This window comes from Ranitomeya variabilis, chromosome 2, assembly GCF_051348905.1.
Source record: "Ranitomeya variabilis isolate aRanVar5 chromosome 2, aRanVar5.hap1, whole genome shotgun sequence".
Classification (NCBI taxonomy): domain Eukaryota; kingdom Metazoa; phylum Chordata; class Amphibia; order Anura; family Dendrobatidae; genus Ranitomeya; species Ranitomeya variabilis.
The window spans coordinates 80,703,431-80,847,609 of record NC_135233.1 but is presented as its reverse complement, the minus strand read 5'-3'; the positions used below and the strand labels follow the sequence as shown (position 1 = coordinate 80,847,609).

Genomic DNA, 144,179 nt, shown 5'->3' with positions numbered 1-144,179 from the left:
TGACCGCTGACAGAGGAAGAGGCTGCGGCACCGAACACAGGCAGGGGGAAGGAGCGGGACGCCGGGAGCAGGTAAGTATGACATATTCACCTGTCCTCGTTCCACACGCCGGGCGCTGTCTCCATCTTCCCGGCGTCTCTCTCTCCTCACTGACTGCAGGCAGAGGGCGCGATGACGCATATACTGTGCGCGCCGCCCTCTGCCTGATCAGTCAGTGCAGGGAGACGCCGGGAAGATGGCGCCGAGAAGCTGCAAGCAAGACAGGTGAGTATGTGTTTTATTATTTTTATTGCAGCAGCAGCAGCACAGCTATGGGGCAATAATGGACGGTGCAGAGCACTATATGGCAGAGCTATGGGGCAATGGTGCAGAGCACTGTATGGCACAGCTATGGGGCAGTAATGGTGCAGAGCACTAAATGGCACAGCTATGGGGCAGTAATGGTGCAGAGCACTATATGGCACAGCTATGGGGCAGTAATGGTGCAGAGCACTGTATGGCACAGCTATGGGGCAGTAATGGTGCAGAGCACTATATGGCACAGCTATGGGGCAGTAATGGTGCAGAGCACTGTATGGCACAGCTATGGGGCAATAATGGTGCAGAGCACTATATGGCACAGCTATGGGGCAATAATGGTGCAGAGCACTATATGGCACAGCTATGGGGCAGTAATGGTGCAGAGCACTGTATGGCACAGCTATGGGGCAATAATGGTGCAGAGCACTATATGGCACAGCTATGGGGCAGTAATGGTGCAGAGCACTGTATGGCACAGCTATGGGGCAATAATGGTGCAGAGCACTATATGGCACAGCTATGGGGCAGTAATGGTGCAGAGCACTATATGGCACAGCTATGGGGCAGTAATGGTGCAGAGCACTGTATGGCACAGCTATGGGGCAATAATGGTGCAGAGCACTATATGGCACAGCTATGGGGCAGTAATGGTGCAGAGCACTGTATGGCACAGCTATGGGGCAATAATGGTGCAGAGCACTATATGGCACAGCTATGGGGCAGTAATGGTGCAGAGCACTGTATGGCACAGCTATGGGGCAATAATGGTGCAGAGCACTATATGGCACAGCTATGGGGCAGTAATGGTGCAGAGCACTGTATGGCACAGCTATGGGGCAATAATGGTGCAGAGCACTATATGGCACAGCTATGGGGCAGTAATGGTGCAGAGCACTGTATGGCACAGCTATGGGGCAATAATGGTGCAGAGCACTATATGGCACAGCTATGGGGCAGTAATGGTGCAGAGCACTGTATGGCACAGCTATGGGGCAATAATGGTGCAGAGCACTATATGGCACAGCTATGGGGCAATAATGGTGCAGAGCACTGTATGGCACAGCTATGGGGCAATAATGGTGCAGAGCACTATATGGCACAGCTATGGGGCAATAATGGTGCAGAGCACTATATGGCACAGCTATGGGGCCATAATGAACAGTATGGAGCATCTATTTTTATTTTTGAAATTCACCGGTAGCTGTTGCATTTTCCACCCTAGGCTTATACTCGAGTCAATAAGTTTTCCCAGTTTTTTGTGGCAAAATTAGGGGGGTCGGCTTATACTCGGGTCGGCTTATACTCGAGTATATACGGTAATTTATTTTATCAGAAAAAAAGATTCACTTTTATAAAAACTGGAATACAAAAATTCATAGATGCATAGTTATATAGGTTGAAATAAGAAACAGGTCCATCAAGTTCAACCTTTTTCCACCAGCTCTATCCATCCATTCTCTATCACTAGATTATTTATAACCCACAATGCCATTTGTTGTAAGAAAAGCTCCTCACTATTTTTTAAACTGTTATTATTAAACTGCTATTCTTTTTACTGTTTTAGTATCTGCTGTTATTATTACACTTACCTCTTATGGTCAGGCATTCTACAGTCTGACTGCTCTAACTGTGTAGAACCCTTTCCTATTTAGATACCAGAGTCGCCTTTACTCCACCAGTAATGTATGATATTGAGCACTTTGTAAGGACTTTTCAAGGAATAAGGCATGTGCCAGTCCTTTGTATTGACCACACGTGTTTATTCATATGAATGAGATCCCGTCTGAGATGTCTTATATCTAAGCTAAACAAGCCAAACTTTTCCAACTTTTCCCCATAGTAGAGGCCTTCCATCTCATGCAATTATCTCTTTGCCATCTTTGAACTGACTCTAACTTTTGAATATCCTTTTAAAAATGAGTAACCCAAAACTGGATCCCATATTCTATAGGAGGTCTTACAAGTGATTTATAGAGAGGTAACAATACACTTTGGTAACAGCATGCACTATAAAAATGTGCTTGCTTTTGCAGCTGCTGCCTGACACTGAGTACTGCTGCTCAGCTTCTTGGTAACCAAAATAAACTTCAGAATTCAACTTACAATAATATCTTGATACCATAGACGTTATGTTATCCTATATTATAGTAACATCTGTCCATAAGATTGGTGTTACCTGGTTTTCTTTTTGTTATAGTTTTCTTTATTTGATTAATATGTGATTGTAATGTTCTGTTATAATATAATAATACACATTTTATGTAAAAAAATATAATAAATTAAATAATTAAAAAAAATTAACGCCTAGGACAGATATATTCTCTTTGAAGTGGATTATGTCTCTAGTGGTTGGTAAGAGGTCCACGACCTTTCATCTAGACAACTTAGTTCACTAATGCATGTTAGTGTTGTGATTTGTCCGTTTTTTAGCACAGAAATTGTTATAGCGCTACATTTTCTGGTTTCACAACTAAAAACTCAGCTTTATCAGATAAGCATCACCCATTTACCAAACTTAACCCTCAGTTGTTCAAGAGGATTGTGGCTCCTACTTTAAGCAGTTGATTTAAAGCACTGGAAAGATTTTTTTTCATTCTATCATTATCTTCATGAAATCATTCTAGAAATGTTCGTAACTGCTGATAACATTCTCCTTCTATTGTGTTACCGCACAATTCTATGAGGACTTTGCTGTTTAACTGAATCTCTTTTCATGTACGTATGTTTGACCTCATCTTCCCCTTGTTTATTCCTTTAGTAATTGCATTTCAAGAGCGCGCAATCCTTGCACAAGATGCAACTAAATCCTACTAATAGCACAGCAACATAAAATACATTTACCGATTAATGAGAGGTAACTGCAGGAAATGGAAGCCCAGGTAGTAAGAAGACAAAGATAATTTATAACATTTTCAACCAAAAAGAAGAAAAAAAATTAACAATAAATATTCCAGAGCATAAAATAATCATAACCTCAAGAAAATGGTATTTGTTCGAAAGATCATTTTTACTGTAAAGTGAGTAGAAACCTTTGTAAATTAAAAAAAATTTTTTTTTGCATTTTGAAATTGACAATTTTATCGAAACTGGAGCAATTTTTAGGCTAAGTGCACACTGAATCTGTGCCTATTGTCAGGTGTCAGGTGCATATGCTCAGGATGTATGTGCCCGATAGTGGCCACTGTCAGGATTCATGCCTTGGCATCCGAACACCATAGAGACTCATTGCAAAAGATATATTCCGCATCATGTACTTTTCTTTGCAATGTCCCTCTGTATAGGAAACCGCAAGCTGCTTTGCTTTCTATAAAATATGGGTAAATTAGAGAAGATAAACTGAGGCACTCACCCAAATAAAAATATTGATAGACTTTATTCAAAATTTTCAAGAGTACAACGTGGTAGCCAGTGGAATATTGCAAACTACGGAAAAACAGCCATTTTGCGTACTTCTTCTTGATCCTGGGTTCTAATAAGAAATTCATACCTGCACAAATTAAAGGGAATCTGTAATATGGAGTTAATCTGTAGGATAATAGCATTCTGAATCTGCCCAGTGTCAGCACTTAGACCCCCGCTGCCGGGAGGAAAGGAACTTTAGTGTTGGGGTTTCAGTCATGGGTTGGTGCTGGTGCAGATTCAGTCACCTCTGTATGTATAAAGAGCGGCGGCTGTAACCGCATCCCCGGTGCTGATAGTCAGGGGCAGAGAAGTGATTACAGCTGTCGCACTCTATGCACAGACCGGTGACTCAATCTGCGCTGGTGCCATCCCCGTGGTGAAGGCCAAACGCTAAGAGAAGGAATACAGTTCAGTGGGGGTCTAAGTGCGTGCGCCAGGCAGGTTCAGAATACTATTAGCCTGCAGAGTAGCCTTATATCTGCAGTATAATAGCTTTTTTAATGTGACAGGTTCCCTCTAATGCATCCTTACATGGCTTACATATGATCGGTTTATAAACTCACCTAGTCTTATTCTTACACTATGCGTAGTTAATTTTGGTTTCAGTGCCCGGTGTTATTATTTCTAATATAATTGGTTGTATCATTTTTACTATTTCTTGTATATATCTATTTCATGGTTTTTTTAATTAAGTTTTCTTGTATTAATGTTTTTTTGCGTATACGTGCTATTAGATTAATGGGATAGGCATAGTGCTAGGTAGTTCAATTTTACAGCTTAACGGTTGGTCACAGTATTAGACCTCAGTCACATGGGTAATGATGTCTGTGGGGACATTGTTGCATCCTGCCCTTTTTGTTAATAGTTACCATCGCAACATATAGCATTGTATTTACTGTACTTAGAATATTGGTGACATATTCAATACTTATTTCACCTGCTGTACATGTTCTGAAGCAACACTAACATTGTTCCTTATCTTAACTTCACATAAAGCTTTAATGCCAGTCATCTGGCTACATAAAAGAAGAAATCATATGGCAGTGAATCAGAGCTTTATATACCTTATCACATTATTTGAGACTAAATCAAAACTGCATAAAAAGAAATTGTTACACAGTTGGATTTTGCCAATGAGCGTTCTTTAAAAAAAGACATGGTACATTATGTTTCAACCATATAAAAAGAAATAAAGCTCTGTTTTCTTAGCAGAACTCTCCACATGCCTAAGCTGAGTCTATGAATACCTTTCATTTCATTCAAATTAAATATATAGCGGCTTCCCTCATTATACTTGTCTCTCAGTAGCATCCTCTCATGTTTTACGTCTTTTTTTGTTCTTGTTCCCTTCCCTTCCATTATTTCGGCTCTCCACCCACTTAGCTTAAGTACCCCCGGAGATTTTTATTCTTTTTTATCCTCTCGAGACCTGTCATTCTCAGATTATTGAACCTGCTCTTGCCTAGAACATAAATGTGATCCTTCATTTCCATTTCTAGAATTTCTCTGTGAACTTGCAATTCATTTTAAAGTATAAAGTCACCAAATGACACCCATGGCCAAACTGGTGAACTTATGCAGCAGAGCTATTTATGCAATACATCTTAAAAGAGAGTCTGTCATCTCTCCAGACTTCTCTATTTTAGCTTTCTTCATTAAATTATTCTGAAGCATGTGTTTTGTATTGTGCAATTTATCTGTTATTCCTCCTGGAAAATTATGAATAAGCTTACAATTAAGTGTTACCTTTGCCCTTGTCAAAGGAGCGTGACCATACAAAATCCCCGGGGTAATGTTTCTCCTTATCAAGACAATATCCCATTCTTTGCACTGAGTAGGGGCAACACTCGCTTTTATCCTAAGTCATGTTGTAGTGCTCGTTAAAGGGTCAATATTGACTGTTAGGATCGCTACTTTCAATAGGTGGTGCTAGCGTTCTTCCCCTTTGAAAAAATAATTTGCCTACAGAGTCTAACACTATCAGCACTAATTAGTGACTAGCAAAGTCAGAGTAAGTAAGACCAGATTTACATATGCGAGTAGTGTTGAGCGATACCGTCCGATACTTGAAAGTATCGGTATCGTAAAGTATCGGCCGATACCGGCAAAGTATCGGATCTAATCCGATACCGATACCCGATACCAATACAAGTCAATGGGACACCAAGTATCGGACGGTATCCTGTATGGTTCCCAGGGTCTGAAGGAGAGGAAACTCTCCTTCAGGCCCTGGGATCCATACCAATGTGTAAAAGAAAGAATTAAAATAAAAAATAGGGATATACTCACCTCTCCGGCGCAGCCTGGACTTTACCGCCGTAACCGGGAGCCGTTGTACCTAAGAATGCGCGCTTGAAGGGCCTTAGATGAGGTCACTGTGCTCTGATTGGTCCGTAGCGGTCGCGTGACCGCTACGCGACCAATCACAAAGCCGTGACGTCACCTAAGGTCTTTCAAGCGCTTGAAATACCTTAGAAGACGTCCGCAGCTTCTGATTGGTCGCGTAGCGGTCGCGTGACCGCTACGCGACCAATCACAAAGCCGTGACGTCACCTAAGGTATTTCAAGCGCTTGAAAGACCTTAGGTGATGTCACGGCTTTGTGATTGGTTGCGTAGCGGTCACGCGACCGCTACGGACCAATCAGAGTGCAGTGACCTCATCTAAGGCCCTTCAAGCGCGCATTCTTAGGTACAACGGCTCCCGGTTACGGCGGTAAAGTCCAGGCTGCACCGGAGAGGTGAGTATATCCCTATTTTTTATTTTAATTCTTTCTTTTACACATTGATATTAATCCCGATACCGATTCCCAATACAACAAAAGTATCAGATCTCGGTATCGGAATTCCGATTCCGGCAAGTATCGGCCGATACCCGATACTTGCGGTATCGGAATGCTCAACACTATATGCGAGTTTCACAGTCTGAGTATAGACCGTGATACCTGGACTGGCTGCAGGTCTCCTGATCTGAATTCAACAGCCTCATAGGCAAAAAGGAAAACTGTTGAATATCGGTCAGAAGTCAGGAGACCCACAGCTGGTCTGTGCATCACGATTTCTGCTTAGATGGAAGTGTGAATTTGGCCTAAGCATACACCAGTAACTAGTCACACTGTAAAAGGAAGGGGCTTCCTCCACAAAATACTAAACTTATGGTATCAAAAGAGGAAACTCTCCTTACACCTCTATTGAGGTCCGATATTAACTATTATCACCAAACTTGACTATTAATAATTAATATCCACTAAATATGCCTCAACGTTAGCTTTTCCTTATACTATATACTAACTGAGACAAAACAGTGTAACAATAAAGGATATTTATTACACACACACAAGTCTACAGTCTATAATATACATATATTTATACCCAAGCTGGTGACTATAAATATATATATATATGCAAATATATGGATATCACAACTCTGATACAGAAATATCACTACAGTATAAAGTGATGTCCCAACAGTATCACACAGTAATAACCCACAATGTCCAGTAATATCACAATATCACCACAATATAAAAACCCACAATTAACTGCCCGATTACCCAAATCACACATACACTATCAGCCCAATATATAGCTTGCTAACCCTAAGGCCTAAGAGGCTACAGGGCCTAGTAAGAAAAGGGGATACAGAATATTTATCCACCATGTGGGTCCATGATCTGCCCAGCAAGCCAGAGAGAAAAAGAGAGAGAGAGCACATGTGCTTGTGCCTTTTATGTCCAGCTAGAAGAGGTGTGTCCAGCCCCAGGTGTGTGGGGATGAGGTCACAAATCTATTGTCCACTGGCAAAAGTACATTCCCTTAGGGTACCGTCACACAGTGCCATTTTGATAGCTACGACGGTACGATTCGTGACGTTCTAGCGATATCGTTACGATATCGCAGTGTCTGACACGCAGCAGCGATCAGGGATCCTGCTGAGAATCGTACGTCGTAGCAGATCGTTTGGAACTTTCTTTCGTCGCTTGATCACCCGCTGACATCGCTGGATCGTTGTGTGTGACAGCGATCCAGCGATGCGTTCGCTGGTAACCAGGGTAAACATCGGGTAACTAAGCGCAGGGCCGCGCTTAGTAACCCGATGTTTACCGTGGTTACCAGCGTAAAAGTAAAAAAAAAAAAACCGTACATGCTCACCATCTGATGTCCGTCCGGTCCCTTGCCGTCCGCTTCCCGCTCTGACTGTCTGCCGGCCGGAAAGTGAGAGCAGATCACAGCGGTGACGTCGCCGCTGCACTCTGCTCTCACTGTACGGCCGGATCTGTCAGAGCAGGAAGCGGACGGCAAGGGACCGGACGGACATCAGATGGTGAGCATGTACGTTTTTTTTTTTTTTACTTTTACGCTGGTAACCACGGTAAACATCGGGTTACTAAGCGCGGCCCTGCGCTTAGTAACCCGATGTTTACCCTGGTTACCCGGGGACTTCGGCATCGCTCCAGCGCCGTGATTGCAACGTGTGACCGCAGTCTACGACGCTGGAGCGATAATCATACGATCGCTGCGACGTCACGGATCGTGCCGTCGTAGCGATCAAAATTGCACTGTGTGACGGTACCCTAAGTCCTAAATGAAACCTGATATACCAGCTTGAGGAGGGAGCTACTGAGCACATGTGGGGGAATTATATATCACTAAACACATCTCTTCGTAAAGATATATATTTTGGAGCACTTCCCTTCTACACACACCAAGTTTTACCTTAATTCAAAAATTTCGAGGAGGAATAAAAGGAAAAATTCAGTTATAAGAAAAGATGCTCCAGAAATCTTTTCTTTTGGGGAATGCAAGCATTTGCTAAAATAGACTCATCAGGAGACTTGACAAATCCTCTTTATCCCCAGGTTTATGCTTCCCAATCTGAGAATCATAATGAAGAAGAGGCAAAACCCTGACTCTGACACTGTGTTATTTACTGAGCTTCTTCCTGTAGTTTTGCTAAAACACTGTTTATCTTTTGCAGGTCTACTACTTCTCTCAATGATGAACTTATGTCTAATAACGCCCACATCACTGATTGACAGCTTTCTGCCTACACTCTGCATGGGGGAGAAACTACCATTCAATGGTGTTGGGACCTCATAAGCATTGTCACATCTCCACCAGAAATTGTTTGAACCCACATAAGCACTGGGATAGGCACAAAATGGCAATTGACCTCCTTCACTTCCCCGCTCTCCCTGCTTGTCTAAAGACTGTCCTGCCACATGGAATCAAGGACAATATTTTTTAAGCAATGGTGAGTGCTGTTTCTTCATAATCTTTTCTCCACCAGAAATTGCTCCGCAGATGGAAGAGATGTGCGAACCAGAGGCTCTGGATGGCAGGCTCTGTCCAGCCACTAAGGTTAGAGTGGCTGGGATCTGCAGTGTTGTGCAGTCTGACAGTGTGGGAGCATTTGCACTTAAGCTAAAGTTATTAGCTCCCTGCTCCCGCCAAATGGAGAGCACCACTCCCTGTTAAAGCTTCCAGCTTTTATGCTTTTTTGATCGAAAACAGCGTTTACTAAGAACCATATATTGTTTAAATGCACTTTTTGCTTTTTCACTTACCGTATTTAGGTACAGCAGGGTGTTGGATCATTTTGTTTCTTGTAGGTTTTGTCTGTTTAATGGCCAATGTGAGCATGTGTTTATCTGCTGCATGTATACCAACATAAACCCAAGCTCAATTTTTTGTGTTTTTTTTCTATGTATTTTTGCATTTTGTGCAAGCCAGGGCACGGCCTCCCTTCCTTGAGCTGGATAATACATTTAAATAGCTTCCTATGGCTGGTGTGCACAGTTTGGGACCTGTTCCTTTGTCTACCCTTATACACATTGAGGACAACTCTGACACATAGTAAGGTTTACAATATTAGACAGTGTAGAACCATCATGAACAGGGACACCTTGCCAATGGTGGGATGGCTTTTATGCTTTTTTGATCATAAACAGCATTTACTAAGAACCCTATGTTATGTAAATGCACTTTTGCTTTTTTACTTATTTAGTTACACCAGGATATAAGATCATTTTGTTTCATGTAGGTTTTACAAGCTGCAAAATTTAACTTAATGCTTTCCGGATTATGTGTTTGCCTTTTGCTCCTGATTGTTTTTTGTGTATTCCTGTTTTGACCCCAGCTTATGGATCCTGATTTTGTCTTTGACGTGATCTCTCGGCTTTGACCCTGCTTGGTGATTATTCCTGCCTCTGGATTGCAGCCCTTCTATGATAGCATTCCACTGGGTCCTGTTGTAAAACCAGAACCCTGTACAGGTTAAAGGGTATTGGGATTTCTCTGGAATCTACCAGACGGAGTGGCTTTTGCCAAGCCTGTGTGAAGTAGCCTTTGGAGCCCGTGGTCTCAGACAGATGTTACAAGTAGTGATGAGCGTGCATACTCATTACTCGAGATTTCCCGAGCATGTTCAGGTGGTCTCCGAGTATATCGGCGTACTCAGAGATTTGGTTTCTGTCTCCGTAGCAGCATGATTTGCAGCTGCTAGACAGCCTGAATACATGTGGGGATTCCCTAACAAACAGGCAATCCCCACCCCACATGTACTCAGGCTGTCTAACAGCCGCAAATCATGCAGCTACCGTGGCAGAAACTAAATCTCTGAGCACATCCAAATACTCGGAGACGACCCAAGCATGCTCGGGAAATCTCGAGTAACGAGTATACTCGCTCATCACTAGTTACAAGTAAAGAAAACTACGAAACAGGAGCTTATCATTGAGCGGGCTATCAGCTCTGCAGCAGATAAATAGTGTTTTATCAAAATTTTAGCAAGGAGCCAATGAGTCATGAAATCAGTATGCTCATCCAGTGAAAGTGTCAGCAAAGCGTTAATAGAAGGCTGGTGCTGGAGTGGAGGGAAGGCATAGGAACACAACAAATAACCAGTGGGGCACTGCAGCAGCAGGGTCATGTGAAGCGCTAGTTGAATATGATTTTTTATAGTGTTTTTAACTCCTTCCTGCTTATGAACCAGCAAAATGGTGGCCTTCTGGCCGCCATTTTGATGAATTTGTGCAAATCGAATTTCCCAAAAAATCTGATTAATTAGAATTTTAGCAACTTCTAAGCAAGTTTGAATAATTTAGAATTGTTTTTCTCAAACTTAACAACTTTATCCCATTTGTATACAGTATATCCTCAGGTCTGAACATTCTTTTGAAAGTATTAATTAAAGTCACCTTTGTCTTTCAAACCTTTGGTAAAAAATTAGTTATCAAAAAAAAGATCTCAGTAAATATTTTAATAAATGTTTTGGTGATTCCTGATTATTTTCAAATAAAAATGAGCAATTAAGCACTAATTACATAATTTAAAGCAGCAATGAATGTGAAAAACCAATTTGCATTTATTGATGCTTTCATACGCTAGAATGATTCCTACTTAAGCTTTTCCTTCTTTTTCAGAGTAATTTGCTTTCATTATACAGTAAATGTGAACCTGTGTACTGAGTCTGAAAAACTCATTATTATATTGCCTTTGTCCAATCAGCAAAGGTCTAGATAAGGTGAGCCTGAGCCTGTACAGTGTTTGCTAGATGAGCATGTCATTTGGTGGTATTCCTGTTTAATGGCTTGTGCACAATGAAAATTTTCATTACATTTTCCTCTACTTAACCTGACCTAGGTAAACACAAAAATTAACTGCTATGTGACCAAAAAATATTATTTACCCTTTGACTTCACTTACAAAAAAAACCTCAAACAAAGTTAATGGATATGTCAGATATAAAGAAGCACTCTTCCTACGCCCATCATCAAAATGTTTATTCTCTTAAATATATTGCAGTCATCATATTATACAGCACTGTGTACTTACAATTGCTCATTTTTCCCTTCTACCCAGCTAATTCTTCTCTTTTCCATTAGGTCTGTGACATCATTTGATTAAAAACTGACTAGCTGAATCCTTCTAAGCTCTATGTAGAAACAGGAGGTCAATTTTCCCTGTATGACTCCTGAGTCACTGCAAAAGTCAATGGCAGGGAGAAGAGGAAGCAGCTGGGTCTGGACTCAGGAGTTGAAGAGGAATGATGTCTGCAGGGACCAGACACTTCCTTGTTCTACAAAGAGCAGAGAAAAGAGAAATATTAGCTGGGTAGAAAGGCAAAATAAGCAATTGTAAGTGCACAATGCTATATAATATGATGACTGCAGTATATAAAGAGGTTATGAACTTTGATGGGAGGAGGAGTGCTTCTTTAATACAACCAGCATGGACAATACTGCCAGGACTACAGTGATGAGGATATAAAGGAAGCAGCATCACTCAGACCCAAACACTTGAATCCAAAAATCCTTCTTTGGCATAAAAACTTGTCATGTTACAAATCTGCCATTTGGTCTATTAGCTTCAATTTATGGCTTTGTTAAATTTGTGATTTCATCCATGCTGCAAAAAAATAGATATAATATTAATTTTTTACACAACAATTCTAAACTTCTGAGATACCATGTAGATGGAAAAGTTCACACTTCTAAAACCATACAATTTTGTCACAACGGGGGTATAATTGATTTCTATTTCCATCTATAAGAAATTATCAAATGATAAAACAGTGCATGATGCAAACTATATCATATTACAATCTCTTGTACCGCAAAGTCTAATAAAGGAATAACTGAATGCAGTTCTTATTGCAACCAGCTCTTCTGTCACCTGCTAACTATCTTTACTGCTATGTACACACCATTGCTTTATATTAAAGGAGTTATCTGGAAGTTTGCTGCTGCTCACAAAAAAACAGTTGTAACTTGGCAGGAAGAGTTAATTTTTCCCCAGAGCACTACCACAGGATAATTCACTATTATAAAAATCTGTAACCAAGTTTATGCTCCCCAGTCTGAGGCAAGAATAAGATAGGGGTAGACACACTGATTCCCGATATGTGTCACTTATTGAGCTCACTGCTGCAATTTTGTCAATATTACAGTTTTTTCAGCTAGTCTTCTCAGTGATGAGCTCAGCATAACCCCACCTGTTCCATTGATTCCCAGCTTTCCTCCTACAATGATATAAAGAAATTGGCCAATTAATGATGGGGAAAGGGATAGCCAGATCTCATGACTATGGAAGATTACATAGCAGAAATTCATCACTGAGAAGACTAGCATAGCTGCAGCAGATAAAACAGTGGTTTTGCAAAACTACAGAAAGAAACTGAGTAATTGCTATATTACTGTATTTGGGGTCTCGGCCCCTACTTTGTGCTTGTCTCAGATTGGGCAGCAAAAATCTGGTAATAGATTCTCTTTATATGGTGCCATCTGAAATCACTGAAAGAGATAGAGGCATTTTTTGTAGCCAATCTCATATCTGGCTTCAGTTCTGTTAACTGAATGCCCCTTTTAGAAATATATAATAATCTTTATTTTTACATAGCACTAAGATATTTCACAGTGCTTTACAATTTGCACACATTATCAACGCTGTCCCCATTAGGGCTCACAATGTAAATCCCCTATCAGTATGTCTTTGGAATGTGGGAGGAAACCGGAGAACCCGGAGGAAACCCACACAAACACAAGGAGAACATACAAACTCCTTGCAGATGTTGTCCAAGGTCGGATTTGAACCCAGGACTCCAGCGCTGTAAGACTGCAGTGCTAACCACTGAGCCTCCGTGCTGCCCTAGAAACAGTGCTTATTATAATAATGGAAACAGGGTATGCGGGAAGTAGACACAGCATAATCATGTCTTTAAATGTATACGTATGTTTTGGAGAATGTTACAGCTACTTTTCTAACTAGCTTCAAAACTTCTAGCTCAGAAAACCGCAGATGAGTAAAAGAATGCTAATGATTAATAACAAAGTGACCAGCTTCAATCAGGCTGGGAACCCTGGAGGTGACATTAACTTCTGTATTCCAGAGACAGCGCGTTCCAGCAGAAAATCACCTGCCAAGCACAGCTCAGAGGGGACGCCGGGTTCTGTCACAAAGCTGTGTCATCAATCACTTCTCATTCAATTATTTCCTATAGGAATAATAAGATGCTTGGATTGTAAATAGTCTGTACTTATGTCATTGGTTACCCTTAATTTGCTGTTGGGAAGTAAAGAAGAAAGGGAAAGTACACATGATTATTTCTTAATATTCATGTATTTTAAGACAATTTGTTTTCCATTTCCTGATATACATTATTATTATGATTCAATTTTATAAAGCAGAAATATTCTACACATCATTTTAAGACAAGGTGTTAAAATAGATTCAAGGTAACATCTGCTTGAAATTTGTATGTTCTTCTATTTTTAATATTGGTGTGAAATTTGTATTTTCTTCTTCAAAACCTCCAAAAGTGCGCTTCTAGATGAATATGAAAATGATGTTTTGTTAAATCCTAATTTACTTAAAACATAAAAGTTTCCACTTTACACTTAAAGCTCCAATAGACTCTCACTTCCTGTCCTGCACATTTGAGCCCTGGTCCTCTCCGGCAGTATATTACATAGGTAACAGATCCATCATGAAGATGAGGACAGACTTCCTGTTCTGCCCTTACCTACATTGAGGTAGCATGACCCCAGGTAACATTTTTAATACTAGAGACCGGATAAGATTGTCCCAACTGGTTACACCTTGTCACGGTGCGTGGCTTTTATGCTTTTTTGATCAAAATAGTGGTAACTAGGCACCCTATGTTATTTACGGGAACTTATTATTTAATTATATACGCACTACAAGGTATATGCTCATAATATTTTTTTCATGGCTTTATCTGTGAAATGGCCTCAGTGTGAACATGCTCTTACGCATTACCTGTATACCAACTTATGCTCTAGCTCATTTCTTTGGTTTTGCTGTAGTTTCTTGTACTTTGTACAAACAAGGGCTATTTGTGTGATAGCGTGCAAACCACAGCGCTGTGACCGGCAGTAAAGTCCGTAAGGTTACCGCCGATCAGTGTTTTCTGCACTGTCACACAGATGACAATGTGGAAACTGCCGATCGTTCGGGCCATCCATTCGATTGAATGGTTTTCGGGATCGAGCTTGGGTTCCATTCTGGTGCCCAAACCAAACTTTTTTTTATAAAGTTTGGCCAAACCCATCAGACATGAACATCCACAGGACAGTCCATCCCTAATTCTAATACTTTTACATTTTCTGGGAACTTATGAGCTCATTGGTTACTACTTATAACTACCCTTTCTGTTTGATTTTCTTAGCATTTGAACTGTGTACTTGTGCTTTGCATTTACATTTACTTAATGTTTTTACCTATTTATCCGTCATACACACATGTATACAGTCCCAACGCCATTTCATCCTATTACACCACTATTTTTTATTGTCTCCATATAATTCCTTATGTGATCAGTCCTACATTGGTAGTCTAAACCTCATTAAGGATATACCATATTTGGTTATTTTTGCACTTGACACTTTACACCCACTGAAGGGGTTTATTTTTTATTTGTGTGCATCTGAGCAATCTTTAATGTAATTTGTCTCATTGGCTATCATACCTATTTTTATACCTTGTTTACTCTCTGGAGTGGTGTGGCACTTTTTGTCACTTTTCCTTCATGATAAAAATTATTTTGGGGATTTAAAAAAATAAATAAGTTTTTTCCTAATAAAGATTTATTATATTTTAGTAAAGTTGCATCTGCTTTAATTTTTTTCTTTGGTCATTTTTAATAAACATGCACACCTGCACACTATAATAATCTGCAAGCGCAAATTTCTGTTAAGACCTAAAAGTGCTGAAAAAATACTCATCAACCATAAAGCTATCAAGTGTGTATACAGTGTCTCGACATCTCAAGACTAGTATGATTCATTCTTGAAAGATACACAACATTGGTTTAATCTAGGTCTAAAAAGACATTTGTTTTACAGATACCAGTGTACATTCTCTTTTAATTGTGTCCTTGTTGTCCGCCAACTCTTTCTCATAACTCTCTTCTGCACTGTCACCATCCGCGCTCCAGACAGTCCTGTGTGATTTCATTTGCTATTGTTTACAGCCTCTTTGACAGCTATTTCTTTCCTCATAAATATAAAGTGCGTCTGTGAATGGACAACAAAATAAGAAAAGTTTTTAGGTAGCTGTTTATTCAGTCCACTGCACAACAAAGCATCATCAATCAGCGTGACGCTATAGATAAAAGTAGAGCAAAAACACGGCTAAGAAAGTTATACCCCAAGGATGATCTAGTACAGGATATTTATTTCACATGCTCCGGTGCTCGGCTTTTTCTACCTGTCCCTACAGACCACAAAAAGTCCATGATACAGGGATTGTAAAACCCTGAAAGCAGAGAAGAAAATAATGGTCACAAAACCTAAAGACCTTAAATGGAGCAATGTTTTTTGCAGCAGTGGGGCACAATACTCAGAGAAGCACACCAATTTTGTAGTTCATTAAATTCATGTTCATTGAGGGATGAATGGTGTTTAGTTTGCACCATTATGTAGAAATAAACTGAATTGAGCTGCAGTTGACATGTTTAACCCGTTAGTGACAGAGCCAATTTGCAGATTAATGACCAGGCCAACTTTTACAATTCTGACCACGGTCACTTTATGAGGTTATAACTCTGGAACGCTTTAACGGATCCCGCTGATTCTGAGATTTTGTGTTTTTTCATGACATATTGTACTTTATGATAGCATTAAAATTTATTCAATATTACTTGCGTTTATTAAAAAAACGAAATAATGGCAAAAATTTTTAAAATTTTGCAATTTTCAAAATTTAATTTTTATGCCCTTAAATCACAGAGATATGTCACACAAAATAGTTAATAAATAACACATGTCTACTTTACATCCGCACAATTTTGGAAATAACATTTTTTTTTTTTGTTAGGAAGTTATAAGGGTTAAAAGTTGACCAGCGATTTCTCATTTTTGCAACAACATTTACAAAACCATTTTTTTAAGGACCATCTCACATTTTAAGTCACTTTGAGGTGTGTACATGACAGAAAATACACAAAATTTACAACATTCTAAAAACTGCACCCCTCAAGGTGCTCAAAGCCACATTCAAGAAGTGTATTAACCCTTTATGTGCTTCACAGGAACTGAATCAATGTGGAAGGAAAAAATTAATATCTAACTTTTTTTTACAAACATTTTACTTCAGAACTAATTTTTTTTATTTTCACAAGTGTAAAAAAAGAAAATGAACCACAAAATTTGTTGTACAATTTCTCCTGAATATGCCGATACCACACATGTGGGGGTAAATCACTGTTTGGGTGCACGACAGAGCTTGGAAGGGAAGGAGTGCAGTTTGACTTTTTCAATGCAGAATTGGCTGGAATTGAGATCAGATGCCATGTTGCGTTTGGAGAGCCCTTGATGTGCCTAAACAGTGGAAACCCCCCACAAGTGCCACCATTTTGGAAACTAGACCCCTTCATTAACTTATGTAGATGTGTGGTGAGCACTTTGAACCCCCAAGTACTTCACAGAAGTTTATAACGTAGAGCCATGAAAATAAAAAAATCATATTTTTTCCACAAAAATGATCTATTCGGCCCCCAATTTTTTTATTTTCCCAAAGGCAACAGGAAAAATTAGACCCCCAAAGTTGTTGTGCAATTAGTCCTGAGTACGCCGATACTCCATATGTGGGAGTAAACAACTGTTTAGGTGCATGGCAGAGCTTGGAAGGGAAGGAGTGCCGTTTGACTTTTTCAATGCAGAATTGGCTGGAATTTAGATCGGATGCCATGTTGTGTTTGGAGAGCCCCTGATGTACCTAAACAGTGGAAACCCCCCACAAGTGACACCATTTTGCAAACTAGCCCAGCAAGGAAATTATCTACATGTGTTGTGTGAACTTTGAACCCCCAAGTGTTTCACTAAAGTTTATAACGCAGAGCCGTGAAAATAAAAAATCATTTTTTTTCTCAAAAATGATTTTTCAGCCCGCAATTTTTTATTTTCACAAAGGGTAACAGGAGAAATTGGAACCCAAAAGTTGTTGTCCAATTTGTTCTGAGTCTGCTGGTACCCCATATGTGGGAGAAAACTACTGTTTGGGCACAGGTCGGGGCTTGGAAGGGAAGTAGTGATGTTTTGGAATGAAGACTTTGATGGAATGTTCTGCGTGAGTCATTTTGCATTTGCAGAACCCTTGATGTGCCTAAACAGTATAAACCCCCAACAAGTGACCCCATTTTGGAAACTAGAACCCCCCCAAGGAGCTTATCTAGATGTGTGGTGAGCATTTTGAATGCCCAAGTGTTTCACAGAAGTTTATAATGCAGAACGGTGAAAATAAAAAATCCTTTTTTTCCACAAAAATGATTTTTTTAGACCCAAATTTTTTATTTTCCCAAAGGTAACAGGAGAAATTGGACCCCAAAAGTTGTTGTACAATTTTTCCTGAGTACGCTGATGCACCTTATGTGGGAGTAAAATGCTGTTTGGGCGCATGGCAGAGCTCAGAAGGGAGGGAACACCATTTGACTTTTTGAGCGCAAAATTGGCTAGAATCAATGGTGGCGCTATGTTGCGTTTGGAGACCCCCTGATGTACCTAGACAGTGGAAACCCCCAATTATAACTCCAACCCTAACCCAACACACTCCTAACCCTAATCCCAACCTTAACCATAACCCTAACCAAAACTAACCCTAATCCCAACCCTAACCCTAATCTCAACCCTAACCCTAATCTCAACCCTAACCCTAATCCCAAACCTAATCCTAACCCTAATCCTAACCCTAACCCTAATCCCAACCCTCATCTCAACCCTAACCCTAACTATAGCCCCAACCCTAACCTTAACTTTAGCCCAACTCACTTTAGCCCAATTAACCCTAATGGGAAAATGGAAATAAATATATTTTCTTTACTTTATTATTTTCCCCTAACTAAAGGGGTGATAAGGGGGGGGGGGGTTATTTACTATTTTGTTATTTTGAACACTGTGATAGGGTCCCTATTGTTGCCGGGGCCAGCCAGCAGATCTCAGCGGAAAAAGAAGCCAGAGGCCCGGGGGACTTCAGGGGGCCATGCAGGGACAACGGAGGTACAGGGGAGATCTGGGACCCTTCTTCTCTCTCCTCAGATGTGAAATCACATCAGAGGAGAGAGAAATTAAATGGCAAATTGCACTTTTTTTCTTTTTTTTTGCGGTCGCCGTTATATGGTTAATAACAGCGATCACAACCCCGGGGCTGGTAAAAACTGACCTGAATCATGTGCTCTGGGATCTCGGCTACCCTTGGCAGCTGAGAACATGGAGAAGTTCTGACTCTGGTGGGCACTATAAACTTTTTCCACAGTATGTAAGTACCCTTAACTACCGATCCTTAAGGGGTTAAAAATAATGGTTCATGCCTCATGGCACAGCAGATGTTTGACAGTTCTGTAAAATATGGTGCATAATCATAAGCAAATGTTGATGTAATCAGCCATCATGTTCCTTTAACAGCTGTAGGTGGAGCGCTCCACCAGCGGCTGTTCACCTTTTAAATCCCACTGTCAATCTCCGAGAGTGGGATTTAAAATGAGCTGACAGGAGTGCAAAAATCTGCATTTGAGGAGAATACATTATTTTTGCTCTTGAATTCAGTTAAATGCAGACGAAATGCAGAACAGTAGAGAGTCAGCAAAAGGTTAAAACAAAAAACAACATATCTTACCTCTCACCACTCCCTCCTCATTGTCCTCAGTGCCTGCATCACATATCTAGCCTTTTGCTCACTCTAGGTTGAGGCTTCCAGACATAGCAGCCCCTGGAGTTGAATGTGCATGCTCCTAGCATTCTCATGGCCTAAATCCATGACCTAGAACACTGATATGGAGCCAAAGAGGACCAGTCAGAGGGAACGGATGAAAAGGTAAGAGGTGAGATGAGATTATTTTTCTTTTTAAGCTTCTGCCAGGCACTTACATCTCCGGATGCCACCCTGCTCCCTGCCCTTCTGTACGTGCCTCCCTGCCTCTGTTACACCGCATTACTCCTATTCACTTTAGGTTGGCATTTCTAGCTGCAAGCAGGCCCTGAGATTCACTGCATATGATCTGGGCCTTCTCACGGCCAGCTTTCCTGGCTTAAGGTACCATCACATTAAGCGATGCTGCAGCAATATAGACAACGATGCCGATCGCTGCAGCGTCGCTGTTTTGTCATTGTGTGGTCGCTGGACAGCTCTCCAGCGACCAACGATGCCGAAGTCCCCGGGTAACCAGGGTAAACATCGGGTTACTAAGCGCAGGGCCGCGCTTAGTAACCCGATATTTACCCTGGTTACCATTGTAAATGTAAAAAAAAACAAACACTACATACTTACATTCCAGTGTCTGTCGTGTCCCCCGGCGTTCTGCTTCCCCGCACTGTTTTTTTTACATTTACAATGGTAACCAGGGTAAATATCGGGTTACTAAGCGCGGCCCTGCGCTTAGTAACCCGATGTTTACCCTGGTTACCAGTGAAGACATCGCTGAATCAGCATCACACACGCCGACTCAGCGATGTCAGCGGGTAATCCAGCGACGAAATAAGGTGCTGGCCTTCTAGCTCCGACCAACGATGTCACAGCAGGATCCTGATCGCTGCTGCGTGTCAAACACAACGATATCGCTATCCAGGACGCTGCAACGTCACGGATCGCTGTCGGTATCATTGTTAAGTTGTTCAGTGTGAAGGTACCTTAAGGTGAAACAATGAATGGCAACATCAGACTGCAGGTCCCAGAGATCACTGCAGAAAGCCCTGACAAGACTGAACACCGGGAGATGCCCCGCTACGGAAGCACCAAGGACCTGACAGCAGCCAGGAAGCAGAAGCTGGAGAGGTGAGTGGGGAGGTAAGAATTTTGTTCCATCTTACATTAATTATCTTCCTGTGTCCGGAGAGACCAAAGAGCATAATAAGGGACATTAAATTAATTGAGAATAACTTCTCTATGAATTGAATTAGCCGGAAAAATGCACGCAAACAGGCTAATTTTAATTTTGACAGAACTGCTCATCTCTAGAGACAGTGTATATATAGACATTAGATTTCAGGCAAGATACTCAAACTGGTTTTAAAATGCATGATGACAAATTCTCCAGAGTTTCTTGATTGCACTTGTGACAGAAGTTATTATCTTCTCAAGTTTTGTTTTCTAACAAGCCATTCAAAAATATGCAAAAGTATGCAAAGCAGTCACACACAACTGAAAGCACTAGAAATTCTCAAGACATCTATAATTCTTCTGCTTACTTCATAATCCACTTTATCAGAAATGTATTTATTGTTCTTTCATAAGCAAACAATAAATCATTAAGTCACTCGAGGGATTAATTTATCATCAATTAATTAGAGACTCCAGGGCTTCAGAGTTGGATTGGGCTTGGAAAGATGAACATCAGTTATGGGTAAATTTAGAATAAATTAAAAACAATCAGTTTATTTTCTCTTTATGTAAGCTACAAAAACAGAATGCCAAGAATGCCACAGTATATACCCAGCAGACTAGATTTACAATAAGTTTTGTTGTGTAGAGCGTGTGTTGTCATATAGTTTTGTCCACTTTTGTATCAGGAGCATAGATTCGAAGCTTCCATTGGCAGTATTGTACTCTTGAAGTCAGCAATTGGACTATTTTTGCCATCAAAGTGTTGGATATTCTAAATCCTAATACATTCTGACACGCCAGACCTCAATAATATCTTCAGCTCCAATCTTAAAATAGCTGACTCCTACTTTGTACTGATTTGTAGGGCAAAGCAATGTGCAGCGCAAATCAAGTGGCACGCACCCATTCAAGTCTATGGGTGCATGGAAATCATTAGACTGCACTTGGATGACACCCCATATTCAGCCCCCTTCACAGTTCCTGATATTTCCAGTACTGGAAAAAAACAGTAACGGTGCTATCCGTGTCCATGTGTATGATCCGTGTGTCATCCATTTGCCATACGTGTGCTTTTCATTTGGAAAGGTATGGGTGCAAAAAGTTTCTTTTGGAAATTAAAGGGTTTGAGCTGTAATTAAAGTGTTCGATTTGGAAAGGGTGTGCTAATTTATTAATTACCTTATAAAATTATGGTAACCACAGTTATCTCTGGCATTTCTGCCTCGCCTGGTGTGTTATTGGACCTTTGGCTTCACAAATATGTCTCTTTCAAATGAGATGTTATTGTGGTTGGCCATGCTTGTGTCACGTCTAGAGATAAGCGATCACTAAAATCCTTGGATGCTCGGTACTTCAACTGAGCAATTCCTAATGCTCGGATGCTCATTTCAAGTAACAAGTATAATAATGGAAGTCAATGGGAAATCTGAGCATATTTCCGGCCGCCTCTACAAAGAGGTCTAGGGTGCAGTGAAAATATTGAAATTGAAGGAAAAAGTGATGACTGGAAGGAGAACAGCATGGAGAAGACCCCTAGAAATATCTCTGACTTTTCTGTATAATGATTGGTATATAAGGCAAAATTTTAAAAGGATTTAAAAAAAAATCATAATTTAAGTAAACCAAAGTTGAAATTTTTATTAAAAAATTTGAAATTTCAGTATAATTTATGAAGGAAACAAGAACTGCCAAAAATTTGATGGAAGAGGGTCTCAGATTATTATTATTATTATTAAACATAAAGGATGGCTTCATAGACATTTTGTTCAAATTGTCATATTGTGGTACTCCTAGACTCATTAAAGCTATACACTAAAGGTACCGTTACACTAAACGACTTACCAACGATCACGACCAGCGATACGACCTGGCCGTGATCGTTGGTAAGTTGTTGTGCGGTCGCTGGGGAGCTGTCACACAGACCGCTCTCTCCAGTGACCAACGATCAGGGTTACGACTTCGGCATCGTTGAAACTGTCTTCAACGAGGCCGAAGTCCCCCTGCAGCACCCGGGTAACCAGGGTAAACATCGGGTTACTAAGTGCAGGGCCGCGCTTAGTAACCTGATATTTACCCTGGTTACCATTGTAAAAGTTAAAAAAAAACACTACATACTCACATTCTGATGTCTGTCACGTCCCCCGGCGTCCACAGGGTTAAAACTGCTTTCGGCAAGAGCGCTGCTAATATGCACGCGCTGCTGCCGAGAGCTTCCCTGCACTGAATGTGTAAGCGCCGGCCGTAAAGCAGAGCACAGCGGTGATGTCACCGCTGTGGTCTGCTTTACAGCCGGCGCTGACACAGTCAACCCTGTGGACGCCGGGGGACGTGACAGACATCACAATGTGATTATGTACTGTTTTTTTTTTACAATGGTAACCAGGGTAAATATCGGGTTACTAAGTGCGGCCCTGCACTTAGTAACCCGATATTTACCCTGGTTACAAGTGAACACATCGCTGGATCGGCGTCACACACGCCGATCCAGCGATGACAGCGGGTGATCAGCAACCAAAAAAAGGTCCTGATCATTCCCATCGACCAATGATCTCCCAGCAGGGGCCTGATCGTTGGTCGCTGTCACACATAACGAGATCGTTAGCGGGATCGTTGCTTACGTCACCAAAAGCATGACGTTGCAACGATATCGTTAACGAAATCGTTATGTGTGACTCAGCCTAGAGCAAAGCATGCCAAAAATTACAAGCAAGGGGATTAAATGCTCGTCTGAACTGGTCCCTTGCTGAGTGCTATCACTATTTAACCAAATCAATTGTTGGAAAAATGTAAACAATTAATCATTGAAGCAAAAATAAATAAATGAACATATTGGTTGTCTAACATCAGAATATGCAAAGCTATATTATGTTTATCGACGTAATTGGTTTTGTTAAGAAACAATAATAAACTCAAGATATACAATATCTCTTTATTTTCATAGTATTAGGACTACGGTAATTACTGTGCGCCACTTACATCCATGGTGTCATCATGACATTTTTTATCTTGCCGACAACAACATTTGAACACAATTACTATATTTTTTAGCAGCAACATTGCCTTCATGAGTCAGGGTGTGCAGAGCATCTGACAAATACCCAACATTGACAATTACTGCCAGCCATGTGTCAGGCCTTGGCAGTAAGTAATTGGCAGGGGTCTTAATCAACAAGTTGAAAGATAGAAATCATCTGAGTAATTAAAGAAACAGAGGTGTATGCAACACAAATGTGAATATGAAACACTGCAATAGAGTAATATGTTTTATTATTTGGTGGATACATAACTAGCAATACCAGGCAGCACATGCTGACATAATGGTAGGTAAAGGTAAAGTATCCAAAGTTTGACATTTTTTATTTGACCAATTTAAATAACACTTGCACTAAAAATAAAAATTAACAATTCTTTAACACATAGAACATGCGTGAGCATGGTTATGCATAAGGCCAGAAATTCGGATGCAACACTACACAAATGGAACAATACTATCATAACTACAAAGTCTTAAAAATACTTTTCTAGGCCATAGAAGTGTAAGAAAAACAATAAGGCTCTTTATATTTGAATAATATTAAAAGAGCTGTGTGCGTATACACATATACACATACAGTATGTGCACATGGCATGCAAGTACTCCTTTAGACACTAATGTAAATGCACTCTTACTTTAAAATATGTCATGTATGAAGGCCATAAATTCCTCCAGTATCATAACATGACAACATCCCCTCAAAAAAATCGTGCCACAAACACACACTGCATGCATATTACATTTTACAGCAGGTTTGGTTAGTAGAAAGTTTACATATATCAGAAAAAATGTGTAAGGCCAGAGTCACACTAAACATATGAAAAATCGGTCTGAGTCTCCCTGCCGAGAGTCGCACAAGTGTAATCAAGTGTCATGCGAGTGCAATGCGAGTACAATTTGATTTTTCACACCTAGCATCCGATTTACACCTGAATGCAGTGCAATTGCTATCCAACTGCAATGCGATTTTAACATGAACTTTTACATAGAGCAATTCCCTATGTCATTTACACATCGTTTTCAAAGAAAATATTCATCAAAACACACACACAATATTTATATAGATCGATAGATAAATAACTAGATAGATACATACAGTTACGTCCATATATATTTGGACAGAGACAACATTTTTCTAATTTTGGTTATAGACATAACCACAATGAATTTTAAGCAAAACAATTCAGATGCAGTTGAAGTTCAGATTTTCAGCTTTCATTTGAGGGTATCCACATTAAAATTGGATGAAGGGTTTAGGAGTTTCAGCTCCTTAAAATGTGCCGCCCTGTTTTTAAAGGGACCAAAAGTAATTGGACAATTGACTCCAAGGCTATTTCATGGACAGATGTGGGCAATCCTGTCATGATTCCCAATGGCAGGGACATAGTCAAAATCAGGACTAGCTCTAGGAAGATGGAATCTAAGCTGACCGCGATGCTGAACCTAATGCACAACTAACAATAGCCGGGGAACATACCTGCGTTTTATCCCTAGATGTCTCGCACCAGCCGGAGATCTAGCTACCCCTAGTAGAGGAAAACACAGACCTGGCTTGCCTCCAGGGAAACCCCAAAAGGATGATAGTAGCCCCCAACATATAATGACGGTTAGTGGAGAGGAAAACACATACGTAGTATGAATACAGGTTCAGCAAAGAGAGGCCCACTAACTAAATAGCAGAAAATACAAAAGAGGACTTCGCGGTCAACTCAAAACCCTACAAAACACCATCCTGAAATGACTTTAAACTCCGATGTCAACTCATGACACTGGAGTGGTCATTTCAGTTCACTAGAGCTTCCAGCAACAAGATTCACATAAATGAACGCTGGACAAAAACATACAAAAATACAAATGATCCAACTTAGCTGAATCCGCAGACTTAGGAGCAGGTAGCAAGCAACAGAGGGACTCTGGTAACATTGATAACCGGCACTAGAATGACTGAGAAGCCAGACTATATAGGAAACTCCCATTTCCTGATGGGAACAGGTGCACTGGAAATACGAGACAGAAGTCAGCCCGTACCACCAGTAGCCACCAGAGGGAGCCCACAAACAGAATTCACAACACAATCCCTTCATTATGTCATTCTCAATTAAGCAGATAAAAGGCCTGGAGTTGATTTGAGGTGTGGTGCTTGCATTTGGAAGGTTTTGCTGTGAAGTAAACATGCGGTCAAAGGAGCTCTCCATGCAGGTGAAACAAGCCATCCTTAAGCTGCGAAAACAGAAAAACCCATCCGAGAAATTGCTACAATATTAGGAGTGGCAAAATCTACAGTTTGGTACATCCTGAGAAAGAAAGAAAGCACTGGTGAACTCATCAATGCAAAAAGACCTGGGCGCCCACGGAAGACAACAGTGGTGGATGATCGCAGAATAATCTCCATGGTGAAGAGAAACCCCTTCACAACAGCCAACCAGGTGAACAACACCCTCCAGGAGGTCGGCGTATTAATATCCAAATCTACCATAAAGAGAAGACTGCATGAAAGTAAATACAGAGGGTTCACTGCACGGTGCAAGCCACTCATAAGCATCAAGAAGAAAAAGTCTAGACTGGACTTTGCTAAAAAACATCTAAAAAAGCCAGCACAGTTCTGGAAGAACATTCTTTGGACAGATGAAACCAAGATCAACCTCTACCAGAATGATGGAAAGAGAAAAGTATGGCGAAGGCATGGTACAGCTCATGATCCAAAGCATACCACATCATCTGTAGAACACGGCGGAGGCAGTGTGATGGCTTGGGCATGCATGGCTGCCAGTGGCACTGGGTCACTAGTGTTTATTGATGATGTGACACAGGACAGAAGCAGCCGAATTAATTCTGAGGTATTCAAAGACATACTGTGTGCTCAGATCCAGCCAAATGCAGCAAAACTGATTGGTCGTCATTTCATACTACTAATGGACAATGACTCAAAACAAAAAGCTAAAGCAACCCAGGAGTTTATTAAAGCAAAGAAGTGGAATATTCTTGAATGGCCAAGTCAGTCACCTGATCTCAACCCAATTGAGCATGCATTTCACTTGTTAAAGACTAAACTTCAGACAGAAAGGCCCACAAACAAACAACAACTGAAAACCACCGCAGTGAAGGCCTGGCAGAGCATCAAAAAGGAGGAAACACAGCGTCTGGTGATGTCCATGAGTTCAAGATTTCAGGCAGTCATTGCCAACAAAGGGTTTTCAACCAAGTACTAAAAATTGACATTTTATTTAAAATTATTGAATCTGTCCAATTACTTTTGGTCCCTTTAAAAACAGGGTGGCACATGTTAAGGAGCTGAAACTCCTACACCCTTCATCCAATTTTAATGTGGATACCCTCAAATGAAAGCTGAAAGTCTGAACTTCAACTGCATCTGAATTGTTTTGTTTAAAATTCATTGTGGTAATGTCTATAACCAAAACTAGAAAAATGTTGTCTGTGTCTAAATATATATGGACGTAACTGTAGAAAGACAGATAGATAGATAGATAGATAGATAGATAGATAGATAGATAGAATAAAAGCCGTCAATTCATGTGCCACGTACAGTAAAATCACAGACTAACAGGTTGGAATAGAGTAGATAAAATAGCTATATATACATAGAATACATACATATATATATAGATGTCAATGACACACACATATATATTATATATATATATATATATATATATATACAGTGGGGCAAAAAAGTATTTAGTCAGTCAGCAATAGTGCAAGTTCCACCACTTAAAAAGATGAGAGGCGTCTGTAATTTACATCATAGGTAGACCTCAACTATGGGAGACAAACTGAGAAAAAAAAATCCAGAAAATCACATTGTCTGTTTTTTTTATCATTTTATTTGCATTTTATGGTGGAAAATAAGTATTTGGTCAGAAACAAACAATCAAGATTTCTGGCTCTCACAGACCTGTAACTTCTTCTTTAAGAGTCTCCTCTTTCCTCCACTCATTACCTGTAGTAATGGCACCTGTTTAAACTTGTTATCAGTATAAAAAGACACCTGTGCACACCCTCAAACAGTCTGACTCCAAACTCCACTATGGTGAAGACCAAAGAGCTGTCAAAGGACACCAGAAACAAAATTGTAGCCCTGCACCAGGCTGAGAAGACTGAATCTGCAATAGCCAACCAGTTTGGAGTGAAGAAATCAACAGTGGGAGCAATAATTAGAAAATGGAAGACATACAAGACCACTGATAATCTCCCTCGATCTGGGGCTCCACGCAAAATCCCACCCCGTGGGGTCAGAATGATCACAAGAACGGTGAGCAAAAATCCCAGAACCACGCGGGGGGACCTAGTGAATGAACTGCAGAGAGCTGGGACCAATGTAACAAGGCCTACCATAAGTAATACACTGCGCCACCATGGACTCAGATCCTGCAGTGCCAGACGTGTCCCACTGCTTAAGCCAGTACATGTCCGGGCCCGTCTGAAGTTTGCTAGAGAGCATTTGGATGATCCAGAGGAGTTTTGAGAGAATGTCCTATGGTCTGATGAAACCAAACTGGAACTGTTTGGTAGAAACACAACTTGTCGTGTTTGGAGGAAAAAGAATACTGAGTTGCATCCATCAAACACCATACCTACTGTAAAGCATGGTGGTGGAAACATCATGCTTTGGGGCTGTTTCTCTGCAAAGGGGCCAGGACGACTGATCCGGGTACATGAAAGAATGAATGGGGCCATGTATCGTGAGATTTTGAGTGCAAACCTCCTTCCATCAGCAAGGGCATTGAAGATGAAACGTGGCTGGGTCTTTCAACATGACAATGATCCAAAGCACACCGCCAGGGCAATGAAGTAGTGGCTTCGTAAGAAGCATTTCAAGGTCCTGGAGTGGCCTAGCCAGTCTCCAGATCTCAACCCTATAGAAAACCTTTGGAGGGAGTTGAAAGTCCGTGTTGCCAAGCGCAAAGCCAAAAACATCACTGCTCTAGAGGAGATCTGCATGGAGGAATGGGACAACATACCAACAACAGTGTGTGGCAACCTTGTAAAGACTTACAGAAAACATTTGACCTCTGTCATTGCCAACAAAGGATATATTACAAAGTATTGAGATGAAATTTTGTTTCTGACCAAATACTTATTTTCCACCATAAAATGCAAATAAAATGATAAAAAAACAGACAATGTGATTTTCTGGATTTTTTTTTCTCAGTTTGTCTCCCATAGTTGAGGTCTACCTATGATGTAAATTACAGACGCCTCTCATCTTTTTAAGTGGTGGAACTTGCACTATTGCTGACTGACTAAATACTTTTTTGCCCCACTGTATATATATATATATATATATATATATATATATATATATATATATATATATATATAATCGCCAGTTGGGACTTCTGGCCGCTCTCCCTGAATCCCATAAGGCACCATGCCCACAGAAATCAGTGCAGCCAGGAGCATGACCCCTCACTGTACAGATGAGGCTGCTGGTTGCTAGGAAACGGCGGAGGCCTCTGCCGCCTATAGTGAGAGCCGGGAGCGCTGACATTATGCTTCCTGTGGTGGAGCCCAGTAATAGGACGGAAGGTAAGAGCCGTGTGTGTCCTGTCCTCACTGATATCATACATACCGCACAGTACACAGCGCAGACCGCGGGCGGCATTAGCTACCACTACACTGATTCTCTGTCTATACAGCATAAAATGCTCTGCCTTATATATGAGACTTCCTCCCAATAACTCCCGTGCGCCCCCAGTGGACAGGTGTTGTATGGTTACAGGGGAGTAGAGTGGCAACTAAAAGCTGACCTTACTACACCCACAGAGGCTGTCCCAGCTTACACCCACAGAGGTTGTCCCCCCAGTTTACACCCACAGAGGCTGTCCCCCCAGCTTACACCCACAGAGGTTGCCTCTCCCAGCTTACACCTGCAGAGGCTGCCCCCCAGCTTACACCGGCAGAGGCTGCCTCTCCCAGCTTACACCCGCAGAGGTTGCCCCCCAGCTTACACCCGCAGAGGCTGCCCCCAGCTTATTCCCGAAAAGGCTGCCCCCAGCTTACATATGCAGAGGCTGTCCCCCTAGCTTATACCCACAGAGGCTGCCCCCCAGCCTACACCCGCAGAGGCTGCGCCCCAGCTTACACCCACAGGCTGCCTCTCCCAGCTTACACCCACAGAGGCTGCCACCCAGCTTACACCCGCAGAGGCTGCCCCATCTTAAACCTGCAGAGGCTGTCCCCCCAGCATAAACCCATGGAGGCTGACTCCCCGGCTTACACCCTCAGAGGCTGCCTCCCTCAGCTTACATCTATATATATGATCGCCAGTTGGGACTTCCAGCCGCTGTTCCCGAATCCCATAAAGCACCGCGGTAGTGTCACTTGCACCTGCGCAAGTGTCATGCATGTCCCTGCTATTCCCGTGCATGCCCAGTAACAGCCACAACTGCGCGCTCTACCCGTGCATGTGCGGTAACGACGCGGCTGCTTCTGCGCCTGGGTGGGAAATAGCGGAGATGTTAATTTCACCCCACTCCCAATGAATTAGCACCGGGCCTATTTCTAGTATATATATATATATATATATATATATATATATATATATATATATAGTATATATATATATATTGTAGGGATTTCACTCACTCAGGTGCGATGGCTGACACTCAGGAGGCACGTTCTTGGAAAAGTTCACAGGGTTTATTACCTCATAAACCACATGGCAAAATAACAGCAAACAAATAGCCTTTAGTTCAGGAAAAGAAAAACAAAGTGTCCAGTCATTCAGGCTCAGACCTTGTGCCTTAACACACTCTGGAGGTTAGCACCTCCACACATCTACTGTGTTAAGCATTTGCCTGTCTTATATAGAGCTAACCACACCCAGTAACCCATCACATGATTAGCCATGTGGTCTGACATCACCACAGGTCCTGGAACACACATATATACATGGTTATATACAACAAAGAAATACTCCGGACTACATTACAGCAACAAGGCACTTATATGGCACATACCTCCCATCGACTACACACCCTTTAGCCATGCTACATACCTCCCCCTCTGCCTAAAGCCGTGGGGCTTGGCACTTTTCCCCACTAAACAAGGGATTCTTGATAGGGCATCCGCATTACCGTGCAGCTTTCCGGCCCTATGTTCCACATGGAAACTGAAGTCCTGCAGGGCTAAGAACCAACGGATGACCCTATCATTTCTACCCTTTGTTTCCCTCATCCATCTTAGTGGGGCATGGTCAGATATCAGTCTGAATTTACGACCCAGCAGATAGTACCGTAACGTGTCCACCGCCCACTTTATGGCCAAACACTCTTTTTCCACGACTGAGTAGTTCTTCTCAGATGAGGACAGCTTTCTACTCAGATAGGGAACAGGATGCTCCTCCCCATGTAGCTCTTGGGAAAGGACTGCTCCTACCCCAACATCTGAGGCATCTGTCTGAAGAATAAATTCTTTATTAAAGTCTGGGGCCATCAGAACGGGCTGCTTACATAGAGCCCCTTTCAACTCTTGGAAGGCTGACTCTGTCTCTTCGGACCATTTAACCATCACCGATTTTGTCCCCTTTAGCAGATCAGTCAGAGGCGCAGCCACTGTGGCGAAGTTCGGGATGAACCTCCTGTAATGTCCCACGATTCCCAGAAAGGCTTTAGCTTGCTTTTTGGTGAGTGGTTTCGGCCATGTTTGGATTGCCTCCACTTTCCTGATTTGGGGCTTTATTTCTCCACGACCCACTATATAGCCTAGGTATTTAGCTTCTTCCTTACCCAAGGCACACTTCTTCGGGTTTATTGTAAACCCCGCCTCTCTTAGAGCATCAAACACCGCTTGGACTTTCTCCAGATGACTCTCCCAGTCCGGGCTAAAGATGATGATATCATCTAGGTACGCAGCAGCGTAGGCCTTATGGGGTGCAAGGACTCTATCCATAGCCCTCTGGAAGGTCGCCGGAGCTCCCTGTAGGCCAAACGGCATCCGGACATACTGGAAGCATCCATCAGGTGTCGAAAAGGCCGTCTTCTCCTTGGCTTCCTGTGCCATGGGGATCTGCCAATACCCCTTTGTCAAATCCAAGGTGGATATATATCTGGCGTGCCCAAGCCTTTCGATGAGCTCATCAACGCGGGGCATGGGATAAGCGTCAAACTTGGAGAACTGATTCAACTTCCGATAGTCATTGCAAAACCTCCACTCTCCATCAGGTTTTGGGACCAGGAGAATTGGGCTCGACCAACCGCTCTTGAATTCCTCAATGACTCCAAGCTTCAACATACGCTCCACTTCCTTGGAGATAACTTCTCGACGAGCCTCAGGAATACGATAGGGCTTCACGTTCACCCGCAAATGTGGCTCTGTTAGGACCTCGTGCTCTATGACCTTCGTGTGTCCTGGCAACTCTGAAAACAGGTCCCTGTTTTTCTGGAGTAACTCCCGGCACTGCTGTTTCTGGGTCTTCGATAGCGTCTCCGCTATAGTAACCGCTCCAACCTCACCTTCTGGGTTGCTTAACAACGATGGAGTCACTGTCGGCTCTCTATCTTGCCACGGCTTGATGAGGTTGACATGGTATACTTGGAATGGTTTCCGTCTTCCTGGTTGGTGAATTTTATAATTTACTTCACCAAGTTTCTCGACAACCTATTATGGCCCTTGCCATTTGGCCAAGAACTTGCTCTCCACCGTCGGAACTAACACAAGAACTCGGTTTCCCGGATTGAACTGCCTCACTCTTGCAGACCGGTTGTAGACTCTGGCCTGAGCTTGTGCCTGGAGGAGGTGTTCTTTCACAATAGGCATCACCTTTGCAATCCTCTGCTGCATCAGGGCCACATGCTCAATGACACTTCTGTGGGGCGTGACTTCGGCTTCCCAGGTTTCCCTGGCTATATCCAGGAGTCCTCGTGGATGTCGGCCATATAGAAGCTCAAATGGTGAGAATCCTGTGGAGGCCTGTGGAACTTCATGAATGGAAAACATCAGGTAGGGTAAGAGACAATCCCAGTCTCTACCATCTTTCTCTATAGCTTTTCTCAGCATGCTCTTCAGTGTCTTGTTAAATCTCTCAACAAGACCATCTGACTGGGGATGGTACACCGAGGTCCTCAACTGGGAGATTTTCAGGGCTTTGCACAACTCCCTCATCACTTTGCTCATGAAAGGTGTCCCCTGGTCAGTCAGGATGTCCTTCGGCAGACCTGTCCGGGAAAAGACATGGACCAACTTGCGGGCTATACTCTTTGAGGAAGAATTTCTCAGAGGAATTGCCTCAGGATAGCGTGTGGCATAGTCCAGGATGACTAATATATACTGATGGCCCCGGGCTGATTTAACTAAGGGACCGACCAAGTCCATGGCAATTCTCTCGAACGGCACCTCAATAATGGGCAGGGGCACAAGGGGGTTCCGGAAATGAAGAGTGGGAGCAGTTAGCTGACATGTAGGGCAGGACCTGCAGTAGTTCACTATTTCCCGGTGACACCCAGGCCAATAGAACCTCTGCACAACCCGTTCCTGTGTTTTTTCCACCCCTAGGTGTCCACCCAAGATGTGTGAATGGGCCATGTCCAACACCTTCCGTCTATATGGACCCGGCACTACCAACTGCTCTACCAACTCCTCCCTTATTTTCGTGACCCGGTACAACAACTCCCCACTCATCAGAAAATGGGGAAATCTTGTGTCTGCCCCCGGCCCCTGTACCACCCCGTCAATAACTGTGACATTATTAAAGGCTTCCCTCAGAGTGGGGTCCCTATGTTGGGCAGTCCCAAAATTTTCACCGGTTACCTCTAACTCCAGAATGTCAGATGCAGGGGACACTTCCTCCTCATCCCCAACCAGAACACAAAAAGGAAACCTGTCTGACTCCGGGTGTGGGGACACCCTTCCAGGGTTCATTGGTTCCCTACTCTTGCTAGGGAGCTCAGAACCTTTTCCCCACAAATCCCAAAACAAACAGAAATCCCTGCCAATAATTATAGGGTGCAACAAGTCCTGCACGACGCCGACTATATGGGACTCAGTGCCACATGCCGTTTCAATGTCCACCCTGGCCAAAGGGTAGTCCTTTGCATCACCATGTATGCACCGCACTCCAACCTTCTTTCCCGGGAGCAGGTGGAGAGGAAAAGTGGCCCTCACCAGGGTCACTAAGCTCCCTGAGTCTAACAGTGCCGTTACTGCTCGACCGTTCATCTTTACGGGACACGCTTGAGGTCCCTCGTTGGGCGGAGATTTCACACTGCAGGCTGGATACGCATAGTATGAACAACGGCGTCCCATGCTGCAGTCCATCTGCTCAGTGGTCTGGGAACAACGGGCAGCTATATGTCCTGGCCCGTGGCACCTCCAACAAATAATATCACTCGTAGGGACCTTGGGCACCACCTCCCCCGCCCTTTGTGACCTTGGATGCGCCACCCCTTTTTGGGACTCAGCTCCCTTCTGGGACCCCCAGTACGGCATGGGTTGCCTCCCGGAGGAGCCTTCCAACCCTTGGTATCTCTCAACCAGTCCGATCAGCTCGTCGGCATTCTGGGGATCACCCTGGGCAACCCAAGTCTGTATGGACCTCGGGAGGGAATGCACAAACCGATCCATCATCACCCATTCCACCATCTGTGCAGGTGTACACGACTCTGGCTGCAGCCATTTCTGGACCAGGTGCAACAGATCAAACATTTGAGAGCGAGGCGGTTTGTCCCGGTGATAGGCCCAGCTGTGAACTCGCTGTGCCCTGACAGTCAGTGTCACCCCCAAACGTGCGAGAATCTCGACTTTCAATTTGTGATACTCTTTGGCATCCTGCAAGGTTAAATCATAGTACGCCTTCTGGGGTTCTCCCGTCAGGTATGGCGCCAGTACCTCTGCCAACTGCTCTGGCGGGAGTTTTTCCCTCTCAGCGACCCTCTCAAACACCGTCAGGAAGGCCTCAACATCATCCCCGGGGGTCATTTTCTGCAATGCGCGTCTTACCATCTTCCGGACGTGGGTGTCATCAGCCAAACCTGGGGTTGGGGCACTCGTCTTGCCCTGGATGGTGGTTGCCAGAAGCTGCATCTGCTGCCGTTGCTCCTGCTGGTTCTGTTGCATCTGCTGCATCAACAGCCTGTTGGTCTCTTGCTGCCGTTGCTCCTGCTGTGACTGCAACTGGACCAAGTGTTTCAGCAGGTCCTCCATTTTCCCCGGCAATGCTTTCTGGCTTACAACAGACTTGACCCAGGACATCCAATAACAGACTCTTTGTCTCTGCTGGGAACGCTGCCCGCACGTCTACCACCAATTGTAGGGATTTCACTCACTCAGGTGCGATGGCTGTCACTCAGGAGGCACGTTCTTGGAAAAGTTCACAGGGTTTATTACCTCATAAACCACATGGCAAAATAACAGCAAACAAATAGCCTTTAGTTCAGGAAAAGAAAAACAAAGTGTCCAGTCAATCAGGCTCAGACCTTGTGCCTTAACACACTCTGGAGGTTAGCACCTCCACACATCTACTGTGTTAAGCATTTGCCTGTCTTATATAGAGCTAACCACACCCAGTAACCCATCACATGATTAGCCATGTGGTCTGACATCACCACAGGTCCTGGAACACACATATATACATGGTTATATACAACAAAGAAATACTCCGGACTACATTACAGCAACAAGGCACTTATATGGCACATACCTCCCGTCGACTACACACCCTTTAGCCATGCTACAATATATATATATATATATATACAGTGCCTACAAGTAGTATTCAACCCCCTGCAGATTTAGCAGGTTTACACATTTGGAATGAACTTGGCATTGTGACATTTGGACTGTAGATCAGCCTGGAAGTGTGAAAGGCACTGCAGCAAAAAAGAATGTTATTTCTTTGTTTATTTTTTTTTAAAATTGGGAAAAGTTTTTTCAGAGGGTCAATTATTATTCAACCCCTCAACCCACCATAATTCTGTTTAGTTCCCCTAAAGTATTAAGAAGTAGTTCAGGCACAAAGAACAATGAGCTTCACATGTTTGGATTAATTATCTCTTTTTCTAGCCTTTTCTGACTATTTAAGACCCTCCCCAAACTTGTGAACAGCACTCAAACATAGTCAACATGGGAAAGACAAAGGACCATTCCAAGGCCATCAGAGACAAGATCGTGGAGGGTCACAAGGCTGGCAAGGGGTACAAAACCCTTTCCAAGGAGTTGGGCCTACCTGTCTCCACTGTTGGGAGCATCATCCGGAAGTGGAAGGCTTATGGAACTACTGTTAGCCTTCCACGGCCTGGACAGCCTTTGAAAGTTTCCTCCCGTGCCGAGGCCAGGCTTGTCTGAAGAGTCAAGGCTAACCCAAGGACAACAAGGAAGGAGCTCCGGGAAGATCTCATGGCAGTGGCGACATTGGTTTCAGTCAATACTATAAGTAACGTACTCCACCACAATGGTCTCCGTTCCAGACGAGCCCGTAAGGTACCTTTACTTTCAAAGCGTCGTGTCAAGGCTCGTCTACAGTTTGCTCATGATCACTTGGAGGACTCTGAGACTGACTGGTTCAAGGTTCTCTGGTCTGATGAGACCAAGATCGAGATCTTTGGTGCCAACCACACACGTGACGTTTGGAGACTGGATGGCACTGCATACGACCCCAAGAATACCATCCCTACAGTCAAGCATGGTGGTGGCAGCATCATGCTGTGGGGCTGTTTCTCAGCCAAGGGGCCTGGCCATCTGGTCCGCATCCATGGGAAGATGGATAGCACGGCCTACCTGGAGATTTTGGCCAAGAACCTCCGCTCCTCCATCAAGGATCTTAAGATGGGTCGTCATTTCATCTTCCAACAAGACAACGACCCAAAGCACACAGCCAAGAAAACCAAGGCCTGGTTCAAGAGGCAAAAAATCAAGGTGTTGCAGTGGCCTAGTCAGTCTCCTGACCTTAACACAATTGAAAACTTGTGGAAGGAGCTCAAGATTAAAGTCCACATGAGACACCCAAAGAACCTAGATAACTTGGAGAAGATCTGCATGGAGGAGTGGGCCAAGATAACTCCAGAGACCTGTGCCGGCCTGATCAGGTCTTATAAAAGACGATTATTAGCTGTAATTGCAAACAAAGGTTATTCCACAAAATATTAAACCTAGGGGTTGAATAATAATTGACCCACACTTTTATGTTTAAAATTTATAAAAATGTAACTGAGCAACAAAACTTTTTGGTTTGTAAGATTTATGCATCTGTTAATAAATCCTGCTCTTGTTTGAAGTTTGAAGGCTCTAACTTATTTGCATCTTATTAAACCTGCTAAATCTGCAGGGGGTTGAATACTACTTGTAGGCACTGTATATATATATATATATATATATATATATATATATATACACACACACACACACACACGTGGTCAAAATTGTTGGTACTTCTCATTTATTGACAGAAAAACCCACAATTGTCACAGGAATAATTTGAATTTGACGAAAGTAATAATAAATAAAAAATCTATGAAAATGAACAAATGAAAGTCAGACATTGCTTTTCAACCATGCTTCCACAGAATAAAAAAAAAATAAAACTCATGAAATAGGTCTGGACAGAAATGACGGTATCCTTAACTTAATATTTTGTTGCACAACCTTTTGAGGCAATCACTGCAATCAAATGATTTCTGTAACTATCAATGAGGCTTCTGTACCTCTCGACAGGAATTTAGGCCCACTCCTCAAGTGCAAACTGCTCCAATTGTCTCGTGTTTGAAGGTTGCCTTTTCCAGATGGCATGTTTCAGCTCTTTCCGAAGATGCTCAATAGGATTTAGGTCAGGCCTCCTAGAAGGCCACTTCAGAATTGTAAAATGTTTTACTCTTGGGTGTTTTTAGCTGTGTGTTTTGGGTCATTATTCTGTTGCAAGACCCATGACCTGTGACCGAGACCAAGTTTTCTGACACTGGGCAGCACATTTCACTCTAGAATCCTTTGATAGTCTTAAGATTTCATTGTACCCTGCACAGATTCTAGTCACCCTGTGCCAGATGCAGTAAAGCAGCCCCAGAACATAACAGAGCCTCCTCCATGTTTCACAGTAGGGACAGTGTTCTTTTCTTGATATGCTTCATTTTTCCATCTGTGAACTTAGAGCTGATGTGCCTTGCCAAAAAGTTCCATTTTTGTTTCATCTGTCCATAGGACATTCTCCCAGAAGCTTTGTGGCTTATCAACATGTAGTTTGGCAAATTCCAGTCTGGCTTTTTTATGATTTTTTTTTCAACAATGGTGTCCTCCTTAGTCATCTCCCATGAAGTCCACTTTGGCTCAGACAACGACAGATGAGACTGAGACTGATGTTCCTTGGGCTTGAAGTTCACCTTTAATCTGTTTAGAAGTCTTTCTGGCCTCTTTTGTTACCATTCGTATTTTCCATATCTTTGATTTGTCATCAATATTTCCTGCGGCCACGTCCAGGGAGGTTGGCTACAGTCCCATGTATTTTAAATTTCTGAATAATATGTGCAACTGTAGTCACAGGAACATCAAGCTGCCTGGAGATGGTCTTATAACTTTTACATTTAACATGCTTGTCTATAATTTTCTTTCTAATCTCCTGAGACAACTCTTTCCTTCGCTTCCTTTGGTCCATCCTGAGTGTGATACACACCATGTCACCAAACAGCACAGTGAGTATCTGTAGCCCTATATACAGGCCACTCACTGATTCCAAGATTGTAGACACCTGTGATGCTAATTAGTGGACACACCTTGACTTAACATGTCCATTTTGTCACATTATTTTCAGGGGTACCATCATTTCTGTCCAGGCTTATTTCATGAGTTTTACTTTTTTTTAAATTCTGTGGAAGCATGGTTGAAAAGCAATGTCTGACTTCCATTTGTTCATTTTCATAGATCTTTTATTTACTATTACTTTTGTCAGATTCAAGTTATTTCTGTGACCATTGTGGGTTTTTCTGTCATTAAGTGAGGGGTGCCAACAATTGTAATCACGTGTGTATATATTACATAGATAGATAGAAGAAAAGCCGGCAATTCAGCAGCCGCGTAGTGTAAAATCATAGCAGGAGCCAACAGGATAGAAGAGATGGATTACATACAGTAAATACAGATAGCATAGATAGATATACAGATGTCTGTGACATATACAATTAGTACCGTGTATGTGCAGCTTACTGTACATGTATTTAATTAATAAAAAATATTTTTTCTGAAAAAAATGGCGTGGGGTCCCGCGTAATTTTTGTAACCAGCAAAAGGAAAGCCCCACACCACACATACCAGAGACACTTATGTATGAAAGGAGCCTTACAGCCAGGACCTGCCTCTAACAATCACGAGCAGAGCAGATTAAATGCCGCTGTCAAGCTCTGACAGTGGCATTTAAGACTTGCCGTCATGGAGGAAGGTCATTCCATGTGCCCGTCGGTGCGCCTGTGACCTGATCGCAAGTCAATGATGTGCAGCAAAGGCTCTATTTAAGACACTTTAGTCATTAGGGAGCTCCACAAACTGTGGCTGGGCTTGAAAGGAGACTGAATTTTAGTATTTGCATCAATGTTGTCGCATCGCTGTATATAGCACAAGCAAGCAGAGGATCGCAGGTCATATTCACCTAAGGGGACAATTAAGAATAGTAAAAGGTAAAAAAATGTTTTAAAAAAAAAAATCTGAAAAAAAATTAAAAAAAGCATAAATGTTAATAACACCTCCCTTTTCATCCCATTAGAAATGATAATAAATGATGATAAAATGATAATAAAAAAAAATAAATGATAATAAAAAATTGAAAGAAAAATCAAAGGTGGTATTGTCACTTTTACAAACGTCCGATCTAGCCAAAGAAAAAAATAATTAACCTGATCAGTAAATACCATAAACGAAAAAGGATTCAAGAATGCAAAAATTATGTTTTTTTGGTCACCGCTGTACCACAAAAAATTATATACAGTAATAAACATCGTAGCTATCCCAAAATGGTATCAATAAAACAAATTGTCTCAGTAGGCAAAAAATAAGCTATCACAAAGCTTCAGCAACTTAAAAATAAAAACATTACAGGTCTCAGAAAATGACGACACAACCCACAAAATTTTTTTGCACTCTTCTGATTTTTTTTTACCACTGAAATGATAATACAAAAGTGGACATATTTGGAATTGCCATAATTATACTGATGAGTACGATTATAATGTGAGGATATTGTTACCACAATATGTACCCTATAAAAACAATTCCCAAAAACAATGTCAGAATTGTGAGTTTTTTTCACAATGTCTTGGAAATTTTCTTTCCCGCTTTCCAGTACACTATGTGGTTAAATGACTGGTGTCATTCACAACTACAACTCATCCTGTAAAAAAAAAGGACCTCTTATGTCTCTGTGGACAAAAAAATAAATAGATATGGCTCTGGGAAAAAAATGAAAACAAAAAAATGGATATTGGCCATGTCATGAAGGGGTTGAAGTCCCTCTTCAGTGAATATTTTTATTTGCCCATTTGTTAGGGATCATGTGTGTAAGCGTAATGATGGTAGGAATATATTCACTTGGTGCTATTTCCTCTTGGTTTTAAAGGGACTCTGTCACCTGAATTTGGTGGGCTATGTAAATGCCCTGTGTCCGGTCCAATGGGTGGTGTTTCCTCTGCTTTCATTCACTCCTTCCTTTCCCGCTGGCCACTATATTTTCTGGAATTTCCGTAGGTTTCCTCCGTAGCTCACTCATGCGCAATGCAATCTTGCCTTGCGCACACGCAGTATGCTTTGCCCAACTTCGGGCAAAGCCGAAAATCATTAGTGCACATGCGCAGGCGCACTATGTCCCGGATGTATTTACATAGCCAACCAAATTCAGGTGACATACTGTAGTTCCTTTCATGCTACTCCGTCACTCAAGTCACTGCATCTGTTACCAGCCAGCTCATTGTGTGGAGCGGAAGTCACTTTCTAAGGCCACGTTCACACGTTCAATATTTGGTCAGTATTTTACATCAGTATTTGTAAGCCAAAATCAGGAGAAGAACAGTCAGAGGAAAAGTATAATAGAGACACGTCACCACTTCTGTATTTATCACCCAATCCTAGTTTTGGCTTACAAATACTGATGTAAAATACTGACCAAATACTGAATGTGTAAAGTTGGCCTTAATCCATAAGACTCAGAACAATGATTTTAGCATCTTTCCGAATCTTATAGACTCTCATTGAGAAAATCGAAAAAGTGACCTCCACTCCACACAGTGTAATTTGGCAGATCACAAATGTAGTCACTTGACACCAGAACGCTAATTAAAATGGCGGAAGATGGCAACTGGTGAGTATTTACTACCATAAATAAATCCCCAGAGTAGAGTTTTAACCCCTTAACGACCGCCGATACGCCTTTTAACGGCGGCCGCTAAGGGTACTTAATCCACAGCGCCGTTAATTAACGGCGCTGTGGAAAAAGTGAATAGCGCCCCCCAGAGTCGGATTTTCTCTGGGGTCTTGGTTGCCGAGGGTAGCCGAGACCCCAGAGAACATGATTCGGGGGGTTTTTACCGACCCCCGAGTTGCGATCGCCGGTAATTAACCGTTTACCGGCGGTCGCAACAAAAAAAAAAAAACGCGATTTGCCGTTTAATTTCTCTGTCCTCCGATGTGATCGCACATCGGAGGACAGAGAAATGTGGTCCCCGATGGCCCCCAATAGCCCCCCAATACTTACCTACCTCCCCCGGTGCTCCTCGTGTCTCCCCATGGGCGCCGCCATCTTTTTTCCGGGAAAAAATGGCGGGCGCACGCGCAGTGCGCCCGCCGCCCGGCACCCGGATGTTCTTTGGGGTCTCGGCTGCCGGGGGTAGCCGAGACCCCAAAGAACATGATCGGGGTCGGTTTGCACCGACCCCTGCTTTGCGATCGCCGGTAATTAACAGTTTACCGGCGACCGCAAAAAAAGAAAAAAAAAAAAAAAAAAGCGATCAGTTATTTCTCTGTCCTCTGATGTGATCGCACATCAGAGGACAGAGAAATAGGGGGATTCGGGGACCCTATCATACTCACCCGGGGTCCCTGGGTCCTCTTCTGTCTTCTCCTGCCAGCCGGCTTTTTCATCATGGCGGGCGCATGCGCAGTGCGCCCGCCATCTGCTGCCATCTGCCGGCCGGCAGGAGAAGACAAGTTGGGGCTAAAATTAGGGTTAGGGTTAGGGTTAGGGTTAGAGTTAGGGTTAGAGTTAGGGTTAGGGTTAGAGTTAGGGTTAGGGTTAGGGTTAGAGTTAGGGTTAGAGTTAGGGTTAGGGTTAGAGTTAGGGTTAGGGTTAGGGTTAGAGTTAGGGTTGGGGCTAAATTTAGGGTTAGGGTTAGGGCTAGGGTTAGGGTTAGGCTACTTTCACACTAGCGTTTTTTGGCTTCCGTCGCAATGCGTCGTTGGAGAAAAAACGCATCCTGCAAAAGTGCTTGCAGGATGCGTTTTTTCTCCATTGGCTTGCATTAGCGACGCATTGCGACGGATTGCCACATGTCGCATCCGTCGTGCGACGGATGCGTCGTGCTTCGGCGGACCGTCGACACAAAAAAAACAACATGTAACTTTTTTGTGCGACGTGTCCGCCATTTCCGACCGCGCATGCGTGGCCGGAACTCCACCCCCGCCTCCCCGCACCTCACAATGGGGCAGCGGATGCGTTGAAAAAACAGCATCCGCTGCACCCGTTGTGCGGCGCTTACAACGCTAGCGTCGGTATGTCGGCCCGACACACTGCGATGGGCCGAGTACGACGCTAGTGTGAAAGTAGCCTTAGGCTTCTTTCACACTTGCGTCGGTACGGGGCGGTCGCAATGCGTCGGCCCGATGTACTGACGCACGTTGTGAAAATTGTGCACAATGTGGGCAGCGGATGCAGTTTTTCAACGCATCCGCTGCCCAGTCTATGTCCTGGGGAGGAGGGGGCAGAGTTACAGCCACGCATCCGCGGAAATGGCGGACGCGACGTACAAAAAAAAGGTTACATTGAACTTTTTTTGTGACGACGGGGGCTAAAGTTATGGTTAGGGTTGGGGCTAAAGTTAGGGTTGGGGCTAAAGTTAGGGTTAGAGTTGGGATTAGGGTTAGGGTTTGGATTAGGGTTGGGATTAGTGTTACGTTTGGGATTAGGGTTGGGATTAGGGTTAGGGTTGGGATTAGGGTTAGGGGTGTGTTGGATTTAGGGTTTTGATTAGGGTTATGGTTAGGGTTGAGATTAGGGCTGTTTTGGGGTTAGGGTTGTGATTATCGTTAGGGTTGTGATTAGGATTATGGATCGGGTTGAGATTAGGGTTAGGGCTGTGTTGGGGTTAGGGTTGGAGTTAGAATTGGGGGTTTCCACTGTTTAGGTACATCAGGGGGTCTCCAAACACGACAGCCAATTTTGCGCTAAAAAAGTCAAATGGTACTCCCTCCCTTCTGAGTTCTGCCGTGCGCCCAAACAGTGGTTTACCCCCACATATGGGGCATCAGCGTACTCGGGATAAATTGGACAACAACTTTTGGGGTCCAATTTCTCCTGTTACCCTTGTGAAAATAAAAACTTGGGGGCTAAAAATCTTTTTTGTTGGAAAAAAATATATTTTTTTATTTTCACTACTCTGCATTATAAATTTCTGTGAAGCACTTGAGCTTTCAAAGTTCTCACCACATATCTAGATAAGTTCCTTAGGGGGTCTAGTTTCCAAAATTTGGTCACTTGTGGGGGTTTCTACTGTTTTGGTACATTAGGGGTCTGCAAACGCAACATAACGCCCGCAGACAATTCTATCAAAGTCTGCATTCCAAAATGGCGCTCCTTCTCTTCCGAGCTCTGCCGTGCGCCCAAACAGTGGTTTACCCCCACATATGGGGTACCAGCATACTCAGGACAAATTGGACAACAACTTTTGGGGTCCAATTTCTCTTGTTACCCTTGTGAAAATAAAAATTTGGGGGCTAAAAAAATCTTTTTTGTGGGAAAAAAAATATTTTTTATTTTCACTACTCTGCATTATAAACTTCTGTGAAGCACTTGGGCATTCAAAGTTCTCACCACATATCTAGATAAGTTCCTTGGGGGGTCTATTTTCCAAAATGGGGTCACTTGTTGGGGGTTTCTACTGTTTAGGTACATTAGGGGTCTGCAAACGCAACATAACGCCCGCAGACAATTCTATCAAAGTCTGCATTCCAAAATGGCGCTCCTTCCCTTCCGAGCTCTGCCGTGCACCCAAACAGTGGTTTACCCCCACATATGGGGTACCAGCATACTCAGGACAAATTGGACAACAACTTTTGGGGTCCAATTTCTCTTGTTACCCTTGTGAAAATAAAAATTTTGGGGCTAAAAAAATCTTTTTTGTGGGAAAAAAAATATTTTTTATTTTCACTACTCTGCATTATAAACTTCTGTGAAGCACTTGGGCATTCAAAGTTCTCACCACATATCTAGATAAGTTCCTTGGGGGGTCTATTTTCCAAAATGGGGTCACTTGTTGGGGGTTTCTACTGTTTAGGTACATTAGGGGTCTGCAAAGGCAACATAACGCCCGCAGACAATTCTATCAAAGTCTGCATTCCAAAATGGCACTCCTTCCCTTCCGAGCTCTGCCGTGCGCCCAAACAGTGGTTTACCCCCACATATGGGGTACCAGCATACTCAGGACAAATTGGACAACAACTTTTGGGGTCCAATTTCTCTTTTTACCCTTGTGAAAATAAAAACTTGGGGGCTAAAAAATCTTTATTGTTAAAAAATATATTTTTTTTATTTTCATGACTCTGCATTATAAACTTCTGTGATGCACTTGGGCATTCAAAGTTCTCACTACACATCTAGATAAGTTCCATGGTGGGTCTAGTTTCCAAAATGGGGTCACTTTTGGGGGGTTTCTGCTGTTTAGGCACATCAGGGGCTCTCCAAACGCGACATGGCGTCCGATCTCAATTCCAGTCAATTTTGCATTGAAAAGTCAAATGGCGCTCCTTTGCTTCCGAGCTCAGCCATGCGCCCAAACAGTGGTTTACCCCCACATATGGGGTGTCGGCGTACTCAAGACAAATTGTACAACAGCTTCTGGGGTCCATTTTCTCCTGGTACCCTTGGTAAAATAAAAATTTGGAGGCAAAAAGATCATTTTTGTAGAAAAAATGCGATTTTTTTATTTTCACGGCTCTACGTTATAAACGTCTGTGAAGCACCTGGGGGTTTAAAGTGCTCACCACACATCTAGATAAGTTCCTTAAGGGGTCTAGTTTCCAAAATGGTGTCATATGTGGGGGGTCTCTACTGTTTAGGCACATCAGCGGCTCTCCAAACGTGACATGGCGTCCGATCTCAATTCCAGCCAATTCTACATTGAAAAAGTAAAACGACACTCCTTCTCTTCCAAGCTCTGCGGTGCGCCCAAACAGTGGTTTACCCCCATATATGGGGTATCGACGTACTCAGGAGAAATTGCACAACAACTTTTGTGGTCTAATTTCTCCTGTTACCCTTGTGAAAATAAAAATTTGGGGGCAAAAAGATCATTTTTGTAGAAAAAATGAGATTTTTTATTTTCACGGCTCTACATTATAAACTTCTGTGAAGCACTTGGGGGTTCAAAGTGCTCACCACACATCTAGATAAGTTCCTTAAGGGGTCTAGTTTCCAAAATGGTATCACTTGTGGGGGGTTTCCACTGTTTAGGCACATCAGGGACTCTCCAAACGCAACATGGCATCCGATCTCAATTCCAGCCAATTCTGCATTGAAAAAGTCAAACGGTGCTCCTTCACTTCCAAGCTCTGCGGTGCGCCCAAACAATGGTTTACCTCCACATATGGGGTATCGACGTACTCAGGAGAAATTGCACAACAACTTTTGTGGTCTAATTTCTCCTGTTACCCTTGTGAAAATAAGAATTTGTGGGCGAAAAAATCATTTTTGTGAAAACAAATGCGATTTTTTATTTTCACGGCTCTACGTTATAAACTTCTGTGAAGCACTTGGGGGTTCAAAGTGCTCACCACACATCTAGATAAGTTCCTTGGGGGGTCTAGTTTCCAAAATGGTGTCACTTGTGGGGGGTTTCCACTGTTTAGGCACATTAGGGGCTCTCCAAACGCGACATGGCGTCCGATCTCAATTCCAGCCAATTCTGCATTGAAACAGTCAAACGGTGCTCCTTCACTTCCAAGCTCTGCGGTGCGCCCAAACAGTGGTTTACCTCCACATATGGGGTATCTGCGTACTCAGGAAAAATTGCACAACAAAATTTGTGGTTAAATTTCTGTTTTTACACTTGTGAAAATTAACAAAAATGGTTCTGAAGTAAAATGTTTGCAAAAAAAAGTAAAATGTTCATTTTTTTCTTCCACATTGTTTTAGTTCCTGTGAAGTACGTAAAGGGTTAATAAACTTCTTGAATGTGGTTTTGAGCAGCTTGAGGGGTGCAGTTTTTAGAATGGTGTCACACTTGGTTATTTTCTATCATATAGACCCCTCAAAATCACTTCAAAGGTGATGTGGTCCCTAAAAAAAACATGGTGTTGTAAAAATGAGAAATTGCTGGTCAACTTTTAACCCTTATAACTCCCTAACAAAAAAAAAATTGTTTCCAAAATTGTGCTGATGTAAAGTAGACATGTGAGAAATGTTATTTATTAACTATTTTTTGTGACATATCTCTCTGATTTAAGGGCATAAAAATACAAAGTTTGAAAATTGCAAAATTTTAAAAATTTTCGCCATATTTCCATTTTTTTCATAAATAATCGCAAGTAATATCGAAGAAATGTTACCACTAACTTGAAGTACAACATGTCACGAAAAAACAATCTCAGAATCAGCAGGATCCGATAAAGCGTTCCAGAGTTATAACCTCATAAAGTGACACTGGTCAGAATTGTAAAAATTGGCTCGGTCATTAAGTACCAAATTGGCTCTGTCACTAAGGGGTTAAAAACAAGGAAGGAAGTTTGACTAAAGAGCCAGAATAGAAAAGATTTATTTGAATCACATAGATCTGCATGAACACAAAATGAAAGAATATTTGTAATCAAGACTAATTGCAAAGTAACATTTTTTTCAATTAGATGCATGGAAGCAAAAAAACTAATTGTAAATGTGGACAAAGCATCTATGAAATCCACAGTATTTGCATTGACAATGGGACAAATTAGTATAATTTGTATATTTTATGCATTATTTATATATTCTGTCTTCTAATTTGCAAAATTCACAATATGCAAAATATCTGATCAGCTAGAGCATTTTAAGAGTGAAGAATTGTGACAGGATTACACACAAAAATATTTTTAAAGAGACTCAACATAACTAAACATGACTAAACGTAAAAAATAAATATGTTATTTAAAAAAGTAATCACATAAGAAGCCTTAAAAAGGATAACCAGGAAAAAGTGACAAAAGAGCATACCGTTATCAGGAAGCACAATGGTTAAGGCTACACCAGATTAATATGTACAGTAGTTAAGACATATGTATATAGCCACGCATGGACACCTAGAAAAATAAATAGACACTCATAGTAACCACCAAGTGGGGTATAAGATACCATTACAGATGGTCAGAACCTCCAGAACAGATGCCGAAATGCGCGTCGGGGCTTGGCACATCCCAGGGACACTTATCCTGTCTATCTTATTCAGCAGCAGGTAATACCAGGTGGCTTTCTTTTGACCTTTACTTTGTTTTTAATTTTTTGTTTCTTGGGGCATTTTTTTGCCTACTTGCCCGCTGGGTACTTTATAGCTCACTGGTCACTATGACTATGTCACTATGACTATTATATTATATATCGGCTAGATTCAGCACCAATAGTTTGCACCAATATTTATTATCAGCATCTTTATTTGGTCTCCTTTTCAGCCACCAATTGATTAAAGTTTGCACATGCACTTTATTAGTATTTATTATTTTTTATTTGGTAAATCTGTCTGCTATATATTCTATGGCCTATTGACACAGGCATGCACGTATATGTTGTCCTCACACTGGGTTATATATTTATTCATTTTTAGTGCTGCCATTTATATGTCCCTGGTGTTGTGCTTTTTATGGTATTTTTTCCCACTGTTACACTATATTATATATATTTTAATAAATATTGTAATTTATACTACATTTTGGACTTTGTTTCGGTTTTTTCTTTGTTTTTTCTATATGTTTTCCGATTGTCCGATATACCTTCCATTGGTGCACATTGGTGGTTATAGATATAGATATATATTCTCTCCTCCCATGTACAATTACTATATGAACCGTGCCTTGAGATATATCTAACTAGTAGAAAAAATGCACATTGATATAACTCACATAGGACGCCAGTCACACTGATAAGTGTGGTGCACAGTGTCTGGTATGCAACCTATTAATGATGCCCCTTGTATTAACAGGCGGGCTGCCCAGCACTATAATATGCAGCACACAGTGACAGACGCCCCAGAAAAACCTAACCAACATAAAGAGGCCTGGCCACATCCTGCAAAAAAGGATATGATATAGTGCAAAAAAATGTATGCATATGATAAATACATACACTATATGAGGTATTGGTTTAATATTTTGGCCAAAATAAAGTAAGCCCGCAACCCAACGTCAAGGGTCCTCACAATATTGTGGGTCCTACCACTAATATCAAAAAACAGCTAACATAGAAAAAACTCAGAAAAAATACATACAATGAGATACGACCTTCCCAAAACCCTGTCTGATGACAAATGCACACTTAGCAGGATGCAGCAGGCCTCCACTGATAAAGGCTAGGAGCGGCACAGGTGCAAACTACTTGATAAAAACAACCACCCCCACCCTCCAAATATTGCAGGGGTTGGCTGCCTAGTAGAAAAATGCACATTGATATAACTCACATAGGACGCCAGTCACACTATGTATTTTTTCTGAGTTTTTTTCTGTTAGCTGTTTTTTCTCAGTAACACATTAAAGCAGCAGACACAATGAATAGAATATACAAGTGCTTCTCACTTAATTAGAATATCATCAAAAAGTTAATTTATTTCAGTTCTTCAATACAAAAACTGAAACTCATATATTATATAGTCACTACAAACAGAGTGATCTATTTCAAGTGTTTATTTCTGTTAATGTTGATGATTATTGCTTACAGCCAATGAAAACCCAAAAGTCATTATCTCAGTAAATTTGAATAATTAACAAAAACACCTGCAAAGGCTTCCTAAGCATTTAAAAAGGTCCCTTAGTCTGTTTCAGTAGGCTCCACAATCATGGGGAAGACTGCTGGCTTGACAGATGTCCACATGGCAGTCATAGACATATTCCACAAGGAGGGTAAACTACAAAAAGTCATTGCTAAAGAAAATGGCTGTTCACAGATTGCTGAACTCAAGCATATTAATGGAAAGTTGAGTGGAAGGAAAAAGTGTGGCAGAAAAAGGTGCACAAGCAACTGGGATAACCGAAGCCGTGAAAGGATTGTTAAGAAAAGGCTATTCAAAAATTTGGGGAAGATTCACAAGGAGTAGACTGCTGCTGGAATCATTGCTTCAAGAGCCACCACACACAGACGTATCCAGGACATGGGCTACAAGTGTCTCATTCCTTGTGTCAAGCCACTCACGACCAATAGACAATGCCAGAAGCATCTTACCTGGGCCAAGGAGAAAAAAACTGGATTGTTGCTCAGTGATCCAGGGTATTGTTTTCAGATGAGTGTACATTTTGCATTTCATTTGGAAATCAAGGTTCCAGACTCTGGAGGATGAGTGAAGAAGCCACAAATCCATGCTGCTTGAGGTCTAGTGTAAAGTTTCCACAATCAGTGATGATTTGGGGAGCCATGTCACTTGCTGGTGTAGGTCCACTGTGTTTTATCAAGACCAAAGTCAGCGCAGCCATCTGCCTGGAAATTTTAGAGCACTTCATGCTTCCCTCTACCAACAAGCTTTTTGGAGATGGAAATTTCATTCTCCAGCAGGACTTGGCACCTGTCCACACTGCCAAAAGTACCAATACCTGGTTTCAAAACAACAGTATCACTGTGCTTGATTGGCCAGAAAACTCAACTGACCTTAACCCCATAGAGAATCTATGTGGTATTGTCAAGAGGAAGATGAGAGACACCAGACCCAACAATGCAGACGAGCTGAATGCTGCTATCAAAGCAACCTGGGCTTCCATAACACCTCAGCAGTGCCACAGACTGATCACTTCCATGCTACGCTGCATTAATGCAGTAATTGATGCAAAAGGAGTCCCAACCAAGTATTGAGTGCATTTACTGAACATACATTTCAGTAGGCCAATATTTCGGATTTTAAAATCATTTTTCAAGCTGGTGTTATAAAATATTCTAATTTACTGTGATAATGACTTTTGGGTTTTCATAGGCTGTATGCCATAATCATCAACATTAACAGAAGTAAACACTTGAAATAGATCACTCTGTAATGACTCTATATAATGTACGAGTTTCACTTTTTGTGTTGAAGAACTGAAATAAATTAACTTTTTGATGATATTCTAATTTAGTGTGAAGAACTTGTAAGTGGTGTTAATATCCAAAAGATCAACAAAAACATTTTTTTTAACACGTTTCCTATTTGTTCTGATATAATTTACTGGCAAGAGAGTATTGCCAGTATCTATACAAGGTGAGGCTTGCCACCACAGGGGGCAAAGAGATTTTTTTCCTGTGAGCCATGAGTGCTTCCATCAAATAGATGAAGTTTAAAGATGACTATTCATAGGTCACACGTAGCTCAGTTTTTGCTCTTATTTTTATTCCTGTTGTTCTTTGAGCTATCCGACTCCAGAGATATGGGCCTGTTTATTTGGTGCAAATCTTTTACCAAGGGGAATGTAGCTCACAGGATTCTGTAGGGGTGTGTTTTTAGGTTGTGCTGCATAATTACCCTGTGAGCCACACACCCTTGTACCGACCATTTAGCACTGAATAAAAAGGCACATATCTCTGAAACTGTATGGTAAATTGAAAAAAAGGAATAATCCGCTTTAACTGCTCACCATGGGCTAGGAGTCATATCAGTGGGAGATTGAACCCTGATCCTTGACAGTTAAGCATACATCTAAAATGGCAAGAAGGCCAGTTCATGTGTTCTCATGCCAGATGTGTTCTGCATTTCAGAGGATGTGACGGAAAAAGGTTGAGCTGCTGAAGACATTGTCGGCAAGCTGTGCAAAGTTTCGCCAGTGTAAGTCCCCTATTGTGGTAAACATCAACTGTCTGCTTAAGTTCAAGTCAATCTGTTGGCTCCTGCAAGATTGTTGCAATCACAAAGCAAGTTGCTTCTGAAGAGAAAATGTAATAGTCAAGTTTGTTGCTTTTTTACGAGTAATAACGCTTTCATTGAACCAGTATTTAATTTTCCATCTGATAGGGAAGCAACGTTACCACTATGGATTCATTGTTTTAAATAGTAATGGTAAACTGTTTAGCAAAACTAGATTCAACCTGTAGACCCATCCGAGTGCCTATAGATGTCTTTGTCAAAATGATATATGCTGAAAGAATAATGTACAGAGGAATACACAAAATTTTAAGCATGTACATTTGTGTGCTGGAGGTGGTCTCTAGTAATTGTTTTTAACCCCTTCAAGACCTTGCCCTTTTCCATTTTTGCGTTTTCGTTTTTCGCTCCCCTCCTTACCAGAGCCATAACTTTTTATTCTTCCTTCAATACGGCCATGTGAGGGCTTGTTTTTTGTAAGACAAGTTGTACTTTTGAACAACATCATTGGTTTTAGTATGTTGTGTACTAGGAAACAGGAAAAAATTCCAAGTGCGGTGAAATTGCAAAATTGCAATCTCACACTTGTTTTTTGCTTGGCTTTTTTGCTATATTCACTAGATGCTAAAACTAACCTACTATTTTGATTCTCCAAGACATTATGAGTTCATAGACACCAAACATGTCTAGGTTGTGTTTTATCTAAGTGGTAAAAAAACATTCCAAACTTTGCTAATAAAAAAAAAATTGTGCAATTTTCTGATACCCGTAGCATCTCCATTTTTCATGATCTGGGGTCGGGTGAGGGCTTATTTTTTGCGTGCCGAGCTAACGTTTTTAATGATCCCATATTGGTGCAAATACGTTCTTTTTATCACCCGTTATTGCATTTTAATGCAATGTCATGTCGACCAAAAAAAACGTAATTCTGGCGTTTCTAATTTTTTTCTCGCTATGCCGTTTAGCAATCAGATTAATCCTTTTTTTTATTGATAGATCTGGCAATTCTGAATGCTACGATACCAAATATGTGTAGGTTTGATTTTTTTAATTGTTTTATTTTGAATGGGGTGAAAGGGGGGTGATTTAAACTTTTACATTTTTTTTCATATTTTTTAAAACATTTTTTCAACTTTTGCCATGCTTCAATAGCCTCCATGGGAGGCTAGAAGCTGGCACAACTCGATTGGCGCTGCTACATAATAGCGAAGCTCAGATCGCTCCTATGTAGATTTACTTCATTGCTATGAGCGCCGACCACAGGGTGGCGCTCATAGCAATCCGGCATCAACAACTATAGAGGTCTCAAGGAGACCTCTGGCTGTTATGCTGTTGCATCACTGACCCCCGATCACATGACGGGGGTCAGCGATGTGCTCATTTCCGGTCCGATGGCCAGAAGCGCTAATTTAATGCCGCTGTCAGTGTTTGACAGCGGCATTCAACTAGTTAATAGCGGTGGGTGGATTGCAATTCCACCCGCCGCTATTGCGGGCACATGTCAGCTGTTCAAAACAGCTGACATGTCCCGGCTTTGATGCTGGCTCACTGCCGCAGCCCGCATCAAAGGAAGAGATGCGATGGTAAGGGGTTAATGTGATATGTGGATGCCAGCCTAGAAAAAAAGATATTCACCCCTGGAATCCAGTCCAAGCTCTAGTGCTGCTGGATCAACCAGTGACTAGAAAGCTGGGGACACTGATTGGCTACAGGGTTAGTTTACTGGCGGTCAGGATGTCATCTCTAAGGACCTAGCAGAGACTGTTGGAGCAGCAGCTCTGGAGAAGACAGTAGACAAATGCCATCATGCATAAAAAGGGTTGTCCAGGATTTGAAAAACATGGCTGTTGTTTTCTAGACTGAGAGCCACATAATATATCCACAGGTTGTGCATGGTATTGCAGCTCAATCCACTCTAATGGGCGGAGTTGTTATACCCGACACAAAGACGGGTAAGGTGAAGAATAGTGTTGAGCATTCCGATACTGCAAATATTGGGTATCGGCCGATATTCGCTGTATCGGAATTCTGATACCGAGTTCCGATATTTTTGTGATATCGGAAATTGGAATCGGAAGTTCCTATAAGTTCCCAGTCATCTTCGGCGTGTGCGGTGCGTATGGTTCCCAGGGTCTGAAGGAGAGGAGACTCTCCTTCAGGCCCTGGGATCCATATTCATGTAAAAAATAAAGAATAAAAATAAAAAATATGGATATACTCACCCCTCCGACGGACCCTGGGCCTCATCGGTGCAACCGGCAGCCTCCGTTCCTAAGAATGCAGTGAGTGTAGGACCTGCGATGACATTGCGGTCTTGTGATTGGTCGCGAGACCGGTCGCGTGACCGCGACATCATCGCAGGTCCTACACTCACTGCATTCTTAGGAACGGAGGTTGCCGGTTGCACCGCTGAGAGCCGGGGTCCGTCGGAAGGGTGAGTATATCCATATTTTTATTCTTTATTTTTTACATGAATATGGATCCCAGGGCCTGAAGGAGAGTTTCCTCTCCTTCAGACCCTGGGAACCATCCAGGATCGCTTCCGATATTTGTGTCCCATTGACTTGCATTGGCATCGGGTATCGGTATCGGCGATATCCGATATTTTTGGGATATCAGCCGATCCAATCCGATACCGATACTTTTGAATATCGGAAGATATCGCTCAACACTAGTGAAGAAAGAAGCAGCCATGATTTTCAAATCCTACTTGGAGGGCAGAGTTGTAAGGCATCAGACAATCTGTTCCTTCAAGTTTCCGAAATGTAAATCCAATCCTGTTTGTACTCTAAGCAAATACCTTTTTGTGTAATTGCAAACAACTAAATCCTGGTAAATAAATTACTGAAATTTTCATTGGATCCATGCCAGAATCCCATGTTTGTTCAGCTTTCTTCTTTGACCTTTTCCTGGCTTTTTGTTGTTTTTTTCTCATTTTTGATCTTTCTGTATTTCTTTTTTTTACTAGTTTTTAAACAAAACTTTATGAACACTTGAATTTAAAAGGAAAATAAACAATACCTTGCATTAAAATTAAAATTTTCAATTTGTACATTTCTACTTGGCAAAAGTTGTATTTGTCATAAAATAAAACAGTTTAATGCAATCTTCTCGTCAAAGTAAATAAACCACAAGTTTTAGACTTTGTATTGTTATAATCATTTCTTTTTCATCTCTAACCTACTGTGTGGCACTTTTCTGCCATACTTAAATGTTATATAAATAGCAGTGGCCTTCTCTCGTCTGCATGAGTTCAAAAACAAAATTGAGAACATAATATCCACCTGGACCAAAGAAAGGAAAAAATGCTCTGTGAAAAATCAAAAATCAATTTTATTGTATTTTTCTTATTTCATAATGAATTTGATTTTTATTTGCTGTAGAGTGGAGATTGGCAACGCTTGTGTTTATGTATGCTGAGGGCACAAAGGAAAATTCAGATAAGCTAATGTTAGTCTCTGTTTTTTGTATTTAATATAATACAGTATTTTGCAGAAGATATCATTCCTTCCAAGCACTATCGCAAATTGATAAAAGTACTAAATAATTTATTACAAAACCTTATGTATCAAGATCTAAAATATATTTAACTTTTTCTCAAAGTAGGATTTAATAGTACTTTCTATGTCAGGTGTGGATGTGTAGAACAGGCTCAGGAGCTGAACCCACGCAATTCCCGGAAGCACTGAGGGTTATACAGCCAGATTGCATCTGGCACTAACAGCATCAACTCGAATGATCACTGATATTTAAACTCTTGAATAATGCTGTTTATCTAAGAAGGTGGCATATGATCTCGACCATGATTGCAGACACGCATTATTTTCTCTCAACGCTCCAGCATTTCAGAGGAGATATTCTTTAAAATTTTGTCGAGGACCACAGCTGAAGATGTGTCTAGTCCAGCTCTGCCCATGGACGGCTTCTCCCAGCAACACGGCAAGTGATTGACAGGTCTCTACCTCATGGCTATGTGAGCAGGTAGTGGAATGCAGTAACGGACAGAAGGCAGATCACGAGTTAGCATTATTTTTACTTGAACAGGGAAATACTCCACGCAGGGAGGAGAAGGGAGAGACAGGAGTATGGCAGATGAAATAGGCACAATAGGTGTGCTGAGGGGAGTAACAAGGGCAACAGGTAAAGCAACTGTTCATTAAGGGTTCATTTATCAGTCAAAGTCTTCCTGACTGCAGAGTACTAGCTTCAAATGGTGGTGCCAACGCTGTTAGCACATGATGAATCTGGTGTCGTCCTGTAGACGATGATGATCCGGCTCCTGGCGGTGACGGTGAATCCTCAATGCCTTGTGTGGGGTCCTGGGTCCAGAATCTGGGTTGCAAAGTAATGCGCAGTCTCCAACACTGCCGAATCTGATTCATTCTGTCCTCAGTTTGGTCAACATGAATCAGCTGATAGTTTGAAAATTAATTGCACAGCATTTAAAGAGAACCTAACTGACAGGAAGTTTGCAGCCTGTATCAATCTGTGTTCATATGTGTGTTATTAAAGAGAATCTGTCACTAGGTTTTTGCTATGTAAGCTAAGAACAGCATACTGTAGCAACACAGTCTCTGATTACAGTGATGTGTCACTTACTGAGCTGTGTTTTGTTCAATACAATCATCATTTTATCAGCAGAAGATTACTACAGGACAACTGGTCTTATGCCTCCTAGTCCAACCACTCCCCAGCACTGATTAGAAGCTCTCTGTCACTATACAGTGTACACAGAAAGCTGTTGTGTCTCTGTTCAATCTGCAGCAACACAAACTGATTCTATCATAATGGCTGTACCCAGCAACCTATGTGATACATCGCTGGAATCGGGGGATCTTTGGCCCTACCTCATGGTGCTGTCAGATTAAAACCTGCAGTAAGATTCTTTTTAATTCTGTTTTTCTATTCCATCATAGAAACAGAGAAACTAAAATAAAGGCATTGACAGTCCTTTTACATGTGGGATATTTGTTTTATCATCATGATATCCATAATTTTGGGGGGGAAAATACAGTACAGACCAAAAGTTTGGACACACCTTTTCATTTAAAGATTTTTCTGCATTTACATGACTATGAAAACTGTACATTCACACTGAAGGCATCAAAGCTATGAATTAACACATGTGGAATTATATACTTAACAAAAAAAGTGTGAAACAACTGAAATTATGTCTTATATTCTAGGTTCTTCAAAGTAGCCACATTTTGCTTTGATGGCTGCTTTGCACACTCTTGACATTCTCTTGATGAGCTTCAAGAGGTAGTCACCCGGAATGGTTTTCACTTCACAGGTGTGCCCTGTCAGGTTTAATAAGTGGGATTTATTGCCTTATAAATGGGGTTGGGACCATCAGTTGTGTTGTGCAGAAGTCTGATGTAACACAGCTGATAGTCCTACTGAATAGACTGTTAGAATTTGTATTATGGCAAGAAAAAAGCAGCTAAGTAAAGAAAAACGAGTGGCCATCATTACTTTAAGAAGGGAAGGTCAGTCAGTCTGAAAAATTGTGAAAACCTTGAAAGTGTCCCCAAGTGCAGTGGCAAAAACCATCAAGGGCTACAAAGAAACTGGCTCACATGAGGAACGCCCCAGGAAGGGAAGACCAAGAGTCACCTCTGCTTCTGAGGATAAGTTTATCCGAGTCACCAGCCTCAGAAATCGCAGGTTAACAGCCGCTCAGATTAGAGACCAGGTCAATGCCACACAGAGTTTTAGCAGCAGACACATCTCTACAACAACTGTTAAGAGCAGACTTTGAGCAGCAGGCCTTCATGGTAAAATAGCTGCTAGGAAACCACTGCTAAAGACTAGGGTTGAGCGAAACGGGTCGTTCATTTTCAAAAGTCGCCGACTTTTGGCAAAGTCGGCATCTCATGAAACCGAGCCGATCCCAGCGTTGCATCGGCCATGCGGTACGCGACTTTCGCGCCAAAGTCGCGTTTCAATGATGCAAAAAGCGCCATTTCTCAGCCAATGAAGGTGAACGCAGAGTGTGGGCAGCGTGATGACATAGGTCCTGGTCCCCACCATCTTAGAGAAGGGCATTGCAGTGATTGGCTTGCTGTCTGCGGCGTCACAGGGGCTATAAAGGGGCGTTCCCGCCGACCGCCATCTCACTGCTGCTGCTCTGAGCTTAGGGAGAGGTTGCTGCCGCTTCATTAGAAGCAGGGAGAGCGTTAGGCAGGGTCCATTAACCACTAAACCGCTTGTGCTGTAGCGATTTCCACTGTCCAACACCACCTTCGGTGTGCAGGGACAGTGGAAGCTACATTTTTTTTTTCTCTCAGCGCTGTAGCTCATTGGGCTGCCCTAGAAGGCTCCCTGATAGCTGTATTGCCGTGTGTACGCCACTGTGCAAACCAACTGCTTTTTTCAAAGCACATATCCTCTTGCTCCTTCCTTTCTGCACAGCTATCTTTTTTGTTTGTCCACACTTTTTATTTAATTTGTGCATCAGTCCACTCCTTATTGCTGCCTGCCATACCTGGCTGAGATTACTGCAGGGAGATAGTAATTGTAGGACAGTTTCTTTTTTTTTTTTTTTTTGTGGGAGATTAAGATTGGCATTTCTACTAGAGTGCCATCCCTGTGTGTGCCATCTCTCATTCAGTGGGCCATAGAAAGCCTATTAATTTTTTTGCTTGATTTGGGTTCTAAAATCTACCTGAAAAAAAATCACTACATCAATCAGTGGGAGATTAATATTGCCCTTTCTGCTTGTGTGCCACTCCTGACTCCTGTGTGTGCCATCTCTCAGTCAGTGGGCCATAGAAAGCCTATTTATTTTTTATTATTTTGTTTCTAAAGTCTCCCTGAAAAAGAAAAAAAAAATAAAACAGTGGGAGATTAATATTGCCCTTTCTGCTTGTGTGCCACTCCTGACTCCTGTGTGTGCCATCTCTCACTCAGTGGGCCATAGAAAGCCTATTTATTTTTTATTATTTTGTTTCTAAAGTCTCCCTGAAAAAGAAAAAAAAAATAAAACAGTGGGAGATTAATATTGCCCTTTCTGCTTGTGTGCCACTCCTGACTCCTGTGTGTGCCATCTCTCACTCAGTGGGCCATAGAAAGCCTATTTATTTTTTATTATTTGGTTTCTAAAGTCTCCCTGAAAAAGAAAAAAAAAATAAAACAGTGGGAGATTAATATTGCCCTTTCTGCTTGTGTGCCACTCCTGACTCCTGTGTGTGCCATCTCTCACTCAGTGGGCCATAGAAAGCCTATTTATTTTTTATTATTTTGTTTCTAAAGTCTCCCTGAAAAAGAAAAAAAAATAAAACAGTGGGAGATTAATATTGCCCTTTCTGCTTGTGTGCCACTCCTGACTCCTGTGTGTGCCATCTCTCACTCAGTGGGCCATAGAAAGCCTATTTATTTTTTATTATTTTGTTTCTAAAGTCTCCCTGAAAGAAAAAAAAAAATAAAACAGTGGGAGATTAATATTGCCCTTTCTGCTTGTGTGCCACTCCTGACTCCTGTGTGTGCCATCTCTCACTCAGTGGGCCATAGAAAGCCTATTTATTTTTTATTATTTTGTTTCTAAAGTCTCCCTGAAAAAGAAAAAAAAAAGAAAACAGTGGGAGATTAATATTGCCCTTTCTGCTTGTGTGCCACTCCTGACTCCTGTGTGTGCCATCTCTCACTCAGTGGGCCATAGAAAGCCTATTTATTTTTTATTATTTGGTTTCTAAAGTCTCCCTGAAAAATAAAAAAAAAATAAAACAGTGGGAGATTAATATTGCCCTTTCTGCTTGTGTGCCACTCCTGACTCCTGTGTGTGCCATCTCTCACTCAGTGGGCCATAGAAAGCCTATTTATTTTTTATTATTTGGTTTCTAAAGTCTCCCTGAAAAAGAAAAAAAAAAGAAAACAGTGGGAGATTAATATTGCCCTTTCTGCTTGTGTGCCACTCCTGACTCCTGTGTGTGCCATCTCTCACTCAGTGGGCCATAGAAAGCCTATTTTTTTTTTATTATTTTGTTTCTAAAGTCTCCCTGAAAAAGAAAAAAAAAATAAAACAGTGGGAGATTAATATTGCCCTTTCTGCTTGTGTGCCACTCCTGACTCCTGTGTGTGCCATCTCTCACTCAGTGGGCCATAGAAAGCCTATTTATTTTTTATTATTTGGTTTCTAAAGTCTCCCTGAAAAAGAAAAAATAAATAAAACAGTGGGAGATTAATATTGCCCTTTCTGCTTGTGTGCCACTCCTGACTCCTGTGTGTGCCATCTCTCACTCAGTGGGCCATAGAAAGCCTATTTATTTTTTATTATTTTGTTTCTAAAGTCTCCCTGAAAAAGAAAAAAAAAGAAAACAGTGGGAGATTAATATTGCCCTTTCTGCTTGTGTGCCACTCCTGACTCCTGTGTGTGCCATCTCTCACTCAGTGGGCCATAGAAAGCCTATTAATTTTTTTGCTTGATTTGGGTTCTAAAATCTACCTGAAAAAAAATCACTACATCAATCAGTGGGAGAAAAATATTGGCCTCAGGGCTTGTGTGCCACTCCTGACTCCTGTGTGTGCCATCTCTCACTCAGTGGGCCATAGAAAGCCTATTTATTTTATATTATTTTGTTTCTAAAGTCTCCCTGAAAAAGAAAAAAGAAAGAAAACAGTGGGAGATTAATATTGACATTTGTGCTTGAGTGACAGTCCTGCGTGTGTGGCATCTCTGTGATTTGGTGCCACAGAAAACAGAGTGTGTAACATTGTGCCTGATTTTCCTTGTGGTCTCACCAACCTGTTAAGGGATATTGAAATCATACTGAAGTTATAGCTCACCGTGTAAGTTGTTTGACAGCAACAAATAAAGTTACTTTGGTTAAGATTTTAAAACAATGAGGAAGTCTGGTGCAAGAGGTCGTCGTGGGCGTTCATTGTCAGCTGGTAATGATGGTAGTGGTAGTGGAGCATCAGGTGGTCGTGGGGATAAAAATATTCCACCTAAGTCTGGAGCTGTGGAGCCAGTTTCGTCGTCTGGCTACACAAGGCCTCGAACGCTCTCTTTTCTGGGAGTACGAAAACCGCTTTTAAAGGCGGAGCAGCAACAGCAAGTTTTGGCTTACATTGCAGACTCAGCCTCTAGCTCTTTTGCCTCCTCTTCTGAAACTGGTAAATGTAAAAGCAGCACGTCGCTTGTGGATGTTCACGGTCAGGGACAAGTCGCTTCCTTGTCCTCTTCAGCAAAAACTACAACAAGAGAGAAGGATGCAGCAGGCGACACAACGGGTTACTCCATGGAGCTCTTTACACATACCGTCCCTGGCTTAGAAAGTGAAACACTTAACAGGCCATGCCCATTACAAGTAGATTCTGACATGGAGTGCACTGATGCACAGCCACAGCCAGAGTACTATGCTGCTCCTTTGACTCAGACCACCACATTGCCCTCTCAGGGTACTGATCCACAATCAGACCCTGATGAGACTATGTTGCCCCGCCACGAACGCTATACCACCGACCGACACAGTGACACAGACGAAGTTGCACACGAGCTCGAAGAGGAGGTAATAGATGACCCTGTTGTTGACCCCGATTGGCAGCCATTGGGGGAACAGGGTGCAGGCGGCAGTAGTTCAGAAGCGGAGGTGGAGGAGGGGCCGCAGCAGGCATCAACATCGCAACAGGTTCCATCTGCCGGGCCCGTATCTGGCCCAAAACGCCTGTCAAAGCCAAAACCTGTTGGAGGACAGCGTGGCCATCCGGTTAAAGCTCAGTCTGCAATCCCTGAAAAGGGATCCGATGCTAGGAAGAGTGCAGTCTGGCATTTTTTTAAACAACATCCAATTGATCAGCGCAAAGTCATCTGTCAAAAATGTTCAACTAGCTTAAGCAGAGGTCAGAATCTGAAAAGTCTAAATACTAGTTGCATGCATAGACACTTAACCACCATGCATTTTCAAGCCTGGACTAACTACCAAACGTCCCTTAAGGTTGTAGCACCCTCGGCCAATGAAGCTAGTCAGCAACGCAACATCCCTTCCGTCACTGTAAGGCCACCATTTTCCGCACCACCGGCAGTATCTGTGCAGGTTTCTTTGCCAGCCAAAAGCAGTCAGGGTCAGGGAATCACCAGTTTTGTAGGAGGAAATATTGCATCTAGGGCACCGGCGGAAACAATACCGTCTCCAACCGTCTCTCAGTCTGCCATGTACACCGACACACCAGAAAGTTCCACGATCTCCAGCTCTCCAGTCCAGCTCACCCTACATGAGACTCTGGTTAGAAAAAGGAAGTACTTATCCTCGCATCCGTGTACACAGGGTTTTAACGCCCACATAGCTAGACTAATCTCGTTAGAGATGATGCCCTACCGGTTAGTTGAAAGCGAAGCTTTCAAAGCCCTGATGGAGTACGCTGAACCACGATACGAGCTACCCAGTCGACACTTTTTTCCAGAAAAGCCATCCCAGCCCTGCACCAGCATGTTAAACAGCGCATCATCCATGCACTCAGGCAATCTGTGAGTACAAAGGTGCACCTGACTACAGATGCATGGACCAGTAGGCATGGCCAGGGACGTTATGTGTCCATCACGGCACACTGGGTGAATGTGGTGGATGCAGGGTCCACAGGGGACATCAATTTCGGGACAGTTGTGCCTAGCCCACGGTCTAGGAAACAGTTGGCTGTAGGCGTTCGCACCCCCTCCTCCTCCTCCTCCTCGTCCTCCTGCAGAAGCTACAGCTCTTCCACAGACCGCAGTCGGCCAACCACTCCATCGGCAGATGACACTGTTGCACACCAGTGGTCCCATTATGGGCCAGCTACTGGCAAGCGTCAGCAGGCTGTATTGGCTATGAAGTGTTTGGGCGACAACAGACACACCGCGGAAGTTCTGTCCGAGTTCTTGCAACAAGAAACGCAGTCGTGGCTGGGCACAGTAGATCTTGAGGCAGGCAAGGTAGTGAGTGATAACGGAAGGAATTTCATGGCTGCCATCTCCCTTTCCCAACTGAAACACATTCCTTGCCTGGCTCACACCTTAAACCTGGTGGTGCAGTGCTTATTGAAAACTTATCCTGGGTTCTCCGACCTGCTCCTCAAAGTGCGTGGACTTTGCTCACATATCCGACGTTCGCCTGTACACTCCAGCCATATGCAGACCTATCAGCGGTCTTTGAACCTTCCCCAGCATCGCCTAATCATAGACGTTGCAACAAGGTGGAACTCAACACTGCACATGCTTCAGAGACTGTGCCAACAGAGGCGGGCTGTTATGTTTTTGTGGGAGGATACACATACACGGGCAGGCAGTAGGATGGCAGACATGGAGTTGTCAGGTGTGCAGTGGTCGAAGATACAAGACATGTGTCAAGTCCTTCAGTGTTTTGAGGAATGCACATGGCTGGTTAGTGCAGACAACGCCATAATAAGCATGAGCATCCCCCTAATGCGTCTGCTGATGCAAAGTTTGACGCACATAAAGGATCAGGCGTCTGCACCAGAGGAAGAGGAAAGCCTTGATGACAGTCAGCCATTGTCTGGTCAGGGCAGTGTACAGGACGAGGTAGCGGGCGAAGAGGAGGTGGAGGACGAGGAGGATGATGGGGATGAGTATATTTTTAATGCGGAAGCTTTCCCGGGGGCACTGGAAATTGGTTGCGTGGCAAGGCCGGGTTCTGGTTTTTTGAGTGACACAAGTGACGTAGATTTGCCTGAAACTGCCCCTCAACCAATCACAACCGGAGATTTGACAACTGGAACTTTGGCCCACATGGCGGATTATGCCTTACGTATCCTAAAAAGGGACACACGCATTACGAAAATGATGAACGATGATGATTACTGGTTGGCCTGCCTCCTCGATCCACGCTATAAAGGCAAATTGCAAAATATTATGCCACATGAGAACTTGGAACTAATATTAGCAACCAAACAATCAACTCTTGTTGACCGTTTGCTTCAGGCATTCCCAGCACACAGCGCACGTGATCGTTCTCACACGAGCTCCAGGGGGCAGCAGACTAGGAGTGTTAGGGGTGCACACATCAGAAGTGGCGTTGGACAGAGGGGTTTTCTGACCAGGTTGTGGAGTGATTTTGCTATGACCGCAGACAGGACAGGTACTGCTGCATCAATTGAAAGTGACAGGCGACAACATTTGTCCAGGAAGGTTACTAACTATTTTTCATCCCTTATCGATGTTATCCCTCAACCGTCATTCCCATTTGATTACTGGGCATCAAAATTAGACACCTGGCCAGAATTGGCAGAATATGCATTGCAGGAGCTTGCTTGCCCGGCAGCAAGTGTCCTATCAGAAAGAGTATTCAGTGCTGCAGGTTCAATATTAACCGAAAAAAGGACTCGTCTGGCTACCCAAAATGTTGACGATCTAACATTCATTAAAATGAACCACAACTGGATTTCGAAATCTTTTGCCCCACCTTGCCCGGCTGGCACCTAGCTTTCCTATGAAAAGCTCTTGCCTGTGGACTACTGTGAATTACTTTTCTAATGTCTAATTTTCTGCAGCTGATTGTCCAGCATACGACATGTTTACACCTCCCTAAATGGCCAAACTCCCCACACGGGGCCGTGGTATCGCGACTTGGCGCAAGCACCCGTGAGACTGCTGTTTGTCTGAAGAGGTGGGTGTGCTTGCTTTTGGTCGACGGCATTGCTACTGGGTCCCTCATAGTACAATAAAGTGTCTCTGGCGGTGGTGGTGCGCACCCAACGTCAGACACACTGTTGTAACATGAGGGGCCCTGGGCCTGTACCGCCGGCCACAAGAGAGTTCACCCACCCCCAGGTCAAACATTGCTCTACCACTTCCACAGTTATCTCTCACACTTCCACCAATGTTTAGTCTATGCGCTGACATCCTTCCATACCTGCCACTGACAATACCATTGTGTTGACATGTATGATGGTACTTAACATAGTCAGGGGCAGTGTCCTCTATTTACCACAGTAAATACTTTGCACTAAATTAGTAGGTCTGAAACAACGCAGAGGATCCCACCCCTGAACCTAATGATTGCACCCTTTAGTGTTTTTGTTTTGTTTTAATGCGAGACATTCACATTTAATTGTTGTTTTTGACTACTAACTGGCAGACACTCATTACAATCGGCCTCCGTTGACCAGACCACTGCTGCCCGTGTACCCCTGGAAACAATTATAAAGTGCCTACAGCCAGCCCATTTTATTGTGTTAGGCCTTCGAAGCCTGTCTGCGGTCCCTCCTTCCACTAGGCCTCCACTGACCAGACCACTGCTGCCCGTGTACCCCTGGAAACAATTATAAAGTGCCTACAGCCAGCCCATTTTATTGTGTTAGGCCTTCGAAGCCTGTCTGCGGTCCCTCCTTCCACTAGGCCTCCACTGACCAGACCACTGCTGCCCGTGTACCCCTGGAAACAATTATAAAGTGCCTACAGCCAGCCCATTTTATTGTGTTAGGCCTTCGAAGCCTGTCTGCGGTCCCTCCTTCCACTAGGCCTCCACTGACCAGACCACTGCTGCCCGTGTACCCCTGGAAACAATTATAAAGTGCCTACAGCCAGCCCATTTTATTGTGTTAGGCCTTCAAAGCCTGTCTGCGGTCCCTCCTTCCACTAGGCCTCCACTGACCAGACCACTGCTGCCCGTGTACCCCTGGAAACAATTATAAAGTGCCTACAGCCAGCCCATTTTATTGTGTTAGGCCTTCGAAGCCTGTCTGCGGTCCCTCCTTCCACTAGGCCTCCACTGACCAGACCACTGCTGCCCGTGTACCCCTGGAAACAATTATAAAGTGCCTACAGCCAGCCCATTTTATTGTGTTAGGCCTTCGAAGCCTGTCTGCGGTCCCTCCTTCCACTAGGCCTCCACTGACCAGACCACTGCTGCCCGTGTACCCCTGGAACCTAATTTACAGTGCATAGAGCCTATTTTTTTATTTTTTTTAATAATAATAAAGCCATGATGGACTACGCTGTACCACGCTATGAGCTACCCAGTTGACAATTCTTTTGCGAGAAAAGCCATCCCACCCCTCCACCAGCATATTAAAGACCGCATTGTCCTTGCATTCTGTCAATCTGTGAGTCCAAAGGTACACCTGACAACAGACACATGGACCTGTAGGCATGGCCACGGAAGGTTACGTGTCCTTTGTGGCGCAATGGGTTAATGTATTGGATGCATGGTCCACACAGGGGACAGCCTGCTAAGTCTGTCTGCAGTCCCTAATTCAAGTTGTCCTCAACTGAATACAGCTGAGATTCTACCTTCTGGCTCTGATTAACTGCTGTTTTTTTAAAAATTGGTGGTTCCGGCCTACTAACGGTGTCTGCCCCTGCCTGGTGTTGTCCTCAACTGAATAAAGCTGAGCTTCTACCTTCTGGCTCTGATTAAGTTTTTTTTTTTTTTTTTAATTGCTGGATGGGGCCTAATACCTCTGTTTGCTGCTCCCTGGTGTTTGTCCTCAACTGAATAAAGCTGAGCTTCTACCTTCTGGCTCTGATTAACTGCTGTTTTTAAAAAATTGGTGGTTCCGGCCTACTAACGGTGTCTGCCCCTGCCTGGTGTTGTCCTCAACTGAATAAAGCTGAGCTTCTACCTTCTGGCTCTGATTAACTGCTGTTTTTTTAAAAATTGGTGGTTCCGGCCTACTAACGGTGTCTGCCCCTGCCTGGTGTTGTCCTCAACTGAATAAAGCTGAGCTTCTACCTTCTGGCTTTCGGCCTATACTATCAGATATTAAACTGCATTTGGCCTACTAGTGTGGTTGGGCCCTTGAAATAGTGTCTGCTGCTCTTGGGTTTGCTACTCCACTGAACAAAGCAATGCCGCCTGTTTAGTCCTGTTACCAATTTTGAACTGCATATAGCCTACTTTATTCTTTGGCCCTATATCTGTTTCCTCTTCATCCTGCCCATTGCCCAGCCACTGCTAGATGAGTCTGCTGGTACATTGACCTAGACCACTACATTCCCCTTGCACTCTACACAGCCAGAATCTGACCCTGCTGAAAGTAAGGTTCCCCTTCCCGCATGTTATACCACCTTACACAGGGACAAAGAGGAAGGTGCAGATGAAAGTGCAGGTTCCTTCATCAGGTGGGGGGGGGCATACTCGTTGGCGACGTCACTGGCACAGGGCCCCTCAGAGTACGCAAAAGTGTCGCTGCTGGTGGGAGGCGCCCCCGCCATGCAAACACACCGCCGTACTTTGAGGGGCCCTGTGCCAGTGCCAATGCGAACGAGTGGGCCCCCCCTGCTTGCTCAGGATCACAGCACTTGCAACGTTGAAATACTTACCTCTCCCTGCTCCACCGCCGTGACGTAGTCCGCGTTTCCTGGGCCCACGAAAAACTTGAGCCAGCCCTACTCCCCCCACAACTTTGGCCAAATGACCCCCAATTTCCAATGCCCAACTATTATTATAAAGTTAATTAAGATTGACAAGCTTCAGAAACAAGAATGGATGTTTTTGGCATTAAAATGGGCACTGTAGGTGTTTTCCTGGCCTCCACTCACTGCCGACTATGCTTCCCCATTGACTTGCATTGGGTTTCGTGTTTCGGTCGATCCCCGACTTTTAGCGATAATCGGCCGACTGCACTCGACTCGACTCTGGACAAAATCGGGTTTCCCAAAACCCGACTCGATCTTAAAAAAATGAAAGTCGCTCAACCCTACTAAAGACAGGCAACAAGCAGAAGAGACTTGTTTGGGCTAAAGAACACAAGGAATGGACATTAGACCAGTGGAAATCTGTGCTTTGGTCTGATGAGTCCAAATTTGAGATCTTTGGTTCCAATCACCATGTCTTTGTGCGATGCAGAAAAGGTGAACGGATGGACTCTACGTGTCTGGTTCCCACCGTGAAGCATGGAGGAGGAGGTGTGATGGTGTGGGGGTGCTTTGCTGGTGACACTGCTGGGGATTTATTCAAAATTGAAGGCATACTGAACCAGCATTGCTACCACAGCATCTTGCAGCGGCATGCTATTCCATCCGGTTTGCGTTTAGTTGGACCATCATTTATTTTTCATCAGGACAATTACCCCAAACACACCTCCAGGCTCTGTAAGGGCTATTTGACCAAGAAGGAGAGTGATTGGGTGCTACGCCAGATGACCTGACCTCCACAGTCACCAGACCTGAATCCAAATGAGATGGTTTGGGGTGAGCTGGACCGCAGAGTGAAGGCAAAAGGGCCAACAAGTGCTAAGCATCTTTGGGAACTCCTTCAAGATTGTTGAAAGATCATTCCCAGTGACTACCTCTTGAAGCTCATCAAAAGAACGCCAAGAGTGTGCATAGCAGTCATCAAAGAAAAAGGTGGCTACTTTGAAAACCTAGAATATAAGACATAATTTCAGTTGTTTCACACTTTTTTGTTAAGTATATAATTCCACATGTGTTGATTCATAGTTTTGATGCCTTCAGTGTGAATGTACAATTTTCATAGTAATGAAAATATAGAAAAATCTTTAAATGAGAAGATGTGTCCAAACTTTTGGTCTGTACTGTATATCTGCATTTTTTTGTCTTCCAATTTTACTGGAATTATCCTCGGAGGCTTGTGTGGATTCTGCGAGTCTCTTCTCTTCACTGATGCTGTCCGTATGTGTGATTTCTCATCCTTGCTACTGAAGAATTTGCTGTAGAATCTTTTCCTCTCTATACTAGAAGCAGCCCATGTGGTCTCTCCACTTTAAAAGTTCTAGCTTAACTCCACAATAATTTTCTCTGCTGGTTCCAATCGCTCTGCTGGTAATTTTAACACAGAGAAAGAAGTGAGTAGTAGAAATAATGGATGAAGCACTGAACTAACTGCAGCCGGGAGGAGTATGCTGCGGCAGCAGAACAACCTACTACAGATCAAGCAATCTTTAATATAATATACTACTGTATATTTTCAGAGGTGTATCTAGGTTTTCAGGCACCCATGGCAAGAATTCAGTTAGGCGCCCCACATATGCAATTTGCACACTTAGTCATGTGCCTTCGAGCTGCTGCCCTAATTCAATGTTCAGTAAAAAACTGAGAGAAGCAAAAGAGAAGCTCGTTGTCACGTAACAGCGTATGAAAATCACAAGCGAGTGAAGAGGTCATGTGATGACTACTGGAACCTGTAGAGCTGAATCCTGACAGTGAGGGTTTTACAAGCTGTTAGAATTGGCTGCCAGGCTTCATTTTATAATTAAAGGGTGCGTCCAGGTTTGAGATGAAAATCTGCAGTCACTATAGGTGGCAGCAGACTTTTGAATTCTCACAGCGTGAGCATTGCAAACTTTTAGGATTTTCCCTTGCACAAGTACTGTATGTGAATGGAATACTTGTGGCCACATTCCAACTAGACATGCCCAGCCTCACTCAATTCATTTTCACTAGTCAGCACATGACCACATGTCTGCTAATAATTGGCACCAGAGAATCCTGACAGCATGCAGTGTGCACTGTGAGAATTCAGAAGTCTGCAGTTACATAGAATGACTGCAGACTCATCACAAACTTGGACAACCCCTTTAATATTTCTAACGTAAATAAAAATATGAGAATTAGTCAGCATCACAAAAAGACATTTGCATTCAGGTACCTTACAGCTTACGTTGTCTCTGGAGTCGTTAACTTTCTTTTCTTCTTCATCTTGTCCAGACTCCTTGGGTTTTCTCCTCCACAGCTGTCTCTGCAGATTTCAATCTTCTCCGGTCTTGTGAAGCACATCCCCACATGATGCCCTTAAAGATAGCAGTGTCATTATAATGTTCCCAAATAAAAATATTTGCCCTATGCTGAGCCCCTGTATAAATGATTGTCCCTCACTATATTCCTTGCACAAATTATGACCCCACGATGTCCCTGTTATGGTACATGCTCTCCACACTGCTCCCTCCTTTCCATACTGGGTCACCTCTTCACACTGTTCTCTCACACTGAGTCCCACATATAGGGCCCGGTCTCTAAACTGTGCACCATCAACACAACCCCCTTGGTATACTGTCACCTCCTGGCTGTGCCCTTACAGTTCCCCCATCCTACACCCCCTCACACTATTCAGTCTCTATTCTGTGCCCACTCACACTTTTTTCCCACCATATTGTCTCCTCGCACATTTCCTCCCTCTCTCCTCATACATTTACCCCCTCACTTTCCATAGTGCCTACTCACACATTCCTCCGACTCCCCATACTGTGTTTGCACCCATCCTATCACCCCCCATACTGTGTCCACACCCATACCACCACTCACTATACTGTATCTGCACCCTTCCCCCATACTTGCCCCATCTCATACGTTCCTCCTCATATTGTGTCTTCAAATTTCTCCCGCTTTCCATATTGTGTCTGCACGTGTCACTTCCTTGCTCCATAAATTTGGGTCCTCAAATAATACCCCGTTACACGAAAACTCAGCCAGCCCCATTTCAGTAACTTCCCCTCTCTCAGTAAATATCCCCCACCCAGTAAATACCCCACACACAGTGAATACCCTTCTCACACACAGTGAATATCACACACACAGTAAATACCCCACACACAGTAAATACCCCATCACACATACAGTAAATACCCCTTTCACACACAGTAAATACTCACACACAGTAAATGCCCCCTCACACACACTAAATACCCCCTTGACATACAGTAAATACCCATCTCACATAGTAAATACCCCCACACAGTAAATACCCCCTCTGCACATAGTAATTACCCCTTCCACACACACATTAATTACACACACACAGGAAATACCCCCCATACACACTAAATACACCTCCCCAGAAAAAAACTACCCAGTAAATACCCCTCTTATCTTCAGTGTCTTCAGATCCACTAATGTGGAGCACTTACCACCCATCTGCGCCTCTGCAGTGTCGGGGAGTAACGTCAGCAGCATGATCACACGACATGATCACACTGCTGACATCGCTCTGACACGGCGGTTCAATTGTACCTCAGTCTGTTAGACACGCGAGTACTAATGAACACTGGCAGCTGGCGCTCTGCAGTTTCTCTGTGCCAGCTGTCAGCTTGACAACTGGCTCAGAGAACTGCTGACTCCCAGTCCAGGAGACAGCAGAATGTAGCTGTTGGGGGAGACACTTTGGACCACCACATTAGGGGGCCCGACTGTGCCCCTCTGCCGGCTGTGCCTTGGCACATGCCCTGGCAGTACTTGCTAGATACGCCTCTGTACACGCTACACTTTTTTAGGGTAGGTTACTATAAATATTACACCAATGTTATTTAAGAACAACATTTGGGGACAATGTAAGTACAGTATTGGGCACAAATGAGGTAACAACAGGCACAGAATTGGAGGTCCAACAGAATGGAGAATTGAAAAAATGAGGAGACGAGATGAACTTCTTCTGAAATTTACTAGCGTCTCCCAATTTTGCTAAGAAATTCTATTTTTAGTGAATTGATTTGCAGAGAATAAAAGGAATCTAAAGCTTCCATTTGTTCTGAAATGTATGTGATTGGATTGCAGCAGCACTAACCACACTGGTCAAGCAATTGTAAGTTTGTGACAGAGACTGTCATGTTCCTGCCCCTGAATACAACAAACGCGCAAAGTGAATAGCGTCATGCGTTTTTGTACATGTATTGTGATATGTGAACTGTGGCATGTGTTTTTTAGGACTGTAATGTAAACGATGCATAGCAATTAGGTAATGCTGCTGATGTGCAAGTACTGTAAAGGCAATGCCTAGTGTGAGTAATGCACAGTGCAAAGTATAGGTAGAACCTAATAGAGTAAGACTGAGGACATAAGGTGGTGACTGGTGAGTTCAGTTATATGAAGACAATGGAGTAAGGTATAGTATTGTTAATATAGGAAAGTAAGGCAAGCTGTGTGCTAGAATCTAGGTGAAAGGTTAGATCTACACAGCAACAGACTGCAGGAAAAGATACAGTGGCATGTAAAAGTTTGGGCACCCCTGGTCAAAATCACTGTTATTGTGAACAGTTAAGCAATCATCTGCCATTTCCCAATCAGGATAGTGAACAAGCCTTAACCCTAATAGGCTAATTAAGATCTGAAACCTTGGTTAAAGTTTTCTGAGCACACAAATCTCCACTTTTGCATGGGCCCATTTTCCTTTTTGTAATTTTTAAATTGTAAAATATGACAATATATTTTTTGCCTAAAATACAAAGGAAATGTGACATCTTTAACTTTAGGTCTTTTGGAGATCATTTTTCCTTCAACTTGCTTAACTGTCCACAATAACAGTAATTTTGACCAGGGGTGTCCAAACAATTTCATGCCACTGTATAGTTAAGTGATTGGTCTAGCCCACATTGGGGGGGGGGGGGGAGTTAGTGGTGACACAAAGGAGAATCACTTCTAGCATAGTTAGAGTGAGTTAGTGTGTTCCTTGGAGACAAGGTCAAATTTAAGGTGCAGTAGTCTGGAAGCACGGTGTGTACAAAACATTCTGGTGGTATGAGGTCATAAAAATCTCCCTGACGACATTCCTGCAATGTCCAGAACCTATGGCTCGATACATGTGCTATGGAGAGCACCTTGACTCTTTCCGTACAGAGGAAGATGGAGGTGGAATCATGTGAGGGAAAAGTAGTAAATCTCTGGAATGCTGCGGTGCCGGACCAACAATTCTTGGGCCTAACATCTGTGTTTAATTAAGCAAGTCACAGAAGGTGCTGTGCCTGATACTGCGTCTTAAAGATTGATGTACTTGAACTGTCTGTTAAAATTTAACTTGTTAAAACGAACCCTGTGTATTTGATTTGTGTGCTGCTGTTCCTGGAGCCATGGCCGTGAATACAGCGGAGGGCTTTGAGCTCCAAGTGAGTTCAATGCAATGTACACAGCACAAACACATATGGACTAGGACACGATTTTCTTGCAATGTGCCAGGGTGTAATGGAGCAGCAGCTCACCCAAGGCTACCATCCTGGGCACCTTACACAAATAAGCCCAATGCATTTTCTGCTTCTTTTTCTATAATCACTACTATTGTCCCCCTTGATTGGCTGTGGTAAACCATCTAATTTGATAGCTGCAAGGCATTATGAGGAATCCCGCCTGGCTACACCCAAGGTTATGTCAGCCCTCTCCAGCTAATGTAATCTTTTGCAATGTGTAAAATGTCGGCAGGCTCTTTAGAATATTCAGGCCCCTGGAAGAAGCCAGCGATGAAACGCTCATTGGGGTGGGGTGTCGCCATGCTTACCTCCAGGTAGCTAGTACCCCATTCTTTGGCCGCATTCTTCCCTCCTTCACTGTTAAGTTTCTTTTTGCTCATTCAGCATTTGGGGACTGCTTGCGCCATTTGGGTCTTACAGTGTACGATGCAATACTCTTGTTCATTGGCAGTTAAACCTGGTTACACTCAGATATTTATACTAATTAATTATTTATATTGATTTTATGGTGTCTCTTGTGGTGAGGCATTTCTGCTTTTTTAATCTCCTTTTTATGTCATTTTTTAATTTACTATTAATAAAAATTGGATATTTTATATATTCTGGATCTCTTCATGTTAATTTGAATTAATTTGAAGTGCCAGCTCCACATGTATTTTGGACATTTTTGTGTTAATTTATTCACACAAAGCAAATTGCATACTGTTGAATTTTTTTAGGATCAGCAAATTCCTAAAAAAAATCATCAATAATTAGACATACATAAAAACGATTTGCACATCTCTCATGCGAAGCCAAAAAATCTTTAGACATAAGTTGTGGCAGAAAAAAGTTTCTATGATGGTTTGGACCAAATGGAAAAAAACTAGAAAAGTGAACAACTCCAATCAGATCAGCTGTCTCCAGGATAATCAATACAGAGGAGGACAATTGCAGGAGGATTTATGTAAACTAGAAGCTTGGGCTGATAAATGGCAAATGAGCTTTAATGGGGATATATGTAAGGTCATGCACTTGGGCAGAAGAAATCAGATGTATAATTATGTGCTTAATTGTAAAGTTAAGACTTTGATGACTAGTTAATAAAAGAAAAATGTGGAGTAATGTATGCAAATTGACCATCGAAGATCAATTTTATAAAATATTAATAATCTATGTATTACCAATGGCAATGTACCATATACAATACAGTACAAAAATGATCGAATACACAAGTCACTAGCATAATTTTTCATTTTTTAGATATTTAAGTGAGAAATTAAAATAAAATTCAAAATACATACATATTGGCATGTGCTATAAAATTATTGGCATACTCCAAGCTTACCCACTCATTTTAGAACATGTGAAACTGAATTATAGATTAAACATTATGTGCTAAGAATTTAGCTGTTTTTTACTAGAAAACAAAGGACACATGGGAACTCTAATATTAACAAATCTGAACAATTAAAATTCTTATATTAAGTGAAGATCATTATACTTTAAGGACTGCAAATTGGAACATGCTTATTAGACTGGGACCTTCTGTGCAGAAAAACATCCCATTGGGGTTTACACTTTACAAGTACAAATAACTAGACACAACATTTAAAATAGTTATGTTCAAAAGTTTGCACAAATTTAGTTTTTTTTTATACTGGCATGCCTAAAAAAAATCATAAAATATCACAATTATAACTATAGATCAGATGAAGCAGATATTGTCCAACCAGCATGCAATCTTACAATGCATGTTCTCCTTTGGCTAATTGAGCAGAGTCTCCATGGGGTTAAACTAATAGCTGTGCTATTTGCTCTGAGCCAATCAGATTTTTTGCCCAAACACAAAAGAAGAAAGTGTATGCAATAAATCTGTGTGGATAAGGCAAATTATTGCTGAACTAAGGGTACTGTCACACAGTGCCATTTTCATCGCTACGACGGTACGATTCGTGACGTTCTAGCGATATCGTTACGATATCGCTGTGTCTGACACGCAGCAGCGATCAGGGACCCTGCTGAGAATCGTACGTCGTAGCAGATCGTTTGGAACTTTCTTTCGTCGCTTGATCTCCCGCTGACATCGCTGGATCATTGTGTGTGACAGCGATCCAGCGATGTGTTAGCTTGTAACCAGGGTAGACATCGGGTAACTAAGCGCAGGGCCGCGCTTAGTAACCCGATGTTTACCCTGGTTACCAGCGTAAACGTAAAAAAACCAAACAGTACATACTCACATTCCGGTGTCTGTCCTCCGGCGTCTCAGCTTCTCTGCACTGTGAGCGCCTGCCGGCCAGAAAGCGAGCACAGCGGTGACGCGGTGACGTCACCGCTCTGCTTTCCGGCTATGGTGCTTACACAGTGGAGAGAAGCAGAACGCCGGGGGACAGACGCCGGAATGTAAGTATGTACTGTTTGTTTTTTTTACGTTTACGCTGGTAACCAGGGTAAACATCGGGTTACTAAGCGCGGCCCTGTGCTTAGTAACCAGATGTTTACCCTGGTTACCCGGGGACTTCGGCATCGCTCCAGCGCCGTGATTGCGTGTGACCGCAGTCTACGACGCTGGAGCGATAATCATACGACGCTGCGACGTCACGGATCGTGCCGTCGTAGCGATCAAAATTGCACTGTGTGACAGTACCCTAAGAAGGTTTGTGAAAATTTACATAGAGTCTGCACACATGGAAAAAGGAAAGAAAACGGTCTAGAAAGGGTTAAAAATGCAATTTTAAGTATAAAATACACTGGGGAAAATAAGTATTTGATACACTGACGATTTTGCAAGCTTTCCCACCTAGAAAGAATGGAGAGGTCTGTCATTTTTATCATAGGTACACTTCGAATGGAGAGACAGAATCTAAATATTAAAAACCGAGAATCACATTGTTTGATTTTTAAATAATTTAGGCTGGTTTCACATTTACGTTGGGCAGAGCTGCAGAGGGCTACGTACTCCCTCCGTTAAGCCCCACCCACTGCCGCACAGCTTCCCTTTAGCTCCGCCTACATCTGCATGTGTCTTGACTGCAACAAAATGCAACATGTTGCGTTCGACGAAGTTTGGCGCAGCATCAAAATGACGCATGCCGACGCATCCGCATACATCCGCATGGCCTGCGTACCCAATGTTAAAGATAGGTACGCAGGATGCATGGAGACATAGGCGGAGCTGTATGGAAGAGATGTGGCAGTGGGCGGGGCTTAACGGAGGAAGTACGCAGCTCTCCTCAGCTCTGCCCAATGCAAATGTGAAACCACCCTAAATTGCATTTTATTGCATGAAATAAGAATTTGATCACCTATCAACCAGCAAAAATTCTGGCTCTCACAGACCTGTTAGTTTTTCTTTAAGAGGTCATCCTACTCTGCTCTCATTACCTGTATTAATTGCACCTGTTCAAACTTGTTACCTGTATAATAGACACCTGTCCACTCACTGAATCATTCACATACCAACCATTCCAACATGGCCAAGACCAAAGGGCTGTCTTAGTACACCAGGGACCAATTTGTAGACCTGTACAAGGCTGGGATGGGCTACAGGACAATAGGCAAGCAGCTTGATGAGAAGGTAACAACTGGTGGCACATTAGAAAATGGAAGAAACACAAGATGACTGTCAATCTTCCTTGGTCTGGGGCTCCATTCAAGATTTCACCTCGTGGAGTAAGGATGATTCTGTGAAAGATCAAGAATCAGCCCAGAACTATATGGGAGAACCTGATAAAGGACCTGAAGAAAGCAGGAACCACAGTCTCACTAGTTACCATTAGTAACATTATTCCTCATGGATTAAAATCCTGCAGGGCATGCAAGGTCCCCCTGCTCATACCAGAACATGTCCAGGTCCCTTTGAAGCTCATCAATAACCATCTGGATGATCCAGAGGAAGCATGGGAGAAGGTCCTCCAACGAAAAAAAACCTTTTTTGTATCAACTCCACTCGCCGTGTTTGGAGTAAGAAGAAGGATAAGTACAACCCAAAGAACACCGTCTCAACTGTGACGCATGGTAGGGTAAACATCATACTTTGGGGGTGCTTTTCTTCAAAGGGGACAGGATGACTGTAACATATTGAAGGGAGGATGGATGGGGTAATGTATAGCGAGATTTTGGCCAACAACCTGATTCTCTCCATAAGAGCAATGAAGATGGGATAGGTCTGGGTCTTCCAGCATGACAATGACTCGAAACACACAGCCAGGGCAACTATGCAGTAAAAGAAGCTCTGTAAGAAGCATTAGGGTATGTCCACATGCTGTGGATTACTCTGCTGATTTTTCCGGACTGATTTTGGTAAATCCGCAGGTAAACCGAACTGCAGATTACCTGCGGAATCACCGCGGATTTACCGCAGTTGTTTTGCAGATTTTGTGCAGATTCCACCTGTGGATACCTATTATGGAGCAGGTGTAAACCGCTGCGGAATCCGCACAAAGAATTCACAAAACAACGCTACGTTTCCGTGCGTTTTCTTTCCGAATTATGTGCACTGAGGATTTTGTTTTCCATAGGTTTACATGGTACTGTAAACGCATGGAAAACTGCTGCGAATCTGCAGCGGCCAATCCGCTGTGGATCCGCAGCAAAATCCGCAGCGTGTGCACATACCCTTACAAGGTCCTGGAGTGACCTACCAAGGCTCCAGACCTGAACACAATATAAAATCTTTGTAGGGAGCTGAAACTCAATGTTGCATAGCAACAGCCCCGAAACCTGAAAATTCTGGAGAAGATCTGTATGAAGGTGGACCAAAATCCCTGCTGCAGTGTGTGCAATCTTGATCAAGAACTTCAGGAAATGTCTAAACGCTGCAATTGCAAACAAAGATTTCTGTACCAAATATTGAGTTATGCTTTTCTATAGTATCAAATACTTATTTCATGCAATAAAATGCAAATTAATTATGTAAAAATCATACACTGTGATTTTTTTATTTTTTTTTAAGATTCCGTCTCACACAGTTGAAGTGTACCTGCGATAAATATTACAGACCTCTCCATTCTTTGTAGGTGGGAAAACTTGCAGTGTAACAAATAATTATTTTCCCCACTATACATGACAAAAGTTGTGTATTCACAAACAAATAAAATATAATTGCAGCTAAGCTTTGATATAATTAGTTATCAACAAAAATATTCTGTATTTTTACATAGAATTATTTCATAAAAATTAGAAATAGCAAAATTAACATTTTAATGTAAAGAACTGCTAGAGCAAAATAGCAATGAGAAATACAGTAAGATAACTAAGTTACTATTAATTCTTTTACTCAGGGGCAAATATACCATTGGTGCCACATGTGCAGTCACACAGGACTCAAGAGGGAAGGGGGCCCATTTCCACATCCAAAGCAGGTGAAATTGTGCATTAGCATTATGATTAGCTCCAGGCGGCTACAGGAGAGTGTTAGCATTGGGTGTTATAAAGACCCCCATAAACATTAGACTAATGTCATCTGAACTCGCCAATATTGACAGGTTCGACCTACTTTCTTATGTATGTGAAGCACCAGCTAGCTGATCTTTGTGAATATGAATGTATTGTTCTCCAAGAGATAAGTCACCGACTGACGTGTCAGCTGGCTGCTTTTTTATAACGAACACCTGAGTTCAGTACTGAACAACTGCTTCTATGTATTGGAGAGTTGACTAAGAGGGCTGTGTTCTGAATGATTGGTCGAAGCATTGTTTAGTGCTTCAACAGATCGTTCGGGCACCAGTCATCTCAATCATAGCCGGCTTAAGGCTTCATTTGCTCACCAGTCCTATTAGCCTTAAAGTCAAACTCCTTATGATTTTGATATACAGTATAATATGAGATGATGACTTTCCTAAAAACAAAGGTAAAGATAAAAAAAGGATAGGTACATTAATTTACATATAATAGGTTTTTCACAGTCAGGTTGTCATGATATTGCTGTCAGATTTGCAGGGACACAGGGCTTTTACCCTGTCCTTCAAGCTAGGGGGATCATAGGATATTCATGTGTCCCAGAATACCTCTGATGGTGGGGATGCCGGGGTCTCATACCTTGCTATGCTTCTATATTAACGCTTATCTGTTTCCTCCCGCCATACAAATATACTCATGTACCGATGTAATAGATGATGAAAACAGTTCCTCCTCAGTTACTCCAGAAGAATGATTACTATCGAAGGTGCAAAATTGAGGATGAAATCCATATGCCCCCAAAAAACGGAGACTTGCCAGTTCATTCATGACAACGCTTATTTACAGCGAACTCAGCAAGAAGTAAATACGAGACCCACTCCTCCTGATTTTCGGACACAAAGGACATAAGATATGTCTCAAGATTCTGGTACAATCACTCAGCTTGCCCCTTAGACTATGGATGAAAGGTGGATGAAAATGAAATATGAATCCCTAACCGAGCATAAAATGCTTTCCAAAATTTAGAAATAAATTGAACCCCCAGGTCAGAAACAATATCAGATGGAATCCCATGCAATTTCACAATCTCCTTAATAAAAATGTGCGCCAAGGTCCCCCTGAGCCTCTACAACCTCCTTCTTCAGATCAGAACATATAGTAGCAATAACTATTCCTTTCTGTAATATGGGAACTGGCTTGCAATAACTGTCTCCCCTCGGAAAACAATGAGACAATGCATCTGCCTTAATGTTCTTATCCCTCGGCCTATAAGTCACAAAAAAATTGAGTCTGGAAAACAACAATGACCATCTTGCCTGTCTAGGTGTGGTGTCAGACGTTTAGCTGATTCCAGATAAAATAGATTTATATGATTGATAAGTACAAAGAATTGAGGGCACAATAAAATAAATGATGGGTTGCAATATAATATAATACAGTATATATATATATATATATATATATATATATATATATATATATATACAATATACAATATAATACATTTTATTTGCGAACAAGCAAACATCATAATTAAAAAAAACAACAAAGGCTGAAAATGACCACCAAAAAAAATCAGTGTATGGACTGCAGTCCTGCTCCAATGTGCTCGCTAGAAAAAATACACAACAATGAAACTTTGATTCGTTCATCCACCTTTTCACCTGAGTTAGCCACGCTTTTGGTGGCGATACACATGGGGTCTCTCCCCCATGTACCACATTGCACATATTTCTAAAAATATTCTAGTTTATTTCATTTTGAGGTTGTCGGCTTTTTGATTCCTTATCCTTTGCTATATCATGCTTAGTTTTGCATTTGTACTTATGACTTATATTTTTATAATCTATTTCTGACTCTGGCCTTATATTGATTTGGTTCAGCAACTTTGATTTTGCTGATTTGCACATCCATTTACTCTTCATGTATTTCACTGCCACAATTTTCATCTAATTAAGTTACACAGTAAGCTTACGTGTTTATGTGTTTTGATTGCGTAAGACATTGTATAATTCTAATTTTGCTACCTAACCTTATTGTCTATTTTGCACATCGCCTCTTGTGGGCTCTTGCATATGGATGGCATTCATTGGAAAGTTATTGTTATCATCTTTTTGAGTAATACATTAACGATGTGATTTCATTATGAAGGTTCCAGGGTCACAGATTTTTTCATAATTTTTGCTCATTTGCGCATTGCCTTTTTCATTTCAAATAGCAGTTATAAGAAGGCTACTTTTCAAGGGTATTGTATTTTTTATTCTCATGACAACTCATTCATTGTTGTGTATTTTTCCTAACGAGCACATTGGAGGAGGATTGCTAGTCCTTACACTGATTTTTTGGTGATCATTTTCAGCCTTTGTTGGTTTTTTAATTATTTTTATAATTACGTTGTTTGCTTGTTCATAAATAAAATGTACTATATTTTACAACTGGTGATTCTGATTATTACATAAACACTTTTTTTTTCTGCTGCAGATTTATATGATTGGTCATGACCATGACTGGATGAATTACCCCCTTCAAAAATTGACGCCATTCCTCAAAGGCCAACTTTATTGCCAGGAATTCCCTATTACCAATGTCATAGTTTTTCTCAGTGGATGACAATTTCTTGGAGAAGTATGCACACAGGCTCCATTTTCTTGGAGATGAACCCTGGTACAATTCACCCCCAACCTCCACATCCAGTGCATCAACCTCAATAATGAATGGCTGAGTGACATCAGGCTGTATAAGCATCGGAACAGTAGGTAAACATCTCTTCACAGTAGCAAATGCCTCACAGGCCGCACTGTACCATTTAGAAAAGTATGTCCCTTTCCTGGTTATGTCCGTCAGTGGTTTGACCACTACAAAAAAGTCCTTGATTAACTTATGGTAGTAATTAGCAAAACAGTTGTAAAGTTTTAAATTTTAAGGATGATCCCAATGCAGTACTGCCCGGACTTTTGCAGGATCCATGCTAAAACTGGTGGCTGATATTAAATACCCCAGAAAAAGGATCTCCTGAACCGAAAACATACATTTTTCTGATTTGACAAATAATTTATTTTCCCTGAGTATTTGAAAAACCTGGCTGACATGTACCTGATGTGACTTTAGGTCCGACAAATAAATCAATAGGTCCAAATAGACTACCACAAATCTCCTTGCCAGAGGAAGGAAAATGTTGTTAAAAAAGTGCTGAAAAATGGAGGGAGCATTCGTCAACCCAAATGGCATAGCAAGATTTTCATAGTGTTCCTCTGGTGTATTAAAAGCGGTCTTCCACTCATCCCCTACCTTAAGGCTATGTGCACACGTTCAGGATTTCTTGCAGAAATTTCCCGTGCAAAACCAGACATTTTCTGCAAGAAATCCGCATGCGTTTTTACCACGATTTTACCGCGTTTTTGGAGCGGGTTTTTTTGCAGATTTTTCCGGAGGTTCACAATGCAATAATATAGTGGGAAATCCGCAAAAAATCCACAAAATTAATGAACATACTGTGTTTTTTTCGCGGAAAAAAACGCATCATGTGCACAAAAATTGCGGAATGCATTCTAAATGATGGGATGCATAATGTATGCATTTTTTTCGCATTTTATAGCGTTTTTATAGCGAAAAGAACGCGAAAAATCTGCAACGTGTGCACACAGCCTAAAAAGAATGACATTATAGGCCCCCCTAAGGTCCAGTTTGGAAAACCACAAAACCTGTGATGATCTGATTAAAGAAATCTTAATGAGAGGGTGTGGATTCTGAACAGTGATCCGATTTAGTTATCGGAAATCCAAGCAGGGGCGTAACACCCACCTTTTTTCTTAACAAAGAAAAACCCTGCTGCAATGGGAGATGAGGATTGTCTTATATGACCCTAAGGCTAAGTGCACACATTGCAGAATTGCCGCGGAAATTTCCACGGCAATTCTGCAACTCCTGCCGTGGGTATATCACATGCGGAATTGGCATGCATATTCCTGCTAAAAACTAGCGTTTTGCAAGCATAATTAGCTTGCAGAATGCTAGCGTTTTCCAAGTGATCTGTAGCATCGCTTGGAAAACTGATTGACAGGTTGGCCACACTTGTCAAACATAGTGCTTGACAAATGTGACCAACTTTTTACTATTGATGCAGCCTATGCAGCATCAATAGTAAAAGATAGAATGTTAAAAATAATAAAAATAATAAAAAAAATGGTTATTCTCACCTTCCGCAGACAGCCGATGCTGTGTGTAGGACCTTCGATGACATCGCGGTCACGTGACCACGATGTCATCGCGGTCATGTGACCGCGACATCATCGCAGGTCCTTGACACACAGCATCCCTGGGAACGGAAGCGGCCGTGTGCACCGCTGAGAGGCGGGAAGACTCCGGGGGCCATCGAAGGTGAGTATATCACGATTTTTTATTTTAATTCTTTTTTTTTAACAATTATATGGTGCCCAGTCCATGGAGGAGAGTCTCATCTCCTCCACCCTGGGTACCAACCGCACATGATCTGCTTACTTCCCGCATGGTGGGCACAGCCCCATGCGGGAAGTAAGCAGATCAATGCATTCCTAGGTGTGCGAAATCCCCGCGATTCCGCAAATTTAATGAACATGCTGCATTTTTTTCTGGAATGCGATTCCGCTCAGGAAAACAACGCAGCATGTGCACAAAAAAAGCGGATTGCATTCTATTAAATAGGATGCTTAATGTGAGCGTTTTTTTCGCGGTTTTATAGTGAAAAACCGCAAAAAAAACGCAAAAAATCTGCTACGTGTGCACACAGTCTTAGCCCGACTTTGTGATTCAGTTTTTCAGGGCCTGCTCTCAGGACCTGAAGTGGTATATAGCCTGCTGTTAAGCAACTTGTCCACAGAAATTAATGGAGCAATTATAAGTTCGATAAGGTGGAAGTTCCTAACTCCCCTGTTTTGAGAGCACATCCTCAAAATCAGACAGGTATTTTGGCACAGACCTGTTGGCAACCCTGGGATATGAGTGTACATGCAGTGCCTTTGACAGTACTCACTCCACCTTACTACCTCCGGAGACTGTCAGTCCACTACAAGATTTTGTAACATCAGCCAAAGTAGTCCAAGAACCAGAGGGGAGGGAAATCCCTCTAGCACATAACAATCAATAGACTCCGAGTGCATGGCCCCTACCTGCAGACGTATATCTTGAACGACCTGAATAAAATGTCTTAAAGGTGCAGAATCTATAGCTATTATCGGTATAGCTGAGTGGGTTTTCATTACTTCTATCCCTGAGTATTCAGTCCTTGTTGCTACAAGGTATGACAAACTACTAAAGGGAGATCCAATCATTTGAGGCATTTCATAATCTAATTTTTCACTGTATTGCACATATTTATTAGATCCTGCTTCCATTACTGTAACTCATTGGCCATATATTGATCCCTGGATGCTTGACAACTCAGACTATTCACTGACTCCCTATTTCTTCTTTTAATGTCAGTATACTTTGGTATAACTTTATTGAATTTGAAATTGGGTAGTTTTATAGTATACCAATGCGAAAATAGACCGTCACTGGACCCAACATTATTTGATTAATACAGCATTTTTTGTTATATTATAAAAATTGATTGGATATACTTTGTATTAATTACATTAATGACTAAGCAGCATCCCCTGTCTGGCATTTCTGCTTTTTTAATTATGTTTTAATATTAATTTCAACAAAGATTATTTATTTTATTTAATGGATCTGTTCCTTATTTTGGTCATGTACCTTTGGCTAAAACTTGTATTGCTTTTATCAGTACAGGACTAGACAATGTATGAGGATTGAAACCCTGGTCCAGGACAAACCGAGCATCAACCAGAGTAAACCCTGTCCCACTATCCAAAAAGGCAGAAAGAACCACCTTACTTTCTCCTAAATGGATCTCAGAAGGTAAAAAGAATTGTGACCTACCCACAGATTAAATATGGACACCCGAGTTCGTAACCTCCCCGCAGTATGGGCTCCTTAGTTTTCTGGTGGCTGTCCACGACCATACATGGATAGACAGCCGCCAACAAAATGACCCTTTCCCCAACAAAGAAAACACACTCCCTCTTTGTGCCAAACTGCAGGAGGACCGTTACAGAGGGTCGTACTCCCAACTGCATAGGCTCCTCTGCTGACAAAGCCCTGGATTACCCAAAAAAATGTAGATGTCTCCTTATGTCTCTCATGTAGACAGGAGTCTATTTGGATTGCTAGAGACATGGCAGCCTCAAGGGAAAGAGGGGTCTCATGTAGAACAAAAGCATCTTTTAACTTCTCAGAAAGCCGCTGAAAAAACTGATTGAGGAGCGCAGGATCATTCCACCTAGTATTTATGGACTGCTTACGAAACTCAGAGCAATACTCCTCAGCTGGCCGGTTTCCCTGCTGAAGCCAACATAATTTAGATACAGCCAGAGAGACATGGTAGGGGTCATCATATATTAGACCCAGAGCATTAAAAAATTCCTTGACCGTCTGAAGCGACTGGGAATCACAAGTGAGAAAATTTCCAGGCTTGAGGGTCACCAAGGAGAAGAGAGATTACAATCCCTACCCACTGTTCCTCGGTACTTGAGGAGTAAGGAGTAGGGACGTAACCTAAAATAAAGTTTGCAGGCTTCCCTAAAAACAGCAAACTTATTCCAACCCCTGGAGAAACTATACGGTAAAGCAATCTTGGGTTCCAACAGTGGTTGCCCAGGGTCAGTGGACCATAAGCCTGAAGTCGATGGAATGGACTGAGCATGAAAATATATTCATAGACTTATTTTTGAATGAGCTACATGCACAATTAAATCATTTGGCATGTTAAGTCCTACTTACAGATTCCCTTTAAAATTATGCTTAGACCTGTTATTTGCTATACTACAGAGATGAGATATTGACTACAGCTGTCAACAACTGTCAGCACTCAATACAAGCGAACTAAGCAAGGTTATACATGTGGAACACCTGCCAGGGCCGTGGGGTACTCAGTACCGGGTCCGGTACATAAAGGGATGTGTCACGGCGACCCGGTCAATGGCCCTGGGCACCTATGTTAAAGGGAGTCTTAAAAGGGATTTTTAAAATAATAAATGTTCGTGACGCCACGTGTGGTATTCGGTCAGGGATGACCAATGCTGCTTTAAGGGGTCCTCTGGGGTGATGTTATGTTAGCCAGATGGTATAACTTCCCACAGGTGAAGTAGGTCCCCAGGGCTCCCGGTGAATAGATGGAAGACGGTGAGTGGTGCAGTAAAGAATGAAGGACGCAGTTGTGCTGTCTTTTTACCTGGTTTACTGATGGTAGCAGGCAGCCACAGTCCAGGGCACTAGATCACAGGTACAGGCAGGGTCCAGCTGACTTGGAAGCGAGTTCAGAGTCCAGCTTTACCAGGTGAAGTTAAAAGCCTTCCTCTTAGCGCATGGTATTATAGTCCCTTACTGCCTATGGCTTCTAAGCAAGGTCCTCTCAGTTATCTCTGTCCTTTATTGAAGTGGGACACAAACCGGTAAGACAGGTGACTCGAGCCTTTTTACAGAGTGTATATCATGACCCGGGCTCTAAGTGTCACTGTGTCTCTTGGGTGTTAGGGTGGACAGGTTACGTGTAGTTTAGCTGTCCTACCAGTTTCTGGTGTGCCTCCTAGAGTACGACACAACCTCAGTCTTCCGGTTACTGGTATCTGCGTTGTCAGGGAGGTAGCCCAGTCAGAGTCATTCTCCCTTGTTGTCACTCTCCTGTGCTTCGCTCTCCGACACGTTAGCTAAAGTCTGTTCTTCCTTCTGTATCTCGCTATCTAGGAGCTACAGCACCTCAGGCTGTATGGCCCCTCACCCGTCCTTCTGCCTCAAACTGCTCCAGTTTGCTGTCCGGCACCAACTGTAACTCTTCCTAACTGCCTAGCAACTGCCTAACAACTAACTCCTCCTCCCGACCAGAGAGAGCAGCTCCCCTGAAGTCGGGTGTAGAGCTCCCCCTTCTGGCATGGAGTCAGAATGGTGTTGTATGTGCTAATTACCTGTTAAAAGTAATCTTCCATTGCTTCCAAGTGTGACATCACTCTCCCCATGAGGAAAGCAATGCCACTGTGACAACCAGGACCCTGGGGCGTCACACATCTCTAGTCCAGTCATGTGACCACCCACTCGCTTCACCGACATCAGAGAATGCTGACAGTGTGCGGTGCTCATGCTGTGAGGATTCAGAAGACTGCAGACACATTTAGCAATAGATCAGACAACGCAATTAACTTTGCATTACAATCGAGTGAACTGAAAAAGTGGTTTTCCATGACTATAATACTTATGGCTTGTCCTTACAGTAGTCTATCAATAGTACAGTATATCAATATACTCATAGGAGTCCTCTGATGCTCTGTAGCAATTTAGAACTGTTTATAGTTAAAAATGAAGTCAAGGTTTTTTTAATCTATCCACTCTATTATTACAATTAAATATGACTCACATTGAGTTAGTCATTATTAGGAGAAATGCTTCTCTTTACATAAATACACAGTGCATTAATTGTCTTCCCATTTCAAATTATATTAAGAAACCATTGTTAAATTTTATCTGTATTCAATGCATTATGGAAGATCTAACTGAACAATTCAAGACTTTATAAGTAATCATTATTAAGCATGATCAATAAGTGTATAAATTATTTGTTTATGTAGACATTCTTTTTATTACCAATTGCATATTTGAGAACATAAGCAGTTTGAGTTTAAGCCACTGTGCTTGTTTCTTAAAGCAATATTTCAATCTCAGTAAGTTATGGCATATTATTAAAGGGGTTTTCTCAATGTCACAAATTACTAAAACGGCAAAGTGCTTGTAAAAACAACTTGGCCTTAGAAATCTTGTGTATGCTTAAGAATTCAGGGAAATGTAAGTTTACTGCTAACTGCCCATTGCATTAGTTGTCTCCTAGGCAAGAAGCAAAGCGCTCACAAGCTCATTCCCAAATGGCTTGTAAGTGCTTTTAGGAAACTGGCCAGATTCCTGGACCTGGCCAATCGCAGTGCCATTGCACACCTCCTATGCTACAGAAACACAGCTGCCTCTACTTTCAGCATCATAGAGAGCACAATTTGGACAAGCAGCTCAACCCACGGGTCACCGCTTCCCAGAAATCAGAAAGACAGAAGGCAGGGGAGCAGTGTGCTCCTGAAAATTGATGATTTGATGAACAACTCTTTAAGATATGCAATCATTTAATGATCATAGGAGCTAAAAACTTTGAGACTCACAAAATCTTGAGAATGAATAGTCAGGCACTGCCTTCACTTAACAGTTTTCTCTTTGAACAAAATTCTTCCGGCCACCCACTACATTGCAGCTGCATTAAAGTGGATGCTGCTGTCTGCAATCCTCTGTACAGTCAGGTGAGGAAGAGATCACTGCTGTGCAGGGAAAAACTACAAACAAGATGTAGAACTGAAGTAGCATCGTGGCCCCTTCAATTTTGAGATCCGTTGGGGTCCCAGAAGTTAGACATATGGCATATCCTAGACATATTCCAACACTTGCTAAGATTTAAAATACAACTTTAAACGATCATGCTATTCTTTAAATATGAAAGGCAACATTAAAGAAAAAGCGCCAAATTCTTCTTGGGTCAAATCAAAGTCTTGCCTTTTGGGGTCCAATCTGTAATGCATCTTTTACAACTCTTGTGCATCTTTATGTGTTAAAGGGACTTTTGGATACAATCAAGCAAAAGGGTGGTGGGATATTGCTGACAACTCTGCAGCTTTGGAAGTTACACATCTACTGTCCTGAAATAATTACAATATCCTGCTAGAGAAGCAAGAACAATATGCGGAAACAGGGCCGAGACATGGTATTTTGGTGTCATAGAAATATGAGAATAATGTTATCTTCTTCCCAAAGGAATGGATAAGAGACTAAGATAAAAGTACCCCCTATCACACCTTTCACCCAAGTGGGTAAGCAAACCAGTTAATATCAACATTCATCCGTGCTCTGATGACCACTTCCACTAGGATTGCCAACTTTTTCACTAAAAGAAATAAAAGTCACAGTAAATTTAAAAAACGTTGTGGTTTAATACATGGTGCATTTTCACACTTATGGCACTTTTACATTGGCTAATATTCCTTCAGATACTAACATTGACGACCCATTAGTCACAATAATTGAGTAATGGGAATGGGTCCAAAGCCTCTTGTTCATCGAGCATAAAAATCATTTATGAAAAAGGAAAAATTATTGTTCATCTTTAAAACATTGTGTAATGTAAATGAAGATTGTTTGCTCATTCAACAATCAGACTGGCAAAAAGGAGAAGTGGAAATTCATAACCAAAGCGGATATGGCTGTCAGTGATTGGTTAATTGTGTTCCAATTCAATTATTCAGTAGCAGTTGGAACAAGCAAATATTTGTATTATATTTGCAATATTTTTGTCATAGTGTTCAACTTTATTATTGCAAATACTACCATTCATATAAAACTGTGAAATTGATGATCAAACATGTATCACTAATTTGATCCATCATCAATGGAAATTATTGTACTATACTTCATGAATTTATTTAATCAAAATAAATAGTATCAGTTATGGGATTTGAATGTTAAACACCCCTAAACTCCAGATTATCTTTCTGTGTCAGCACAGTGCACAATGTCCAATGTTACGATGTAACGATAACTATTCAACCATTTCACAAAACTTGTGTTGTGTAAACACTTGTCTGATATGTGTAAGGTGCCCGAGAAAGGTAGATGTGGGCGAGCTGCTGCTCCAGCTCGCTCTGGCACCCTACAGACAAAATGTGTCCCAGTCCTAGCGTGCCACTGTGAGTGGAGTGCATCACACTTTCTCCATTGGCTCCAGGATTTCCTTTTCTGGAACCTTGACTGCAATCAATCAAGAGGACACAGTATTCATAAAAACAATCAAACTTTTACTTGACAACTGGTAGTCTTTACAAACAGGCATAAAGAACAAGGCCTAAAGGGTTGTCTTCTTTCCCACAGGTACCGGACACAACTTCAGCCTTGGTTCTCGGTATGGGCATCCCTCTAACTTCACTAGCACTAGGAATTCTTCTCCACCACTAGCAATGCACCTGGTTTGCATTACCTCCTGACTGTTAGAGTTTGAGTACATCTTTCCCTGTAACTTCACAGGCTGAGTGTGTCCAAGGGCCCAGATGTCCATCTCGAGATTTCCAGGCCAGCAGACAGATTCACACGGAAGGGTTCTTTGGCAATCCACTGCCCCAAGTATTAGGCCCACATTGTCCCTAGCAGCCTATCACCTGCAACTGCTGTGGTCACTTCTCAGTATTCTCCTCAACTGAACTCAACACTTCCTGAACTTGGCACTAACTCTCAGTTCCCTGTTGTGAATTTGGATTCTGGGCTCCCCCGGTGGCTACTGGTGGAATTGAACTGGTGTCTTCATCTTCTCTGTTCACCTGTTCCCATCAAGATGTGGGAGTCGCTATATAACCTTGCTTCTCTGTTAGTTGCTTGCCGGTCAACAATGTTATCAGAAGCCTCTCTGTGCTTGTTCCTGCTCCTAGACAACTACTAGATAAGTTGGACTCTTGTCCATGTTTGTTTTTGCATTTTTGTTCCAGTTCACAGCTGTAGTTTCGTTACTGTGTCTGGAAAGCTCTTGTGAACAGGAATTGCCACTCTGGTGTTATGAGTTAAGGCCAGAGTCTTAAAGTAATTTCTGGATGGTGTTTTGATAGGGTTTTCAGCTGACCATGAAAGTGTCCTTTCTGTCTTCTGCTATGTAGTAAGTGGACCTCAAATTTGCTAAACCTATTTTCATACTACGTTTGTTATTTCATCTTAACTCACCGCCAATACATGTGGGGGGCCTCTGTCTCCTTTCGGGGTATTTCTCTAGAGGTGAGCTAGGACTAATATTTTCCTCTGCTAGCATTATTTAGTCCTCCGGCTGGTGCTGGGCATCTAGAATCAACGTAGGCATGCTACCCGGCCACTGCTAGTTGTGCGTTAGGTTTAGTTCATGGTCAGCTCAGTTCCCATCTTCCAAGAGCTAGTTCCTATATATGCTGATGCTATGTTCTCTTGCCATTGAGATCATGACTTTTTGACCGGCCCACTAAAGGGTTAAAATCCTTGGCTGAGAAAGGAGAGAAATAAGAAGTCTGCTGAAATTTTTTTTTTATTTTTTTTTCTCTCTCCTAATCTTTGAATGGCTCTGTGTCCACCTGTTTGTAATGGATCTTCAGAGTGTAACTGCAGGTTTGAATAATCTCGCCACGAAGGTACAAAATTTGCAAGACTTTGTTTGTCATGCACCTGTATCTGAGCCGAGAATTCCTTTGCCGGAATTTTTCTCGGGGAATAGATCTGGGTTTCAGAATTTTCGAAATAATTGCAAATTATTTTTGTCCTTGAAATTTCGCTCTGCCGGAGACCCTGCACAGCAGGTCAGGATTGTGATTTCCTTGCTCCGGGGCGACCCTCAAGACTGGGCTTTTTCATTGACACCAGGGGATCCTGCGTTGCTCAATGTGGATGCGTTTTTTCTGGCCTTGGGGTTGCTTTATGACGAACCTCATTTAGAGCTTCAGGCAGAAAAAACTTTGATGTCCCTATCTCAGGGGCAAGATGAAGCGGAAATTTACTGCCAAAGATTCCGTAAATGGTCTGTGCTTACTCAGTGGAATGAGTGCGCCCTGGCGGCGACTTTCAGAGAGGGTCTCTCTGATGCCATTAAGGATGTTATGGTGGGGTTCCCTGTGCCTGCGGGTCTGAATGAGTCCATGACAATGGCTATTCAGATCGATAGGCGTTTGCGGGAGCGCAAACCAGTGCACCATCTGGCGGTGTCCACTGAGAAGTCGCCAGAGAGTATGCAGTGTGATAGAATTCTGTCCCGAAGCGAGCGGCAGAATTTTAGACGGAAAAATGGGTTGTGTTTCTATTGTGGTGATTCTACTCATGTTATATCAGCATGCTCTAAGCGCACTAAAAAGCTTGATAAATCTGTTTCCATTTGCACCTTACCGTCTAAGTTTATTCTATCTGTAACCCTGATTTGCTCTTTGTCATCTATTACCACGGACGCCTATGTCGACTCTGGCGCCGCTTTGAGTCTTATGGATTGGTCCTTTGCCAAACGCTGTGGGTATGATTTAGAGCCTTTGGAGACTTCTATTCCTCTGAAGGGGATTGACTCCACCCCATTGGCTAATAATAAACCACAATACTGGACACAAGTAACTATGCGTATTAATCCGGATCACCAGGAGATTATTCGCTTTCTGGTGCTGTATAATCTACATGATGATTTGGTGCTAGGATTGCCTTGGCTGCAATCTCACAACCCAGTCCTCGACTGGAGAGCTATGTCTGTGTTGAGCTGGGGATGTAAGGGGGCTCATGGGGATGTACCTATGGTTTCCATTTCATCATCTATTCCCTCTGAAATTCCTGAGTTCCTGTCTGACTATCGTGACGTCTTTGAAGAATCCAAGCTTGGTTCGTTACCTCCGCACCGAGAGTGCGATTGTGCCATAGATTTAATCCCGGGTAGTAAATACCCAAAGGGTCGTTTATTTAATCTGTCTGTGCCTGAACATGCTGCTATGCGAGAATATATAAAGGAGTCCTTGGAAAAGGGACATATTCGTCCATCGTCATCTCCCTTAGGAGCCGGTTTTTTCTTTGTGTCAAAAAAAGACGGCTCTTTGAGACCATGTATTGATTATCGGCTTTTGAATAAGATCACTGTTAAATACCAATACCCATTGCCGTTGCTGACTGATTTGTTTGCTCGCATAAAGGGGGCCAAGTGGTTCTCTAAGATTGACCTTCGTGGGGCGTATAACTTGGTGCGAATCAGGCAGGGGGATGAGTGGAAAACCGCATTTAATACGCCCGAGGGCCACTTTGAGTATTTAGTGATGCCTTTTGGTCTTTCAAATGCTCCGTCAGTTTTCCAGTCCTTTATGCATGATATTTTTCGCGATTATTTGGATAAATTTATGATTGTGTATCTGGATGATATTCTGATTTTTTCGAATGACTGGGACTCTCATGTCCAACAAGTCAGGAGGGTTTTTCAGGTTTTGCGGTCTAATTCTTTGTGTGTGAAGGGTTCTAAGTGTGTTTTTGGGGTACAGAGGATTTCCTTTTTGGGATATATTTTTTCTCCCTCTTCCATTGAAATGGATCCTGTCAAGGTTCAAGCTATTTGTGATTGGACGCAGCCCTCTTCTCTTAAGAGTCTTCAGAAATTTTTGGGCTTTGCTAACTTTTATCGTCGATTTATTGCTGGTTTTTCGGATATTGCTAAGCCATTGACCGATTTGACTAAGAAGGGTGCTGATGTTGCTGATTGGTCCCCTGATGCTGTGGAGGCCTTTCGGGAGCTTAAGCGCCGTTTTTCCTCTGCCCCTGTGTTGCGTCAGCCTGATGTTGCTCTACCTTTTCAGGTTGAGGTCGACGCTTCTGAGATCGGAGCTGGGGCAGTGTTGTCACAGAAAAGTTCTGACTGCTCCGTGATGAGGCCTTGTGCCTTCTTTTCCCGTAAATTTTCGCCCGCTGAGCGGAATTATGATGTTGGGAATCGGGAGCTTTTGGCCATGAAGTGGGCTTTTGAGGAGTGGCGCCATTGGCTGGAGGGGGCCAGACATCAGGTGGTGGTATTGACTGACCACAAAAATTTGATTTATCTTGAGACCGCCAGGCGCCTGAATCCTAGACAGGCGCGCTGGTCATTATTTTTCTCTCGGTTTAATTTTGTGGTGTCATACCTACCGGGTTCTAACAATGTTAAGGCTGATGCCCTTTCTAGGAGTTTTGAGCCTGACTCGCCTGGTAACTCTGAGCCCACAGGTATCCTTAAGGATGGAGTGGTATTGTCAGCCGTTTCTCCAGACCTGCGGCGGGCCTTGCAGGAGTTTCAGGCGGATAGACCGGATCGTTGCCCACCTGATAAACTGTTTGTTCCTGATGATTGGACCAGTAGAGTCATCTCTGAGGTTCATTCTTCTGCGTTGGCAGGTCATCCTGGCATTTTTGGTACCAGGGATTTGGTGGCAAGGTCCTTCTGGTGGCCTTCCCTGTCACGAGATGTACGAGGCTTTGTGCAGTCTTGTGACGTTTGTGCTCGGGCCAAGCCTTGTTGTTCTCGGGCTAGTGGATTATTGTTGCCCTTGCCTATTCCTAAGAGGCCTTGGACGCACATCTCGATGGATTTTATTTCAGATCTGCCTGTTTCTCAGAAGATGTCTGTCATCTGGGTGGTGTGTGACCGTTTCTCTAAGATGGTCCATTTGGTTCCTCTGCCCAAGTTGCCTTCTTCTTCCGAGTTGGTTCCTCTGTTTTTTCAAAATGTTGTTCGTTTGCATGGTATTCCTGAGAATATCATTTCTGACAGAGGGACCCAATTCGTGTCTAGATTTTGGCGGGCATTCTGTGCTAGGATGGGCATAGATTTATCTTTTTCGTCCGCTTTCCATCCTCAGACGAATGGCCAGACCGAGCGGACTAATCAGACCCTGGAGACATATCTGAGGTGTTTTGTGTCTGCTGACCAGGATGATTGGGTTGCTTTTTTGCCATTGGCGGAGTTCGCTCTCAATAATCGGGCCAGCTCTGCCACTTTGGTGTCCCCGTTTTTCTGTAATTCGGGGTTTCATCCTCGATTTTCCTCTGGTCAGGTGGAATCTTCGGATTGTCCTGGAGTGGATGCTGTGGTGGAGAGATTGCATCAGATCTGGGGGCAGGTGGTGGACAATTTGAGGTTGTCCCAGGAGAAGACTCAGCTTTTTGCCAACCGCCACCGTCGTGTTGGTCCTCGGCTTTGTGTTGGGGATTTGGTGTGGTTGTCTTCTCGTTTTGTCCCTATGAGGGTCTCTTCTCCTAAGTTTAAGCCTCGGTTCATCGGCCCGTATAAGATATTGGAGATCCTTAACCCTGTTTCCTTCCGTTTGGACCTCCCTGCATCCTTTTCTATTCATAACGTTTTTCATCGGTCATTATTGCGCAGGTATGAGGTACCGGTTGTGCCTTCCGTTGAGCCTCCTGCTCCGGTGTTGGTTGAGGGTGAGTTGGAGTACGTTGTGGAGAAAATCTTAGACTCCCGTGTTTCCAGACGGAGACTCCAGTATCTGGTCAAGTGGAAGGGATACGGCCAGGAGGATAATTCTTGGGTGAATGCATCTGATGTTCATGCCTCTGATCTGGTTCGTGCCTTTCATAGGGCCCATCCTGATCGCCCTGGTGGTTCTGGTGAGGGTTCGGTGCCCCCTCCTTGAGGGGGGGGTACTGTTGTGAATTTGGATTCTGGGCTCCCCCGGTGGCTACTGGTGGAATTGAACTGGTGTCTTCATCTTCTCTGTTCACCTGTTCCCATCAAGATGTGGGAGTCGCTATATAACCTTGCTTCTCTGTTAGTTGCTTGCCGGTCAACAATGTTATCAGAAGCCTCTCTGTGCTTGTTCCTGCTCCTAGACAACTACTAGATAAGTTGGACTCTTGTCCATGTTTGTTTTTGCATTTTTGTTCCAGTTCACAGCTGTAGTTTCGTTACTGTGTCTGGAAAGCTCTTGTGAACAGGAATTGCCACTCTGGTGTTATGAGTTAAGGCCAGAGTCTTAAAGTAATTTCTGGATGGTGTTTTGATAGGGTTTTCAGCTGACCATGAAAGTGTCCTTTCTGTCTTCTGCTATGTAGTAAGTGGACCTCAAATTTGCTAAACCTATTTTCATACTACGTTTGTTATTTCATCTTAACTCACCGCCAATACATGTGGGGGGCCTCTGTCTCCTTTCGGGGTATTTCTCTAGAGGTGAGCTAGGACTAATATTTTCCTCTGCTAGCATTATTTAGTCCTCCGGCTGGTGCTGGGCATCTAGAATCAACGTAGGCATGCTACCCGGCCACTGCTAGTTGTGCGTTAGGTTTAGTTCATGGTCAGCTCAGTTCCCATCTTCCAAGAGCTAGTTCCTATATATGCTGATGCTATGTTCTCTTGCCATTGAGATCATGACAGTTCCCCCTCTCTAATCTGGGCAGGATATGAACCCTTACACTATCTCTATGCCTGCTTTGTTACTGGGCAAACTTCACCTTTCACCTACATTCTAGACAGTGACATCTTGTAATCATTAGTTAGAACTGCCGCCCACAGCAAAATGAACACTTATCACAAGGAAACATATCAGAAACTAAACATAATTCACATTCTACATATTCTATACCTCAGTAGTATTGATTTTTTCAGTGGGGAACATGGAAGCTGGTCCATTCCTTACACATGGTTGGCTAGTCATGAATTGTGATTGCATTATTCATCATTTAAACAATTATTTGCTCATCTAAATGAATGATTAGATCTGAGAATTACTCATTACTAGAGATGGGCAGACACCTGGGTATTTGGATCCAGAGGGCTCAGCCAAACAGTTACAAAAAGTTTGGGTTCAGGAACTAGAACAGTAAGCGGACCCAAACCCAAACCCGGACCCCATTCACTTGAATGGGGGGCCCGAACGTCCAGTGTTTGCTACGCTGTCATGTGCATGAAAGCGTAGCAAGCTTTTGAGCACAACTGTATAGTCTACATGAGGTAGAGAGTAATTAAAAATAAATAATAATATAAAAAACAAAGTAATGGTGCATAATTCAAAATCTTCAGTAGAAACATCACGTGAATTGCCCAAATGTGAACCATGGAGCCAGTATGGCATCTGATTGAAAGAGGTAATGATTCACAGTCAAACGCAGTATGGAAACCATTACTAACTTATAGAAGATGCCCAAATTTAAGTGACATACTAGTTTATAATCAGCTGAATCCAAATTCAACAAGTTGGTTGGAAAAAGAATTCCCAAAAAATATTTTAAATGTGGAAGTTGTTTGTTCTGTCATTAGTACAATAAATCCAATACAGATACTGCAGGTCCCGTTCTTCATTATGTATCTGTTTTTATTTCTTGCAGGACTAATTTTGTAGTATATGTTATTTTTTGCACTTGTAGGTCTTATTATTATATCGAAAAAAAAAAAGCATTAGACCCCTATTTGTACAGTTCCCTGAGCATTTTCGCTCAATTACATCAAGAAAGGGTTCTCCCTTGTTGATTAAACAAACACATGAGAGACTGCCACAGATCTGATCCATAAAGGTACCGTCACACTCAGCGACACTGCAGCGATATAGACAACGAGCCGATCACTGCAGCGTCGCTGTTTAGGTCGCTGTAGAGACGTCAAACACAGCAGCTCCAGAACGATGCAGGAGTGATCCTGTGACGTAACGGTGACTCATTTATCGTTCTCACAGGTCGTTAGCTCCATGTAAAACATTGCTGACATCGTTGCTTTTGCTGTCAAACACGACGATACACGCCGATCTGACGACCAAATAAAGTTCTGGACTTCTAGCTCCAACCAGCGATATCACAGCGGGATCCAGATCGCTGCTGCGTGTCAAACACAACGAGATCGCTATCCAGGAAGCTGCAACGTCACGGATCGCTGTCGTTCTTGTTGTAAAGTTGCTCAGTGTGAAAGTACCTTAAGTCCTGCAGGTTGCAGATCTTGAAAAGATTAAATACCCACCGCAAGGTGGTGACCATCAAAAATTATTATTAAAGAGAGAAGCAAGAGAAGTGCACAAGATCCCATAGGTCTGAATGAAAAGATTGATATGTCTGTGTTTTTATAAGTTTTTATATGTTTATATTAATGTTTGTCTGCACAATGATGTCCACTAAGAACAGACATAAGAAGAAGTAGATTCTTATTAGTACACACCTGGTCCTGTAGAAGCGTTGGCGCAAAGCAAAACAGCCAACGTTCTCCATGCTGCCTGCTTCCCACCTGCTAACTACTTTTTGGTCCATGATACACACATGGTCAAAATTGTTGGTACCCCTCGTTTAATGACAGAAAAACCCACAATGGTCACAGAAATAACTTGAATCTGATCAAATTAATAATAAATAAAAGATCTATGAAAATTAACAAATGAAAGTCAGACATTGCTTTTCAACCATGCTTCCACGGAATTAAAAAAATATATAAAACTCATGAAATAGGCCTGGACAGAAATGATGGTACCCCTGAAAATGTGACAAAAGGGACATGATAAATCAAATTGTGTCCACTAACTAGCATCACAGGTGTCTACAATCTTGGAATCAGTGAGTGGCCTGTATATAGGGCTACAGATACTCACTGTGCTGTTTGGTGACATGGTGTGTATCACACTCAACATGGACCAGAGGAAGCGAAGGAAAGAGTTGTCTCAGGAGATTAGAAAGAAAATTATAGACAAACATGTTAAAGGTAAAAGTTATAAGACCATCTCCAAGCAGCTTGATGTTCTTGTGACTACAGTTGCACATATTATTCAGAAATTTAAGACACATGGGACTGTAGCCAACCTCCCTGGACATTGCCGTAAGAAGAAAATTGATGACCAATCAAAGAGACGGTTAATAATACGAATGGTAACAAAAGAGGCCAGAAAAACTTCTAAACAGATTAAAGGTGAACTTCAAGCTCAAGGAACATCATTCTCAGATTGCACCATCCGTTGTTGTATGAGCCAAAGTGGACTTCATGGGAGATGACCAAGAAGGAAACCATTGTTGAAAAAAAATCATAAAAAAGCCAGACTGGAATTTGCCAATCTACATGTTGAAAAGCCACAAAGCTTCTGGGAGAATGACCTATGGACAGATGAGACAAAAGTGGAACTTTTTGGCAAGGCGTATCAGCTGTATGTGCACAGATGGAAAAATGAAGCATATCAAGAAAAGAACACTGTCCCTACTGTGAAACATGGAGGAAGCTCTGTTATGTTCTGGGGCTGCTTTGCTGCATCTGGCACAGGGTGTCTAGAATCTGTGCAGGGTACAATGAAATTTCAAGACTATCAAGGGATTGTAGAGAGAAATGTGCTGCCCAGTGTCAGAAAGCTTGGTCTCAGTCACAGGTCATGGGTCTTGCAACAGGATAATTATTGAAGAAACATTTTTGGCACTCAACTTGTAGAGAAGAACAATTTTATTAGCAATCACTGGTGATAAATGTTTCGGTCATACAGCTGACCTTCTTCAGTGTACTAATTGTTCCTAAGATGTCTGGATAGTTGAAATGTTGGAAATTGTTCAAAATGTGTATTATTCACACAATAAATATTAAGAAGTCCTAATTGGGTCCTAAAAAACAGGATTCTAGAAAAGATAGCCCCTCATGTGAGCCCAATCTTATTCTTGCATAGGGTGCAGGTATCTTTTCCTAATGATGAATCTCTAATATAAGCTGCACGGACCTGAGCGTGGGACCAATGGGACATTTGCCACTATTGGTGGTGGATAGTGGTGTCTTCTGCCGTCAGGGAACGCGGTGACCACCGCTTGTTCTGGGTAGTGGACACCGTGTTCCCTGACAGCAGGAGACACCACTTTCCACCACTGATAGTAGCAAATGTCCCATTGGTCCCACGCTCAGGTCCGTGCAGCATATTTCAGAGATTCATAATTAGGAAAAGATACCTGCACCCCATGCAAGAATAAGATTGGGCTCACATGAGGGGCTATCTTTTATAGATTCCTGTTTTTTAGGACCCAATTAGGACTTCTTACTATTTATGGTGTGAATAATACACATTTTGAACAATTTCCAACATTTCAACTAGCCAAACATCTTAGGAACAATTAGTATATTGAAGAAGGTCAGATGTATGACCGAAACGATTATCACCAGTGATTGCTAATAAAATTGTTCTTCTCTACCAGTTGAGTGCCAAAAATTTTTCTTCAAAATTTATCTGGTGTGGGAACCTTCTTTTTGAGCACCTTCACAGCTGTGCAACGTTATACATATACACATTGCAGCAGGATAATGACTCAAAACACATAGCTAAAAACACCCAAGAATGGATAAGAGGAAAACATTGGACTATTCTGAAGTGGCCTTCTATGAGCCCTGACCTAAATCCTATGGAGCATCTTTGCAAAGAGCTGGAACATGCCATCTGGAAAAGGCAACCTTCAAACACGAGACAACTGGAGCAGTTTGCCCTTGAGGAGTGGGCCAAAATACCTGTCGAGAGGTGCAAAAGCCTCATTGACAGTTATAGGAATTGTTTGATTGCAGTGATTGCCTCAAAAGGTTGTGCAACAAATATTTAGTTATAAGGGTACCATCATTTCTGTCCAGGCCTATTTTTTTTTTTTTCTAAGTTATATGGAAGCATGGTTGAAAAGCAATGTCTGACTTTCATTTGTTCATTTTCATAGAGCTTTTATTTACTACTTTTGTCAGATTTAAGTTATTTCTGTGACCATTGTGGGATTTTCTGTCATTAAACGAGGGGTACCAACAAATATGACCACGTGTGCATGGAATAAAGGACTATTTTATAGAACAGTGACTGCAGCTTTTTCCTTGCTTTTTCTGACACCTGGATATTACAAAAAAGCCTGTAAATAAATAGATAAGTAATTAATTAATAACTATATGGAAATAATAAATAATAAATTATTCCAAATTCATGACCACAAAATTTAACCATTGCTGATTCAGTTGTGTAGGTATTGATCAAATTAATCGCCAGTAGAAAGGTTACATAAAGTAAATAATACAGCACCTGATTGAGATTGACTCATTAATTATAAATAGATAGAACATCACCCTGTCATACTAAAATAACCTTCTCAAAAATAGGGTGAAAAACCAAAGACAAAAAATATGAAACAAAATATGAAATTTTTATTGATAATATTAAAAGATGAACATATAGGAAGGGGAAACCGAACGAGAAAATATACAGAACTCCAGTGCAGTAATTGGAGTGGGTATATGAATACAATCTAAGCTCATGTATCAGTACCCAAAAACCCATAACATATAGCCTATACATTAATAAATTTGCAGACATGCATTAGAAAATTTCGTTATATTTTTTGTCTTTGTTTTTTCACCCTATTTTTGAGTAGGTTATTTTAGGTTACATAAAGTGCCAAAGGATAAACTAATTGCATAAAGTACTAAAACAGAAAATTGTATGTAAATCTATAAGTTACCAAAGGTATAAACAGATAGTCAATAGAATCACAGATAGTCCAGAGAAATTTGAGCTGTCAATAAATACTATCTAGTGATATTGTAGTGGAAAGTAAATGATTAGAAATTCGTGATTACAAGATTAATTCATTACTGATGCAGTTGCATATATAGTGGGGAATATAAGTATTTGCTACACTGTAAATTTTGCAAGTTTTCCCACTTACAAAGAATGGAGAGGTCTGTAATTTTTGTCATAGGCACACTTCAACTGTGAGAGCCAGAATCTTAAAATAAAAAACAAGAAAATCATATTGTATGATTTTTGCATAATTAATTTACATTTTATTGCGTGAAATAAGTATTTGATACAAAAGAAAAACAGAACTTAATATTCGGTACAGAAAGCTTTGTTTGCAATTACCAAGGTCAAACATTTCCTGTAGTTCTTGACAACGTTTGCACACACTGCAGCAGGGATTTTGTCCTGATCTTCCATACAGATCTTCTCCAGATCTTTTAAGTTTTGCGGTTGTCGCTGGGCAACATTTCCCTCCAAAGATTTTCTATAATATATAATTATTTTTTAGAACATGAAATACAATATACAAATATAAGTGCCAGTCTGTCTTTTGTTATTTGTATATCATCCCTTTGACAGAGCACTCCACCATCAAGCCTGTGGAGGTTTTATAGGTAGAATCCTACCTACCTATACATTTAGAGAGGTGTTCACACTAGATAGGTTCCCAGCAAAACTGGAGACCGCCTTGTTGGCTGCTGGGCATGTATGAATTGGCTAAATTATGTGCTAAGTATCTCCATTTTTTATTATCTAGAGCAGTAATGCTATTCATATGGCAGATAATTCATATTTACATGCTTTAGCACTACAGAGTGCAACTTTATTTCTTAGGTTCGTACTACTGCCAGATATATTACTCCAATCAGGGACTGGAGTGCATTTCTAACAAAATATAAACCACCTAAATTGCATAAATTTCCATGAATTAGACAGGCTGCCTTAGCCATGCCTCATCCTTCCCATGGTCCACCCATTTAGGCAAACCTGGCTGGAACTGGCATAAAAAGACCAGTGAGTTGCACAAAAAACTTTGCAACATTTAAAGGTGTTTTACGCCATGCTGAAAATTATAAAGGTGTACACAAGGACTAGAGTTTAGACATACTCTTGTAAATGTCTAAGTTTGTTTTTTATGGTTAAAAAGTCTTAGATTAGACTATTTAAAAGCACTTTGCAGAAGATTCAGGCCACTTTTTGTGATAAGGAACAACATAACCAGTAAATTTATATATACACTATCCATCTGCTCACTGTGATTAATGAATACGTGAACGACAATATTGCTGTAAGCATTAAAAACATAATGAACTTAGCATTTCTTGATCAAAGAAAGCCAAATACATCCAACCATGTGAAGGTGTACCTATATAATTATGGACCCTATCACTTAATGTATGTTCTACCTCTCCATCTGAATGTGGAATCCAGAATATTTATAGCATATTTGTGCACATGTACATTAATTTAATACTAAAGGTGTATGTGCCCTATTTTTTTGCTTTGTTTTGTTTGGGTTTTTTTGTAGAATATCCTATACTTTATGGCATTTTAAAACCTACTTAAATATTTTGAATTATGATTTTTGGGTATTTTTGCTAATTAAGCCATGTATATGTTTTTTTCTTTGCTTGACCTCAAGTTACTTCTACAGCATTATTTAGAAGAGCTATTATTCTGTAAATCATTTCACTTACAAGCTTAATGATTTGATGTCATTGTGAGGTCTTCCAGAGCCTTCTCTAATGTCAACCATTTGCAGTATTGTGTCATAAATATATGAGAATACTATCAATGATATATTGTTCATCTGACTTATCCACAGTTGCCTTCTATGTCCTGTTGTGTACCAGAAAAATTCCCCAGATATCCAAAATGTAGAACAATATGAAAGCTTCAAAGAACCAACAGTGGACCATGCACTAAAGCACTAGTTGTTAAAGTACTGTGGTTATGAGAGGCCATATTTCCCCTAATTGTCTTGCTTAGGGAGTGTCTTTATGTTCAAAAATCAATTAGTTCTCTTTATTAGTTTTATGACTATCTGGACTCTAGTATTACAAATAATATATTGTTAATAAAAGCAAAACTACAGTTAAAACCCAAAGTTCTAGTCTACAGTAGATGTCATGCTGCCAACCTTCCCATCCACACCTCAAGTTTTTACTCATTTACAAAATTGGTCATTATTGTAATCTGGCCTTGTGTTTTCTTGTTATGGGCTCCAACCAATAAAAATCATGCTATTTCTTATATGACATAAAATGGTAAAGGCCAGAACTGTACACAGAGGCATCAAAAGTAAAACACATAGTATAGCCTCTCTAAAAGGTGCTGAAAACAGAATAAGTTACATAGAGTTGGCGCACAAAACCACAGTTCCCGACAGTAGGAGCGGAAGACCTGTTGCTTGCTTTTTTGCTTCTCACACCAAACCATTGCAAAAGAGAGAGGCACAAACAGAGAGGGAGAGGAGCCAGATAAATAAATAACTTGGTTGCTCAACAAGTGGTGTCAAAGTGACTGTGGACTACAGTGCACTGGATTACTCATGATCCTATTAAATTATCAAAATCCTTATAACAATATGGTAAATAAATGAATATTGTCACAACAAAATTCAAAATTAAATCCTTCATGACCGGGGCTATTTCTCAGTTATGCACTTTAATTTTTTCCTATTCTTCTTCCAATAGACATATAGTATGATAACACAAAAATAGCAAAAAGTTATGGCTCATCATTGCATAGATAAAGAAACCAAGATGTCCTACCTATTCTATAAATAAATTGTATCCTTTTTTTAATAACTTTGTATGAACTTGTGCCAAAAATGTAAATGTTCTTTCAGTTTAAGTTTAATTGCTTTATAAAAGGAACAACTATGTACTTTTCTATGATCCTTTTAATATTTCACAACAACTTGCTAGCTTTAGAGGCTGCAGAATGCCATTGTGTGTTATTGTACAGTCATTAATCAACAGTTGCACTTAGAGCCATAATACAACGCTATTGTCACAGAAACTGTATTACATACTCAGACTAATAATAATGCAAATTTCTGTCCCTTTTTTACAGCTAGCACTCATGCAATTTGGACCACCTGCAGAGAGAAAGAAATAAAAATTGTAGAGGAATTTTACTGCACGGCAACCATTAGAGATGATGAAATCTTTTATAATTCAAATCCGCCAGTGTCCCGCTGCTGCAAAGCAGGTATGAGCAAACTCTACTAGGGGGAGTGGGTGAGAGAAAAAGAGGTCACACTTGCTGCACCTCAGCACAGTGCACGCTGCACCGCACCACCAGGTGGCGAAAGAGGGTAGTCAAAACGAGCCAAGTCAGTAATGGTTGGAAAGTGTAGAGTTTAAAGGGGAAAACAGAACTCATAGTCAAATACAAGCCAAGGGTCAGAACCAGCTAGGAACTAAGGTACCGGAGACGTGAGACAGAACAGAGTCAAAGTTAAGTTAGTGGGTAAAAAGCCGGACAGACGTGTGGTAGTAAAGACAGGAGACAGGAGACAAAGTCAGAGCTCAAGCCGAGTCAAACACGGAGGGGAAATACACCAGAGTCAAACTAGGTCAGGTACAGGAGACAGGTCAGACACCGGTACGGGAGGTAAGAGGCAAAATAAACACTCGGGTTTAACAGGTCAGCAGCCCAAGCAAGCCCCAAACTATCACTTACACAAGCTGTTAGCAAGAGCAACAAGAAATAGCCACTCCCAAATCAAAGAGAGGCAGAAATAGTTAACCCCACCATGACCAGGCCGGAGTAGGAGAAATAGAAAGCAAACTCCGACCCGGATCATCACAGCCAGGTTCAGTGATTTTTTTTTCTAAAATTGCAGGTACTTCTACTGCCCTGAAAAGATATGTATAAACTCTGATGTCTCTTAGGAGAGGATCAAACCCCTTTTTAATCTCTTTAATTCAAACACAGCCTCAGTAATGTCAAAGTAACCTCATCATAGAAATGTATAGTAGCCCAGTAGTAACCAACAGCCCATTTAAAATCACAGTTCACTGACAGACTTTTCAAGTTTTAATACAAAACAAACAGGTCCAAAAATTATCCCTCTTAGTCATTTGTTATCAGACAAACTGATGGTGTTGCTGTTAGAAGTAACATAATCCTACTGTGACTGAAACAAGTCATGTGACATACAGTGGGGAAAAATTATCTAGTCAGCCAACAATTGTACAAGTTCTCCCACTTAAAAAGATAAGAGAAAACAAATCCAGAAAGTCACCTTGTCTGATTTGGCAAGATTTATTTTGCAAATTATGGTGGAAAATAAGTATTTGGTCACCTAAAAACATGCAAGATTTCTGGCTCTTATAGACTTGTAACTTCTTCTTTTAGAGAATCTTCAGTCCTCCACTCATTACCTGTAGTAATGGCACCTGTTTGAACTTGTTATCAGTATAAAAAGACACCTGTTCACAACCTCAAACAGTCACACTCCAAACTCCACTATGGTGAAGACCAAAGAGCTGTAGGACACCAGAAACAAAATTGTAGCCCTGCACCAGGCTGGGAAGACTGAATCTGCAATAGGCAAGCAGCTTGTTGTGATAAAATCAACTGTGGGAGCAATAATAAGAAAATGGAAGACATACAAGACCACTGATAATCTCCCTCGATCTGGGGCTCCACTCAAGATCTCACCCCGTGGGGTCAAAATGATCACAAGAACGGTGAGCAAAAAATCCCAGAACCTCAGGGGGACCTAGTGAATGACCTACATGGAGCTGGGACCAACAAAGGCTACCATCAGTAACACACTACGCCGCCAGGGACTCAAATCCTGCAGTGACAGACGTGTTCCCCTGCTTAAGCCAGTACATGTCAGAGGGTGGCAGCATTATGCTTTGGGGCTGTTTCTCTGCAAAGGGACCAGGAGGGATCCATCTACATGAAAGAATGAATGAGACCATGTATTGTGAGATTTGAGTGCAAACATCCTTCCATCAGCAAGGGCATTAAAGATGAAACATGGATGGGTCTTTCAGCATAATAATGATCCCAAGCACACCTCCAGGGCAATGAATGAGTGGCTTCATAAGAAGCGTATGAAGGTCCTGGAGTGGCCTAGCCAGTCTCCTGATCTCAACCCCATAGAAAACCTTTGGAGGGAGTTGAAAGTCCGTGTTGCCCAGCGACAGGCCCAAAACATCACTGCTCTAGAGGAGATCTGCATGGAGGAATGGGCCAACATACCACCAACAGTGTGTGCCAACCTTGTGAAGACTTACAGAAAACGTTTGACCTCTGTCATTGCCAACAATTGATATATAACAAAATATTGAGATGAACTTTTGTTAAGTATTTGGTCATTATTTTCTACCATAATTTGCAAAATAAATCTTGCCAAATCAGACAAGGTGATTTTCTGGATTTGTTTTCTCATTTTGACTCTCATAGTTGTGGTCTACCTATGATGTCAATTACAGGCCTCTCTCATCTTTTTAAGTGGGAGAACTTGCACAATTGGTGGCTGACTAAATACTTTTTCCCCACTGTACATGCGATAATGCCCTTCACATTTTGCCCACTAATACTCTTAATGGAAGCAAATAAGGCCAATTGTGACCTCTCTTTGTTAGTACTACCGTCTGGATGACTAGTGCTAGTGGTGGTGTTGGTGATTCTGCTGCTTCTAATGAGTCTACCTTTTTAGCTGTGGTATGTTTTTTATTTTAACACTTCCCATCCCATCGCCATTACAAATTCTTACATTTTGTACCATACTATAATTAACGTTTAACAATCTTTGCAATAGCATTTATTCAACCCTTGCCAAGGAGGGTCGTAATAAGAAATGCACAGTAGGTAGGTAAATGTACAGCATGCCAAATGTGGCAGCAGGTAGTAGTATTAGTGTGGCATGTACAGTTGTCAAATTGAACAAGTAAAACACGTGTACAAAAACAAACACACAGTTAAATGTCTATTTTTTTCTATTCCCTCCTTCTTCAAAAATGACCAAATAAAAAATGGTAGGCAAGTGCACAACCAAAAAGCTAGTACCTGCCAAAGGGCGCTTGTATTATCGTGGGGTGTATTATTTATTTATTGTGCATTGCTTCTATAGTGCCATCATATCCCACAGCACTTTACAGACCTTATCATTGCTGTCCCCAATAGGCCTCACCAGCTAGATCCCATATCAGAGTGTAGGAAGAAACTGGAGAACCCAGATGAAACCCACGCAAACACGGGGAGAACATGCAAACTCCTTGCAGATGTTGTCCTTGGTGGGATTTTAACCTGGAACCGCAGCTCTGCAAAGCCGCAGTGCAACCCAATGAGCCATCAAACTGCTCGTGTATGGATAACATGTGATTAGCATATCAAATTTCATGTTAGATGTACAGAAAAAGAATGTTTGCAACACGCTTTTTTGTGAGGTAGTCAATCACAGTTATGTGGAATTTTCTTTTGTTATAAAAAAATATATATAATTTTCCCCTTTACAAAAAGAATTTTAAAATAAATCCATGTATGCAAATATGAATTAATTATATAAAATCTATTTTTACAATATGAAGACTTATGCTCTTTATATCTTTAGTTTTTTTATTTTTATCTCCCATACCTATCATAATCCATGGCCTGAGAACAATAAGCATGTAATTGTTCATTTTCCATGATGCATTATTTTGAACATTGCTCGAATAACATTTTTAGCTGATGTAAGAGTACAGTACATCCATCTAAGAAAGCAGGCTTTGCAGTTTAGTCTTGAAGGAATACAAATGCTAAACTTCAAGAAGCAAATTTATTTTACCATTGGTCCCAGCGATTTTTGTGTTTGAAAAGTGATTTTAGCTGATATTACTTTTCTTTTCATGTGTGATACACTGATCTCAGGCCATTTAAAGAGAAAAAAAAACTACAATAGGAGATAAAAACAAACCCTTTATTTAATTTATTAGTTATACTTATTTCTGTAAAAACAAAGTAATAGCCAACACAACTTCTGTTTGACAATTTCATATAGTTAAACACTGACATGTTACCTACTTTAACTACTGAAGGCATTTATTCACAAACAGCACCACTGCTGTCTGCAATACCAAGCGCTGCCCAAGAACAATACTGGTGCTATTTCTCAACATAAAGCAGACCTATTTATTTCTTGATAAGAAATATAGTAATTATCTCTCTAATTATCTAACATAGGTGTCTGGGAAAAGCAGTACAGTTATCGCTGTTCCCAGGTACGAGGGTGCTGAATTAAACTTATCATTGTCGCCTGGTCTCCCTGCGATCAGTGAGACCAGGCAACACTAATGTGACTAGTAGGCAGCATCCTCTGTGTAGTGCATACTAAATAAATGAATGTAAAAAAAACGGCATGTGGTCCACTATATTTTCACTAACCAGCTGATGGAAAGCTGACAGCTGAGGTCTGATGTTAATATTCTGAGAAGGGGCCAATAATGATAAAAGTTTACAGGATATTAATATCAGCTCACAGCTTTTTCTGTTTTTTATAGAGGGGACCCCCCAAAAAATAATGTGTGGTCCCCTTATAGTTACTAAACAAAGGCTAAGCAAAGGCTAAACAGTCAGCAGTGAGCTAATATTAATAGCCTAGGAAGGGGTCATGGATATTGGCCCCCCTCCCAGACTAAGAACATCAGCCCTCAGCCATCCCAGAAATGGCGATAACCTTAATGATGTTACTACTGTCCACATGCAGCCGCATTTTCACATTCAGCTCAGTGTGTTCCGGCTGCAAAGGTGAGCGGTTGCATCACTAATGTGACCGCTCACTAGAGTTGAGCAAATTTGCTCGGGTACCTGCATATTTGGCAAGGGCTCTCCATGCATGTGCAGGGACTCAAGCAAATTTGCTCAACTTTACCTCTCACCAAACCATCGAGATCATCATAGGACATGGTCATTAATGATTATCGGTGGAAATGTCAAAACTCACTTCTGACTTCAGCGCCAGCGTCGTTTCAAAATCTTCAAAAAAAGATTATTTTTCTGAAAAAAAAAAAGATCGCGCTGCTCCGGTGACCTGGAAGGAGTCCCCGGATCCAAGATGGCCGCGGGACTCCTTCCGGGTCATGAGATGACCCTGCTTGCCGGCGTCTGCTGAGAATCCTCATAGCAGGCGCCGGCAAGCCTCTGCAATGTGCCTGTCACATCGGTGATCTGACAGAGTGCTGTGCACACTGTCAGATCACCAATCTGTGATGTCCCTCCCTGGGACAAAGTAAAAAAAAAATGTTTCCACATGTGTAAAAAAAAAAATAATAATAAATTCCTAAATAAAGAAAAAAAAAAATATTCCCATAAATACATTTCTTTATCTAAATAAAAAAAAATCACACAATAAAAGTACACATATTTAGTATCGCCGCGTCCGTAACGACCCCACCTATAAAACTATATCACTAGTTAACCCCTTCAGTGAACACCGTAAAAAAAAAAAAAAAAACGAGGCAAAAAACAACGCTTTATTCTCATACCGCCAAACAAAAAGTGGAATACCACACGATCAAAAAGACGGATATAAATAACCATGGTATCGCTGAAAACGTCATCTTGTCCCACAAAAAAAAAGCCACCATACAGCATCATCAGCAGAAAAATAAAAAAGTTATAGTCCTCAGAATAAAGCAATGCAAAAACAATTATTTTTTAATATAAAATAGTTTTTATTGTGTAAAAGCGCCAAAACATAAAAAAATTACATAAATGAGGTATCGCTGTAATCATACTGACCCGAAGAATAAAACTGCTTTATCCTTTTTACCAAACACGGAACGGTATAAACGCCCCCCCTAAAAGAATTTCAGGAATTGCTGGTTTTTGTTCATTATGCCTCCCAAAAATCGGAATAAAAAGCGATCAAAAAATGTCATGTACCCGAAAATGGTACCAATAAAAACGTCAACTCGTCCCGCAAAAAACAAGATCTAACATGACTCTGTGGACCAAAATATGGAAAAATTATAGCTCTCAAAATGTGGTGATGCAAAAACTGTTTTTTGCAATAAAAAGCGTCTTTTAGTGTGTGACGGCTGCCAACCATAAAAATCCGCCCAAAAAACGCTATAAAAGTAAATTAAATCCCCCTTCATCACCCCCTTAGTTAGGGAAAAATAATAAAATTTCAAAAAATATATTTATTTCCATTTTCCCGTTAGGTACTAGCGTCGGTACGGGGCCGTCGCGCTGCGTCAGCCCGACATACCGACGCATACTGTGCAAGCGCCGCACAACGGGGGCAGCGGATGCTGTTTTTCAATGCATCCACTGCCCCATTGTGAGGTGCGGGGAGGTGGGGGTGGAGTTCCAGCCGCGCATGCGCGGTCGGAAATGGTGGACCGTCGGCACAAAAAAAGTTACATGTAACGTTTTTTGCTGCCGGCGGTCCGCCACAACACGACGCAACCGTCGCACGACGGTTGCGACGTGTGTCAATACGTCGCTAATGTTAGTCTATGGGGAAAAAACGCATCCTGTAGATGACTTTGCAGGATGCGTTTTTTCACCAAAACGACGCATTGCGACGTATGCAAAAAAACGCTAGTGTGAAAGTAGCGCTAGGGTTAGGGCTAGGGTTAGGGTTGGGGTTAGGGCTAGGGTTAGGGCTGGGGTTAGGGTTGGGGTTAGGGTTTCAGTTAGAATTGGGGAGTTTTCACTGTTTAGGCACATCAGGGGCTCTCCAAACGCGACATGGCGTCCGATCTCAATTCCAGCCAATTCTGCTTTGAAAAACTAAAACAGTGCTCCTTCCCTTCCGAGTTCTCCTGTGCGCCCAAACAGTGGTTCCCCCCAACATATGGGGTATCAGCGTTCTCAGAACAAGTTGGACAACAACTTTTGGGGTCCAATTTGTCCTGTTACCCTTGGGAAAATAAAAACGTGGGGGCTAAAATATAATTTTCGTGGAAAAAAATATATTTTTTATTTTCGCGGCTCTGCGTTATAAACTGTAGTGAAACACTTGGGGGTTCAAAGTTCTCACAACACATCTAGATAAATTCCGTGGGGGGTCTAGTTTCCAATATGGGGTCACTTGTGGGGGGTTTCTACTGTTTAGGTACATCAGGGGCTCTGCAAATGCAACATGACACCTGCAGACCAATCCATCTAAGTCTGCATTTCAAACGGCGCTCCTTCCCTTCCGAGCTCTGCCGTGCGCCCAAACAGTGGTTCCCCCCCATATATGGGGTATCAGCGTACTCAGGACAAATTGGACAACAACTTTTGTTGTCCAATTTCTCCTGTTACCCTTGGGAAAATAAGAATGTGGGGGCTAAAATATAATTTTCGTGGAAAAAAAAATATTTTTTATTTTCATGGCTCTGCGTGATAAACTGTAGTGAAACACTTGTTAGTTCAAAGTTCTCACAACACATCTAGATAAGTTCCGTGGGGGGTCTAGTTTCCAATATGGGGTCACTTGTGGGGGGTTTCTACTGTTTAGGTACATCAGGGGCTCTGCAAATGCAACATGACACCTGCAGACCAATCCATCTAAGTCTGCATTTCAAACGGCGCTCCTTCCCTTCCAAGCTCTGCCGTGCGCCCAAACAGTGGTTCCCCCCAATGTATGGGGTATCAGCGTACTCAGTACAAATTGGACAATAACTTTTGTGGTCCAATTTCTCCTGTTACCCTTGGGGAAAAAAAATTGCGGGCTAAAACATCATTTTGTGTAAAGAAAAAATGATTTTTTAATTTTCACAGCGCTACATTCTAAACTTTAGTGAAACAATTGGGGGTTAAAAGTGCTCACCACAAATCTAGATAAGTTCCTTAGGGGGTCTTCTTTCCAAAATGGTGTCAGTTGTGGGGGTTTCCACTGTTTAGGCACGTCAGGGGCTCTCCAAACACGACATGGGTTCCGATCTCAATTCCAGCCAATTTTGCATTGAAAAGTCAAATGGCGCTCCTTCCCTTCCGAGCTCTGCCATGCACCCAAACAGTGGTTTATCCCCATATATGAAGTATCAGCGTACTCAGGACAAATTGCACAACAACTTTTGGGGTCCAATTTATCCTGCTACCCTTGGGAAAATAAAAAATTGGGGGCAAAAAGATCATTTTTTGTGAAAATTAATATTAATTTTTTTTACGGCTCTACATTATAAACTTCTGTGAAGCACTTGGAGGTTCAAAGTGCTCACTAGGGTTGAGCGACTTTCATTTTTTTAAGATCGAGTAGGGTTTTGGGAAACCCGATTTTGTCCAGAGTCGAGTCGAGTGCAGTCGGCCGATTATCGCTAAAAGTCGGGGATCGACCGAAACACGAAACCCAATGCAAGTCAATGGGGAAGCATAGTCGGCAGTGAGTGGAGGCCAGGAAAACACCTACAGTGCCCATTTTAATGCCAAAAACATCCATTCTTGTTTCTGAAGCTTGCCAATCTTAATTAACTGTATAATAATAGTTGGGCATAGGGAATTGGGGGAAAGTTGTGGGGGGAGTAGGGCTGGCTCAAGTTTTTCGTGGGCCCAGGAAATGCGGACTACGTCACGGCGGTGTTGCAGGGAAAGGTAAGTATTTAAAAGTTGCAAGTGCTGTGATCCTGAGCAAGCAGGGGGGGGCCCACTCGTTCGCATTGCCACTGGCACAGGGCCCCTCAAAGTACGGCGGTGTGTTTGCATGGCGGGGGCGCCTCCCACCAGCAGCGACACTTTTGCGTACTCTGAGGGGCCCTGTGCCAGTGACGTCGCCAACGAGTATGCCCCCCCACCTGATGAAGGAACCTGCACTTTCATCTGCACCTTCCTCTTTGTCCCTGTGTAAGGTGGTATAACATGCGGGAAGGGGAACCTTACTTTCAGCAGGGTCAGATTCTGGCTGTGTAGAGTACAAGGGGAATGTAGTGGTCTAGGTCAATGTACCAGCAGACTCATTTAGCAGTGGCTGGGCAATGGGCAGGATGAGGAGGAAACAGATATAGGGCCAAAGAATAAAGTAGGCTACATGCAGTTCAAAATTGGTAACAGGACTAAACAGGCGGCATTGCTTTGTTCAGTGGAGTAGCAAACCCAAGAGCAGCAGACACTGTTTCAAGGGCCTAACCACACTAGTAGGCCAAATGCAGTTTAATATCTGATAGTATAGGGCGAAAGCCAGAATGTGGAAGCTCAGCTTTGTTCAGTTGAGGACAACACCAGGGAGGGGCAGACACCTTTAGTAGGCCGGAAAAGCCTATTGCATTTTTTAAAATGGTAATTTGGAGCAGAAGGTTGAAGCTCAGCTTTATTTAGTTGAGGGCAACACCAGGGAGGGGCAGAAGCCGTTAGTAGGCCCTAACCACCATTTTTTTTTTTTAAAACCACTTAATGAGAGCCGGAAGGTTGAAGCTCAGCTTTATTTAGTTGAGGACAACACCAGGCAGGGGCACACAGACAGACACCTTTAGTAGGCCGGAAAAGCCTATTGCATTTTTTAAAATGGTAATTTGGAGCAGAAGGTTGAAGCTCAGCTTTATTTAGTTGAGGGCAACACCAGGGAGGGGCAGAAGCCGTTAGTAGGCCCTAACCACCATTTTTTTTTTTTAAAACCACTTAATGAGAGCCGGAAGGTTGAAGCTCAGCTTTATTTAGTTGAGGACAACACCAGGCAGGGGCACACAGACAGACACCTTTAGTAGGCCGGAAAAGCCTATTGCATTTTTTAAAATGGTAATTTGGAGCAGAAGGTTGAAGCTCAGCTTTATTTAGTTGAGGGCAACACCAGGGAGGGGCAGAAGCCGTTAGTAGGCCCTAACCAAAGTTGAAGGCCAAATGCAGTTTAATTTCTGATACTATAGGCCGAAAGCCAGAAGGTGGAAGCTCCGATTTAGACAGTGGAGGACAATTTGAATTAGGGACTGCAGACAGACTTAGTAGGCTGTCCCCTGTGGACCATGCATCCACCACATTAACCCATTGCGCCGTAATGGACACGTAATCTTCCGTGGCCATGCCTACAGGTCCATGCGTCTGTTGTCAGGTGCACCTTTGTACTCACAGATTGCCAGAGTGCATGGACAATGCGGTCTTCTACATGCTGGTGGAGGGTTGGGATGGCTTTTCTCGCAAAAGAAGTGTCGACTGGTTAGCTTGTAGCGTGGTACAGCGTAGTCCATCATGGCCTTATTAATAGTAAATAAAATATATAACTAGGCTCTATGAACTTTTAAATAGGTTCCAGGGGTACACGGGCAGCATTGGTGTGGTCAGTGGAGGAGTATTGCAAGTAGGGGCTGCAGACAGGCTATCAAAGGCCTAAAATAACAAACAGTAGGCAGTCATGGCAGTTTTACATCGGTTACATGGATACACAGGCAGGCACTCCAGGCAGCATTGTGGTCAGTGGAGGAGTATTGCAAGTAGGGGCCGCAGACAGGCTATCAAAGGCCTAAAATAACAAACAATAGGCTCATTGCAGTTTTACAGCGGTTACATGGATAGACGGGCAGGCAGCTTGGTGGTGAGTGGAGGAGTATTTAAAGTAGGGACCGCAGACAGGCTATCAAAGGCCTAACATAACAAACAATAGGCTCATGGCAGTTTTACAGCGGTTACATGGATACACGGGCAGGCAGCTTGGTGGTCAGTGGAGGAGTATTTAAAGTAGGGACCGCAGACAGGCTTCAAAGGCCTAACATAAGAAAATGGGCTGGCTGTAGGCACTTTATAATTGGTTCCAGGGGTACACGGGCAGCAGTGGTCTGGCCAGTGGAGGACTAGTGGAAGGAGGGACCGCAGACAGGCTTCAAAGGCCTAACATAAAAAAATGGGCTGGCTGTAGGCACTTTATAATTGGTTCCAGGGGTACACGGGCAGCAGTGGTCTGGTCAGTGGAGGACTAGTGGAAGGAGGGACCGCAGACAGGCTTAAAAGGCCTAAAATAACAAACAATAGGCTCATGGCAGTTTTACAGCGGTTACATGGATACACGGGCAGGCAGCTTGGTGGTCAGTGGAGGAGTATTTAAAGTAGGGACCGCAGACAGGCTTCAAAGGCCTAACATAAGAAAATGGGCTGGCTGTAGGCACTTTATAATTGGTTCCAGGGGTACACGGGCAGCAGTGGTCTGGTCAGTGGAGGACTAGTGGAAGGAGGGACCGCAGACAGGCTTCAAAGGCCTAAAATAACAAACAATAGGCTCATGGCAGTTTTACAGCGGTTACATGGATACACGGGCAGCTTGGTGGTGAGTGGAGGAGTAGTGCAAGGAGTGTCTGTCCCAGTACTCCCAAAATATAAATAGATGTTAATGTCTCGCAAAACAACCAAAACAAAAAAAAAGGTGGCATACTTAGGTACAGGGGTGGGCTCATCTGCTGAGTTTCTGACATAGTAATTTGGCAGTAACTATTTAATGGTGCCAATATAGGACACAGACACAGACTACTTTAAGTTGCATCGTAGATGTCTACAAATTTGTATTGTCAGTGCCAGACATTGAATGATGTCAGCGAATAGACTAAAGATTGGTGGAGCTGTGCGACATAATTTTGCATGTGGTAGAGCACATTTTGAGCTGGGGTAGGGGGGAACTCTCTAGAGGCCGGCGGGACCGCCCCAGGGCCCCTCATGTTACAACGGTGTGTCTGACGTTGGGTGTGCACCACCACCGCCAGAGACACTACATTGTACTATGAGGGACCCAGTAGCAATGCCGTCAACCAAAAGCGAGCACACCCACCTCTTCAGACAAACAGCAGTCTCACGGGTGCTTGCGCCAAGTCGCGATACCACGGCCCCGTGTGGGGAGTTTGGCCATTTAGGGAGGTGTAAACATGTCGTATGCTGTACAATCAGCTGCAGCAAATTAGACATTAGAAAAGTAATTCACAGGCAAGAGCCTTTCATAGGAAAGCTAGGTGTCGGCCGGGCAAGGTGGGGCAAAAGATTTCGAAATCCAGTTGTGGTTCATTTTAATGAATGTTAGATCGTCAACATTTTGGGTAGCCAGACGAGTCCTTTTTTCGGTTAATATTGAACCTGCAGCACTGAATACTCTTTCTGATAGGACACTTGCTGCCGGGCAAGCAAGCTCCTGCAATGCATATTCTGCCAATTCTGGCCAGGTGTCTAATTTGGAGGCCCAGTAATCAAATGGGAATGACGGTTGAGGGAGAACATCGATAAGGGATGAAAAATAGTTAGTAACCATACTGGACAAATGTTGTCTCCTGTCACTTTCAATTGATGCAGCAGTACCTGTCCTGTCTGCGGTCATAGCAAAATCACTCCACAACCTGGTCAGAAAACCCCTCTGTCCAACGCCACTTCTGATGTGTGCACCCCTAACACTCCTAGTCTGCTGCCCCCTGGAGCTCGTGTGAGAACGATCACGTGCGCTGTGTGCTGGGAATGCCTGAAGCAAACGGTCAACAAGAGTTGATTGTTTGGTTGCTAATATTAGTTCCAAGTTCTCATGTGGCATAATATTTTGCAATTTGCCTTTATAGCGTGGATCAAGGAGGCAGGCCAACCAGTAATCGTCATCGTTCATCATTTTCGTAATGCGTGTGTCCCTTTTTAGGATACGTAAGGCATAATCCGCCATGTGGGCCAAAGTTCCAGTTGTCAAATCTCCGGTTGTGATTGGTTGAGGGGCAGTTGCAGGCAAATCTACGTCACTTGTGTCCCTCAAAAAACCAGAACCCGGCCGTGACACGCAACCAATTTCCTGTGCCCCCGGGAAAGGTTCGGCATTAAAAATATACTCATCCCCATCATCCTCCTCGTCCTCCACCTCCTCTTCGCCCGCTACCTCGTCCTGTACACTGCCCTGACCAGACAATGGCTGACTGTCATCAAGGCTTTCCTCTTCCTCTGGTGCAGACGCCTGCTCCTTTATGTGCGTCAAACTTTGCATCAGCAGACGCATTAGGGGGATGCTCATGCTTATTACGGCGTTGTCTGCACTAACCAGCCGTGTGCATTCCTCAAAACACTGAAGGACTTGACACATGTCTTGTATCTTAGACCACTGCACACCTGACAACTCCATGTCTGCCATCCTACTGCCTGCCCGTGTATCCTCCCACAAATAAATAACAGCACGCCTCTGTTCGCACAGTCTCTGAAGCATGTGCAGTGTTGAGTTCCACCTTGTTGCAACGTCTATGATTAGGCGATGCTGGGGAAGGTTCAAAGACCGCTGATAGGTCTGCATACGGCTGGCGTGTACAGGCGAACGTCGGATATGTGAGCAAAGTGCACGCACTTTGAGGAGCAGGTCGGAGAACCCAGGATAAGTTTTCAATAAGCACTGCACCACCAGGTTTAAGGTGTGAGCCAGGCAAGGAATGTGTTTCAGTTGGGAAAGGGAGATGGCAGCCATGAAATTCCTTCCGTTATCACTCACTACCTTGCCTGCCTCAAGATCTACTGTGCCCAGCCACGACTGTGTTTCTTGTTGCAAGAACTCGGACAGAACTTCCGCGGTGTGTCTGTTGTCGCTCAAGCACTTCATAGCCAATACAGCCTGCTGACGCTTGGCAGTAGCTGGCCCATAATGGGACAACTGGTGTGCAACAGTGTCATCTGCCGATGGAGTGGTTGGCAGACTGCGTTCTGTGGAAGAGCTGTAGCTTCTGCAGGAGGACGAGGAGGAGGAGGGGGTGCGAACGCCTACAGCCAACTGTTTCCTAGACCGTGGGCTAGGCACAACTGTCCCTAAATTGATGTCGCCTGTGGACCCTGCATCCACCACATTCACCCAGTGTGCCGTGATGGACACATAACGTCCCTGGCCATGCCTACTGGTCCATGCATCTGTAGTCAGGTGCACCTTTGTACTCACAGATTGCCTGAGTGCATGGACGATGCGCTGTTTAACATGCTGGTGCAGGGCTGGGATGGCTTTTCTGGAAAAAAAGTGTCGACTGGGTAGCTCGTATCGTGGTTCAGCGTACTCCATCAGGGCTTTGAAAGCTTCGCTTTCAACTAACCGGTAGGGCATCATCTCTAACGAGATTAGTCTAGCTATGTGGGCGTTAAAACACTGTGTACGCGGATGCGAGGATAAGTACTTCCTTTTTCTAACCAGAGTCTCATGTAGGGTGAGCTGGACTGGAGAGCTGGAGATCGTGGAACTTTCGGGTGTGCCGGTGTACATGGCAGACTGAGAGACGGTTGGAGACGGTATTGTTTCCGCCGGTGCCCTAGATGCAATATTTCCTCCTACAAAACTGGTGATTCCCTGACCCTGACTGCTTTTGGCTGGCAAAGAAACCTGCACAGATACTGCCGGTGGTGCGGAAAATGGTGGCCTTACAGTGACGGAAGGGATGTTGCGTTGCTGACTAGCTTCATTGGCCGAGGGTGCTACAACCTTGAGGGACGTTTGGTAGTTAGTCCAGGCTTGAAAATGCATGGTGGTTAAGTGTCTATGCATGCAACTAGTATTTAGACTTTTCAGATTCTGACCTCTGCTTAAGCTAGTTGAACATTTTTGACAGATGACTTTGCGCTGATCAGTTGGATGTTGTTTAAAAAAATGCCAGACTGCACTCTTCCTAGACTCGGATCCCTTTTCAGGGATTGCAGACTGAGCTTTAACCGGATGGCAACGCTGTGCTCCAACAGGTTTTGGCTTTGACACGCGTTTTGGGCCAGATACGGGCCCGGCAGATGGAACCTGTTGCGATGTTGATGCCTGCTGCGGCCCCTCCTCCACCTCCGCTTCTGAACTACTGCCGCCTGCACCCTGTTCCCCCAATGGCTGCCAATCGGGGTCAATAACTGGGTCATCTATTACCTCCTCTTCGAGCTCGTGTGCAACTTCGTCTGTGTCACTGTGTCGGTCGGTGGTATAGCGTTCGTGGCGGGGCAACATAGTCTCATCAGGGTCTGATTGTGGATCTGTACCCTGAGAGGGCAATGTGGTGGTCTGAGTCAAAGGAGCAGCATAGTACTCTGGCTGTGGCTGTGCATCAGTGCACTCCATGTCAGAATATACTTGTAATGGGCATGGCCTGTTAAATGTTTCACTTTCTAAGCCAGGGACGGTATGTGTAAAGAGCTCCATGGAGTGACCCGTTGTGTCGCCTGCTGCATCCTTCTCTCTTGTTGTAGTTTTTGCTGAGGAGGACAAGGAAGCGACTTGTCCCTGACCGTGAACATCCACAAGCGACGCGCTGCTTTTACATTTACCAGTTTCGGAAGAGGAGGCAAAAGAGCTAGAGGCTGAGTCTGCAATGTAAGCCAAAACTTGCTGTTGCTGCTCCGCCTTTAAAAGCGGTTTTCCTACTCCCAGAAAAGAGAGCGTTCGAGGCCTTGTGTAGCCTGACGACGAAACTGGCTCCACAGCTCCAGACTTAGGTGGAATATTTTTATCCCCACGACCACCTGATGCTCCACTACCACTACCATCATTACCAGCTGACAATGAACGCCCACGACGACCTCTTGCACCAGACTTCCTCATTGTTTTAAAATCTTAACCAAAGTAACTTTATTTGTTGCTGTCAAACAACTTAGGCTGGGGTCACACATGGCGTAAGAAAATACGCCACGTATTATACGTCCGTACTACGGCCGTAATACGGAGAAATGTCCCCAAAATATTGATCCGTAGTCAGGGTGTTTCAGCGTATTTTGCGCATGGCATCCTCCGTATGTAATCCGTATGGCATCCGTACTGCGAGATTTTCGCGCAGGCTTGCAAAACCGACATCTAATGGATTTATGTGCTCAAATGTTAGGGAAAACATATATACAGTATATATATATATATATGTCATTGAGACACATATATATATATTCTGTATTTAGATTTCATTCAGCGCGATATCTGTGAACAGCCGCTAATTCAATTGCCGGCTTTTCATTTCTCCTGCACAAACCCGACAGGATATGAGACATGGTTTACATACAGTAAACCATCTCATATCCCCTTTTTTTTTGCATATTCCACATTACTAATGTTAGTAGTGTGTATGTGCAAAATTTCAGCGCTGTAGCTGCTGAAATAAAGGGTTAAATGGCGGAAAAAATTGGCGTGGGCTCCCGCGCAATTTTCTCCGCCAGAGTGGTAAAGCCAGTGACTGAGGGCAGATATTAATAGCCAGGAGAGGGTCCATGGTTATTGGCCCCCCCGTGGCTAAAAACATCTGCCCCCAGCCACCCCAGAAAAGGCACATCTGGAAGATGCACCTATTCTGGCACTTGGCCACTCTCTTCCCACTCCCTGTAGCGGTGGGATATGGGGTAATGAAGGGTTAATGCCACCTTGCTATTGTAAGGTGACATTAAGCCAGATTAATAATGGAGAGGCGTCAATTATGACACCTATCCATTATTAATCCAATTGTAGGAAAGGGTTAAAAAACACACACACACATGATTACAAAGTAGTTTAATGAAATAAACACAGCGGTTGTTGTAATAATTTATTGTTCTCCCATTCCATTTCCAGGACCTCGCTTGGCAACATAATAAACGCACAAGATACATACCTTCTGCTGTCAGATCTCGTCCCACGAAGTAATCCATCTGAAGGGGTTAACTAATATTACAGGCAGGAGCCCTGCAAATGCAGCTGTGCTCCGTGCTTGTAATCCCCGGGGAATGAATGAAATGTAGGTCATTGACCTACATTTCCTTCAGTCGCGGTGATGCGCCCCCTGGTGGATGTCCTCATATGACCTGGAGCGTGGGAAAAAGTTCCCAGGCTGCAGTTCATGAGAACATCCACCAGGGGGCGCATCACCGCGACTGAAGGAAATGTAGGTCAATGACCTACATTTCATTCATTCCCCGGGGATTACAAGCACGGAGCACAGCTGCATTTGCAGGGCTCCTGCCTGTAATATTAGTTAACCCCTTCAGATGGATTACTTCGTGGGACGAGATCTGACAGCAGAAGGTATGTATCTTGTGCGTTTATTATGTTGCCAAGCGAGGTCCTGGAAATGGAATGGGAGAACAATAAATTATTACAACAACCGCTGTGTTTATTTCATTAAACTACTTTGTAATCATGTGTGTGTGTGTTTTTTAACCCTTTCCTACAATTGGATTAATAATGGATAGGTGTCATAATTGACGCCTCTCCATTATTAATCTGGCTTAATGTCACCTTACAATAGCAAGGTGGCATTAACCCTTCATTACCCCATATCCCACCGCTACAGGGAGTGGGAAGAGAGTGGCCAAGTGCCAGAATTGGCGCATCTTCCAGATGTGCCTTTTCTGGGGTGGCTGGGGGCAGATGTTTTTAGCCACGGGGGGGCCAATAACCATGGACCCTCTCCTGGCTATTAATATCTGCCCTCAGTCACTGGCTTTACCACTCTGGCGGAGAAAATTGCGCGGGAGCCCACGCCAATTTTTTCCGCCATTTAACCCTTTATTTCAGCAGCTACAGCGCTGAAATTTTGCACATACACACTACTAACATTAGTAGTGTGGAATATGCAACAAAAAAGGGGATATGAGATGGTTTACTGTATGTAAACCATGTCTCATATCCTGTCGGGTTTGTGCAGGAGAAATGAAAAGCCGGCAATTGAATTACCGACTTTTCACTAACAGCGCTGCGTATTTCTCGCAAGTCACACTGCAGGTCCGTGTGGAATCCGTATTTTTCGCGCCCCCATAGACTTTCATTGGCGTATTATTTGCGCAGTACGCTGACAAACGCAGCATGCTGCGATTTTGTACGGCCGTAGAAAGCCGTATAATACTGAACCGTAATATACGGCTAATAGGAGCAGCCCCATTGAGAATAATTGTGCAGTATGTAATGCGAGTTTTACGGACGTAGTTTCTGCGCTCTTACGTCCGTAAAACTCGCATGTGTGACCCCAGCCTTACACGGTGAGCTATAACTTCAGTATGATTTCAATATCCCTTAACAGGTTGGTGAGACCACAAGGAAAATCAGGCACAATGTTACACACTCTGTTTTCTGTGGCACAAAATCACAGAGATGACACACACGCAGGACTGTCACTCAAGCACTAATGTCAATATTAATCTCCCACCTAATTTATTTTTTTTTTTTCTCAGGGAGACTTTAGAAACCAAATAATATTAAAAAAAAAAAAAAAAAAAAAAGGCTTTCTATGGCCCACAATTAGAGAGAGAGAGGTGGCACACCCAGGAGTCAAGACTGGCGCACAAGCTGAAAGGGCAATATTACTCTCCCACTGTTTTTTTAAGTTTTTTTTTTATTTCAGGGAGACTTTAGAAACCAAATAATATTAAAAAAACAAAAAAAAAAAATAGCCTTTCTATGGCCCACTGAATGAGAGAGAGAGGTGGCACACCCAGGAGTCAAGACTGGCACACAAGCTGAAAGGGCAATATTACTCTCCCACTGTTTTTTTATGTATTTTTTGTTTTTTAAGGGAGACTTTAGAAACCCAATAATATTAAAAAAAAAAAAATAAATAGGCTTTCTATGGCCCACTGAATGAAAGGGAGAGAGGTGGCACACCCAGGAGTCAAGACTGGCACACAAGCTGAAAGGGCAATATTACTCTCCCACTGTTTTTTTATGTATTTTTTGTTTTTTAAGGGAGACTTTAGAAACCCAATAATATTTAAAAAAAAAAATAAATAGGCTTTCTATGGCCCACTGAATGAAAGGGAGAGAGGTGGCACACCCAGGAGTCAAGACTGGCACACAAGCTGAAAGGGCAATATTACTCTCCCACTGTTTTTTTATGTATTTTTTGTTTTTTAAGGGAGACTTTAGAAACCCAATAATATTTAAAAAAAAAATAAATAGGCTTTCTATGGCCCACTGAATGAAAGGGAGAGAGGTGGCACACCCAGGAGTCAAGACTGGCACACAAGCTGAAAGGGCAATATTACTCTCCCACTGTTTTTTTATGTTTTTTTTTTTTTTTTCAGGGAGACTTTAGAAACCAAATAATATTAAAAAAACCAAAAAAAAAAATAGCCTTTCTATGGCCCACTGAATGAGAGAGAGAGGTGGCACACCCAGGAGTCAAGCCTGGCACACAAGCTGAAAGGGCAATATTACTCTCCCACTGTTTTTTTATGTTTTTTTTTTTTTTTTCAGGGAGACTTTAGAAACCAAATAATATTAAAAAAACCAAAAAAAAAAATAGCCTTTCTATGGCCCACTGAATGAGAGAGAGAGGTGGCACACCCAGGAGTCAAGCCTGGCACACAAGCTGAAAGGGCAATATTACTCTCCCACTGTTTTTTTATGTATTTTTTGTTTTTTAAGGGAGACTTTAGAAACCCAATAATATTTAAAAAAATAAATAAATAGGCTTTTTATGGCCCACTGAATGAAAGGGAGAGAGGTGGCACACCCAGGAGTCAAGACTGGCACACAAGCTGAAAGGGCAATATTACTCTCCCACTGTTTTTTTATGTTTTTTTTTTTTTTTTTTCAGGGAGACTTTAGAAACCAAATAATATTAAAAAAACCAAAAAAAAAATAGCCTTTCCATGGCCCACTGAAAGAGAGAGAGAGGTGGCACACCCAGGAGTCAAGACTGGCACACAAGCTGAAAGGGCAATATTACTCTCCCACTGTTTTTTTATGTATTTTTTGTTTTTTAAGGGAGACTTTAGAAACCCAATAATATTTAAAAAAAAAAATAAATAGGCTTTCTATGGCCCACTGAATGAGAGGGAGAGAGGTGGCACACCCAGGAGTCAAGACTGGCACACAAGCTGAAAGGGCAATATTACTCTCCCACTGTTTTTTTATGTTTTTTTTTTTTTTTTCAGGGAGACTTTAGAAACCAAATAATAAGAAAAAAAATAAATAAATAAATAGGCTTTCTATAGCCCACTGAATGAGAGATAGCACACACAGCAGTGGCACACAAGCCCTGACTGAGGCCAATATTTTTCTCCCACTGATTGATGTAGTGTTTTTGTGTTGAGGTAGATTTTAGAACACAAATCAAGGAAAAAAAAAAAATGCTTTCTATGGCCCACTGAATGAGAGAGAGGTGGCACACCCAGGAGTCAAGACTGGCACACAAGCTGAAAGGGCAATATTACTCTCCCACTGTTTTTTTATGTTTTTTTTTTTTTTAAGGGAGACTTTAGAAACCCAATAATATTTAAAAAAAAAAATAAATAGGCTTTCTATGGCCCACTGAATGAGAGGGAGAGAGGTGGCACACCCAGGAGTCAAGACTGGCACACAAGCTGAAAGGGCAATATTACTCTCCCACTGTTTTTTTATGTATTTTTTGTTTTTTAAGGGAGACTTTAGAAACCCAATAATATTTAAAAAAATAAATAAATAGGCTTTCTATGGCCCACTGAATGAGAGGGAGAGAGGTGGCACACCCAGGAGTCAAGCCTGGCACACAAGCTGAAAGGGCAATATTACTCTCCCACTGTTTTTTTATGTATTTTTTGTTTTTTAAGGGAGACTTTAGAAACCCAATAATATTTAAAAAAAAAATAAATAGGCTTTCTATGGCCCACTGAATGAGAGGGAGAGAGGTGGCACACCCAGGAGTCAAGACTGGCACACAAGCTGAAAGGGCAATATTACTCTCCCACTGTTTTTTTATGTTTTTTTTTTTTTTTTCAGGGAGACTTTAGAAACCAAATAATATTAAAAAAACCAAAAAAAAAATAGCCTTTCTATGGCCCACTGAATGAGAGAGAGAGGTGGCACACCCAGGAGTCAAGACTGGCACACAAGCTGAAAGGGCAATATTACTCTCCCACTGTTTTTTTATGTATTTTTTGTTTTTTAAGGGAGACTTTAGAAACCCAATAATATTTAAAAAAAAAAATAAATAGGCTTTCTATGGCCCACTGAATGAGAGGGAGAGAGGTGGCACACCCAGGAGTCAAGACTGGCACACAAGCTGAAAGAGCAATATTACTCTCCCACTGTTTTTTTATGTTTTTTTTTTTTTTTTCAGGGAGACTTTAGAAACCAAATAATAAGAAAAAAAATAAATAAATAAATAGGCTTTCTATAGCCCACTGAATGAGAGATAGCACACACAGCAGTGGCACACAAGCCCTGACTGAGGCCAATATTTTTCTCCCACTGATTGATGTAGTGTTTTTGTGTTGAGGTAGATTTTAGAACACAAATCAAGGAAAAAAAAAAAAAATGCTTTCTATGGCCCACTGAATGAGAGAGAGGTGGCACACCCAGGAGTCAAGACTGGCACACAAGCTGAAAGGGCAATATTACTCTCCCACTGTTTTTTTATGTTTTTTTTTTTTTTTAAGGGAGACTTTAGAAACCCAATAATATTAAAAAAAAAAAATAAATAGGCTTTCTATGGCCCACTGAATGAGAGGGAGAGAGGTGGCACACCCAGGAGTCAAGACTGGCACACAAGCTGAAAGGGCAATATTACTCTCCCACTGTTTTTTTATGTATTTTTTGTTTTTTAAGGGAGACTTTAGAAACCCAATAATATTTAAAAAAAAAAATAAATAGGCTTTCTATGGCCCACTGAATGAGAGGGAGAGAGGTGGCACACCCAGGAGTCAAGCCTGGCACACAAGCTGAAAGGGCAATATTACTCTCCCACTGTTTTTTTATGTATTTTTTGTTTTTTAAGGGAGACTTTAGAAACCCAATAATATTTAAAAAAAAAAATAAATAGGCTTTCTATGGCCCACTGAATGAGAGGGAGAGAGGTGGCACACCCAGGAGTCAAGACTGGCACACAAGCTGAAAGGGCAATATTACTCTCCCACTGTTTTTTTAGGTATTTTTTTTTTTTCAGGGAGACTTTAGAAACCAAATAATATTTAAAAAAAAAAAAAAAAAAAAATAGGCTTGCTATAGCCCACTGAATGAGAGATAGCACACACAGCAGTGGCACACAAGCCCTGACTGAGGCCAATATTTTTCTCCCACTGATTGATGTAGTGTTTTTGTGTTGAGGTAGAATTTAGAACACAAATCACGGAAAAAATAAATAGGCTTTCTATGGCCCACTCAGTGAGAGATGGCACACACAGGGATGGCACTGTAGCAGAAATGCCAATCTTAATCTCCCACAAAAAAAACAAAAAAAAAACAGGGACTGTCCTACAATTACTATCTCCCTGCAGTAATGTAAGCCAGGTATGGCAGGCAGCAATAGGAGTGGACTGATGCACAAATTAAATAAAAAGTGTGGACAAACAAAAAAGATAGCTGTGCAGAAAGGAAGGAACAAGAGGATATGTGCTTTGAAAAAAGCAGTTGGTTTCCACAGTGGCGTACACACAGCAATACAGCTATCACGGAGCCTTCTAGGGCAGCCCAATGAGCTACAGCGCTGAGGGGAAAAAAAAAAAAAAATAGCTTCCACAGTCCCTGCACACCGAAGGTGGTGTTGGACAGTGGAAATCGCTGCAGCACAAGCGATTTGGTGGTTAGTGGACCCTGCCTAACGCTCTCCCTGCTTCTGACGAAGCGGCAGCAACCTGTCCTCAAGCTCAGATCAGCAGCAGTAAGATGGCGGTCGGCGGGAACGCCCCTTTATAGCCCCTGTGACGCCGCAGACAGCAAGCCAATCACTGCAATGCCCTTCTCTAAGATGGTGGGGACCAGGATCTATGTCATCACGCTGCCCACACTCTGCGTTCACCTTCATTGGCTGAGAAATGGCGCTTTTCGCGTCATTGAAACGCGACTTTGGCGCGAAAGTCGCGTACCGCATGGCCGACAAGCACAGGGGTCGGATCGGGTTTCATGAGACGCCGACTTAGCCAAAAGTCGGCGACTTTTGAAAATGATCGACCCGTTTCGCTCAACCCTAGTGCTCACCACACATCTAGATTAGTTCCTTAGAGGGTCTACTTTCCAAAATGGTGTCACTTGTGGGGGTTTCCACTGTTTAGGCACGTCAGGGGCTCTCCAAACACGACATGGGTTCCGATCTCAATTCCAGCCAATTTTGCATTGAAAAGTCAAATGGCGCTCCTTCCCTTCCGAGCTCTGCCATGTGCCCAATCAATGGTTTACCCCAACATGTGGGGTATCGGCATACTCAGGACAAATTGTACAACGACTTTTTTGGTCCAATTTCTCCTGTTACCCTTGGTAAAATAAAACAAATTGGATCTGAAGTAAAAAATTTGTGAAAAAAAAGTTAAATGTTCAATTTTTTTTAAACATTCCAAAAATTCCTGTGAAGCACCTGAAGGGTTAATAAACTTTTTGAATGTGGTTTTGAGTACCTTGAGGGGTGCAGTTTTTAGAATGGTGTCACTTTTGGGCATTTTCTTCATATAGACCCCTCAATGTCACTTCAAGTGTGAGGTGGTCCGTAAAAAAAATGGTTTTGCAAATTTTGTTGCAAAAATGAGAAATCGCTGGTCAACTTTTAACCCTTATAACTCCCTAACAAAAAAAATTATGTTTCCAAAATTGTGCTGATGTAAAGCAGACATGTGGGAAATGTTGTTTATTAACTATATTATGTGATATAACTCTCTAATTTAAGGGCATAAAAACGAAAAATTTGAAAATTGCTAAATTTTCATAATTTTTTACAAATTTCTGTTTTTTTCACAAATAAATGCAAATCATATCGAAGAAGTTTTACCACTATCATAAAGTACAATATGTCACGAGAAAACAGTCTCAGAATCACCAGGATCCGTTGAAGCGTTTCAGAGTTATGACCTCATAAAGTGACAGTGGTCAGAATTGTAAAAATTGGCCGTGTCACTTAGGTGAAAACAGGCTTTGGGGTGAAGGGGTTAAATACATGTACAGAAAGCTGCACACGCACTGTACTAATCATATATGTCACTGACATCTGTATAACTATCTATTCTATGTGTATATACTGTATGTAATCTATCTCTTCTATCCTGTCTGGTCCTGCTGTGATTTTACTGTACGCGGCTGCTGAATTGCCGGCTTCTATCTATTTATCTATCTATCTATTTATCTATAATCTATTTATGTATATATATATATATATATATATATATATATATATGTGTGTTTTCAAGAATATTTCCTTTGAAAACAATATGTACATCACATAGAGAATTGCTCTATGTAAAAGCTCATGTTAAAATTGCATTGAAATCAGATGTAAATCGGATGCTAGGTGTCAAAAATCGGATTGTACTTGAATGAAAAATACATGACACTTGCTTTACACTCGTCCGACTTTGCAGGAACAAAATCGGACCAATTTTACAGTCGCTAGTAGTGTTGAGCATTCCGATACCGCAAGTATCGGGTATCGGCCGATATTTGCGGTATCGGAATTCCGATACCGAGTTCCGATACTTTTGCGATATCGGGAATCGGTATCGGGATCCATATTAATGTGTAAAATAAAGAATAAAAATAAAAAATATTGATATACTCACCCCTCCAACGGAGCCTGGACCTTACCGATGTAACCGGCAGCCTCCGTTCCTAAGAATGAGCGCGTGAAGGACCTTCGATGACGTCGCGGCTTGTGATTGGTCGCGTGAGTCGGAGGGGTGAGTATATCAATATTTTTTATTTTTATTCTTTATTTTACACATTAATATGGATCCCAGGGCCTGAAGGAGAGTTTCATCTCCTTCAGACCCTGGGAACCATACAGGATACCTTCCGATACTTGGTGTCCCATTGACTTGTATTGGTATCGGGTATCGGTATCGGCGATATCCGATATTTTTCGGGTTGCGGCCGATACTATCCGATACCGATACTTTCAAGTATCGGAAAGTATCGCTCAACACTAGTCGCTAGTGTTACTCCAGCCTAAATCACCAGTGCAGGTAAAAGAAGCATGGTGGAGAAGTTGATGATATGAGAAGAGGCATTTTTTTCTGTAACAAGATACAAAATTAGGCCACGTTCACATGTTCAGTATTTGGTCAGTATTTTACATCATATTTGTAAGCCAAAACCAGGAGTGGGTGATAAATACAGAAGTGGTGCATATGTTTCTATTATACTTTTCCTCTGATTGTTCCACTCCTGGTTTTGGCTTACAAATACTGATTTAAAATACTGACCAAATACTGATAGAGTGAATATGGCCTTACAAAGTTTCTTATCTTCCATTGTAATATTGATTCATGAAAAAAAATGTTTTCACTCTTTAAATGCATTTGCATAATGATATGAATAAATCAGTAGCATTTAAGTATATAATGTAGATGAGATTTAAGGTGACTGGTGTTATGTTCTTTTGCTAGGAACTTACTTAGTCAATGTTGTAATTTCTGTATTCAGCATCTCTCCTATAATGCTGGCTGTAAATGTCAATGATAATGATCATGTATTGTGAATAAGAAGTTTTGAACAAAGCATCACATCATGATTTCCAGCATTTCTTTATAGCATGTGGCATAATTGTTGTTACGCTTCTGCTTTTTCTAATTACATTGCAGCTTCTTTGACAGATGGAAGAAAAGCATCAAAATGCAATAAACATCCAGGAAACGTGGTGCATTGTCTATCCTCCCACACTGTGTCAGGTTATGTGTCTGAACCACGGTCATTCTGCAGTGCGGAGAGAAATTCCAATCTCTCGGTGTTATTAGATTTTCACTAATAAACAATTAATCTCCTCTGATTACATTTATTGATCTAACTGCCCAGTGAGCACCATGCTATGATTAAAATGTTGACCAAAGTCCCAGCACGCACTAATCGAAGTTTCCCAAATATAGCTGCTTGTACTCTCATAAGAATGTTTTGAATTCATTAGGCCCGGTAACACACTATACTGTTTAGAGTGTTTTGCATTGAAGATTGCATCATTTTTGTACAAGGAGAATGTTTTAGATTAAGCACACATGGTCCTTAGCCATACGCTTAGTAATATTGTGTGCTCTACCTGACTGTGACGATCTATGTTGTTTATGTCTTCTTTTGTGAACAGCTCCCAATCATCCAGGATCCAGCGGCATGGTCCCGACTAAGAGATTTGTCCCACTGTCCAAGAAGGTCAAGGCCATTACTGAGACAGAGGATGGCAACTGCTACTGTTACGATTCTATGCAGATAGAAGGAAGAGGAGGAGGAAGGAGCTCTGCCTCTAGCTCCTACCTCCTTCTGTCTACATAGAATCTCATCAGTAGCAACTGCCATCTCTTATCTCAGTAATTTAAGTATTAACTAGTTAAATGCCACTGTCAAACTCTGACAGCGGCATTTAAATGGCGCTTTCGGTAATTGTGCTGTAAATACGCACACCAGTGACCTGCAACACGTGATCGCGGGTCACTGATGTGTCGGCATGACAACCCGAGGTCTCTTGGAGACCTCCATGGTTGTCAGTACCGAATTGCTGTGAGCGCCACCCAGTGGTCGGCGCTCATAGCAAGTCAGCAATTCTACTACATAGTGGCGATATGACCATCGCCTCTATGTAGCAGGGCTGATCGAGTTGAGCCAGCTTCTAGTCTCCTATGGAGACTATTGAAGCATGGCAAAAGTAAAAAGAAATGTTTTTAAAAATATTAAAAAAAAAATTAAAAATATAAAAGTTCAAATCACCCCCCTTTCACTCCATTCAAAATAAAACAATCATAAAATTAAACCTACACATATTTGGTAACGCCGCATTCAGAATCACCTGATCTATCAATAAAAAAAAGGAATAACCTGACCGCTAAACGGCGTAGCAAGAAAAAAAGTCAAAACGCCAAAATTACGTTTTTTTGGTCGCCGCGACATTGCATTAAAATGCAATAACAGGTGATTAAAAGATCATATCTGTACCAAAATGGTAGCATTAAAACATCAGCTCAGCACGCAAATAATAAGCCATCACCTAATCCGAGATCATGAAAAATAAAGACGCTATGAGCATCGGAAAATTGCACAATTTTTCTTTAACAAAGTTTGGATTTTTTTTTTCACGAACTAGATAAAAAAGAACCTAGACATGTTTGGTGTCTATGAAGTTTTAATGACCTGGAGAATCATAATAGCAGGTCAGTTTTAGCATTTAGTGAACCCAGTAAAAAAAGCCAAACAAAAAAAAACAAGTGTGGGATTGCACTTTTTTTTGCAATTTCACCGCACTTGGAATTATTTTCTCGTTTTCTAGTACATGACATGGTAAAACCAATGGTGTCATTCAAAAGTACAACTTGTCCCACAAAAAACAAGCCCTCACATGGCCATATTGACAGAAAAATAAAAAGTAATGGCTCTGGGAAGAACGGGAGCAAAAAATAAAAAAGCAAAACCAAAAAAAGTTCCGGGAGTGAAAGGGTTAAAGGATGGTGGGAGTGGTCACCACCCACATCAGCTGACCAGCCAAAAAGCAGCTGCCAGCAAGAAGTGACATTAACCCTTGCTGTATCGAAAAGCTAAAAAAACATTTAAATTATAGCAGAACCAGAGCTGCCACAAATCCAAAAATGAATTGTGACAATCGTAACGTAAGCGGGGAGTCAAACGTCATACCGAGGTCAAAGAATGGCAAAATAAGGACAAAACTCCAGAGCACAGCACAGAGGTATATGCCAAGAAAGCAGATCTATTGACTGGAACTGGGAACTGATTTACAAGGGTTTAAATAGTGACCAGACCCACCAATGCTGACAGCAGAAAGAAACACAGCCTAAGGGCTCATACTCACATGCGAGAAACTCGGATGAGTCTCGCACATCGATACCCGGCACTCAGGAGCGGAGCGTGCGGCTGCATGTACTGCTACACGGCCGCACGCTCTGATCCGAGTGCCGGGTGCAGTGCCGGGTATTGACGTGCGAGACTCATCCGAGTTTCTCGCATGTGAGAATGAGCCCTAATAGAATTTAATCTCATAGCTTTTGGACTGAAAGTGCTCAGCATAGAGTGCCCGATAATCCAAAACATGATCCAAAACATTATTTAAAATGTTCTTAACAAAAGCTTCAGCAAAAAAAGAAAGTCCCCACTCAGGTCCATCATCTGTTAACGGAAATATAGGAGACTTCCACTTAACTGGTAGCACAAAGACTCTGGAAAAATAAAATATAACTCCCCCTAAAAAAATTCAGCAAATTTTGTGCTCCCAAATCCAAATGCCTCCTCGCTTCTGAGTCCCAGTGTGCCTAAACTACATAGAGCATCCACATGTTTGGCATTTCTGTAGCAATATAAGCCCGCCTAATTTACGTGCATGCCTCCAGAAGCATGCGCTGGGCCTAACGTACAGGTCACTACAGCATACTGGTCACTACAACAGAAGCTTGCAATTTTCACTCCGCAACATCCACTGCTTCTTGTTTCTAGAAAACACCCATGGAGTCAAAATCATCACTACACCTGTAGATAAATTCCAAAAGGGGTATAATTTCCAAAATTAGGTCACTTGGGAGGGCATTCTGCTCTTCTAGCACTTATAGCACTCTGTCCCTCCCGAGTCTCGCCAAGTGGATCAGCAGTACTGTACAGCCACATATGGGGTATTGCCACATTCAGTAGAAATTATGGGACAAGTTATAGTGCCATTTTCCTCACTTCTTGTGTGAAAATTGAAAGTCTGGGGCTAAAACAAAATTTTGATGGTAAAAATGTAATTATTTTTTCTTCACTGCCCAAAGGTATAAAATTCTGTGACACACCCGAGGTGTCAATATGATCACTGCACCACTAGATGAATTCGGTGAGAGGTGCAGTTTATAAAATGGGGTCACTTATGGGGGGGTTAGGCTGTGGTGGAACCTCAGGCAATCTCTCAGTGGGTCATGGCACTGGCAAACCTCTACAGTAAAATCTGCACTGTAATATGGCGCTCCTTCCCTTTTGAGGTTTGCACTGTGCCTGAAAAGTATTTCCCGATTACATGTAGGGTATTGGCGCACTCAGGAAAAAATGGACCTCAGTTTGTGTAAAAATTTCTCCTAGTGGCCCTTAGAAAAATTAAAAACTTGGGTGTAAAACAATATTTTAGTGGTAAAAATGTAATCTATTCTTTCTTAATTACTCAATGGTATAAAACTCTGTGAGGCACATGTGGTGTCAAAATGATCACTGCACCTGAATTCACTGGGGAGTATAATTTGTAAATGAGTAAATGATTTCACATATGGGGGGTTTCTGTTGTTCTGGCACCTCAGGTGCCCTGCCAATGTGTCATGGCGCCCTCAAACCATTCCAGCAAAATAAGAACTCCAATTTGGCTCTTCTCTTCTGAGCTTTGCACTGTGCCTCAATTTCCCCCACAAATGAGGTATCGACAACAAATTGCATGGTGCATTTTCTTCTGTTACACTTCACGGCTCAACATTATAAACGTCTGTGAAGCACGTGGTCATTCAAAGTGCTCCACATATCCTTACATATTATTTTTATAATATCCTTATATATTATATATTATTTCTAAACACTCTTTTTCAGTGATTACTTTGTATCTCTGTTCATACTGCACCCACACACACAAATGATACACCATTTGAAAGGTAAACTTGCCTCCTTCAGCAAGCAAATAGCCAAACAAACCACACATCCACAATGTGATCACAAAATACAGTTAAAACATTAATTTTCATAAATCTGCAGTAAGGAAAAATGACCTGCAGGTGGCACCACACTACCCCAAAGCACACTAAGACAAAGCTGCTTACAGACATCACAAACAAATCCTAACATTTGCCTTGGGGGCTTTCCAGCTTGCCAAACTCCTTGCCCAGCCGATTTCAGGCACATTGGAGGATTGCATACTTCACTGCATGTGAGTCACATATGCAAACACATTTGTAAACATGCACTGCCTATTCAATTGCACACTTGCTCCATTTATACTCCACCGACACACACAAATGATACACCATTTCAAAGGTCAAATTACCTGCAGGTGGCATTTGCCTTGGGGTCTTTCCAGCTAGCAGAAGTGCTTGCACAGCCTATTTCAGAATCGTGCTCATAACATAGTAAGGCCAAAAACAATCACAACAGAGAACACGAATATATAAATATTTATTTATTAGGTGGCGATTAACAAACCTTAAAAATACAAAATGTTATAAAAAACAAATAATTTAATATACATATATTTTGTGCACATATCAAACTTCATCATATGGCCAGCATCATATGTATTATACCCGTAAGGACTCCATATATATATCTAGAAGGCACCCATTGTTGCTTATCAGCAAATAGTGCTAAGGGCAAAAAACTAAAACTACTTCAATATAAAAAAGTGCATACGAATAAGTAGAGACAAGGCAATAAAGTGCATACAGTGCAAAAAAATGTAAGTGCATTAAGTGCAAAAAAATGTGCAACCTTAAGGTGCTTCCAGGTGAAAAGTATCTAGAGTCACTTACTTCTTAGCGTATGGGACTTATTATATGGACCGCCAATTAGATATGGTGCATAGGGTTGAGCGAAACGGGTCGGCCATTTTCAGAAGTCGACGACTTTTGGCAAAGTCGGGTTTCATGAAACCCGACCCGACCCCTGTGTGGGGTCGGCCATGAGGTCGGCGATCTTCTGAATCTGGTATCGGAATTCCAATACCGAGTTCTGATATGTTTGCGATATCGGGAATCGGTATCGGAATCCATATTTAAGTGTAAAATAAAGAATCAAAATAAAAAATATTGATATACTCACCCTCGGACGCGCCCTGGTACTAAGCGGTTGGCTTCCTTCCTAAGAATGAGCGCGTGAATGACCTGCGGTGACGTCGCGGCTTGTGATTGGTTGCGGGCGGTCACATTGACAAGCCGCGATGTCATCTAAGGTCCTTCACGCGCTCATTCTTAGGAAGGAAGGCTGCCGGAAAGAAGCAGGGCGCGTCCGAGGGTGAGTATATACCTAATAGGAATATACTCACCCTCGGACGCACCCTGCTTCTTTCCGGCAGCCTTCCTTCCTAAGAATGAGCGCGTGAAGGACCTTAGATGACGTCGCGGCTTGCCCATGTGACCGCTCGCGACCAATCACAAGCCGCGACATCACCGCAGGTCATTCACGCGCTCATTCTTAGGAAGAAAGCCTGCCGCTTAGTACCAGGGCGCGTCCGAGGGTGAGTATCAATATTTTTTATTTTGATTCTTTATTTTACACATTAATATGGATCCCAGGGCCTGAAGGAGAGTTGCCTCTCCTTCAGACCCTGGGAACCATAGTATCCCATTGCACTGCATTGGGTTTCGTGTTTCGGCCGACCCTGACCCCGACTTTTTTATACGATCGGCCGATTTCACTCGACCCGACTTTTGAGAAAGTCGGGTTTCGTGAAACCCGACCCGATCCTATAAAAATAAAAGTCGCTCAACCCTAATGGTGCACCCCGACGCGCGATTCGGACGCACTGTTCCTTCGTCAGGGGGTGGCACGGTAATAGGTATGTATAAGTGGAATCAAACCGGGGACATTAAGTGTGTGTTCAGGGGACTACAACCACACATATGCACAAACAATATGCGCAAAAAAATGTGTGTGCTATATAAACTACTAATGTGAGCAAAACAATGTGATGCCCACAGTGATTAAAGTGCGTAATAACAGCAATACATGCTTGCTACTATGTGTAACGATTACAATAAATACATCGCTTACAACAAAAATATATGAGAAATAATAAAAATAAATAATTAATAAATCAGAGTGGGTAGTAAATATAACAAAAGTGTATGAATAATATAACTAAAAATACTTATGATACTATAATAAGGGACAAATGACAATATAATATAATAAGTACCCATATAATACGTAAATATTCTATTTCATTAAAGGCAAAGTCCTTTTAATCCAGATTAAAGTTCAACTGGAATCATATGAACACTTCCAGACCAAAGAGCACAAGGAAGCACCCAAATCACACATATATTGTCCATTCAGCAGTTCGAGTATCAAAACAGCACCGAAGAGTATGAATTCACGTAGAAAAACTTCTGGATCAGCAATGAAGTCAGCAGCACGGGAATACTTGCAAAGAAAGTAATATACAACTACCTATGGTATTAGGATAAAGAAAAAAGAAAAACATTAATAACAATTAATTCCCTTATATATCATCCACTGGTCATATATAAAATCATAAAAAATATACATTTTTATAATAAATACATATGTATAGTTAAAAAATATATATATATATATATATATATATATATATATATATATATATATATATATATATATATACACTCACTGGCCACTTTATTAGGTACACCTGTCCAACTTCTTGTTAACACTTAATTTCTAATCAGCCAATCACATGGCGGCAACTCCGTGCATTTAGGCATGTAGACATGGTCAAGACAATCTCCTGCAGTTCAAACCGAGCATCAATATCGGGAAGAAAGGTGATTTGAGTGCCTTTGAACGTGGCATGGTTGTTGGTGCCAGAAGGGCTGGTCTGAGTATTTCAGAAACTGCTGATCTACTGGGATTTTCACGCACAACCATCTCTAGGGTTTACAGAGAATGGTCCGAAAAAGAAAAAAAATCCAGTGAGCGGCAGTTCTGTGGGCGGAAATGCCTTGTTGATGCCAGAGGTCAGAGGAGAATGGGCAGACTGGTTCGAGCTGATAGAAAGGCAACAGTGACTCAAATCGCCACCCGTTACAACCAAGGTAGGCCTAAGAGCATCTCTGAACGCACAGTGCGTCGAACTTTGAGGCAGATGGGCTACAGCAGCAGAAGACCACACCGGGTACCACTCCTTTCAGCTAAGAACAGGAAACTGAGGCTACAATTTGTACAAGCTCATCGAAATTGGACAGTAGAAGATTGGAAAAACGTTGCTTGGTCTGATGAGTCTCGATTTCTGCTGCGACATTCGGATGGTAGGGTCAGAATTTGGCGTAAACAACATGAAAGCATGGATCCATCCTGCCTTGTATGGAGCATCTTTGGGATGTGCAGCCGACAAATCTGCGGCAACTGTGTGATGCCATCATGTCAATATGGACCAAAATCTCTGAGGAATGCTTCCAGCACCTTGTTGAATCTATGCCACGAAGAATTGAGGCAGTTCTGAAGGCAAAAGGGGGTCCAACCCGTTACTAGCATGGTGTACCTAATAAAGTGGCCGGTGAGTGTATATATAAAATTTACACATATAAAAAATTATTATAATATTAAAAAGGTATACAAGAAGAGAAGAAAAATATACAAAATTAAAATCAGCATACAAATATCACAAAAATGGAGCAAAACTCAGATTTTCGTTCAGACCATTAGGGGAAATTGTGTCAAGCAACCAAACTGTGTCAAGCATACATATGATGCTGGCCATATGATGAAGTTTGATATGTGCACAAAATACATATATATTAAATTATTTGTTTTTTTATAAAAAAAATTATTTTTAAGGTTTGTTAATCGCCACCTAATAAATAAATATTTATATAATCGTGTCCTCTGTTGTGATTGTTTTTGGCCTTACTATGTTATGAGCACGATTCTTTTAGCTCCTTGTAGTGTTTCACTACATTATTTGCACATTTGGTGATTTCCTGGTGTTTTAATTTAGTCTGACTATTTTATTAATATTTTATATGACACTTTGGTACCACTAGGGTGTTTTATTAATACAGCCTATTTCAGGCAAATTCGAGGATTGCACACTTCACTGCAGGTGACTCACATATGCAAACACATTTGTGAGCATGCACTGCTTTCTCATTGATTACTTCGCCCCACACACACAAATAATATGCCATTTGAAAGGTAAACTTGCCCCCTTCAGCAAGAAAAGACACAAACAAACCACACATTCATGATTTGATCAATAAATACAGTTTAAACATTCATTTTCGGAAACCTGCAGAAAAAAACAATAACCTGCAGGTGGCACCACAACGTCAAGACATTTTTTTAAGCCTCTACTTATCAAACCAATTTATTGTATTAACAATCTACATACTGTATATAAATACCTCTCTGTGTTCATGATTATATTAAATACATTAACATTTGACCAGCTTGATTTTCCTGAAATTGCCTGCGCCCCCGACAACCAATGTGCGAAAATTTTGCATGGGCCAGTGCAAACTAGTTTAAATATATTCCTTGAAGGGTCTAGTTTCCAAAATGGCATCATTTGTGGGGGCTTTCCACTGTTTAGGCACATCAGGTGCACTGCAAACTGGACATGGCGCCTGCTAATGATTCCAGCAAATTTTGGGTTCAAAAAGTCAAATGACGCTCCTTCCTTTCTGAGTCCTGCTGTGCACCCAAAGAGTAGTTTTCTCCCTCATATGGTGTATCAGCATACTCAGGAGAAATTGCACAACAATTTGTATGGTGCAATTTCTCCTGTTACCCTTATAAAATGCTAAATTTGGGGCTAAAAAACAGTTTTGTTGGAAAATTTTATTTTCACAGCTCAACGTTTTAAAATTTGTGAATGTGAAGCACCTGGGGGTTCAATGTGCTCACCATACATCTAGGTAAGCTCCATAATGGGTCTAGCTTCCAAAATGGTGTCACTTGTGTTGTATTTTCACTGTTTAGGCACATCAGAGGCTCTCCAAACACGACATGGTGTTCACTAATTGTTCCAGCAAATTTTGCATTCAAAAAGTCAAATGGCGCTCCTTCCATTCCGAGCTCTGTTGTGCGCCCTAACAGTGGTTTCCCCATCATATTCCTGGGAAGCACCTGAAGGGTTAATAAACTTATTGAATGTTGTTTTGAGCATCGTGAGGGGTGCAGTTTTTTAGTATGGTGTCAATTTGGGGTATTTTCTGTCATATAGCCCCCTCAAAATAACTTCAAATGTAAGGTGGTCTCCAAAAAATTGTTTAGCAAATTTAGCTGGAAAAATTAGAAACTGCTGCTCAATTTTTAACCCTTATAACTTCCTATCAAAAAAAATACATTACAAAAAATTGTGCTGATGTAAAGTTGACATGTGCAAAATGTTATTATCTATTTTATGTGACACATGGTATCAATAAAAACGTTAGCTCGGCAGGCAAAAAGTAAGCCCTCATCCAGCCCAAGAACCCGAAAAATGGAGATGCTATGGGTCTCGGAAAATGGCGCTTTTTTTTACATTTTTTTTTCTTACAAATGTTGTAAGTTTTTTCACCACTTAAATAAAAAAGAACCCATACATTTTTGCTACCTATGAACTTGTAATTACTGGAGAATCATAATGGCAGGTCAGTTTCAGCATTTAGTGAGCATGGTAAAAAAAAAAAAGCAATTGTGGAATTGCACTTTTTTTTGCAATTTCACTGCACTTTTATTTTTCCCCCCATTTTCCAGTACACATTATGGTAAAATCATTGGAGTTATTAAAAAATGCAACTTGTTCCCCAAAAAACGAGCCCTCACACGTCCATATTGACAGATAAATTTAACCCCTTTATGACCCAGCCTATTTTGACCTTAATGACCTGCCCATTTTTTACAATTCTGACCAGTGTCCCTTTATGAGGTAATAACTCAAGAACGCTTCAACGGATCCTAGCGATTCTGAGATTGTTTTTTCATGACATATCAAGCTTCATGTTAGTGATAAATTTAGGTCGATAATTTTTGAGTTTATCTGTGAAAAAAATGGGAAATTTGGCAAAAAATTTGAAAATTTTGCGATTTTCAAATTTAGAATTTTTATTCTGTTAAACCAGAGAGTTATGTGACACAAAATAGTTAATAAATAACATTTACCACATGTCTACTTTACATCAGCATAATTTTGCAAACAAATTTTTTTTTGCTAGGAAGTTATAAGGGTTAAAATTTGACCACCGATTTCTCATTTTCACAACAAAATTAACAAAACCATTTTTTTTAGGGACCGCCTCACATTTGAAGTCACTTTGAGGGGTCTATATGGCAGAAAATACCCAAAAGTGACACCATACTAAAAACTGCTCCCATCATGGTGCTCAAAACCACATTCATGAAGTTTATTAACCCTTCAGATGCTTCACAGCAGTAGAAGCAACATGGAAGGAAAAAATTAACATTTAACTTTTTAGTCACAAAAATGAACTATTAGCAACAATTTTTTTATTTTCCCAAGGGTAAAAGGATAAAATGGACCGCAAAAGTTGTTGTACAATTTGTCCTGAGTACGCCGATACCCCATATGTTGGGGGGAATCACTGTTTGGGGGCATGACAGGGCTCGGAAGGGAAGGAGCACCATTTTACTTTTTGAATGAAAAATTGGCTCCAATCTTTAGCGGACAACATGTCGCGTTTGGAGAGCGCCTGTGTGCCTAAAGATTGGAGCTCACCCACAACTGACCCTATTTTGGAAACTAGACCCCCCCAATGAACTTATCTAGATGCATAGTGAGCACTTTCAACCCCCAGGTGCTTCACAAATTGATCCGTAAAAATGAAAAAGTACTTTTTTTTCACAAAAAATTTTTTTAGCCTCAATTTTTTTGTTTTCACATGGGTAACAGGATAAAATGGATCGTAAAATTTGTTGGACAATTTCTTCTGAGTACACCGATACCTCATATGTGGGGGTAAACCACTGATTGGGCACACGACAAGGCTCGGAAGGGAAGGAGCGCCATTTGACTTTTTGAATGAAAAATTAGCTCCAGTTGTTAGCGGACACCATGTCGTGTTTGGAGAGCCCCTGTGTGCCTAAACATTGGAGCTTCCCCACAAGTGACCCCATTTTGGAAACTATACCCCCCAAGGAACTTATCTAGATGCATAGTGAGCACTTTGAACCCCCAGGTGCTTCACAAATTGATCTGTAAAAATGAAAAAGTAATTTTTTTCACAAAAAAATTCCTTTAGTCTCAATTTTTTCATTTTCTCATGGGCTACAGGATAAAATGGATCTTAAAATGTGTTGGGCAATTTCTCCTGAGTACACCAATACCTCACATGTGGGGGTAAACCACTGTTTGGGCACACGGCAAGGCTTGGAAGGGAAGGAGCGTTAGCGGTCACCATGTCGCATTTGGAGAGCCCCTGTGTGCCTAAACATTTGAACTACCCCACAAGTGACACTATTTTGGAAACAAGACCCCCCAAGGAACTCATCTAAATGTGTGATGAGCACTTTGAACCCCCAAGTGCTTCACAGAAGTTTATAAGGCAGAGCTATGAAAATAAAAAATCATTTTTCTTTCCTCAAAAACTATTTTTTAGCCCGCAATTTTTTATTTTCAAAAGGGTAACACGAGAATCTGAACCCCAATAGTTGTTGTCCAGTTTGTCCTGAGTACGCTGATACACCATATGTGGGGGTAAACCACTGTTTGGGCACACGTCGGGGCTCGGAAAGGAAGTAGTGACGTTTTGAAATGCAGACTTTGATGGAATGGTCTGCGGGCGTCACGTTGCGTTTGAAGAGCCCCTGATGTACCTAAACAGTAGAAACCCACCACAAGTGACCCCATTTTGGAAACTAGACCCCCCATGGAACTTATTTAGATTTGTGGTGAGCACTTTGAACCCCCAAGTGCTTCGCAGAATTTTATAATGCAGAGCCGTGAAAATAAAAAATCTTTTTCCCCCCATTTTTTTATTTTTCCAAGGGTAACAGGAGAAATTAGACCCCCACAATTGTTGTACAATTTTTCCTGAGTAAGCTGATACCCCATATGTGGGGGTAAACCACTGTTTGGCCACACGTCGGGGCTCGGAAGGGAGGGAGCACCATTTGACTTTTTGAATGCAAGATTGGCTGGAATCAATGGTGGCGCCATGTCGAGATTGGAGACCCCCTGATGTGCCTAAACAGTGGAAACCCCTCAATTCTAACTCCAACACTAACCCCAACACACCCCTAACTCTAATCCCAACTCTAACCATAACCGTAATCACAACCCTAACCCCAACACACCCCTAATCACAACCCTAACCCCAACACACCCCTAACCCTAATCCCAACCCTAACCCTAATCCCAACCCTAACCCCAACACACAACCAACCCTAATCCCAACCCTAACCATAACCCTAACCACAACCCTTACCTCAACACACCCCTAACCCTAAACTTAACCCTAATTCCAACCCTAGCCCTAATTCCAACCCTAACTCTAGTTCCAGCCCTAACCCTAAGGTTATGTGCCCACGTTGCGGATTCGTGTGCGATGTTTTCGCACCATTCCCTCCATGACGCCACATAGGCGTCACAGGTTGGATTGGCACCGACTTTCATGACGCCTACGTGGCGTCACAGGTCGGGAAGGGGTTAAAAAAGCCATGGCTCTGGGAAGAAGAGGAGCAGAAAATGAAAAAAGCAAAAAAATGGAAAATCCAAAGGTGGAGAAGGGGTTAACGTTAGGGCTTTTACAGATCATTTCATCTTCAACTTGCTTAACTGTTCACAATAACAGTCATATTGACCAAGGGTGCCCAAACATTTACATGTCAATGTAAATGGGGATCTTTTGAGACCCGTACCATATAGTTAATTGTTACGTGCTGAAGGGGAAACAGAATATTATAAAAGACGTGCAGTTACACTTGTGTCAAATGAAGGACATCATTTTGCATGTTAGTTGTGCACACAAGTGCATATTAAATAAAACTATGTACTGTAATTATGAAACTTTGTAGTTCCCGTGCAATGAATAGTAATGGCTGAATGTAAGTATCAGTCCATTGTTTGACTGCCTCTCTGACAGACACACCACCTATACAATCCTTGTATAAAGGAAATGTGGTTATGATACAAGTGCTAAAGTTGAAAGACTCAATATACTCATAATTGCTCCAAATTGTGTTATACTGTTATGGGAAACTAAATAAAATCTTCTGTAAATGAGTCCATGCCAAAAGTGAAGAAATCCTGAAAGGAATTTCCATGCACTGAAGGACGGGGATTATCTTCATTGATTCACTTTAACAAAACAATTTCTATATATAAAAATGATTTTCTTCAACCTCTTTCTGCAGAAAGGGCAAGTTATAGTTACATGGGAATTCAACAAGGATCAGGTCAGTGCATTGAGAATCTAACCGGATTATTGTTCCCTTTCTGTCAAAGAAAAGAAGTAGCCTTAACTGCAAAGTGCTAAGAAAAAATTGAAAATCACAGCACAGAGGTGAAGCTGTCAAATAAAGACTTCAATGTCTGAAATTTCAATGCAGAAAATTTCTAGTTTTGCAGTCATTGTACGATGATTTTCTATAGAAGCATTAAATACCTGGTAATAGCTCTGCTTGTCTTGAGAAAGAGTTCACGTGTTAATATGGATGTTAATAAATTTATACAATTTTTCTTTAATTCTGACATCTGATAATTAAGCAGAAGCCCAATCTTTGTAGATATAGCTAGATTTGACTACTCTGATTGAAAAGCAAGATGAAGTCATACGGCATGGACTGTTAACCTCTTTCCGATGTTGGGCGTAATAGTACACCCACGTCGGAATCCCTCCCTTTGATGTGCGCTCCGGTGCTCTGCTCAAATATTTCCTGGCCCATGTCAGCATTTTTTAAAAACATACCCTGATGTGCCGGACCTATTTGCCAAGGTATGGCGTGTCAACGCACATTTCTGAAAGTAATTTCAGGCTTTGGACAGATTATCCTTGTGCAGCAGCTCTTTAATTTGTCTCCTCACCAACTGATTTGTGACCTGCCCACACGCTCTAATTCGACCTTTAATAATAATAATAATAGATAATTATTTTATTTCTATAATGCCAACATATTCCGCAGCACTTTACATTTTAGAGGGGACTTATACAGACAATAAAAGACATTACAGAATAACAATAATCACATAAACAACAAATATTAAAGTGGAATAATGGCCCTGCTAGTAAGCTTACAATCTATGAGGAAATAGGGGAGACACGAAAGTTTGATGGTTTCAATTGATTTCATTGTTTTGACCAGCCATAATGTAATAAATCGGGTGTTCATGTAATGCTGCATGAACCGGTTGCCAACCAGTATGTGTAAAAGTACAGACATAGAGAGCTATTAAATGCATAAAGCATGTGAGAACCTGATGCAAGGATCCTGGTTCTGAAGAAAATTTTGAATGGGCAACACAGGGATAGTTAGATAACTGTGTTGAGGCGGTAGGAGGTTCATATGTTGACAAGGCTTAGTGAGCAGCAGAGAGCAGTGTCTGAATTCCAGCTTTTCAATGCCCATCAGAGTAACACTCAGCCCCCACACGAAAGGGTGTGGATCGATGACATATGTGAGGTTCTTCAATACTTTGAGTACTGCACCAAGATGGTAAGTGCTGATGATGCTATTGTCAGCATAAGCAAACCCCCTGCTCTGTCTATTATAACGTTCGCTGCATAATCTCAAGGAGGAAGCTTTGAATGCCGAGCGGGTGGCCATATTTCAAGATTTTACAGTGGCTGATACTACAAAGCCTAGCCTCACACAATATTCTCAAGGCCCAATGGGTGATGACGAGGAACAGGATAAGGAGGAACAGGAATTTTTGGTCTGTGCTACAGAGAAGACTCCCAATCCCAGCTTCATGCCTGTCCAGCATTAATGGCCTGAAAAGGAGAAAAAGGAGGAGAAGAAGGCTATGCATCCTGAGGAGAGGATGGTTAGTGTTTTTCCTGGTGATGACCCTGAATATTTGACTCTTTGTAGTCTGCCACACATGGCAGAGTTCATGTCCAGATGCCTTTCCCAAGAGCCTCGCGTGAAAGACATTTTGTCCAACATGAAATACTGGATGTGCACCTTTCTTGACCCATGGTACAAGGAGAAATTTCCTTCTCTCATGCCTCAGACGTGCCATTTTCAGTGCATGCATGCATGCCAGAGGGCCGTTGTGGAAGACTTGCTAAAAAGATTAGCCTCAGACAATGCTGCTAGGAGAGGTACTGGCTCTTTTCACCCGCAAGCATTACAGTGGAGGGCCACGCACACCAGGTGCAACTCGGGGGTGGGAATGTCCACCAACAACTGGGCCATTTTCATGAGACTGTCACATCAGCAAGGGCTATCTGTGGGAGAAACTATGACGAGGAGGGAGAAGTTGATCAAGATGGTGAAGGACTACTTAAGTGACCATCCCAGCATCCTTCCTTTTTCTTCAGTACCCTTTAACTATTGGTTGCCCAACCTCTCCTTGTATGACTTGGAGGTGCTGCCACACCCTGCCGCAAGTGTGTTGTCTGAGCGGGTTTTTAGTTCAGCTGGTGCAATTATAACGCATAGGCGCACGCCTGTCAACGGAAAATGCAGAAAGGCTGACGCTTCTAAAATTGAACAAGGGATGGATTTCCTCAGACTTTATAAGTCCTACGAATGACAGCAACGTAATATGAAAGCAGCCCAATTTTTTGGGGAAAGTTGTATTAACGTCCATCTCTTACTATCCAAAACCCATTTTGTTCAGGAAATCACCTCCTCCTCCTGCTTCTGCAACAAGTACTTAGTGGTCATGTATGTGTACCCCACATGGCTAATGATTTGTACTTTGTGAAAACTTGGCACATTGTGCAATGGTGAAACTTGTACTCCCTATCGATTGCCTTGCTGATACACTCCAACAGTGGAGTAATGAAAATTATTGCACTGCTAAATTGTCACGTAAGGCTACTTTCACACTAGCGTCGTGCACTGCACATCGCTATGCGTCGCTTTGTAGAAAAAACGCATCCTGCAAAAGTGCTTGCAGGATGCGTTTTTTCTCCATAGACTAGCATTAGCGACGCAGTGCGACGCAATGCCACACGTCGCAACCATCGTGCGACGGTTGCGTCGTGTTGCGTCGGACCGTCGGCACAAAAAAAGTTACATGTAACGTTTTTTCGTGCGTCCTCAGCGTCTTTTCCGACCGCGCATGCGCGGCCGGAACTCCGCTCCCGCCTCCCTGCACATCACAATGGGGCAGCGGATGCGATTTAAAACTGCATCCGCTGCCCCCGTTGTGCGGCGGTTTCACTGCTAGCGTTGGTGTGCCGCAACATTGCATAGCGACGTGCGGTGCACGACGCTAGTGTGAAAGTAGCCTAAGATTATCTCTACCCAGATTGCGCCACTCGCACAACTGCTATATAAAAATATGCTATTTATTAAACTAATAGAAAATTAGGATTGTTTTTTAGATCACCTTGCTGACACACTCCAAATGCAGAGTAATGAAAATTATTGCCCCTGCTAAATTGCCACGTAAGATTATCTCTACCTGCTAGACAAATATTAGGTATTTAAGCAATAGACGAGGAATATTTTTTAGCAATTAGAGTTTAAAATGGATGTTACTACAGGTCCTTCTCAAAAAAATAGCATATAGTGTTAAATTTCATTATTTACCATAATGTAATGATTACAATTAAACTTTCATATACTA

The 144,179-nt window shown here is 42.1% G+C and overlaps 1 long non-coding RNA gene across 3 annotated transcripts; it reads left to right on the top strand.

The window, feature by feature from the left end:
- Positions 1–29,043: 29,043 nt before the first annotated feature.
- Positions 29,044–127,511, top strand: LOC143809118 (uncharacterized). 3 transcript variants are annotated; one of them, XR_013222078.1, is made up of 5 exons: positions 29,044–29,114; positions 50,653–50,719; positions 82,740–82,873; positions 102,160–102,297; positions 127,390–127,511. It is a non-coding gene; the product is annotated as an uncharacterized LOC143809118 (long non-coding RNA). The 3 variants fall into 3 exon arrangements; XR_013222080.1 differs by lacking the exon at positions 82,740–82,873 and having other exon boundaries at positions 29,068–29,114; XR_013222079.1 differs by lacking the exons at positions 82,740–82,873; positions 102,160–102,297; positions 127,390–127,511 and adding an exon at positions 79,457–79,725 and having other exon boundaries at positions 29,063–29,114.
- Positions 127,512–144,179: the final 16,668 nt, after the last annotated feature.